The sequence below is a fragment of the Protobothrops mucrosquamatus genome, unplaced genomic scaffold (genome assembly GCF_001527695.2).
Source record: "Protobothrops mucrosquamatus isolate PMUCROS unplaced genomic scaffold, P.Mucros_1.0 scaffold582, whole genome shotgun sequence".
Taxonomy (NCBI): domain Eukaryota; kingdom Metazoa; phylum Chordata; class Lepidosauria; order Squamata; family Viperidae; genus Protobothrops; species Protobothrops mucrosquamatus.
The window spans coordinates 203,152-347,330 of NW_015386882.1; the positions used below are offsets into that span (position 1 = coordinate 203,152).

Genomic DNA, 144,179 nt, shown 5'->3' on the forward strand with positions numbered 1-144,179 from the left:
TGCTAACAAAGAATTAAGGGAGAACTGGAATAGCTATTTCGAACTTTTTAGTTCTTTTCAACCAGACATACCCTTCTGAGATTCGAACCTGGGCTGTCTGCATGTTAGGCAGGGTGCACCAAACTCAAGATAATGTATGTATGTATGTATGTATGTATGTATGTATGTATGTATGTATGTGATGTACGTACATGTGTGTGTGTGTGTGTGTGTGTGTATAAAAAGCTTCCTAACAGCAGCAATCACAGCAAACTAAAGGATCACCAAAATGAAATGCACAGAGTGACTTCAATAATTAAAAGCCCTATTATGGATCTGCATCCCAGTTCCTGACACAAGTATCTAAAATGCATTTGCATGATGATGTTGTCAGAAACACGTCATTTGCCCTCTCTTGCTCTCCAGGATGATTATGCTTTCCAAGATGTGAAATTTTTAGCAGAAGTCAGTTATTTATATCTTGATGCTTCATCTCTGTCAAATGAATGTGCAGCCATCCAGAAGTTCAGCAGTACATTTCTTCACTACAGATCAATATGGCTTCTACAACAAAACATCAGCCAAGAAAGCATATGATCCAATTGGCTTTTTAAACTCTTTAAAAAAAAATCTAAATACTAAGGTCATACTTTCCTAAAATAGGTTTCAATTTACCTTACTGTCAGTTTGATCTCCTAACTGGACTTTCAGAATGTGAGGCGAATTTGTTCTTCCTGTAAGTGCTGCCAAGAACTCCACCAGAGATGTTTTGCCACATCCCACTGGCCCTTCAAGGAGCACGGCCTTTTGTGAAGACACAGCCATGGCCAGATTCTGGAGATGCGCACAGACAGAATTCACCAACACAAAATGGTTCAAGATGTATCCCTGCTGCAATAGAGAAGAGACAATGTTTTCAGCTAATATTAGATTTAAGAGGAACAGAACATAAAATAACCCAGACCTTACTAATAATTTCTTAACTATCTTAGGAATGAACTGAACGAAACATAAAATTGGAACCTGCTGGAGCAGAGAATTCCAAATCACGTTGCCTGTATATGGAAAAGAACACTTCTGTTTTGTCATATGAAGCTTCTCCTGAATCCGCTATTTGCCTTTCTCAAGTATCATTCTCTATAAAGAAACCTTCAGGGTAAGGAGAAGCCAGATTTTAAAAAAAACCCAAAACTAAAATCCAGTTCAGTGCTCTCTTGCTGCTGACAGCTACAAGAGCACTCTACTAACAGCCTGATGTATTCCCCATTGTTTGCCTGCTTACTCTCTTATAATCCCTTCCTCTCCAATTTCTCTGCACTGGGGAAGGGGGACAGGAAAAAAACAAGCAATTTTTGTAGGCAGTCTCTTTTCTGGCTGACCACTCTTTCAGAATGCAGGCATTCGCTAATGTTTTCCCTTCCCCTCTGGGAGGGGAAAATGCTATCTCAGAATGCGAACCTTCTCCCTGTCTGGAAGGCCCAGGCCCTCTGCCTGGCAGCGTACTTAACAATTTCAATTGGAAGAGCTGTGATTGTGGTCACTGAGCAAAGTGTCCATTCGGCAGGTTGCTTAATGATGGCTTTGCACAATGACCGAGATGCCAGGCCCAACTGTGGTTATAAGTGGAGGATTACCTGTAGATTGTAAATAACTGAAAAAACACAAGTCCTTAAATACTCTCATGCAAGCCATAATACGTATCAGTTTTACTTACATTTTCTCTAGGCTCAAACTGTTGTCTAGGTAAGACAACTCCACACACTGCTACCACCTTTGCACAAAGGTCAGCAGCAACCAGCTTTCCCTGAGTGTACCGTAGCTTCTCCCCTTTGTTCCAGAAGTTTTGGTCTGGATTGGCCAGAACTAGGGCCTGCTCAATGTTCTGCACCCGGGACTCTTCCACAAGCCTATCAAAATTGCAATTATGTTTACTACAGCAAACTGACCTACTAAACGATATAGAACACTTTAGAAAATAATACACCGAAAGAGAACAAATAGAAGAAGAGAAAGGTGAAAACTTACTTAAGCCTAAAATGTATTAACTCTTCTGGATTAAAAGTTTTCTTCAGGAAAGATAATCGATGCTCATCATTCATGCATGTAACCAAAGCAAGACAGCTGGCAGTATACCTAAGTAGGAACAATTGTTCAGGTAATATTTTATATGTGATTATTAAACATATTTTCTTTTAGAGAGATGAAAAATGGTTATTCTATTCCATGCAACCATTTAGTTTAATAGTTTCTCTAATCTATATCACTGGTTTCATGAAATCAGTTATAAGTTGCCCATAAAAATGGGCCATATCAGTCTTATTACCATTTTTAAATGTTAACATTTACCAGGAGAGGAAAAAACCTGATAACATAGAATTAATGTAATGAGAAGAACAAATCAGAGAAGCAAGTTTTATGTTTTTGAGTGAGACTAATGAAGGATTCTGGACTTCAACTGTGGAAATCTACAGTATTATCCTAATGAGATTTCTAACAAATCTGATTGCTTCATCAGATTTAAACCCAATATCCTGATGAAGGGATGAATTTTACAGGAAAAGAAACAAATACCATAAAAACATCAAATTAGTTTGTCTGGCCACTTTTCATCATTACTTTGACTTTGATCTGATTTTCTAGCAAGATCACTTATTAAATTCAGGGTAATCGAAGATAAATGTTTAACATTAGATCCACTTTCCAATAGAAATAAAGAGAAAACATTACCCATTTACTAAAAACTCTTTTAAGCAAAAATTCAACTACCTTGGAGATTTTATGAGTTCTAATGAGATTTCTATCAGAGCACTTTCATGTATCAATAAGCACAAAATGCATATAGCAATTTCCATGACACAAACTTGTCCATAGACACATGGCAATCAAGTTATCACACACAGTATTCTAAATGAAAGATGCAAGAACTAATTTATATGCACATCAGGAATAATTCTCATTTTCTGGGGATCTAACGAAAACTTTGTCTGACAGTCCATTTTGCTACATAAAGTTACCCTGAATAACTTTACTGAATGTTCCTCTGCCTGTCAATTTAGAAGCTCTTATACGGTCAGGTAATCTTGTCTGCTTTAAAATCTAACCCATGAATTATGTAATAAAGATAAAAATGACTTGTAAGGCCTTCCCTATTCATTAAATGAGCCACATAAATGTAAGAAAATTAAAGTTACCATCGAACCAAAGTATCATGACTCCTTAATAAAGGGACACAAACACTCCAGTCCCACAACTCTCTGAATACAGACTGATCCTTTTGGAGAAATTTGTAGGCTGCCTCCATGAGATCCCTTAACTTCATTCTGCGCCGTCCATATCGAACCACACTTGTATCCGAACTTTCCAGGAAAAGTCGGTGAAACACAGGCGAAGTATCCTTGAAGTATTTCAAAGCAAATCTGCACAAAACAATAGTACCAAGAATAATATACAACCACAGCAAAAACAGCGCACAAATTTCAACTTATTCAGTGCCCATGAAAGATTTTGCTAGAACACATATATCATGCTATTATCTGATGAATTTGGAAAATAATTTTAAGTAAACGTTGACAATGGCCACTTTGGCAGACTTTATGTTAAACAAGCATAATTAAGCTAAAATCTTGCTTTTTCAGAAATTAAAGTCAACTACATATCCTAGAAGAAAAACTATATTGAAATTTGTATATGGAATCCTGAGTATTGTCTAGAGAGAACACCATTAATTTCCAATTTTTACAATAAAGGGCAGAATAGAGATGTACATAATCATTACAACTATGTAACACTTCTGTTTCAGATCCAAAAAGGTGCTCCTGAATGCGCAGAGGCACAAATATGTCTAACTGAAAAGAATTGATCGTTAAATAACTAAGTCTTCTCAATTAACTGGAGTTCTTGAAAAATACATGAAGATAGGCATAAGCAAATTGTTTTGTAAAATATCTCTTTTTTAAAAACTAAAATGCATAGGCAACATCTCAGCTCAATACAATAAAACTGAAACTAGTTTAGATGGAAATGCTTGATCAGTGGGACAATTTATTGACTTTTATAAAAATTTCAGCTACACAATTATGTTTTTGTAAAAAAAAAATCTTAGAATTCTTACACTGCTTACATGCAAATCTTCTGGAAAAAAAGTTCCTAAACAATTTAATATATTTAATATCATTATAGTGTACGGTAATAGCATTTTATTTTGGGGAAAAGAGGGACCATTTTTCAAGAGTTGGAATTTTGAAGGATTTCTGCAATTACTTTAACGCTGTTCCTGAGACAAATGTTTTGATAAATTTTAAAATTTCATGTCAACCTTTTTAGTCTAAAAGAGAAGGGCATCATATCATACATATTAAAGAGAATTAATTTAATATGAATAATATCAGGTAAGGAACCAGTATAAAATGATTTTCAATAAAAAGTTTTTCAAGTCAAGAGACCAAATTCCATACATATATGTCAAGTTTAACTCACAAGTAATTATCTATCACAATCTTTTAAGACCACCTAAAGAGAGATCAACAAAAGCTGCAAACACTAATATAGATTTTTCCAGTGTAGAAGCCAAACAAAGTCCTGAACCAGTATCTGGAAGTTGTGAGGATAAGGCAAACCCAACTCAGATGAAATCCTATAAACTGCTGTTGTCAATAAATATGTTGAAAATCCAACTCACAATGGCCACAGTAATTATTCTGAATATGGTCACATTTCTTGCAAATAAAGTAAATTAAAAAAATTGTAACGGGAGTCCTCCTAGACGCTTGATTATGGAAATTTTTTATTTTTCCTTTCTACTTTCTTGATTTGTTGTCCTCTGACCAGAGTCTGTTAAGACTGGAGCAGGATATAAATATGTTCAAATAAAAATTAAAAAACAAAATGTCTAGCTTAAATAGAACCTAAGAAAACAACTTGGTTTTTAACATAATATTATACCAATCCATATATGCTTCATATAACTGAAAAAAAGTAGAATGTTAAGCAGATACTCAAACAAGTTCAAGGGAATCTAATTACTTAGTGATATAGCTGTACACATGTAAGTCCAATGTGAATGCTATGTATTAACTACAATTCCCAAGCTGAATCAGAGCCCAACATGTACATATTTTTTTTATTCTGGATAATCATGAGAACCCATTGTTAGTCTCCGTCCAACTATCTGCTACTGTATATTATAAAATATGTACACTTATATCATCACTTACGGCATCACATCTGGATGATCACCAATAAGTTTGCTCATTGCAACACAGAGTCTCTCATGAAGATCATGGTTGATCTGGCCACAAGATTTAATTGTTTCTGCATTTCTCTCCAATAAATCCAATAAGATTGGACGAAGCTGACGGCCAATCAAAAGTGTGCATTCTTTATCTAGCAATAACTGTGCTAAGGCAGTGAGAATGCCCTGACGGTCCTGATGACTCCAGATCTGAAAAGGAAGAGACACCAAATTAAAACCAGGATGCTCCCCTATCCCTAATTACGTTAAATCATCATTAGTACAGAAGACAAATATGGTGCCAGTTGCCTAAATGAGCTACAAGCATACATATATAAACTAAGACAAAAAAGTGTCAGGAAAAATGCAGAGACGGTTAGCGAGAGAGATTGAATACTGGTATTTCTATCTGCCAAAAGATTCTCAAATGTTTTTGAAAGAGTCCTTTATCAAAAACAAAATTAGCAAAATTAGCAGCCAGGAGGTAAGAAGAGAGTTATTCTTTAACCAGAATAATTGGTTAAAGTAAATATAGAAGATAAATACTGTACATGGACAGCTCTTTTGCTACAGGAATATAGAGTGTTACCTTACAACTGATATTTCTAAGTTAACTATATTTCAAATTCACTATTCCTATCATACACTGTATTGTAGTAATGGTCACAAATGTGGATAACTTAAAAAAAAGGATCAGGCAAATATAAGAAAAATACCATGAACTTAACAGCTAACAAATAGACGTTAGTTCTAGAATCAACAAAAAAAAGTATCTATAATCCCATACGTTATTTCTGAGATAATCTTTGTTTCCAGATGCAATTCAAGGTGCTGGTTGTTACTTATAAAGCCGTACATAGCATATGGCCTGGTTGACTGCCTGTTTCTCTTGATTCTCCACTTTGGAGAATTGGCACCCTCCAAGTTCCTTCAATTAAATAATGTCATATGTTGGGATACTGGAAGCATGTCTTCCCTGTAGCATCATCCACCCTCTCAAAAAATATTCCCAATGAGCTCCAGATGGCCCCCTCTCTATTATTGTTCAGAAAAGAGGTAAAAATCTGGCTCTTTGCCCAGGTCTTTGGCAAAGGAGAGTAAGATCCTTCTCTTCATTCCATCTGGACTGTTGTGTTTGCCATCTTCTATTGTTTGATTGTTGTGAGCTATTCAGAATCACTGGGAGTCAGCAACATACAAATGGTTTGTTGCACAGTCAGTCAGATGCTTAGACTGGATTTGATATTTGTATCCAGCTATCAAGTCTACCCTGACCTGGGGGAGGCAGATGCTGTTTGGTGGTGTTAAAGATATCATCACAGGATGTAAGCTGTTCCAAGTAAAACTGCCTTTTGTAATTGACTGATAGTGATTTTGTCAATGCCAATTCAAGTTGTGCTCCAGTTATTTCGGGATTGCATCTAAGGCAATCTAAATCCAAATCTAAAATTTATTTTAGAAGTGGATTAATACAACATTATTCTGTGTAAGGTCTTAATACTTAATTTTAAGTCATAGCTTAATTTAGGTTTTATTATTACTATTTTTTTAGAGTGTTCTTGAGAAAGAAGTGTAATGGTTAAGGAATCAGGCTAGAAATTATGATACCATTAGTTCTAGTTCTGTCTTAGGCCCACAATCTGGTGAGCAACTGTGTACCAGTCATTGATCATGACTTATATAACAAAACTATGGATCAGCACATGTGAATGAGGAAAAGCAAAAACAAATGCCCAACAATGGAGGCTTTTTAGCAACAAAAGGATATCACTGCTGTTCAAAAATGTACCATGGCTGTATGCTAAAGAACTGAACATTTTTTCTTAAAGCCCTAATAAATAATCTTGCGATTCCTGAAAGAATCCCCTAGAGCATGGATGTCAAACGTGATGTATCACGGCTTTTTTTGCATTGCCGGAGCTGGGGTGGGCATACCCCTGCCCTAGAGTTTATAAAAAATGTGAAATCTTTCCTTCTGAGGAATGTGAAGAGGGAGGGAAATTCATCCTTTTATATAAATGCCTTCTCCCATCCCCCACACCCAAGTCTCAAAGATACCAGAGATGTAAAATTGGTGTCCTTTGAGAAGCTGTTGATCTGCTCCCAAAATATCAGCATGTTTGAGGGAGAGAAATACTTGTTTCCATTCCCATCCTGCCAGCAAGAGTTCAGTGTTTGACATACTTTCATGTCAATCCAATGAGGTTACTTGCTCATTCTTATTACTACCATATGCACAACACTTAGCCTAGGGTTGTTATTGATGTTAATCAATTATTCTTCACACTCTACTGCTGAACACATACTGTAGAGCATAGCAGTTGGGCAGCTATGGCCCCTTCATGACCTGTGTACTCCAACTCCTGCCATACTGGCTCAGAAATTCTGGAAGCTGAGATCCACAGGTCGTAAAGGGGTCCTAGTTGCCCACTCCTGGCGTAGACTATATGCTAAAATGTCCTCATTTTAGATGTACTACAATAGTCATGCTAGCTAGCCCAATCTCTCCTGGAAACTATGTGAAAATGAAAAAGAACAGTATTTTGGAAGATGCTTTCCCCTCCTACCCTGTAAGGCAGTGTTTCTCAAGCTTGACAATTTTAAGGCATGTGGACTTCAACTCCCACAATTCCACAGCCAGCAATGCTGGCTGTGGAATTCTGGGAGTTGAAGTCCACATGCCTTAAAATTGTCAAGCTTGAGAAACACTGCTGTAAGGCAAATTGCTGCTGAAAATTCACACATGAAAATTTCACATTCTTCCCCTGTCTCAAATCCATGGTAATCAGGCCTATGACTTATGGGCAACGAGAAGAATACCAGCCTCGTCCTGAACCCCAGTAAGACTGAGAAATCTTCCAAGCATCAAGAGCCAAAGTTCTCGGGGCTGAGGAAGACACAAGAGGAAGCGGGCGAAAGGGTAACACACTAGCCTCGTTTTAATCTCTCGCCGGAGGTCAGAAAGTTTTCCAAAATGCACCGCATTTCTCTTGGAGGCGACCAGGCGGACAAACGGAGGAGGCTGGCCAATGTTGTTCGTTGCCGTTGCGAGACGAATGGAAGGGATTCTCCCGCATCCCCGCTTCTTCCCTCCCCCGCTCCCCGACCTCCTCTTCAGACAAAGAAGGTGAGACCCAGCTCGCCCTCTCTCCTCCTTAGCTTCCAGCCAGGCCGATCCCTTTCTCGAAGGCCGGGGCGGAGAAGAGGGACGGACACCCCAGCCAAGATTACCGCGCTCCATTCCCCCTTTGCAGGTCCCCGCCTTTCTCTCCCACCCGCCCCGGTGGCCTAGGGCGGAGAGGGCGCCGCTGCCATTGTGGCTCTCTCCCACCTGTTTGGCCAGGAACCTGCTGAGCTCGCCGCTGCTCCTCTCGTTCCTCTGCGCTATTAGTTGCAACGGTCCCGCTAGACTGAATTGCAGATGCTCCATCTTTAGGCGCCCGCGGGAATCCCTTCGCCTGGAGGGCCCCTTTTCCCGGGGAAGGGAAAGGAGGTGTGCACGCCAACCTGGCCAGAAACCACTCTCGCCACCCACTGTTAGGAGCGCGACACGTGGGAAGAGTGAGTTTCGTTTTCCCCCGGAATTCCTACGTCATCTTCCAGCGACACAAGCCCCCACTGGAGCTTTCTCCGTGTTGCCTTCTGACCGCTCCTCCCCTTGGCGGACGCCAAAACAAAACCTATTCTTGCGCGTTCCAGTTATGCTTTGCGACATCTCTCCATAAACACATAAGTTAATTACTATTATTATTACGACGCAGTTGTACTATACTTGAGTTGCTGGGATTTGTTTTCCACCCTGAGTTTTTCAGCCCCGAATCAGTCCAAGATGTATTTTCGTTACTGCTTTTTCATAACTATTTCTCAAAAGCGGTCTTAATGGATTTTCCAGAGGAAAACATTGTCATATGAAAGTAGTCAATGGGAAATTCTGAGGAAATATTGAATTTGCGATGTTCAGTAAGGATGCGCCTATTTCAGTGGTGGCGAACCTATGGCACGGGTGCCAGAGGCGGCACTCAGAGCCCTCTCTGTGGGCACTTGCACTGTCGCCCCAGTCCTAGGCCTTCAGCTGGGTTTTATAAAACCTTTTCGCTTTAGGCCTCTGCTGCCATGTGCAAAAAAAAGAAGGTTCAATCAATCAATCAATTTCAACTTCTCCGGGGGAAAAAAAGATCTTGCAAAGTTGGAATTGATTGACTGAACTTTTTAGTCCCACCCAGTCTGCTGTTACCACTGCAGCCACGCCCACCCAATGGGCCATGCCCACCCAATGGGCCACGCCCACCCGGCACCCGACGATGCATAAGTGGGTTTTGGGTTGCAGTTTGGGCACTCGGTCTCTAAAAGGTTCGCCATCACTGGCCTATTTCCACTCCGTATCTACAATATTTTCTCTAAACAGTTAAAATGAATATATTCGAATACATCTGCACAGAATTCCAACAGATTTCTAAATCCTGTAATCCTTTATTTAGAAGCAAGTTCCATTTAATTAACCGAACTTCTAGAACTGCAGTTTGATACATATGCCTTCTATAAGTCAGAAACTTGTTTTCTGTCAGCATTTTCTTGCTCAGAGGAGTTGAAAAGGTTGCCAGAAAGTTGCCCATGATCATTGTAATAGTTTTAGATAAAGGCTTAAAATTTAACAAAGTTTAAGCAGTTTCTTATACTGTTAGTGCACAATGATTTATAAAATAGCCAACTGCACTTTGGCATTTCATGTGACATAAGTTGAACTCACAACCAACATAAGACAGTCTTTGACACACCCAGCAGCTTTTGAATGCCCATTATTGTATATCAGTGTCCTACATTTTATTTGCTGTTACTTTACTATTTACTATTCTAGCCTCCTCTCTCAAGCACTTACACCCCTTAAGCTGCACTGCAAGTCACCTGTGAGTTGGGCAGCCATGTAAATTTAATAAATACTAAATAAAGATATGAAAATCCTTAAGAACATTATTAAAATAGTTCTGTTGAACTGATACTCTTTAGATTTTATTCTCTAATACTTGCAAAAACTCCTGAATAAACTGATTCTGAAAATTAGTAACCAAGTTATAAGAGTACATGAACTTGAAATCCAGTATATAGTGTAGTTTGACCCTTGAAAGCATCAAACAAGCTACAGCACTCTAAATACTGAATTCCAAAGCACTGTCTATAGATTATAATGGCAAATAAAATCAAATAATAACATATTCAGTGCAGCATAGAAATCAGACTGGGCCATAAAAAAATGCTGTAAAAAGTGTAGTCTGTATCCTTCACAAGAGACTTTGTTCTTTTGCTACAGAATACATAGGTGCCTAATTTAAAACTGTGGTATGAAATTTAAAGTTACTCACATAGCATTATTATATTGCCAATATTATATAGATAGTACATTTTAAACATTACATTCAGTGACTGATGTTTGTGATTCCTTAGTCATCTCAGTGTCTATTACAGTTTGGCAGCACATAATATTAATATCTATTGCTTTGGAAATGTGGCTTACAAACACTTGTCTTTAAAATTAGACTGAGTAGGTGGGAGTCCGAGATAACTATTTTACTAAAGTATTCTTGTTATAAAAAACCTTCAAAATCATCATAGGTTAGCAGTATAAACAAAAATCCATAGAACAAATAACTTTAACCAGTTCTGAATGTTTTGTTGTTTTCAATCTAGAGCAGGGGTAGGCAACCTCGGCTCTTTTATGACTCATGGACTTCAACTCCCAGAATTCCTGAGTCAGCATAGCTGACTCAGGAATTCTGGGAGTTGAAGTCCATGAGTCATAAAAGAGCCGAGGTTGCCTACCCCTGATTTCTAGAGTAAATCAAGTAATTAAAATGATTCCGGTAGGCAGGACTCTCTGAAGCTTTTTGGCGCCAAATGTTTTCCTGGAGGAGGCGGGATCTAGTGATGTCACGCCGGAGTACGTGCTTCAGCGTCTTAAGCGATTGGTTACGCTTTCCTGGCTTCACCTACCCCCGCCGGTTTGGCCTGTTGAGGGGGGGGGGGGAGTATCTTGCGAGAAAGGCGAGAAGATGGAAGTCCTGGCGGTTTTGAGGGGCGGCGGGTGTCTCCGCCACGCCCGTTGAGACTCGGAGAGGAACAGCAGGACTCCGGTTCGTGAGGGGGGATAGAGACTTGATGGCGGTCTCCGGCCGGGTGGTTGGGGAGCTGTTGCGGGCTGGTGGTGCTCGGAGCCTCTGCTTTCGCCTCCCCCCAACCTGCTGCCTGCCAGATGTGCTGGACTTGGATACCTGTAATCGCAGCCCTGTGGCTGGGCTACCCGCATCTGGAGGGGCACCAGCTTGCGCAAGGCGGACGTACCGGCCCCGCACCCCACTTCGCCCTGCTTTCCGTCAGCTCGGCCCAGTCAACCCTGGGCCGCGCCGACGAAGGAGGGGGATTTCTGCAATGACAAAATGGGGTTATCCTTCCCCGGGCTTTAATGGGGCTTTAAATGCAGGCTCGCCTCTCGTGGTACGTCGGAAACGGGCACTAGGGTACAGTAGATCGTGTCTTGCCATGGTCTCCTCCCGATTCCCTCCTTTTGCTTTTAGCATGGGCTCAGGGAACAATTGACAATCGCTGCCTCTGATTCGCTTCCAGAACTAGCCAGCCTCTTAAGGCTCCGCTCCGTTTCTGGTGCAGTTTATTTTTTTCAATCTAGTCCTAGTCCCAAAGGTGCTTTTTTTTTTCTTTCCCTGTCAAAAGACAACTGGAGTTTGTTTTTCCTTGAAGACGTTTCGCTTCTCATCCAAGAAAGCTTCAGAACTCCCGAAGCTGCTTGGATGAGAAGCAAAACGTCTTCAAGGGATAAACAGTTGCCTTCTGAGGGAATAAAAAAGCACCTTTGGGATAACCATGACTGAGAATCTCCCTAGACAAACCTAGTTCTAGGTTCACAAAGAAGAGGGAGTCAAGCTATTTTCCAAGGCGCCTGAAGGCAGGACAAGAAGCAACTGGTGGAAACTGATCAAGGAGAGAAGCAACCTAGAACTAAGGAGAAACTTCCTGACAGTTAGAACAATTAACCAGTGGAACAACCTGCCTCCAGAAGCTGTGAATGCTCCATCGCTGGAAGTTTTTAAGAAGAGACTGGACAGCCATTTGTCCGAAATGGTATAGGGTTACCTGCCTGAGCAGGGGGTTGGACTAGATGACCTCCAAGGTCCCTTCCAACTTTACTACTACTACTATTATTATTATTATTATTATTATTATTATTATTATTATTATTATTATTATTATTATTATTTACAGAGTGCTGTACAATTTAATTGGGGGAAATTCTTCAGAGCTGTCAGACTACAACTTTTTGGAAGTCCTTTCTTTGGCATCTCTGGCAAATTAAGTGTGATGGGTGGATATTAGAGAGGATTTTGGGAGTGAGAACACCTTTGTTATGATTTGCTCTGTCAAGCAGAAAATAACAGCATTCTGATCGTCTTGTGATTGGGTTTTCCCAACCTACATTGATGTATCAAGAGTCTACTTCCTTATCTACCTAATGTTATTTGCGTATTAGATTCCTATTACTTTACATTTTTCATTCCGGAGCTCAAAGCCACACAGTGCTTTCTCCTATTTTTTAACACAAACGTTGGATGGGTTGAAAGAGACAGAGCTGAAGTTACCCAATGAACTTCTGTGACTGATGGTGGATTAGAACTTGGGTCTCAATGCTCCTAGTCCAACACTCGTAAACACTACAATTGAAAAACTTTTATGAAAGGATGTGATTTTGATTGAAATATTTACATAGTTACTAGATCTATGTCCCATCTTTGTTCAGGAGTTCAGCATGACATACATAATTCTATATTCTCCCATTTTTTTCCTCTGTAGCAATCCTGTGAGAAGTAGATTAAGCTAAGAGATAGTGACTAGCCCAAAGTCAAACCAGTGAGCTTCTGTGGTTTGCCTTTCATATAAAATGATGGGCAGTTTGCAGGTTACGTGTGGCCCCTAATCACATGATGAATATAAGCCAATAGTGTGACATGGCTGTCAAAAAAGCAAAAGTGAAAGTTTAAGGCAACATCAGTAGAAAACCAGTTTCTGAAGCATAGGAAGTGATAGTTTTTCATTGATTCTTGAGTGCTGTGCTCAGTTCTGGGTGTCATACCATACAAGGGAATCAGATAAATAGAACAGATGCAGGTATAAAAAAACAGGTATAACTAAATCATAGCAGACACTGAAAAAATTGGACAATTTAGTTTTTAGAAAGAATATCTACAGAAAATTATAGCACTTGTCAAAGTTGAGTAACATAGAAAAGGCTATGGCATGACATATTCTCTATCAGTCACAGAATAATGGTTCCAAGAAGTCAGATTCCAGTTAAAAGTTAAGGCAAACTTCATGATGGGAAAAGCAGATATGGTTCTAATCATGGAACCAATTACCCAGGACAGGGGTAGGCAACCTTGGCTCTTTTATGACTCATGGACTTCAACTCCCAGAATTCCTGAGCCAGCACAGCTGGCTCAGGAATTCTGGGAGTTGAAGTCCATGAGTCATAAAAGAGCCAAGGTTGCCTACCCCTGACCCAGGAAGTGGTTTGCCTCCTTTCAGTTTAAATAGCCATCTGTTGGGGATAGTTAATTTTTGGTTTCCAGCGCTGCACCTGGCTTAAGAGATGATGGCCAAAATAAATTTTTATTCTACAATTCTATGTTGGTTGAATTGCTAGCAAATTATTTTTCCTTTCTAAGCCTAGGAAAAACAGACAGCTTGATGCTGCTAAGTGGCGTTATTTTCCGAAAAATCAAGATCCATGGAGAGGAGAGGAAAGTCCTCCCCTCACACAGCTGTTATTTAAAGTGTGAGATTGAGATATGTGCATGTGTACAGGTAGTCTTGTTCACCTTGGGCCAGGCTGTCTATGTCTGATATAATGTTTGTCCTGTTTAGACTGATGTCCTAATTTTTTTTCTATCAAATTTAGATGGGTTATACTTAGGAAGTGATTATAATGGGAACAGAGGAGGAGGAGGATGGAATGACATTTTCTAATCTATATGGCAGTAAGTAACTCTGATTATTTTACTTTTTGGGGACATTAGAAAAATGCTCTAACTCTAACTATAGTATTATCTAGAAAATAGATAATGGTGGGAAAAAGCCATATAATACGTTTCAAAAACTTCAATTTAGGTAGATTCTTGTGTGTGGTTGTGGTAGGAGCTATTCCTGCCAATCATAACTTCCCTTCCTGCACTTTTGAAGGAGGCCAAGAAAAAGGAGTTTGCTAATAAGTGCTACAATACATTATTTTAATAATCTGTTTATTCAAAAGCAATATTGTGTTGGTGAGCATATGACTTCCTCTTGATTGTGTTGATATAAACAGTGATTGATATCATTCCAGCAATTCTCCTAGCTGATAGGAATAGGCTATTATAACTGCCAGTTAAATGGATAGAAGCCAGGCATTAGAATTTCTGAGATTTGGTGTTATATTATATAGTGAATGTCACATCATTTCTGACACAACGATAATTGACCAGTAATCTTTAAGTTATGACTGTAATTGAGCCCTGCAATTTTGGTTATAAGTCGTGAGAGTGGTAGAGTGGATCATTAATTGATCAAGCCCTATTTTAAGGCTTTTTTGCAATGGTTGCTAAGCAAATGCAAGAATTGTTAAGCCAACCCATTTTTTGCTATCGGACTTTTTTTTCCAGAAATCAGAAGTAACGGCCAGCTTCTGGAAAAAAAAATGTCATAAAGTGTCACATGACTAGGCCCCTGCAAATGATTGTAAAGGTGGGCCAGTTGCATAACTTCGAATAGTTGCTAAGTAACCGTCATAACTGAGAGCTATCTATATTAATGTACATTTTATTTTATAAAATCAAGCTACTAAAGATGTAGTTTGAACAGAGATGCTAGTCAAATGGTGCTTTTCAGAATTCATACTTGTACTCAGGAGCTAGCAATAAAGAATTAAACACATAGCGTGGATAAATAAATTGCTACTATTGCAGTTAAAAAAATAATAAAAAGCAACTACTGTAAATTCTAGCTATCAAGGCATATTTATATCAACCCTGGGTTTAAATCCTATATATTTTTCTGCCCCTTGTATGGTAACAGATTTCTTGTCATTTGTTTATTAACTTTGAATTTGGAAAGTACCTGTACAATGTTTTGATTAATGGACCTGTCAAGTTTCAGACTCCTTCTGACCTTGCATGCTTCAAACCCCAGAAAGTCTCCTCTTTGACAGTTATTTTTACTCTGCAAGACAAATTATACAGGTATTTCTTTCTCTGGCGTTAATAGTCAGAAAAAATGCATAGGTAAAAGTTTAGAAAGCTTTTTTATGTTTCTTATATTCCTGTTTAAATAACAATTGCCAATAACAATTGAACTGATCAGAAATTTATTTATTGATCATATTTATGACCCTCGTACTTCTGATCAAACAAGCTATAGTGATTCACAGTATCAATCAAAACATTATCAGTAAAATCATACCTACGTAAACATAATAAAGCCACAGATACAATATGAAATCAGTAAAGAGAGCGAAGCAAATCACTTCCTGTTTCAGTACATTTGGATACAATCTCTCCAAACCAATGATAGGTTGGGTAAAATGTTTTTTATTGTAGAATTATTGTTAATTTTGTTTGTAAAACAACCTCCTTTATCTCTTGTATATTACAGTTATTGTAATACATGGAACAGCTAACGTCTTTTGTGGGGTGTTCTTTCTATTTGCAGTTTCTTCTTATGAAGGAAGAGATGGCGACGAGAGTTCTGTGGATATTTATGATGGCTTAGACAGCACTCCAGTTGTTTCTAGTATGTTATTTGCCTTGCTATGAAGTTTCTTTTTTTATTTTATTCACTTGAATTGGATGATACAGATATTTCCCCATCCCACCCCAGACAAGCTTAGTAAAAATAGTGAAACCCTGGTGAAACAAGGTTACATAAGCTTGATATCAGCTCTAATTTAGTAGTCGACTTCTCCAGGCTGTTATTCCTAGGGGATTCCATTTCTTGGGGGTGTGTTAGCTCAGAATTCATTCCTGTCAAAACAACTTTGGATTTCTGCCAAATCACAGGTCCCGATCATGGAGGGGTGGGGGATGGGCAACATTCTGAATCTGGTATTTAAGTGTATGTTAAATGTGATCTGGTAAGGAAAACATTACTAGCAGGTCCTTGTACTAACATATTACTTTTGGGTAACCGTGAGATTCATGGCATTACCAACTTATGTATTAGAGAGAGACTTAGATAGTCTACCCCACATGTTTTATGGATTTGTCTGATTTTCAGAAGGGGCTTGGGGAGCTTCCCAGAGATTTATCAGGCACTTTGATCAGTCCTGTGATATACAGATCCAGTAAAAGCACTACATAAGATTACTCATCCTGTTACTACTCCTGGGGTTCTCTTTGCTTTCGTGATAAGCTCCAGGATATGAAACAAGGAGTAATGGTAGTGAAAAACAAGGCACAAATATGATAAAATATGGATATGAGCCCAGGTTAGGCTATGTAGCATGGCAGTAAGATCAGTGGAGCATTGTTAGATTTCTCACACTTATTGCATTCTTGAAATGTCATTCAGTTGTACTATTTAAAGTGACCACAATCTTTGGGGGAATCTTAAAGTGTAAAAACTCCCAATAGATCATTGTGATATTTTTATAAGTATTCTGCAGATAAAATCATATATACTCACTTGGGAGTTAGATGCTGCCTAGGCAGAGATTAGTCACTGGCAATTTACTTAACTATAAAAAAAGAAAATACAGCGCATCTCAAAGTAGTTTTAGCTTTCCTCTAAAAGTTGATTTTCCTTATCTGGTCTATCTAGTAGGGTTAAAATATATATTGAAGTTTTCAAAGTGCTGGTAATAACCTGTTATATATTGTCACTTAGAGCTGAATATAGTGGAATACAGGATACAGTGGATACTTGGTCCGAATGGGGAGAAAAAGGCTAATATTTAAACCAGCAAAACACAGTGACTATTGATTCAGAAACTTTCCATTCCCAGTACAATTTCATCTTTCACTCCAGATGGAGCTGGAAGAGCATGTCCTCCAGTCGGGGTCCTCCTGGACCCTCTTCTTTTCTTAAATGGTTGGTATAACCCATTAGTAAGAGAGTCTTTGCCAATGTAGCTAATGTGGCAATGTCCTGGGTATACTCACAACTAGACCACCTTGGGTTGGACTGCAGTTTGCTCTGTGTGGAGCTTTCCCTGAAAACAGTCAAAAAATAATGTTCAAAATTATATGAGATGCCTGTTAATATAGCCATTGTAATACCTTTGCTATGGAGCTGAGTTGGCTACTAGTCTCTTTCCAGGTATTATCAAAGTGCTTATCACTTACAAAGCCTTATAGAGTTTAACACCTGGTTGCCTTTGAGATTGTCTACACACAGTAGGAACCAACCAACAGGATATGTTGAGAACTCCTATTTTTTAGGAAATGGTTAAATTGGGGACTCAGAAATTTCTGTTGTGGCCCCACCCATTTTAATATTCTCCTACCTGAAATAATGATTGCTACTTTCTTATTAATATACAGAATGGCATTTAAAATGCCATTCCACAAAGCCTTTGGAGAACAAATATCATTTGTTATATCCAAACTATTTTGGATATGTTCTTGTTAAAACAGTTTTAAGAAACTTTTTGGTAAAAATCATCATTTTGCTTATTATTTGATATACCTATAATTGTTTTACTGTACTGGTAATAAGTCATTTAAGAATATGAAGCAGCATATAAATTTTATTAGGTAAATAAGTATTTCAACAGAGATTTGAACTTAAATCTGACCATAATGCAGTGCATTAGAAGTGATTTGCCATCCAAAGAAGGTGTGTATATACTGCATATGTTAATATTTATAAGATTTGGCTTCATATGTAACAAAGAGTGAAAAAAATATAAATAATATTATTTGGCTAAAGCTAGGATTCTGAAACTATGCTACCTAGTTTTATGTGCAAAATAAGTTTTGGAGATACGGGTTATTTTGTTTCCTTGCTTGCTTTTAAAAACCAGTGTTTCTTTGTCTCCACACAGTGAATCCCCTTTGAAAGTGAGGAAACATTCAAAACCAGTTTAATGTAATCAATAAATCTCTTTATGAAAACTAATTATATGAAAACTAAGCTATACCTAGAAAATATAAAGAGAGTAATTTATGAAATTAAATAGAGATAATAATTTTCTGTTGGGTATTGAGATGTACGCAGTGTCACTGATAAACATGTATCACTGTCCTTTATATTTCTGGGGCTTTCATGGAACAGCTACAGCATTTGGAGTGCTGTGAATGATAATAGGAGCCCATTTTGTTGTGGTTACAGTGGGGGGGGGGGGACTGAGGCAGAACAAATTGTGTGTAGAGGCACACAGTTGAAGATGTGAAGCTTCTTGTATGATTTCTAGAGGGTGCACTGGCCAACCTTTGCTACCAGCTTAATGAAGTCTATAAAACAAAGGATTCTTTTTTAAAAATAATAATAATCTACTTTTCATCTCCCTTGCTTTAGACAATTGTGCTACAGAAGTGCCAGTCAAAAGTAGTTTGAACCTATTCGATGAAATCCTGATTGAGGAAGAAACAGCCAAGGAAGCCACTTTCAATGAAGTAAGTACTTTTTACACTGGTAACACATTAGGGAGATAAATTGAAGTTAGATAACTATAATAACTAACATTTAGTTATATTTGTGCTTATACTAACATGTATACAGTAATTGAAAGTACCATCAAATTTCAAAATTCTCTGATTTTTAAATTTTACTTTACGCAGTTAAAGGAAAGTTGCAGTTTGGATCCTAAGGAGAAAGAGCTTGATTTGTAATTAATAATGAAATTTAATGTTATGAAAAACTAAAGTATAATTAACCATTGTAACCGGATTTTGATTTCTTTTGCTTTACAGATAGTTCCATTTGTCCAGGTTGCAGTAAAAATGAATGGGATACATACTTTATATGTATTGTTTACTAGGGGGTGAAAATATTTCCTTATAACTCAGAAAATATTTGTATGATTTAGCCAAACTATATTTGCTGTATCCAAAGCATGTGTTTTAATATAAATGAGAAAATCTGTGTTTTGGCAGTTGCAAGCTGAACATGAGAAATGTAAGCAGCAACTTGAAGAGTTGATGAAGAAGCTTCAGGAAATACAAGAAAAGGTAATAAAGCAATAAGTAATAGGACCCAAGACATTCATACAGGTAGCAGAAAATGCAAATGGGAAGAGATTACTGCATGACAGTGGTTGTATTTTTGAAAATAGTGATAATTTAATAGTTATCATAAAGCAGTTACCCTTGAAAACTAACCTAGTCCTACACATGTTAACATATTTCTGGGCAGTGGTATTTATTTTCAGGAAAGTATCAGAAAGATTAATGGCTAAATATGCAATCTTTTATGCATTTAACTAGGACGCATTACATTAAATATGTTTAGAATATAGTGTATTTGTTTAGCTTATCACAACAAAAAATGTAATAAATTTAAATGCACATTTCTTGAACTTTATCATATTTTTGTTCGTATATTCAGTTCCTTGTTTATAATATGTTAAATATCTATGTGTCCTTTCTGACTTAGAACTCTCTTCTACAAAGTGAAAATCAGTCCCTTAAAAAAAATATTTCAGCGCTTATCAAAACAGCTAGAGTGGAAATTAACCGCAAGGATGAAGAAATCAGTAATCTGCAGCGAAGGTACTGAAAGTTAACCTACATATTGTTTTTGAAAGATTTTAATGATGAAAAAAAATAAAGAAAGGAAACCTTAACTTAAAATAGAAGTGTTCTTTCCATGCAAACATTTCCAATCCCAGGTGAAAGTTTGGTTTCTTAAAGAGAAATTTATGCTATTAGCATTTATGTGTTTATATTTCATAAGATAACTTTTTAGGATAAAAACCAAACTTATATTTTATGCAGAGAAAAAACATATTGAAATAAACGTAGTTAAACTGATTTAAAAGTATAACTTGACTTCTTGTGGCATACTGTTAACAGTTTTCTTGTCAGCAATGCAGCAATTTGCTGTTGCTTCTTGGGATTTCTTTTTTTATTGCTTCCCAGCTTAGCTTGTAACTCTGGTACTCCTTGGAGATCCTTCGTCCAAATATTAAGCAGGCTCTGGTCTTAATTTCCAAAGTCAAACAAGATGGTTAATTGCTGCTACTTACTAAGACAACCTAATCATAACTAGCATTAGGTTTTTATTTCTCCCTTTCTGCTTTAAATATATAATTAAGTTTGGGTTTCATTCATCATTATTTAAAATATCTGGAGAATTTTTTGGGAGTGTTTATCTGCAATAAATAGCAAGGCCACTTAGACTTATATACCACTTTCCAGTGCTTTGCAGCCCTCTCTAAGCAGTTTACAGAGTCAGCGTATCGCCCTCAACAATTGGGATCCTCATTTTACCGACCTCGGAAGGATGGAAGGCTGAGTCAACCTTGAGGATCAATCCCTAGCAGTCAGCAGACTTAGCCTGCAATACTGCATTCTAAACACTGTGCCACCATAGCTCCTTACTTGATCAAATAATTGATTACTTTCCTAGCTTTATGTTTACTAAACATGTCCCTGGGTATTTAATGAAAATCCCCATTTTGAACATAATGACCAGCTGTTCTTTGGTTTGTGTCTCCAGTTGCATCGAAGGAACATGTATTGGCCTACATGTTTACATTCTGTATAACCCAGCATTCTTGACGATTCAGATGTGGGTAATAACTGGTAATAACTATTGAATCTGATACCTAGCCTTCTTAATGGTTATAAAATGAAATCAGAATTAAAATATTCTATTTTAATATTAAAATTAAATCATTCTATATTAAAATTATATCAATAATATCGATATCAATTATCAATAATATTGATATCAGTTATCAATAATATTGATATCAGTTATCAATAATATTGATATCAATTATCAATATTGATATCAATTATCAATAATATTGATATCAATTATCAATAATATTGATATCAATTATATCAATATCAAAATTAAAATATTCTATTTTAAAAGAATTATATTCTCTTTGTAAACATTTCATATTTTTATTGATTGTGCTTTGGAGTATATTGCCTTTTTGTCAGTCTAATCTTACTCTATTTTACTAAAATTTTAGATAGTTATTATATAATGTAGCATATTAAAATAGTGTTTTTATTAACAGGTTAACAGAAGCTCCAGTTCATCACAATGCCTACAGTAAAATATATACAAGGAATATTGAAGGATCAAAACAAAAAAATACATCCAGAAATTTCATCCCAGAAAATAATTCAAAAACAGATCCTAAAAATAAACAAAACTTGCCCAGAGATGTATCTCATAACTGTCCATCTTGGGATACAGGAAATAAGAAAGATCATTTGGAAAAAAAAGATACTTCTTATATATCTCGATCTCATCCTGAGCAGCTTCACAAAGATGGCGTTCAAACAGAGCTGTCAAAAGTTGATAGCTCCTGTGATAAAGAAAAGGAGAAAAGGGAGATGAAAAATAACGAACATTATAGTAAGAATAACAATTGCAGATACAAAACAAAAACACAGAGAAATGTTCGAGGTGATGTAGATTGCCTATTGGATACTCCTGGAAAGACACAAGTTAACCCAGAAAAATTAGTCAGAAATGGACAGTGGAAAGAGAGAAAGGACTTAAAGATCAAAAGTAGTTGGTGTGCAGAAAACAGAACTGATAATATCTCTTCTACTAAGGAAAAACAGTCAGTTCCTAAGGATAAATTAAGGCTTAAAACTGAACACACTAATGAAGATAGACTTGAAAAATTACAAATCATAAACCAGAAAGACTTAAAAAAAGAGAACAAAGAGGAAAGCAGTAGTAGACAAAAAAACAGACCACCTGATAAATATATAGAACAACAAAGAACTGGTAAAGCTACTAATACCCCTGAAAATAATACACTTGTCAGAAATCCTAAAGAATTTAGTAAAGGTTACCTAGAAGACAACAAGATAAAACATAATGATTGTAGGAAAAATAAAGGAACAGATGATCCTGGGCTCCAAGGAGGGAAATCATCAAGGCCACACAGTTCTAGTAGAGAGCGAAAACTTAGTAACTCAAACAAAGATAGCAAAAAATGTGAACCTGAACGCACCCATTCAAAATCTGACAAATACCGAACGGAAGCCAAAAGGAAAAGTGAAAGAGACAAACCTAGAGAAAGCGGGAATTCTCAAACTGAAAGACAAAATTCAAAAGAAACTCCCCAAAAGACAGTAAAGGAAAACAGTAAACTAAAAGACAGTGCAAAAAGAGAGCAAAAGAAACCCTTTCCAGCAAAAGAAATTGCCACGATAGTTGAGGCTGTGGATGAGCCTGTGCCCATTAAGATGGAAAGGGATGAAGATCAATCAAAAAGCAAAGACTTAAAATTGAGCTTCATGCAGAAGCTGAACTTAACTCTCTCTCCTGCTAAGAAACTAACAGACAAACCCAAAATAGTAGCGGAGACAACTAACGAAGGTGAGATGGAAGTTCCAAGTCAGGAAATAATGTTAATCCCAAATGAACCAATTAATACCACTAGCGAAGCGAAAATGCCGTTGGGACCAATCCATAACAGTCCCCTTCAAACTAAATTGGAAAAAACAATATATGTTTCTGAGATCAAAGCAAATCAGCAGAATGAGACGCCGGAAGAGATTTTGGATATTAAGCCATGTGAAGCATTTCCACAAAACGCGACACTACAGATGAATGAAATTGTTGGCAATGAGAAACTCCTTCCTCCGACTGAGAATGAGATGCAAGATTCTAAGGAAGTGCGTGTGGCACCTAGCCCAGCAAATCCCGCGGATCCAGAGACGCTGTTAAATCGTTCTTTCCATGCCCTGGAGACTGGGAGTTCTGTAGATTCTGATACATTTAGAGTAATAGATGAAGTTAATGGGACTGATTCAGACTCATCCATGACAAAAGAAGAATCCAGTAATTGTGCGGATAAGAAGATCTTGGAGTACTCTGAAAATGAAAGCCTACCTCTTCACAAGACTAGTTCAGAAGATGATAAAATACTGTCTGTAAATATTTCAGTAACTGACTCCAAAGCTGAAGATTTGAATCCAAGCTCTCCCAAGCATGGAAGCCAAATGGAATCATTATACAATAAAGGATTAAATGCTGTGGCTCAGACAAGAGACTCAAATCCAGTTTCAGTGGATGATGATAACTCAATACTGAGCATTGATCTAAATCACATGAGGTACATCCCAAAAGCAATCAGCCCTCTTAACAGTCCGATACGACCCTTGGGTAAAATCTTCAGAACGGAAACCTCTTACAAAGGGACAAATTATAATACAGGTATATTTATTATATTTTTGTTGTACTTGTTACAAAAATGTTGTCCTTTTTTGGCTGGATTGTATGCCTTTGGAGGAAATATCTTTATGCCAAAAAAAAGTTTATAGCAGATTACAAGGTACAGCAGTAGCAAACCCATTGCTCCTTGTTTACTTCCTGTTGGTTGGAAATTTGGACATGAGCCATGAGTTTGAGTATTGTATTTCCTTTCTTCCCTACTGGGTAATATAATAATTCCTCATCCAGTCAAATCACAGTTTATCCCAGACCTGCATAATATAATTTGGTCGAGCTTCCAAAATATAGATTACCAATTATAGTTTGATTCTGGTTTGCAATGCTGATTTTTTTAGGATTTGCTCAGAATCTATTTTGGTGATCCACTTGTGAAATAACCAGCATGTTTGTGTTAAGCTGTGAGGCATGTAGGAGAAAATCATCACGAGGATAAATGACACAGTTTCCAACTTTTCAAAAGCTGGGTCATGGCTTGGTTTTTAATTCTCAAAAGCTAATTACGAAGGTACGTTTCTTTTTAGATGCCTCTTATAAAAAAGCAGTTTAGTTGAAGTTGAGGAAAGTCACATGAGCTTTACTGTCTGTTCAATCATCTTGACAATAAATTATTCAGTCAATGCAACATTTTCCATTGAGTTTTGGTGGGGAGATGCTAGTTTCAAATTTTTAATATCAGAAGCCTTAATGGACGTGTATTAGCAAATACTGGGTTTGAGAGTGAATAAATATTGCATTAACAAAACTAATGTGTGTTGATCCTAAGCATATTATTTTAATTTTAAATCTGATTTCCAGCAGAATTTAATTGCAGATACTATTGTATAATTGGAATCTGATTCCAGGTTAGATGGCAGCTATTGTAGTACATTCCTATACAGTAAGTTTAGCATATTTGGTCATGAGAAATCTGGTTGACTTCTTGAGATACAGAAAAAAAATCTTGCTGATATCTGGTGATCATACAGATCTTACTAAATATGCTACAGCTTAGGTACTTATATTTTAAGGATAAAATTGGGATATCTTAATTTTATTTCTGAGTAACAAGGTATGCTTGCTACAATGAAAATCCACTTAACACAGTATTTAACTTTAAAGCTCATATTCTGAGATTGATCTTTTGGATTCACAGAGATTGCATATGTTATTGCTTAAGAATATTTAGTGAGAGTTTATTAAAATGTGGAATGCAACTTTAATCTTGTCAGCAGATGGTTCCTAGGACAGCGATCCTTAAAATGCTTTTGTAGCTTATGTTGCATTTTCAATATTTGGTGTGAAGTACTTTCCATGAAAGCATTTTTTTTCAGTTCCAAATTTTAGATTATTTTCACCCAGCTCTTCCAAAAAGGTCAGAATGCATCTGTGTCACCCTTGAAGTTTGTCATCCTAACAAATCTGTAACATAGATGCAGCCAAGAGAAAATGTATCTAGGACAGTTATGCATTCGGCTTTATGGCTGGGCAGGAATTTGCATATGAATCTTTTTGATAATCTATTATATTAATCATTATACCACATGTATTCTGAAAGCTGCCTCTTTAAAATGTGAAACAAAAAATTAACAATTATAAGTGGAAATATTTAGTCGTGAAATGAACAATAATTGAATGATTCTGTAAAACAGTTTGTTTTGACACTTCCTTTTTAGAGTGATATTTTTCACTTACTAATTGTTCTGTTGGTTGTAGATTTTGCTCCAGATAGTGCAGTGGATTATCTGGGGAGCAACCATTCAAGTGAACTCAACAAAGAAAATCAAAAGCCACTTTGCAGTGATCACAAAATCTTAGAAGAGTCTCAGCAAAACATGTCTTCAGATGAACTAGAAGAAGGAGAAATTGTAAGTGATGCTGATGATGAACCCAAAATAGAAAGAAAATCTGAAAATAGTAAGAAGTTGAAAAGAAAAATATCTCCTGAGAGATCTAATACATCCAAGAATACATACAACCAGAAAGTCAAATCTAAATCCCCCAATGAAGATCCTGGAAAATTGGCTTCTGGAAAGAAAAGTAAAGAAAAGCCCAAAGATGGAACAATAATATTTTCAAAGGAAATGAAGAAAAATAAAATTGTGAGCCTTGATTGTCTTGAAAAAATAGTTCAAGTTACTGCTGAACCTTGTACTGTGCATGAGTTTATGCAGATGCTGAAAGCTGTAAGAAAACAAGTACGAAAAAACTATATGAAATTTAAGATACAGTTTCCAATACAGCAGTTCCATAAAATAATAGATTCATCAGTTCTGAATTTTACATCTTTAATAAAATATATTGACTTCTCTAAAATGTGCAAATCAAATGAGGCCATAAAGGTAAATCTCTGTGAAGTGATTGAATCTGAACTCCATCAGATTAAAAAAAATACTGCCACAAAGTATCTATTTGAGAAACAACAATCAGATATGAAGAAAAAATTGTGGAAACTTGTGGATGAACAACTTGATTCTCTATTTGATAGAGTAAAAGAAATTCTTCTAAAGTTTTGCAATTTGATAAGTTTGGGAAATGAGAATGAGAATGGTAAACGTAAAAGGAAAGCAAGCTCAAAATGCCTTGGCAATAATAAAATTGATAGACAGAAATCAAAGAAACCAAGCTTAAGTGCTAAAGTGAAACGGTCTGAAGAACCTGTCCTTCCAAAACCAGCTGTAGGCAGCCAACTGTCTAAGGCAGATCACCATACAATAGCTTGCTACAAAAATACAGTTACAAAATATAAACATTCCCATACAGATAGCACAAGACCTTCTCTCCCTGAAATTGCACATTCTAAGCAGACTTCCACAGAGGATACTGCTTTGAAAACTGGAAAATATGAAAAAGAAGGATTGGAGATGACTGGAGATCCTCACAAATCTGATATCGGCTGTGGACCTCTCACAGAACAACAAATGTCTGGGCTAACATTCAATTTGGTCAATGATGCTCAAATGGGTGAAATGTTCAAAAGTTTATTGCAGGGCTCTGGCCTTTCAGAGAAGAACATTGACTTCATCGATGAGAATCAGTGGGAATTCAGAACACCAGAAAAGCAAATGCCAGACGGTCAGAGCGGTAGAAATAATCCTGCGTATGAGACTGAAGAAACAATGTCAAGGGATATCCAGGAAGAATCAAGAGTAATTGATGGTATTAAGTGGCCCGTAGTTTCACCTGAAAGAGATTCCACGTTTTTAGCTAGATTGCAAATGCCCATTGACCCAAATATTCTAGATGAAAACTGTATGTTTGAAATTCCTACTAGTCCTACCTTGAAGAAAGATGAGGTATATGTTTTGGAAAAACAAAAATCTCTGGTTTCTTCTATCCTTTTGGAAGACCTAGCAGTATCGTTGACTATTCCCTCTCCTTTGAAGTCAGATGCTCATCTTAGTTTCTTGAAACCTGATGTATTGGGGTCTGTTCCTGAAGATGTTCTGAATGCACACTTCAGTGAAGATGCTCACCTAGAAGAGGAGGATGCTTCTGAACAAGACATCCACTTGGCTTTGGAATCTGATAATTCAAGCAGTAAATCAAGCTCATCGTGGGCAAATATCCCTGCTGCTCCTGGATTCCAGTGTTGCCCAAGCCTTCCAATGCAAGCAGTAATAATGGAGAAATCAAACGACCACTTTATTGTTAAAATAAGACGTGCTGCACCGTCTATCTCACCCACTGATCAGACAGCCATACCAGATGAGCCACTGATCTCTGTTGCCGAAAAAGGGAAAAATGAAATTATATATGAAGAAAATCTTGCTACTTTAGCTTCCCAAAGTATCCCTTCAGGAGAGATAGAAATATCTAAAGAAATTATAAATACTACTGACTCTGAAAAAACAACGGAAAACCATATTATAAAAAAGCAGGTTTCTCACTCATTGGAACCTTTGAAAGAGACATCTGTCTGTCTTGCGATTGATTCAGTTCCTGATCTTTTTGAACCACAACAAGACCTCCATCCTGATACTCCCGTTGATGTTATGAATACCATAGAGTCCCTGCTTCATAAAAACAGACAAGAACAATCTGGTGACATCAGTCTTGAAGTTCAGAGGCCATTTTGTAATACGAGCCAAACTCAAAGCCCTCAGTTATTTGTTTCAAATCAAGCATTGCACAATGATGCTGCGTCAGAAAAACCTCCTGACTTGCAAGACCCTCCTGAAGAACTAAGGATATCTACAGTGCCTTTGGAAGAATCCTCAAATAAAATAAGTCAAAATGCAGGTGCACCTGAGGTTTTTAAGCTTCCTCAGGCAATCCCCATGAAAGCATTCCAAGAAAAAGACGTACCTTCTGCAAAAACAAAAGATTTCCCAGTTAGGTCAATAGTAATTCCACCTGTGGAACAGCTACCCTGTCAGAATCATTTTGATACACATATTGGCTTGACTGTTACGATTCCTATGGAAAATAAACTAAATCCAACAGATCCCATAGAACAGTCTGCTTTAAATTATAGAATGAAAAGTGTATGTAAAGATCAAGAGAAACATAAAGCAGATAGTCACTGTGAAGTAGATGATATGTCAAAGACTGAAGCTGAAGAAAATATAAATCGGCCAGACATGTCTATAAGAGATGGCAATTTTGAAAAAAATACTACCTTTAATATTGATGGTGAAAGATGTCTGATGAAACTTAACAAAGAAAGCAAAAAAAGGAAAAAGGAAGCAGAGGAAGCATCTAGTGCAAAAAAGCAAAGAAAGGAAAATAATGAATTGGATTTAAAAAAAACAGGCAAAAATTGCAAAAACGCTAAAGAGAGAACTTCAGTAGCTTCAAGCTTACCTAGTACAAAGCCAGCATCAACTAGAGACAAAGATCTGTTATCCTCAATATCTATGTCACCATCAAATCTATGTGCCAAAAATATCATTAAGAAGAAAGGAGAAGTTGTAATTTCTTGGACAAGGTAAGAATACTGAAAATGGACTACAGTTTTTAATACGTTAAAAGTTCAATAGATTGAGATTATGTTTTCTTTTCTGACACACCACATCTTGGGCATTAGAGCTGCTTACTCCTAATAAAAGGATTTTGGAATGCTGCATAAGAATGTAGTTAGTCTGTTGTATAATAATAATAATAATAATAATAATAATAATAATAATAATAATAATAATAATAATAATAATAATAATAATAATAATAATAATAATAATAGTAAAGTTGGAAGGGACCTTGAAGGTCATCTAGTCCAACCCCCTGCTCAGGCAGGAATCCCTATACCATTTTGGACAAATGGCTGTCCAGTCTCTTCTTAAAAACTTCCAGTGTTGGAGCATTCACAACTTCTGGAGGCAGGTTGTTCCACTGGTTAATTGTTCTCACTGTCAGGGAGTTTCTCCTTAGTTCTAGGTTGCTTCTCTCCTTGCTTAGTTTCCATCCGTTGCTTCTTGTCCTGCCTTCAGGCGCTTTGGAAAATAGCTTGACTCCCTCTTCTTTGTGGCAGCCCCTGAGATACTGGAACACTGCTATCATGTCCCCCCTCGTCCTTCTCTTCGTTAAACTAGACATACCCAATTCCAGCAACCGTTCCTGATATGTTTTAGCCTCCAGTCCCCTGATCATCTTTGTTGCTCTTCTCTGTACTCTTTCTCTGTACTCTTCTCTGCACTCTAATATCTTATTAAACATTATGGCATTTTTTAGTAATGAGTGCCTCACTAACATTAGCCACAAGCTCAACTTTTTAAATCTTTGTTCTGACAGAGGTAGCATAAGTGCAGTCTTCCATGACTTGCTATAAAAATTGTAGCATTAGCTGAGAGGAGAATTTAGAAGCCGCTCTAAGCATATGGTACAAAATTGTTCCCTCTATCTGAACAATAGGGATGTGTAGTTTGTATTTTGCATTGTCTGGAAATGTCAGCAATTGAGCATGGTAAAACAAGTCATTATTAAAGGATTTGCAACATTTATTGTTCCTGCCGTAATGAAAACGAATGCTGAAAAGTTTTTTTTTAAAAAAGCCATTCAGATGAATAAATGAAAAAGCCTTTGTCCCACAAAAGTTAAAAACGGGTAAACCAAGGAATGGAATTTTGAGCAGAGCACTATGTCAATCTTTTGGTCCCAGCCATTGGTTCTGCATTTTAAAAGGCAAAGGCATTCCAAGAAAGGATTCAGCAAAATTAATTTAGATGCATGAGGAAATAAACAGTCTTAATCGTGTATGATTTTCCCAGAAAGTTGGCTATTAGAGATAGTCCTTGATTTTACGACTATAATTGAGCCCACAATTTTGGTCATAAACTGTAATGGTCATGAAGTGGGTCACCACGTGGCCAGATCCAATTTTATGACCTTTTTTGCAGTCGTGGCATTGTGAAGCAAATTCCATGGTTGTGAAGTGAACCCATTGTTCACTGCGGGGTGGTTTTTGCTGGAAATTGGGAGTAAATGCCAGTTTCCAGCAAAAACATCATACATAGTCACAAGCACCCATAAATGTGGGCCAGTTGCCAAGAGCTCAAAATGTGGTCAGGTGTCTGCGGGGATGAGGGCGTTGGGTGACAGCAGATGCCACAACTTCAAAACTGGACCATAAGTCACATTTTGGGGGTCTGTCATAATGTTGAACAATCACTAAGCGACTGGTCATAAGTCAAAGATTATCTACATTTGTGGTTGCTTTCTTAAACAGATCCTACAAATTACTGTTCTATAAATGGGTGGTAGAAACGTCTGACAGTTCTCTTAATTGCAAAAGATACTGGTGGTCACTTTAAGAATTGAATTATTTTACCCATGTAGCCTGGACATTGTTGGATAGTAAATGAAAAATATCTGAAGAGAGAAAGTGAAACAGAATGCAAAAACTGATTGCTTATGTATTATTTATTTATTAAGCACATTTATATAGCCACCCAGCTCATATACAGTGACTCCTGGCGGCATAAGACAGGCATAGAGTAATAACAGAATAGATGGCCTGTAGAGATGTATTTTGTAAATATTGTGATTGAAAATGTTTTTCTTCTTGGTTACAGCTTTTCTAATTAACTCAGATGTTCCTGAGATTCAAATCTGCCAGCCAGTTTTTGCTCAGAGGCCGTTGTCTTAACTCTTATTTCTGAATTTGATTTTCCATCAAATATCTAATCCTTTTCTTTTAAATAAAGGAACATGGGCTCATAAGCAGTCATTTCACTTTGTTAATTTAATTATCATTCATCATGGTGATCACGGTTCTGAGAGGTCTGAGAATACATTATCTGGCGAAATTACCAGATTTTAGTTTCAGAATCAGGGTTTGTTTTTTTATCGTTTGGCTATGAATCCCACCTTTTGTTTTTATTTTAAATCCTTAACATGGATGAAATAATGGTAATTGATTTATTGTCAAATAAGTAGGTATTCAGTGACTAAAAATTAACTTTGCATGTTTGTTATAGAAATGATGACAGGGTGATCCTATTGGAATGTCAGAAAAAAGGGCCTTCAGGAAAAACTTTCACTTCTGTTGCTGAGCAGTTAAAGAAAACTCCAGCTCAGGTACGTGTTTGGATAGGAATCTGTATTTAGTTGATTTCATTTTCCATTTGTGTATTTCTCTGAATGAATAGAGCAGACATGTAAAACTCGCGACGTCACGTGACGTCGCGCAACGTATCGGGACTGTTTTGCCATTGCCGGCAATCGGGTGGGCGCGGCTTCCGCGTGACACATCCAGCCGCGGGCCAGCAGTTTGACACCCCTGGAATAGAGTATGCCATATTCACCTAAAAGAAAAACATTTCAAAAATTAAGACAAATTCTACCCCACTCCAAGGATTAGCAAGAAAAACGATTATAAACCCAGGCAAAAATTATGCATACTGCCCAACTTCTCTACTTCAGCAATAGGACTATCAACTTCAGTTTAAACAAAGGCTAGTGCTCTGCCAGAGAGAGAGATCTGTTAAACTAACATTTCATGTTAGGGTTCTGGAAATTAGGTAAGGGATCCTTGAAGAAACAGCTACTTTTTCTGTTTGCAAAAAGAAAAAAGAAAAAAAGAAATAAAATAGTAGAAGTATTTATTCTAGTCTTCAAGACAAACAGAAATATGCAGTATTTTGGATTGTTGCTTGACCTCTTTTAGTGGGACTATGTTATGCAATAATGACTTAGTTAATAGTTAGGATGAATGGCTGGTGGAAGAGAGGAATCTGTTGGCTCTGAATGCTGTGGGTCTATATTTAAACAGATCTCACTCTTCAGTCAAGGAAAACCTGGGAAAGTTTTTATCATGATTTTCTTTCTTTAGAACAAAATAAAATCCTGCTAAAGCAAGTACCACTAAGGACATAGAAATGACCTGGAAATCTTTGATGTGGCTGGTAGATATTTCTGAATCTGGCAGCATTTTTTCTAGCTGCCCTAGTAATCAGAATTGTTACACCTGATTCACCTGTCTATAGGAATGTGTGGGGAGGGAATGGGGAATGGCTTGAGATACTCATTAATTCCCATGCTGGCTCAGGAATTCTGGGAGTTGAAGTCCACAAGTCATAAAAGAGCCAAGGTTGCCTACCCTAAGGAAATACCTATTCTGCAAATTGCTTTATATTTTAAGGTTTAAATTTTATATTTTCTCTCCACAGGTTGAAGAAAGATTTAAGCAGTTAGTGAAGCTATTCAAGATGTCAAATGGCAGTTAATGGCTACTACAAATGAAGGCATCTATGCACATCTTTGCCTTGCGTGTATGTGAAAAAGAAGGAGTGCTTGCTTTCCAAGTCCGAAGAGCAATTGGTTCCATATCTTTTTTTACCCGTAATTTAAACCTTTCATTTATTCTCATAGATCTTATGGGAAGATCCTGGTTTTTTTTAATTATGTTAGTAACTGGTACTCATTAAATATAGCAAATAAATTGTAAAACCTAGTGCACATTTTGGAGGAAAAAGAAAGTAGTATGGCTTGAACTTCCTGAGCTGCTGTGAATTGTCTAAGACTTCTACCCACTGCAGGTGCCAAAGATCACTTGCAAAATACAGCATAGAACAAGGTATTTTTTTTTTTTGCTGCTTCTTCCTCTGTGTTGTACTCAGAACCCTTATTTTCATTAAAACTTTGGAATAGCACAAGACCAGTTCTTAACATATGAACCATTGTTCTGAGTTGAACAATCTGATCAATTTCTGAACAATTTGATCAATTTCTGCTGATCAGAAATAAAAGTAGTGCCTGTTAGCACAAAACAAGACTCCAGTAATCATGAGATAACTTAAAAGGGGTGTTGAGCATATACTTCCCTTTTTTTTTCCTCTTTCATTAAGTGCGAATATGAATTTTGAAGTTTGCGGTTTATTTTCTAAAACCTCATAAATGGTTTATTAGTTAGATTTTGTGAGGAGCTAGTATATATTGTTTATTTTACAAATAAAACACCTTCATTAACAAGAGTTTCCTCTACTTAAAGTGCTATTTTATTTTACAGACTAATGTAACATTGTTTTTCATATCCAACTTTCATTTTTAAAGCAGATTTGCCACAAGTTAACAAAATATCTCTTTTAAATTATAAGTATCTGCAAAAATACTGAGTATTTTTATTGGAGTGTGCAATTTGAAAATTAATCCCATACTTTAATTAAGAGCTTAATTAAGATTTAAATTAATGATAATCCAGTTAAATTGACCCATGTTCCTATCCTGATAAGACCTTATTTTGAAGGACAAAGATTTTATTTCATAATGGAAATATGTAAGATGCAACACCCGCAAAGTACCTCATTTTTTTCAAAAAATTGTCAATATTAAAACTCATTGATTAAAACCAGTTACTTGCCATCCTGACTTGAAAAAGAGAGAGGGAAAGAGAGAGGTATAAAGAAGTGCATGTGTATAAATTGTAAGTTTTATATGTTACTTTCTTGTAAATAATGTACTGTACAGAATTCTATATTGTGTAAAATATTGTGTTTAAATACAATTCTTTACCTGTAAATTTTTGATTACACAGAACAAATTTTATTTTGCATACATTAAATACCGCATTCTGTAATATGAATCTCAAACCTTGTAAAATGAATGTGTTTAATGTTAATTAAATGTTGGTTTGGAATATTTTATACCCTACTTTGTAATCTTTTTGAATTGGTTATTGTTAGCCAGTAGATAATAATTTGCTTTTCTGATGGCAAAAAATCTTGATACTAAAGTGCAAAGCTCAATACCTCAGATATATTCCAGTGAAGTTAAGTTGTACAGGTTAGTGCATCTAAACATCCTGATTTCACAAGAGATCTCCTTCAAAATTGCCCTCTTATCTTGGACCCACAAGTATAAAAGATATTTCTGCAGGCAGAGCAGAAATCTCTGGAAAAAATATATCCTGCATTTGGCTCTGCCACAACTGTTTGTGATAAAATATATATCATTTTGCGAGGATTATCTTATCAGTAATTATTTCTTTTCAGTTCTCATAAGATCATGCTTGTATAATCAGCATCTAACTACTTTGTCTTCTGTGAGCCTCTTTTTCAATTGTCTTTGACTTTTAAAACCATTAGGATCTCCAATGACTTTTGCCTTTATATTTAATATTTACATATATTATTATTATTAATGGATTTTATTAATAGATATTGGTGATGAAATATTAACTAAAATTTAAACATTATTTGCACTTCTAATGGAGTGCAGTACAGCTGGCGATTAGATTTATTGATACTGAACTATCATCTGATATTGAACTATTCATTCTTGTGGTCCAAAATAGCCTTAATAATTGCATCTAGCCTCAGTTTAGATACATAAATTTGTCTTCATTTCAATTTTTCCAAAGTTCCAGTTTTCACAGCTGTATGTTATAACTGGAAAACGTAGGGTATTGACAATTGTAGGAGAACTTTTGAGTTCAGATGAACCAGAGATCAGCATAATTTCATTGAAGTACATACAGTTTATTGATTGGTTCTAGAGGTCAAGACAAGCCAAAAGAAGGGAGGGGATAAACTCCCTCTTTGTAGACTGACACAAATTATGATATACATTTAATTAGTGTAGCAACTTGATTGAGTTTAAAACTTGTTAGGTCAGGATAATGGGGTGAATACAATGGCTTACTTGAGCTAACAAAGGGTTTAAATATGTTTTGTTGAGATTTCCCTGGGTGTCCTTGCTTCTCAGCACTGCTACTTTCCTGAATCAGCATTCCTTGTGTCTGTGTTTTATTGCTGAACTAGGACTCTAATTCCCTTTGGACAAGGGCATGTAAAGGGGGGATGAATGCCTTTGAAGTTGTATGTTATTTGCTTGCCCTAGTATCATTTTCTCCTTTAAATGATGTTCTTTGTGTCAAATTCCTGTATAGCTTAGCGCTTTAGTTCCACTGAAAGATGTAATTGGGTTAGGGCTTTTTAGTTTGATCCCCAAATTTTATTTAGAATGGAATGGAATGGAATAGAATAGAATAGAATAGAATAGAATAGAATAGAATAGAATAGAATAGAATAGACCTTGGGGGTCTTTTAGTCCAGCCCTATGCTCAAGCAGGAGAACCTATACCATCTCAGACAAGTGACTGTTGAGTCTCTTCTTAAAAATCTCCAGTGATGGAGCAGCCACAATTTCTGAAGGCAAGCTGTTCCACTAGTTAATTGTCCTGATTGTTAGGAAGTTTCTCCTTAATTCCAGGTTGCTTCTCTCTTTGATCAGTTTCCAACCATTGTTTCTTGTCTTGCCCTCTGGTGCTTTGGAGAATAGTTTGATGCCCTCTTCTTTGTGGCAGCCCCTCAAATACTGGAATACTGCTATGTCACCTCTATTCTTTTCTTTAGGTCACTAGCCAAGCCCAAGTCCTGCAGTCGTTCTTCATATGTTTTAGTCTCCAGGCCTTTGATCATCTTAGTTGCTCTTCTCTGATTTTTTTCCAAACTCTCAACATCTTTTTTGGGATATGGTGACCAAAATTGGCTGCAGTATTCCAGGTGTGGTCTTACTAGGGTTTTGTAAAGCGGTACTAATACTTCACGTGATCTTGATTCTATGCCTCTGTTTATACAACCCAGGATTGTATTAGCTTTTTTGGTTGCTGCTGCATACTGCTGGCTCATAGTCAAGTGATCGTCCACTAGGACTCCAATGTCCCTCTCACAGTCGCTGTTTTTAAGCCAGGTCTCGCCCAATCTGTATTTGTGCCTTTGGTTTTTCCCTGCCTAAATATAAGACTTTGCTTTTCTCCACATTGAAACTCATTTTGTTGGATAGGACCCATTGTTCAAGTTTGTCAAGATCTTTTTGGATCCTGAGTTTGTCTTCTGGGGTGTTGGCTATTCCTATCAGTTTGGTGTCATCTGCAAATTTGATGAGTCCCCTTCAATTCCCTCATCTAAGTCATTTATGAAGATATTGAAGAGTACTGGGCCTAAGACGGAACCTTGTGGTACCCCACTGTTTACTTCTCTCCATGTGGATGTAGTACCATTGAGGACTACTTGTTGAGTACAGTTTGTTAGCCAGCTACAGATCCATCTGGTGGTGATGTCTATTCTACCTTTTCCTAGCTTACCAAGGAGTAGGTTTTGGTCTAACTTGTCAAATGCCTTACTGAAATCTAAGTATACTACATCCATTGCATTGTGCTGGTCTACTAGTTTAGTCACTTTATCAAAGAATGAAATGAGATTGGTTTGGCATGATCTGTTTTTAACAAACCTGTGCTGGCTACTAGTTATGACTTTGTTTGCTTATAGTTGTTCGCAGATCTGTGTTTTTATTATCTTTTCTAGGATCTTCACAATACATTATTAGTATCCATCCATCTATCCATCCATCCAACTCTACCTATGCAGAATACACTAAAAGTCCTTATAGACCAATAATTTATTCTACCAAAGAAAGATGAAGGTGGTTTTACAACATGAGTGATTTGTTCTAATGAGTTGCAGGAAACCTAACCGTGCTGATATGTCAACTATAGGAAGGGTTGATATTAGGCTGTGGTGTATACCTATTAAACAGTCATATGTTTAATGTGACATGCATATGAACCTCATAATTATTGCTTCTTTAGCCAATTCCTTTTCTCTCTCACACATCAGTGATTTTAGTTTAATCTTCCATAAAAAAGGAGACTTCAATGTGAAATTCCTAAAGTAGAATTTAGCAACAATTTGATTGGATTAGTTTAGGTTTTAATTATAACAGTGGCTTTCTTTCTAGCTCAGTAGTTCTTAAACTGTTTGACCCAATTACCTTTTTTCCCAGTCTTGTATAATGTCATTAGCTCCACAAAACCCCCAGACTCTTGTTTTTCACGAGTGCTTGGTAGCAGCAATCCCAAACTGGATCCTCAACGTACAAAGAATTTAATACAAATTACCTATTGCCCCCAGGATGTACCAAAAACATCCCCTTGTTCTTGTGGTTTGGAAGATAGTGTTACTGTACATGGATTACCATTTTGTAGACATTTGAGCTTTCCTAGCAATGCCTTCGAATTATGTCCAGAGGCAGAAATAAAGATATAGCAAAAGAAAAGAGGTAGAAGTTCCAAGTCACAGATTTTGAAGAAAAGCAAACCATACCTTTAATTGGTAGCAAGGCATAGCAATCTATGATAACTCCAAGGCAACTTTTGATGAACTGAAGAGAAAACCAGGTACTATAGCTAACTGCTACGGGCAGTGTATTTCTTTAGCCCTGTTTCTACTTACTGTAAGCACAAAGAGTTCCACACTGAAAGATGGTCCTAACTTCCTGTTCTTTTTTTCCTTCTGTATTGTTGCTGCTGTATATTTCAGATTCCTAAGGATTGTCCATCTGACAAACCGTTTCGGTCTATAACAGTGATGGCGAACCTTTTAGAGACCGAGTGCCCAAACCGCAACCCAAAACCCACTTATTTATTGCAAAGTGCCAGGGCAGCATCAGCATTTTGGTGCCCTCGGGGGGGGCAGGGAGGCACCTCTGAGTGCTGCCTCTGGCATGCAAAACCCGGGGGCACAAAAATGGGCCACTGTGCTGCAAGGTGCAAAAATGGCCACCGCCGCACCATGGGGTGCAGATACAAGGCGCTGCACCACGTAAGCACGGGGCAGGGCTAGTGAGTATCACGTAGGCACTAGCCCCACCCCATTTGCAGCGTGTGCGTGCTCACGTCCCCCATGCACGCATGTAAAATGCTTTCCCCTCCCTTTTCTTCCAGTCCTCCAATCGACAATGGTTGGTGACCTCTGCTCTACCACCTCTACTTGAGCTTGCTAGTTGGCCGCTTCTCCTCCTTTGTACTGGGCGGGGCTCCTGCTCTGGGCAGTGGGGGCAGCCTGATGGACCTGCTACTGGCAGCAGTGGCGTGCGTGCCAACAGAGAGGGCTCTGAGTGCCGCCTCTGGTATGCGTGCCATAGGTTTGCCATCACTGGTCTATAAACTCTTTAGGTAACAATGAACAGATTGTAATAAAGACTTTCCTTGGGATAGGGTAATTGCGTTGTTTGTGTAAGTAAAGTTTGGTTTTATAATTGGTTGTATTGACTCTCTGGTTGGCTATGAGCTCTATTTTAATTTACTAGTTTGTAACGTGCCCAGAGTGGTTAAGGGGTTGGATGGCCTCAAAATTAGAAAATAAATAATTTCTCCCCCCACGACCCCCTCACGGGCAAGGTGATTTTATGAACATCAGTTTTAGTCTTCAGCCTATTTATATGTAGTAATTCCAATGAAGTCAGCAGGGACCTTCTCAGAAGCAAGCTTTTACATAATTATAGTTCGATTATCCCTTTTCTGTGTGATTTCTTAATCCCTATTTTATAACAGGTCCTCAAAATATTCTCATTCTTGCAGACTGGTTTAAGTAAATGAAGGTTAATGGGATTCTACAACCATCACAAGCCAACACCGAAAAGTACCTCAGGCTATAGTTACACAAACAACTCCCTAAACTGAAGATTTTAATATGCTTCCTATCTGCTTCTTAGTCAGCAGCTAAACAATTAACACAGTTGGCTTTGAAGCTGCTCTTCTTTTCTTTTAATTGCTATCTTTCCAAGCAGCCCCGAAAAGGGAATATAATTTATATTGTTTGTTCCTTTTTGTGAATGTTGTGTTCATCCCTTGAAGTAGGTAAGGGGCTTGAGTAACCAAGGCCAATGAAAAAAAAAATATGGGAAATTGGATTTCTCCTTTCAAAACTTTTTCTAGTCTGAGCTGCTGTTTCATGTATTTTTCTATGCTGGTGTGTAATAGACTATGAAATCGGACATGACCGATTGATCACTGAGCATTGATTACCAGGAAAATGAACAGAATGTAAAGAAAACATCCAGAGCTGTGAAAAGAGACTGTTCATTTCACTTTACAAAGTGAATTGATTTACTTAGCAGTTCAGCAAGAAGACGGAAAGTGTTTGCATCCTAATGAAGTAAGCAGTAGCATTACAAGGCAATGAAGTGGACAGGAAGGCTGAGAAGATAACTTGGTCGGTCTCCATTGCACGATCGTTCCAACTAGTGCCTCTGTCCTATCAGTCAGCTTATCATTTTTGGGGGGTATTCTTTGGATTTACTGATCCCAGCAGCCATCAAATTATGATTTACAGTCGTGTCAGGTGTAAAAATAGATTTAAGTTGTTCAGAGGAAAACGAAGCAATTAACAGCGCTGAAGACCATGAGGTAATTTCAAGGGACCAGTTTTGATGTATTTATTCCAAGAGATCATGAGCATGGTAAGCAGGAGAGTAATATCTGAAGTTATTTTCAATGTGCAAAGAGGAAAACATTCTTAATTACAAATCCAGTTTTTAGCATGAGTCCTGCATTCTGATATAAATTGCTCATAGTGTAATAATATTTATATTTGGTATAATGATATTTCCAATCTCTTCATTACTCTAATCTATAAAGGCACTTTGAATAAAATAGGTTCTAAAGGAAACAATATAGCTAAACAGTCATTACACAGAGATTATGGTAAATTTTAATAATTTTAAAACATTACTCCTGAAGGCATTCTTTTTCCAAAAAGGAAATCTCTCTTTTCCCCTTTATGAATTTTCCATCTGGGAAGTTGGAAAATATTCTGGAAGAAAGCAATGGCACATCACCTCTGTAGCGTTGCCAAGAAAACTGTACTAATTTCCATGTGACCAGAAGAAATCAATTCTTATTTGAGATCATCCTTACTTTATTGGTTATGCTGGTAATTGCAGCCTTGGACAGAAATCAAGGAAAAGGTAAGAAAACTTGTTTTTGTGTGTGTGTGTGTGTGTGTGTGTCTTTGTCTGTGACTGTGTGGTTGTACACATATACATATAAAAATAAATGTCTTTTTGCAGGGATCCTCACAAGGGGATCCTCTTTATGCATCATGTTGTCAGCTTGTGGATTTAACTGCCTCAAGATGATCTGAAAGTAGCTTAAATGAAATGATAGCTGATAGAACCCAATGCAATGGAGAGGGGATAATTTTCAGAAATGGGGCTATGTGCAAATATTAAATTATTAATTTCTTGATGCTCTCTTTGGGAGCTCTCTAGTAAAAGAATGGAAAGGAATACAAAGCTCTGGTTTTAATAGGACTCTTAATTTCTAGATGAATGGATGGATGCACAGAAGTGTTCCTTGGCAATTGTGACCAAACAGGTTATATTTTAAAACTATTTATTAATTTGACAGGATGCTTGCTTTTGTTACAAAGTTAGAAACAGGGTCCTGTCTAATTTTTCCACTATAAATATTTTTGCCGGGGGTTTTTTGTTCACCAAAGCTGCTGGTTTTCATAGAATTTCATGAAGTTATAGAGTAGGACATATTCCAAAATACAGATATTTACAGTAGTCATTGGCCGCACCATCACGGCAATCATTTTTTTTTTCAGTTTGTTCATCCAGAAATTGTTGAACCAACACCCAGAAGCTTCACTGAACTAAGGGAAAACTTGCCAAAGATGTTTTCTCAAGTTATTTTCTTGGTCCAGGCTCAAACTCCACTTATCTGACCATCTCCTTGATAGCAGTCCTCCTCCTGATCTTTAAGGCCATTCCCCATGTCCCCTACACCGCTTTAGATGATGCCTCCTTTTTGTAACAATGGGGCCTATCCTTTACTCATTCTTTTATTTTAATGCCTGTCAAGTGAATTAAATAGAACTGCAGGCAATTTAAGTAATACCCTTTAAAAATGCTGGTACTTACACAAATATGTAAATGGGTCTCTGAGCGATGCACTTCTGTTTTATTTCAAAGGGATGATCTCATGACTATGGGGGACTGGAATTTGCTGGGCAGCATCTTAGAGGAAGTTCATCTCCATTCCACCATCGTGGGCAAAATCTGGCTCACCATCCTCTTCATCTTTCGCATGTTGGTTCTCGGTGTGGCTGCCGAAGAAGTCTGGGATGACGAGCAAGAGGAGTTTGTTTGCAACACCGAGCAGCCGGGTTGCAACAACATCTGCTATGATAAAGCTTTCCCCATCTCCCTGATCCGCTACTGGGTGCTCCAGGTCATCTTTGTCTCGTCTCCTTCGCTTGTTTATATGGGCCACGCCATTTATAGACTGCAAGCCCTTGAGAAAGAGAGGCAGTGGAAGAAAGCTCGCCTCAAAGAGCAGCTCAAAGAGATAGAACCTATCATGGGAGATCATCGGAGGATAGAGAGGCAGCTGAAGAAGCTGGAAGAACAAAAGAAAGCAAGCAAGCCTCCCTTGCAAGGGGCTTTGATGTGGACCTATATCCTTCATATCTTGACCCGATCGGTCTTAGAAGTGGGGTTCATGGTGGGCCAGTATCTTTTATATGGGTTTCAAATGCATCCGCTGTATAAGTGCACCCTTCCACCCTGCCCCAACACTGTGGACTGCTTTGTGTCCAGACCAACAGAAAAAACAATCTTCATGGTCTTTATGCAGAGCATTGCAGCCGTTTCACTCTTTCTGAATATCTTGGAGATTGTTTATTTGGGGATTAAGAAGATTAGAAACACCCTTTGCAGGAAGTCCAAGAAGAAGCTAATGACGGCAGAGGAGGACGTTATCTTTAATTTCCCCAAGAAAAATTCAATGATCCAGCAGATTTGCAACCTGAGTGATTCATCCTACCAGGATAGTTACAAATTTAGATCAGAGGAACAAGGGAGACTACCCGTCTCCTTGAATCTTGAAGAAGGATATATGCTTACTGAACAAAACCAGCACCCGGGCAATGGGGAGCAACAGTGGCGCAGAAACTGCAGGAGCTGGCCCAGTCAGTATCAAGACCAACCACATCCTTCTTATGGGCATCTCGGATATCCCAATGGGAACGGACAGCATCAACACAGGCTGTTCCCCAGGCATTATACAAACTTCATGAGTCAATGCCATAACGATGAGCATCTGATTGCGCCCTGCAGCACCGACAACATTCCAGTGGAAGCAGGGCAGGCTGTCGACCTCTACAGAAAGCATGACTCCAACGCCTCAGATGAATCCAAGACCCTTCCACATGCTTCTAAAATTTCCATAGTATCCAACCCCAGGGAGAGCCCTCAAGCAATCTTTCGGAAGCAAAGCTGGGAAGTTGGCAGCAAGGACTTAGGAGATGATAATGGCAGCTCTCCAAACACCATGCCTTACCAGAACCACAACGCCAGCCTTTTACCCAGAATGCTGTCCGAGAGCCAGCTGGATATCAACTCAGTGACCTCAGATTCACAGAATGGTTCAGTCTTGGAAGCTAAATGGCCAGAGGACAGCAGCCCTCCTATCACACATTCATTTTCCTCCACAAGGGGGCGCAGAATGTCAATGGCAAGTAAACCCAAGCAACCTTTCTGCTATACTGCTATATTCTGCTATACTATAGTGTGAGTTGAGTTATTGTTCTTTAGTATCCTTTTAGCCTAGGGCCAGGGGTAGGCAACCTTGGCTCTTTTATGACTCGTGGACTTCAACTCCCAGAATTCCTGAGCCAGCATGGCTCAGCTTGGAACCTCTCCCTTTCCCCTCAGCATGGCTGGCTCAGGAATTCTGGGAGTTGAAGTCCACGAGTCATAAAAGAGCCAAGGTTGCCTACCCCTGGCCTAGGCCTTGCGCTTAGGGGTTTGTCTGTAAAAACGTTCAAACATGGAAGGTGGAGAGATAGTGCGGTTCCTTCAAATCAAGGCAAGTGTTTGAAAAATGTACTTGTTTTGGTAGAAGCGCATTATTTATATAATACTAAATAAAATCAGCTGAGTGTTATTTAAAAAAAATGGGTGGGGGGAGAGAAATAAGGCAAGAATAACTCAGTTTTAAAATGTTAGGACAGTTAATGTGCGGGATACAGCTTCAAAATCCAGGATTTCTGTCATGTCCAAGTTGCATCTTAAAAGGTATATAACAAGTTAAATACTTTTGTAAAGTATTTGTTCTAATGAAATTTTATTACAAGTTGAAACAAGCGCAAACTGTATCAAAAGAGTACCAAGTTTGTTTATCACAGCATAAATTCACACATTGCTTGATAAAGCTTTTAAACAATTAATTGCACAGACCTTTCTAAACTATATGCAGGTAAGACTAAGTTTCTATTTTGGATTGCTGAAATGATTTCAGCCTGGGTGCTTTTTTAAACTCCTCTTAATTTAAATCAGACATGTCAAACTCGCAACGTCACGTGACATCGCGCAACGTATCGGGACGGTTTTGCCATTGCCGGCAATGGGGTGGGCGTGGCTTCCGGATGACGCATCCGGCCTGCGGGCCGGCAGTTTGACACTCCTGATTTAAATGTATATCTTTCTTTTCTTCTAATATTTATTTAATTTCATGTTTGTTCTGTCTTATGTGCATGTGCTATATTTGACATGAACTCTCTGCATGTCTGAAAGAGGATATAGAGAAAAAAATAGATAAGAGGACATTTTATGCTAAGAATGTATATTTTGTTTCCCCATTCTGCCCAGACAACTTTTGTTGGAACTGAAAACTATAGGTTCAAGATGGTTTAATTTGCATTTTGAGGCCCAGAGTCCAAATTTGAATTATACTCAGGTTTTTGAGCAAATAACTATCTGCATACTTCACCGTTTGCTTGTCTGTTATACACAGGTAGTCCTCAACGTATGACCACAATTGAGCCCAATTGCTTTTATTTTTAACTATCATTATATCAGTAGTCTTTGGTCCTTTCCACATAATGCTAGAACCCAGGTTCACCCAAGTAAATTCAGACGATGAACGATTCAGTATTGATGGCAGATTTTGTTATTTTAATATCTGTATAACTATTTTGTCAGAACAGCAAGATAGCCTATGGCCTCTAACTTAGCTAGCTTCCAAAGGCAAGTTAACATCATCCTGGGTTCCAACAACATCATGGATCAATTGTGACTCAACGGTGTCTTACTGTGTAATTCTCACACACGGGGCCAAAATGGGAATGAGTCCCACTTGTTGGGAAGCAATGGACAGGAGAGTGGCAGTACCTGTGTCTGGCCACTATGAGCAATGGGAAACGAAGCTAGAATAATCTTGATTTGATCAAGCAGGTGGGTTCCCCTTCTGAAGAAGAAGAACAAAGAAAGTCCAAATGAGTAACTGACTAAAATAACCTTCAAAGCTATTTAGCTTTTGTTTGTCCTCGAAGCTAACTCGGCCTCTCCCCGTTTTCTCTTTCAGAATGTGCTCTTAGAGCTCTCTTCCATCATGAAAAAGTAATACTAGTATAACCGTGATGTTACAGAACAGCAAGAATCTCCCCTTGCCATTAGCACATCATTGCCAATATGAAGCTGAATTATTTCCTATTTCTCCTCCGATCTGATGTGGAAGCACTTGAAGGCAGATATTTAAGAATTCTAGAACTTCTATTTTCTGGGCAGTTCTGTTGCAGTTCTCTGCTGCTGGCTGAGATTGAGCCATAACTGTCTCGTTCAGGTTGGACTGTCTTCTCTCCTGCATAAGTAGGAGAAGCTTCCGTGGACATAAAAGAACTTTATTTCCTCAGTGAAGACCATGGAAGGGAGGGATAACTTGATTTGTAGCACTGCCACCTTCTTATCCAGTTCAACATGTAACTTCAAGGCTCTGCTAAGACACAAAACTTCAATAAAGATGGGCGAAGGAAGAGGAGACTGCTTCCTTTCCTCCTGTCTCTGGACTTGATGAATAAACAATGAAAGCTCCTCACTAGAACTTTCCAGCACTATGTTGCATATTAACAAAGATGTTTAAATCCAACCTGGGTACTGTATGTGCAATGTGTCTCTCTCTTCCCAGACCCTTCAATGTACTAGTCTTATATTTTTCAAAGGGCTGTAAGTATTACTTTGTTTCTTGGCAGCTTCCAAATATATAGTTATGGGCTGAACAGTTTTAATTTTTTAAAGAGGGAATACTCCTCCTGCTACAAGATTTCCTACAAGATTTCCAAAGACGCAATTGACATTTTTTTTTCTACTTTGGCGGCTTCCAGCATAAGCACTTTCATAGCCCTTTTTTGCTGCTGCACATATATATGTAAGTGTTTTTTTTATGATGCACCCGGTCGGCCCAAATATGGGAAGAAGAAATCTTTTGCCTGTATCAGCCCCAATGTAGGGCTCTCCACAGGCAGCAGTCGCTACTGTGACAATCATTTTTGTGTTAAATTTGGATTGCTAACAAGGATTTAAAGGGAAGCTGGTATAGCTATTTCGAGCTCCTTAGCTCTCATCAGCCAGCTACACACTTCTGAGATTCGAACCTGGGCTGCTTGCATGTTAGGCAGCTGTGTTGACCTCTAAGCCACAGGCTCTTTCTCACTTTGTCAGCTGTGTCAGGGAGGGAAGAGACTGGGGGAGGAGATATGTAAGTGGTGTTTTTTTTATGATGTACCCGGTCGGTCCAAATATAGGAAGAAGAAATATATATATGTTGAGAAAAATAGTTGAACACCGGGATAAATATAAAAACAACTGTTTAATAAACTAACAACTGTTTGATAAACTTAGTTTTCGTCGGCTAACTGACCTCTTTGCCTGCTTTGGACATATCTGGGTACACGTTGCTATAGGATGGTCCCCCAGTGCCTCCTGTCCTAAGAGAGCGACAAGAGAGGCAATGATCCCCGAGCTTACGAGTATACAGATCGATGCGAGACTATTCGAAGTAATACGGTCAACTGGTGTGGGTAGACCGGTAACGCATTCTATGAGCAGAGCGCAAAAACTGCCGGTCTTATAAGCAGGCTTTCGAACCTCCGGCATTCACGTCAGCTATATATACACTTTCTTATTGAAAAGTGTGAACACTGCCAGTTAGAGAGGTAAACAGGAAAGCTGCTCTTAATAAGGTAAACTCAAATTACCTGAGGAGCATGACTTAAGGAAAGGGCCTCTATTGTAAGAAAGGAAACGATCATTACAGATAGTCCTCGACTTATGAGCACAATTGAGCCCATTTCTGTTGTTAAGTGAGACATTCATTAAGTTTGCCCCATTTTACAACCATTCTTGCCATATTTGTTAAGTGAATCACTGCAGTTGATAAGTTAGTAACCTGGTTGATAAATGAATCTGGCTTCCCCACTGACTTTGCTTATCAGAAGGCCGCAAAAGGGGATCACATGACCCTGAGGCGCTGCAACGGTCATAAGTATGAACCAGTTGCCAAGCATCGGAACTTTGATCACATGATCATGGGGATGTTGCAAAATCGTAACTGTGAAAAAAACAGTCATAAGTCACTTTTGTCAGTGTGATTGTAACTTTGAATGGACTGTTGTAAGTCGAGGACTACCTGTATAAGGCTAGCCTTTTCCTTTATATTTTTGACTTTCTTTTCAATGCATCTCTTCTCCTTTTCCTGAATTCTCTTTCTCTCTCTTGTGTTTGCTCCATCGCACTCTTCTCTCTTCCCCTCAGGTAGCTGTGCCCTCATTTTTCCCCACAATTCTTCCATACAGGTGGTCCTCAATTTACGACTGCCATTGGGACTGAGTGCAAGTCATTATGGTTCTAAGTTGACCAGAGGTGATTATAAGACATTTTTGCCATAGTCGTGAGGTGAATCACCGCAGTCATTAAACAAATGCCATAGTTTTAGGCGTAAACCCGTTCTTCAAGTGGAAGAAACTACACACAGGACAGTGTGATCAATCATAAAGGTGAGCAGATTGCTAAGTATCCAAAATGCAGTCATGTGACCATGGGGGAATGGGCAGCACAACTTTTTACAATGACCAGAAGTGCTTCACTGGCCATAAAGCACCCATTCTATGCCCCTTGTAATTTCAAATGGTCATTAAGCAACCAGTTGTAAGTGAAGAACTACATTGTTCCTTCAGTATCTCTTATAACTCATTTTCACCCCCTAGCTCTAGAGGTTATCAGGTAGAATGGATAGTCATGGGCCAGAAGACAACCTGGTAGAGGGAACCTACTATTGGGCACCTCTGAACCCTCACAAATATCATGGGCTTTCACCAGTGTTCAAATATGGCCATGAATATAAGGGGAAAGGCAGCAAACTCAGAATTTCCCATAGAGTTGGGATTGGAGAAGCCAAGAGGTGAGCAGTTACCTTTTTATGCCTTGGCTGGAAGAGTCTCCTTGAAAAAGATTAAAACTTGAAAGTATTTTCCCTCTTTTAAATATGTATTTCTAAGGCCAGTCTTGATAACAGGGCAACTAATTCTGAAGTGCAGGTCAACTAATTCTGAAGTGCAGGGCAACTAATTCTGAAGTGCTGGCAGTCATACCTACAAACAGAATTCATAGTTGGGTATCCAAATTATTTAGATTTCTAAATAATTGCTCTTTTGTCATTTGTACACCTGTTAACTATACCGAAGGCAGCTAGCTATCTCTCCTTTTTCTATATCTGCATTTTGTAACAGTATTTTTAATGCAAAAAAACCCCCAACAAATCTCACAATAAAGTTTGCAGGGTTGCAATTTTATGCCTTGTTACCTGGAATTAAGTTGATTTCCTGTAAACTATAGCCATAGTGCAACCTGCACCTTTTAATTAAAACTTGTAAAGAAGTGTTACCTGTGAACTGACAAGTAAAGTAGGAGACATATCCTTCTAATTTTTTTTTCATTCTTTTAAGTAATGTACTTAATGGGAAAAGCTGAATACCTGGTTATTTTGTACATATAGTTGACAGACAATTATTCTGTATGCCAGCAGATGATAACATTGCTAATACTGTAAAACAGGCTATATAGAATTCTCATCCATTACGGTATTGAGAATAATACATGATTATTTTTTTTAAAAAAAGGAACTTGATTAATAAAATCAAGTATGTTGGAACTTTTTTTAAATCAAGAAACTGCAATTCAAAAATCTACAGCAAAGCGGACTGTGCAATCATCCACTATAGAGGGATTGAGAGTTAAATGAAAAGCAGCAGAAGTCCATCTTTGTTCAAACAGTTTAGAAATCAATATGCAGCTTTGGTCCTATCAATATTTGCTTGAAAAATAGGTCAGTGGGAAATACTTCCAAATGAAGTGCATAGAATCCAAGAGTATTTGTTCTGTTTGCTAAATTAATACTAGAAAATAACACAATTCTGTAACATCATAAAAATAAAGTTTCCTTTGAAATGAACTCAACTTCTGAGCGTGGAATTTTCTTGATGTTAATTGAAGTCTTTTGCCACTGCCTTCTTTCTGACTTCCCAATCTAGTTCTTCAGCTCTTATTTTCCCAGGATTTCTCTCATCCAAGCCCCTAATCAGGGCCAGCCCTAATTAGCTTCTCTGGTTGACTAAGACTGACTAGGTACAGCCACCAACTGTGGCACAGAGCCTGTTCAAAATGAATAAGGTTAGCCTAATCTTGATAGCCACTACAAGCAGCATCTTTGGGGAAACAGCAGCAAAGTGTGAAGGGCGAAAACTGTACTCGAGGCCTTCTACCCTACCCATGAGGTAACTGGCTGCCATTGGATACGGTGAAAAAATGTAATTCCCTTGGCAGTATTGGAGAATAGGTCCATATGCTGATCCGGTTGGCTTTTGTGCTGTGGAATATCCAAATGTGAACCACCTTGAACACTCCAGTTTGAAAGATTTTGAGCGTGAGACCTCTAAAAGGATCAAAATAGTTCATTTCGAATCTGAAACAGCTGATTTAAACCCCAAAGCATAGCAGCTCCTTGGAGCCATACAGAGCAGTTCCTGTAGCAGCTGGTATCCTGATGATGAGAGGAGGGCAGCTCCCAGAGGATGAGCAGCAGGCCCTGGAACTACCCCCCCCCCCGGGAATTGGAGATTGCTTTGGGCACTTTGGGTATCGTCAGAATTGATAGAACTGCAAGCTGGCAGACTACATAGTGATATGCTAGTCATTGTGCTTAGAATGGCTGGAGTGGTCCTAAGCCAGAATGCTGCTGCAGAGGTCAGCAAGAGGTGGAGGATGCCATGGAGATAGCTGGAAATGGTGTAAATGTGGTGGGGCTGTTGGGCAGTTTGGCAAGACCGGCAGCTAGTGAGACCAGCCGGGTAGGACTCGTGTCAAAGGAGGCAAAGCCAGCTCCGGCAGGACTGGTAGCCAGGCAAGGCTTAGTATGGATAAGGACTCAGCAGTAGACCTTTGGTGAAGACAGATATGCAATAATTGGCACCTCCTGGGATGTTTTAGGCCTGAAGTTGTGCTTATGGTCCCTCACCTGCGGAGTGCCTTGGGGTCCCTATTTTGCTCCTCCTGTTCAATAGTCCTCAACCACCATCATTCAGTGACTGTTCAAAGTTATGACGGCGCTAGTTGAGGGGAACCTATGTTGGTTCCTTGGATTTCCAGACATTGCAGCAACCCGGCAGTCACATGACTGTAATCCAGTCACATGAGTCATGATTACATGGATATGTAATTGTGATTTCTCGTGCCACATTTTACGACTTCTTGTGCCACATTTAAGTGAACTGTTGCAGCTGTTAAATTAGTAACATGGCTGTTAAGTAAACCTGGTTTCCCCATTGACTTTGTCAGAAAATCGCAAAAGATGGTCATGTGACCAGAGGACACTGCAACCGTCACAAATGTGAGTCAATTGTCAAGCATCCAAATGGAAATCATGTGACCATGGGGATGTTGCAACAGTCACAAGTGTGAGAAGTGATCACTTTTTTCAGTGCTGTTGTAACTTCTGTCACTAAGTGAACTGTTGTAAGTTGAGGACTAACTGTATTTGAGTGGTTCTGTTTGAGTGTCTTTATTTAAACAAATGGAGTTGGGCAGCCTCAAAGTTTAATACATAAACAAATTGCAAAAATGGGCATTTTAAATGCAAAACAATTTGGACTTGGATTTTTTTTTTGCATATCTCTCACTAGGTATTAGTTTTATGGTATTACAGTAGGATGAAAAACAATTCATTTATTTTGTAGTCTTCCCTGTGACCTCTTGTGATGTCTGAAAATGTTTAAAAGAATAAATGGGAATATCACTGGGAGAAAAAAATGTAACTTGATTTCTATACTTGCCTATAAGCTTTATACTGGGGTGTGTATGTGTGAGTTATAAATAAGACTAGATGGCAACTGTGATTGTTTTTTTAACCAATTTTCCTGCAGATGCTCCTGTGTCAGAACAACTATCACAGATAAAAAGCAAAGTTTTCATATTATGCTACATCAGAGATGATGTGGTTTTTTTTTAAAAAAAAGACTAGTTTACTTACTCATCACACCATGGCTTCTGGCTTAACATGAAAATCTACTCACGTGAGGACTTACACAAGTAACTAACTGGAGAATATTTGAACCCTATCTTAAGAATGTCAGGCAAGGAAAAACACTGCCTGCTTCAGGTAGTCTTTCAAGCCAATTTAATACTATTAAGTCTCCCCAGATGTCAGTGTGGGCTAAGCATGTTTTGACTGTCAAGTACTGGGATGAGAAACCGCAATGGACAAAATACAAGGGCCAGTCTAGAAAAGTCAGAGATATTGCAGAAAAAAGTAATAGCAAGCCATCTCCACATTACTGCCAACTATGACTGCATAGTTTTGTCTATATAACTGCCAGGAGTTGACCTTGACTTGAGGGAGGCTGTTTTTAATTTTTTTCTAACAACATTAAATTCAGACGCCAGAGACTTTGCTACAATACATATTGGTATGTCTTTATTTCATCAACAGAAATGGTGTCTAGACAAAATTCAATTAACACTATTCAATTCAAATGAATGGGGGGGAAAAGTTTTTTTTTTTTGCACGATACTGTATTTACAATGAGTAACTGAAGTCTTAAATTTATTAGTTCATAGCAATGCTGTTTTTCCAAAAAGGTAAAAATTCTTAGTAACAAGGAATAAGCATCAACAGCCATTTCATTTATACAATAAAAATCACAAGAAACCACAGTCACCTAGAAAAATAATAATAATAATAATAGGACAAGCTTAAGAACTAGTACAATAAAATGATGCATTGAATTAAGTTCCATTAATCACATAGAATTCTGTGTAAAAAGTATATAGAAAAACACCTGATGCAACTTGTTACAGTCATTGACCAGTTATGAGAGGTACAGAAGATTATACAGGTAGATATGTGTGAGAACTGTCCATACTGTCTGACCTGGGGAGGAAGAGAAGAGGGGTTGCAACCCCTTGCATACACTGAAAAAACCCTGTTTTGAATATGGCCTCTGAAGTTTGTAAGGCATAGATAGTAGAGGTGCACTTTTATCCCACTGGTTCTGGAACAAACTCGTGGGGGGTCTCTTTCCCCCTTGTAATCAAAGATGAGCCTTGAACTGAATGGCAAAAACCAGCATCCAGAGATCTCCAAAATACTGGGTGTAATTTCTGCTGACTGGAGGAGTCCAGATATTTTTTATTCATAACACACGTATTAGATATCAGTTTTTGAGGAACGCCTTATCCTTTCCGTAACTGTATAAATGCACAAGAACCCACACTCATGATCAACAAAGCACTGAACTCTAAATGTGTGGAATAACCCAGAAATTCAGTCTGGCTCCTCAAATTTGAATTCACCTGTTAAAAGACAGAAAACAGGGAACTTCTAGGCGAAGTTTCCAATCCCAACTGCCTTCAAAGTTAAATGAACCATTGACCCCAAAATCACTTGAACCGTTTCAAGTTTTGAGTGATGAGAGAAATGGATTTTCATCAAACTCCTTAAAGTATTTTTTTTTTTTTTTTTTAAATTATTTATAAGGCTGCAATCCTATGCACACTTATCCGGGTAGAAGCTCCATTGAACTCAGTGAGACTTACTTTCGAGTAAACATGCATAGGGTCAAGCTGAACAAACTTTCATATAATTTATTTTATTACACTGCATAGGTGTTTAAACATTATGTAAACTGGACCTATATATAAAAGAGCTGATATTAGTGAGGCATTGATAATAAAAAGTTCTTATCTATTTTTTTTTCAGTTTGAAGAAATTTGAATAATTACTCCCCACTAGAAAAAGTGGCTTTCATCACAACAATGGTAGAACCACATGAGCATTATAATTTAAAAACAAATACATATCACTAGTTTTATTCTGATATCTCTCTATCTATCTATATATAATATTGGTGGAGTGTAGGAAAATACTGTAATTCTTTTACACGGCAAGCAATGACATTCTAACTTCCAGAGAAAGTTATAATAATTTATTAGTAGTCTACAATCCACCAAACTATAGATTTTTAATATACATAAAAATTGTTTGAATGGATTTAACATATGTACAACTGTATTCTGCAGCATTATTTGATGCCTGTGTCACAAAATAATTCAATTATAAATATACATAATATAAACAAGCAAAATTACACATACTGATTTTATATTGTAGATAGAAATTAGCTACCACATTTTTTTAGCAGAGCTTTCCTAAGGCTACATCAAGTAACATCCTTTCTTATCTGTCTTCACTAACTCAAACTTTTTAAATGTACACATTTAAAGAGATGGCAGTGAAATAAGCAATCAAACAAACACAAATCCTGATCTTTTGTGTGCGTGTGAAAACTGCCTCTTGGAGTCATTGGTCTGAGCTAGATTGTTGAGAATTTCATGCTTGCATAGGCTTCACAAAACTACTTACTAGCCTGCTGCTCAAAGGATACTGTAGCTATGTAGGCTAAACCTGTTAGAAAATATAGAGAATATTTGTAGCTTGGGGAGAAAAGCTAAACCTGTCAGTTTGTTCTGAAATAGGAACATACACCAGTAAACGAAAAAGACCAACCGGCTTCAGGATTGATTAACCTATACTAAAGGCCATAAAAATTGACTGGCACACCAAAGATAAAAAAATAAATTTAACCAGTTGCTATGAGGATTAGTTATCATACTCTATTTAGGGAAGAAGAGAAAAAAAAAAGAAAGCTGAAAATTAAAAAAAAAAATAATCACCTGAAATTCCACCCATGCGGCTTTTCACATCACAGTGATGTATAAATGGGAATAACTACAATGATTGAATGCAGTATTTTTGAGCATTCAAAAACACTTTTCTTTAAAACTCCCTATAATATTCTTTTAAATTTTGTGATATTGCAGTAAGCTGAATGTAATATTCAGCTGCTACACTGTCAGTAGCGGAACTGGCTTTATTAAGTTTAGATAGCTCCTACCGTCTTTTTTCAAGAGACAAAAATTGGAATACTGATCACATTGGCTTCTGTATTCCATTTTTTTTCCAATTTTTACTTCCTTGGGAATAAAATAGATGGATTAGATCCAAAAAAAGTGCATCTTTAAAAAGCAGCATATATTTCTTAGAAAGACTTCAAATAATTTACTGTGTAATATATCATAGTTTTATACTACAGCATCAAACTCTGATGCTTGAGTCATCGTATATTAGGCCTAGGACATAAATATCAGAATATTTTGGGAATCTGACTGAAAAAAAACCTAGCCTTTTGTTCCAGAATCAGGTTTCAATGAACTTCAACTTTATTCAAGGCACCCCCTAGAGAACGTAACTATTTATGTAAATGTAATACTCACCTGACAAAAACAGAAAATGTCTAAATGAAATGAGGTTTTCTAGGAATAGAAAACACAGCAAAGGAAAATTAAAAGGAGAATATGCAGACTGGACAGGGCCAAATATATATATTTTTTGCACATTCCTTACATCAGTGCAAAAGCAGCTGCTGATTATCATGGGAACATAAAACCAAGACCTCACATTAATTCCTTCATCACTTAACAGCCAGTACTGTTCTTTGCTTCAACAATGCATGCTTACTTTTAACTAAAAATAAAAAAATTTGGTCAGCTCTCCCACCCCCCACCCCGCTCCCTAATTTTTCTTTAGCCTAATGCAGGGGTAGGCAACCTTGGCTCTTTTATGACTCGTGGACTTCAATTCCCAGAATTCCTGAGCCAGCCATGCTGAGGGGAAAGGGAGAGGTTTCCAAGCTGAGCCATGCTAGCTCAGGAATTCTGGGAGTTGAAGTCCACAAGTCATCAAAGAGCCAAGGTTGCCTACCCCTGGCCTAATGTAATTTTTAATGTTTCAATTTGTGTCCAGTTCTGAAAATAATTCTAAGAAATTAACCCAAGAATCACATATGGTTCTGAAAAACCATACCCAACAGAGAGTCCAATGAAGCTAATATATACTTCGGTCACTTTTAAATGAACAGGCAAACATAAAGAAAAGCAAAAAGGTTGAAACAACAGAGCAGTGGATTTAAAAAAAAAACACAGAGAAGGGGAGGCGGAGGTAGAGAAAGAGGAGTAGGAGGAGTAAAAGGCTCTGTGAATTAGTGAAAGAGCCAGGTCAATACAATAACTGTAGAACATGTTTTATCTATTACATGTAAACCAATAAAATGAGGTCAAAAGTACCATTTGCACGTGAGTTGGTATAATAGTAAATCTCTATATCAAGTGGTTAGAATCTAGTGTGAGATGCTGCCAGATGAGGCTTTTATTTTGCAATTATTTAGCCCTGCTCCTGAAATTTTATTTGAAGTGAAGGATCTCTATGTACAATCATGCTTTCCATTTCTTCTTTATTCCCCCTTCCCCAAGCATATCTTTCGTTATTCAGAAGAGAAAGATAAAACAGCCAAATATCGATGGATAGTAAAAAGGAGTTGTCTATCTGGAACATCCTGGATTGTGTATCCATAACAAATACAACTTAGAAGTCACAAAACAAAAAGTATTGAACAATACTGCCAACAGGATTAAAAACAAACTATTCTCAATTGCTGTGAAAATATGAAATGCGCACGTTTGCTTGAAATCTTAGCTTCCATCACTGACTGCATGACGGAAGTTAAGTTTTCTGAGAAGCAGCGAAGGGTTCTTCAATGTCAACTGATGACAAGGCCTACCCGTCATATCTACATAATTCCTCACCCCAAACATTTTATTTGACTGCTTCTAGTATAAAGTTATATTTTCAAAGTAAGCTCCCATCTAAAACATTACAGTTTGAACTAGCATCCATATGACATAGATAAATATATGGAGAGTTAGTAATAAGTGTATTCGTTTTATACTGTACAAATGCTTAATATTTAAATAACATATGTTTAAAAATATAGTATCTCCATCCTACATAGGGATGCCCCACCCTTTTCAGTCAATAAATGTGGAATATGCAGTGTATCTACTTCCTCGTTGGCAGGAAGAGTACAATGAATGTAGAGTCTACTGCAGAAACAGGACCGCCTAATTGTCTGCATGCCCCACATTTGAAAAAGATGCTGATTCCTCTGCTAGAAAAATAATGCTGCTTTGCTGAACGAGGGACTGTCGCTCAATGTAAACAGTATCTTTTAAGGAATGTGTTGTCCATGGTTAGCAGAAAAGCTGTCTGCATCGACAATGTGCCTGGTGGTTCAGCACAGCCTAATATACAACAAATAGTACCAATCTGTAAATGATAAATGCCACCTTAAAATACAGGCCAGAGAATGTTATTGTGAAAGTAAAAGGTAATATTTAAAAACAGAAGGACAGAATCCATCAGAAAGAAATATCCTGCATAAATCTTGTTGGTGTGCATTGAAATTACATAAAATGCTCCTTTCAGATCACTTCCATTTACAGGTACTCCTCGACTTATGACAATTAAGCCCAGAATGATGATCATTAAGTTGTTGCAAGGCACCCTCTCTTCTCCCACCTCTTCTCACTGCAGGCTTTATGCCAGGGGTCTTCAAACTTGGCCCTTTTATGACCTGTGGACTTGAACTCCCAGAATTCCTCAGCCAGCGTGCCTGGCTGAAGAATTCTGGGAGTTCAAGTCCACAAATCATAAAAGGGCCAAGTTTGAAGACCCCTGCTTTATGCGGAGCACGGGGTGGAGGAGGACCTGGTTTGCTGAACGAATCGTTTTAAGTGGAGGATTACCTGTTCAGATAGTTCAATAGGAAAAATGTTTTCCTGAGCGTGAGTAGTTATGTTTGGAAGTAATTTTGCATAATCATTGTACGAGGCAAATCAGCTAGAGCTGAGTGAATTTTTTACACAGGTAGTCCTCAATTTACAGCCACAACTGGGGCCAGAATTTCCATTGGCTAAGCAAGATGGTTGTTAAGTGAGTTGTGCCTGATTTTATGACCTTTTTTGCCATGGTTGTTAAGTGAATCATTTCAGATGTTAAGTGAATTATATGATTATTAAGCGAATCGGGCTTTCCCAATAGACTTTGCTTGTCAAAAGTGCCCTGGGAGGGTTGGAAACGGCAAGCAGGTGACCTCAGGATACTGTAGCTGCCGTTAATACATGCTGGTTATCAAGTGCCCAAATTTTGTTCATGAGATCCTGGAGATGTTGGCCCATGGTCATGTGAGGACCAGTTGTAAGTCAAGGATTACCTGTGGTTTTAATATTTTTGCAACTATTCCTTCACTCACATTTCATGTTTTCTATATTGATCAGTATTCTATTTTTTATAAGAGATGATATTTTTCAACCTTTAAGACTCATAATTGCTCTAAATGCGGTTCTCTATGAATGGACACTGTTTTTCATTACTCAGAGCATCTGAATCAGCAATTTTGAGTTGATGCCAGTACAGGCCAGAATAGTAAATCCTAATATATCACTGCAATCAGCATCTGTGTTAAGGCAGCTTTAAGTGGAATTATACAGTAGAACAGAGGTCTTCAAACTTGGCCCTTTTATGACTTGTGGACTTCAACTCCCAGAATTCCTCAGCCAGGCATGCTGGCTGAGGAATTCTGGGAGTTGGAGTCCACAAGTTATCAAAGGGTCAAGTTTGAAGACCCCTGCAGTAGAACCATTGGAGAAATAATAAACACTAATAATGCAAGATCTGGAGTGGAGGCCTTGATTTAAGCTTGCTGACAGACATGAAACCACTGAATCTAAGCAATTCTGCCTTACACCCTCCTTCCCTAGCCTGGTATCCTTCAGATGCATTGTGATACAACTTTCACTATTTCCAGTCACCATATCCAGCTTGGGAAAAGCTGCCTTAGTTCTCAGCATTGATAATATACACTATACCATTTGGCTTAATTTGAAAGAAAAAAAAAGAATAAACAAAAATAAATACAACGAATGCCCAATTCACACTATTAAGAGGAATTCCATATTTGGCAAGACTAATAATTCATTATATAATCAACTCCTGAGGTCCCCCCCCCCCTAGTTTGCTGAATTTAAAAAAGAAAAGAAAAGAAAAAGCAATGAATAAAATATGTGAAATATATCGAAGTCACAACTTCATTTATGAAATGAGGTTTGATTCAAAACTCAGTGCAAGTGGCAAAATTGACCATTGCTATACAGTATCTGTGAGAAAGATAAGAATTAAATCCACTTTGCTCAAACGGGCACAAAAAGTTAGGTGTGCCAAAAACATTGTCCCACATTAAAATTTCAAAGAAGTTTCCAACATTGAAACTTTATAAATAAAGTACAAACTAGATGATATTGCTGAACCGTGAACTGAGTGCTGGGGGGGGGGGTTATTAAAACATATACAAGCTACTTCTAGCATAGACCAAGAAAGGAATGTTGGAATTTTTTTATACAATAGAAATTTAAAATTCCAGTTGTTTTCATGAGAAAATTCTGAGCCATGCAGGGGGGTGTTTTTTTGCATATGGATATATATTTTATATATACTATATGTATATATATATATGTACAGTTTAGCTATAAAACTTTGATGTGTAAAGAAGCTGTCTTCAATGAAAAATTGAACATTCAGAGGAAATTCCTGAGTTAGGGTTTTGTGACATGGGCCACTGAGAAAAAGCTGCGTTTGGGTCCTCAGAGGTGTTATGTCCATCCCTGTTGAATATTGAAATTAAAACACAGTAACAATAACAACAACAATAAAAAAGAATCAGACAGTGTTGCCACTGCTTTGTTCCCCTGCCTGAGCATGGGATAGCACCATAGTGAAGAAGTTAAACTCCTGCTTTGTAGAGAGGATGGAATACTTAAAAACAGTATTGCTGCTAAGACCACTGTAGTGTGCACCAAGTATGTTCTTCAATATAAACAACAAATGATTGTGGCCACTGACTGACTGAAGAGACCTTGCTGGGTGTGATGTAAAAGGTATACCAAACACTAGGTGTACTCCTTCCTAGGCTGCTCATCTGTTGTACACTTATCAGTCATCTCCTGACAGAAATCCATGGTCACCGCTTGGTTATTCTGCTCTGGAGGGAGCTCCTGCTCAGAATAATTAACTTGGTCAGCTTCATCCAGTCCTCTTGCAGCACATTTGTCAGAGATGTTGTTGGGTAGCCAGTGGGCTCCCAGCTGCTGCACTGGACTTTGTTCTGAACAGCACTGCAAGCCTTCTCCAATGCACTGGGATGTCACTACATTTTGATCCACTCCACCTGATGAAGGGTTGATACTAGCTGCTGTTGGAAGATCCATAGGCCTGAGCACAGGGCAGTATCGGTGAAGGTCTTGGATCTGTTCGGAGCTCTGCATATCTCGGCATACTTCTTGAGAAAGGCAGGAGAAATTATCTAATAACTCTCCCATGCATGCTTTCAGCTGGTTCCTTTCTGACAGAAGTTTCTCTTTCTCACAAACCTGTCAAATACAGAACAGCATTCGTTTTTTAACAGAGGTTTGGCACGTCAGGCGTCAGAATTTCAAAACCAGGTCTTAACTGATTGGCACATTATCCAGAATAAGATGCTAGAAGTCTGAAGGGTACCACTAGATAGTGGAAAAGCGAAGACAGAAAATAGATCAGAGATCTTCAAATTAACAGGAGAACAGTGGATTGGAAGAACTAATCCTGAACAAAATAAATAGCCATTCTTCTCTTGAGGCTACATTCCGCAACCAGAAACACACATATAATATGAACAGATGATGGACTAGAAAAAAAGGATCAAGGAAAGAGAAGGAGCCAAGTCAACCGATGTGATATATGTTGTGATCACAGACATGACAGAATGGTCTTTAGAAAAGCTATGAATTATTAGTGGAGAGAGCCTGAGATGGGGAACATTCTATCCATACAATTTTAAGGAGTTGACCTGCTACTCAATCACACTCAAGTATGATCAGAAGGTACTTGATACATTTTGTTCAAGCTTAAGGAAATCTGGTGTGTATTAAATAGAAGACTGAGCATGTTTATAAGCCTTAGCATTTAGTATGAATTATAAAGATAAGGTAAAACAGATTAAATGGATTTTTATTAAATTTGGTTAACGATCAGTGTAAGGTGAAATATTTAATAAATAATGGTATTTAATATTTTTTTTAGCTTACCAATTTGCGGATTTCACATTCTAAATTCTGAATACAGTCCAGTTTTCTCTTGCGACAGCGCTGGGCAGCAATTCGGTTTTTACTGCGCCGCCGAACATCATGGATAAATTCCAATTGCTCTGAGGTTAATTTGTGCATCTTTATCATCATCTGGAAATCATTCCTTGGAAGATCTGTGATTTGATCTACAGGAAATGGAAGTTTCACCTAGGGTAAAATGAAGGGAAAAAAAACAGACTGTTTATTTAACAAAGAATTTAGCAGGTTCCTTGGAATAATACTGTTTTATTCAAATAACGTAGTTGAATATAGTTCAAATATTAGCTCCTGCCTTGTAGGCAACTTTAAGAAATAGCCATCCTAACGGTGTAAATGACTATTATACAATAAAATCAGCAACACTATCAAGTACAAACAGCTTGGTGCAGATAAATGAGGTTTTTTCATATTCTCCTCAAAATACAGGCTCCAATTCAAAGAACGGATAATTAAAACTATAAAGAATAATACTTTATACTAAAGAACAATCCTAAAGTAAAAACTTTATTTTCTTAACTTAGGTTATATATATATTCTGTGTTAATTGTTGAATTTAGTTATTCTTCTTTCTACTTCAGTGAAACCATATATCATCCAATTTGACAGCCAGTAAATAAATCATCAGAATAAGATGTAAAGGATTCCATAGCAAATTCAGATGCTGATACAAATCCTCAAGATTTATTTTGTTTAAGCATTCATGCTCTTCTATGTTGTGATAAAATGTATTTATCCAATTATTAACAATATTTTTCCACCACTATAATCAGATGGCCCTGGGTGGTAAGGAAACTCAAGGCAGTTTCTCTAATAAAAGAATGATTCATAAAAAATTAAAAAACAAGTATAATAAAATATTAAAACATTATTTTATTGCTATCATTGCTTTTCATAAAAAAGAAAACACTTTCTGTAGTTAGTAATGCATGTTTTCATAAAGGGACTGTGCTGCTATTATTCTGAAACAGCCTTATTGAAGCTGGGTATCCTGATGCTTTAAAAGTTCTGATTTAGAGGAAAATTAAAAGCATTCAGAAGCAAGAATCTAAGAAGATAGTAGAATAACACAATAGATATTTTACATCCTCTTAGAGATTTCTCTAGAAAAAAATGTTGGGAATATAGGCAGATAGTTCATTATAAATGTCAGCTGAATCTGCACTATTGATGAACAAGTAAATGAAATAATAGAAAATTCCAAAAATGAATATGTAAGTGGCATTATGTCAATATATATTTGGAATATTGTTTAAGCATTGGGTTGACCCATATCACAAAAATATGCACAGGGAGGGAGAAATGTCTAACTAGTATGATCAACAAAAGATTACACTCATTGGCTAGCTTACATACCAACCTGAGACATGGAAAGGTCTTAAAATAAAGAGGTGAATCACCATACAATGTCTGATCAACGTGTGAACTGACTGATAGCTGAGGGTATAATTAAGTTTTATTACCATGTCACATAGTGATGGGCTCTAATTTATATACATAAGTATTTTTTAAACAAAATACAACTGCACAAATTCATGGCGGATAGTTTTTTTTTTAATGGCTATCAATTACAACCGTTGGTTTTTGAACAGCTAACAGTAGAAAGTTATCTTAAAGCTTTATTTTGAGATTTACAGAGGAATTTACTTTGTAAAATAGACATTAGATTGGTATGACTTCAGTTTCAACCACCAGGGCTGATATTCTCGCCTCTGATCCTATCACAAAGAACCAATTAATTTTCAATATCTCAGTATATCATAGCTACATGTTCTCTATATTGATATGCCCAGTAGATGGCACCATATGTTTTAAGATTCACAATGACAGAAAGACTATATTAAGATATGGCTCACATATGCCTTCTCTCATTCAGACTTCCGAAGGGAAAATTCCTTTGATATATGAGAATAGATTTTGATAGCTTGGACACAAGTCTGCCCCTTACACAGCCGTGAAAATTATTGGAATATAAGTAACTCTCACAACTAATAGAAATCTTTTTGCCTGGTTTTGTTTGGTAAATATTGCACAAGGCCATTTAGTTTGGCATTTATTCATTCACGTCTCCACAAACAAGAATAGTTAAAACTAAAATGCTTGTTTGCCCATGATGTGTGTGTGTGCGTGCGTGCGTGCGTGTGTGTGTGTGTGTGTGTTTGCCCATATCATGGGCAAACAAGTATATTAGTTTAACTATTCTTCTTTGGGGAGAAGTGAATGAATGCCAAACTAGATGGCCTTGTGCAAAATTTATTTATATAAATAAATAGATAAAAATTTCCATACTTCCCCAACTCACAACCCCATGAATATATTACTTCTTTTCACATTGTCTGTCTGTGAACCTTCACCTTCTTGTCCCACCTGTGGAACTACATAAACACAAACACACAGCATACAGGTCACATTACTATGACATGAGTCACCAGAAAAGGCTCACCTCCTCACAATTAAATAATGTTCTGTTTAAATATACAAAAGACTGACCTTAGATATGATGTGAACCATTATGCTTACAGAGACTGCTTTCTGTGATAGGAAGAGTGTCTATTTTCTTTCTTCATACATTTTAGACTAAAACATTTAGACTCTGCCTAATTACGTGCATGTTCTATGGGAAGTTAGTACAGTAACCATATGCCACTGCACCCTGGTTTCCTTCACAAGATCCCTGATATTTAGAAAAGACGGTAGATGAGACACTAATTATTTTAAAATCTCAGAGGGAGGCGATTTCTACTGTAATCCCTTGAATTCTACAGATGCAAGACTACTTTTACTGATCACTGGTTTTACTTTTTTCATGGCTTCTGACCTCTGGAACACTGTGCCCCTAGAGCTATGTTCCCACCTTGTTGGCCTTCTGAAAAGGCCTCAAAACCTGGCTTGGCCAATTGGCCTGGGGCCCCAATGTGGGCTTTAACCAGTGGTGGGATTCAGCCAGTTCGCACCACTTCGGCAGAACAGGTAGCTAATTTTTTTGTTGCCCAAGCCCAGAATGGACTTCCGGAAGTGGCATCCACACAGACAACCGGTTGTTCACATATTTGAATCCCACCACTGGCTTTAACGCTGAATTGGTTAGTGGGTTAAGAAGACGACCCCACATCCATCTGGCTTGTATACTGGTTCTTAATTTATCTAATTTTTGTTCATTCTTAATGTTTGCACAATTTAAGGTTCTTGTACTTCTATTTTTGTGATATTGTAAGCCACCCAGAGTCTCTTGACAGTAAGATGGTCAGCATTTACATTTAATAAATAAATAATACATACACGGAACGTATTTCTAAGCACTGGTGATTACACACCTCAAAGACTATCATCTATGTACAGGAAGGACCCATTAGCAGCCTTGCTTTTCAATAGTACAAAAAACAAAACAAAAAAAACCCCAACCCTTTCACCCTGCGCCACAAGTCAATGCTTGTCAGTGTTAACAGGCCTAGCTAAGTGCAAATTTCCAAGTTTATACAGTTTGTTATGCCTTTATTACATACCTAGGACAGCTATGCTTTGGGTTAATTTCTGAACAGATCAGCCACATAGTTCAGTCTGGTTGGTCAGTCGTAATATCATTTATTTTGGCCGAATACTGGGGCAGCTCAGTTACTATGACCTGTAAGCCATGGCATACTGTTTACACACAGCTAGTTGGGATTTATTCAACAAATCAAGATTGTCCAAACCATGGCTTTGTGTAATGTGTAGACAAGTTCACTAACTAGTGCCAAGTGGGCTATGTGGTTTACCACAATATTCTGGCATTTTTAAAAGAAATTAGATCCTTAGGCTGCACTGAAATTAAATAGTTTTGGGGTAGCCCAAACAATATGGATGTATGTTTTTATTTCTATACTGCAGTATAGTTTTAAAAAGCAGTATACAACAATGTCGTGTTATTATATGCCTCTTGTATTCTTGAGGTGGGATATAGCATCTCTTCTGACACAGAGTAGCTTTCAATGTGCCTGTAATGCTGGTGCTGGCAGGGGCACAGAATTGGGCCTTATTGATTCCTTGCAAATATTGCCTTATGTCTGTAATAAAGATCAACTTTTGTAATTTGCCCCCTCAATTGTCTTTCCATATCAAATCCAGAAATTAGCTGATTGCAGAAGATTCAGGCCATATTAGTAATTAGTTTCTCTTTTGATATCTGAACATTATATTCAGATTTGCATACAAGGTAAGAATTAAGTAAGAGCAGAATATGCTTTTATGTCCAGTCCGATGAGCTCTGATTACACATACACACACACACACACAAAGAGAGAGAGAGAGAGAGAGAGAGAGAGAGAGAGAGAGAGAGAGAACTACAATATATGGATTCTGCTTAAGAAAACCGTTTCAATTATCAAGGATAAAGTTAAATAATGCAAATTGAATAAGAGAGCCCATCTGATGTAGTGGTTAAGGCCGCAGGCTAGAAACTGGGAGATGGTAAGTTCTAATCCTGCTTTAGGCTCAAAGCCCACTGGGTCACCTTGGTCAGTCACTTTCTGTCAGTCCTATGAAGGAGGCAATGGTAAACCACTTCTGGACATCTTTGCCAAGAAAACTGCAGGGCCTAGTCCAGGCCGTTGACGAGATCCAACAATGACTTAGAGGCACCAAGTAAATAAATAGAAGTCAGGCCAAATCACAAAATTGCAATAAAAAAGGAAGATTTATTCTAAAGTTTGCATCTTTATGAGATTCTCTTAAAAAGGTTTTGTAGTCAGCTCAATTATGCGTCCACTGTTATCTTTTGATTAGCAGTAGATCAATTCCTCATGTTTGTACATGTTATTTACATAATCTGACCTACTTCTGTATTTTAAAAAAAGATGTCAAACATTGAAAGACCTTGAAGTCAGGTGCATGTAATCTAAATAAAGAGCAAGTCTGAAAAATAAAAATAAACTTTGGTCAATTTGAGCAAGAGTTTTGTGATGTGTCCAGCTGGAAAATGGTGAGGGCTAAAAAAAAAAGTAACAGGTCTTCAAGGCATAAGCACCACCAGCAAATCAGAGAAAAGAGTTTGTAAATGTTAATGTTTTATATTTAAGCATCTCCCTTTATATTCTTTTTAAACAAGACACAAAAATATTTTTCAGATACATTATCTTTTCAAATGCTTAACTGCACGTAACCTCCTTGGGAGAATGTTCTTAATAAATACTTCAATTCATGGAAGCATTGTATTTTGTCTACATGCTTCCCATGTCATAGCTAATTCCCAGCAAGTGGGTGAAATAGTACAATGATGAACAGACAACTAAATCTTTGCAGTCAATAAATTAAAAATGAAACTGAATAGATACATGATCTGGGGGTTTCTTCTCTTGGGAGACTGCTACACAAGAGGCAGCCCAGAACTTCCTAAAATATACAAGTAGTATTTCCAAATAGTAATGAATACCATACAGCCCTCATGGGGTATGCAGGTGTTTTCCCTTAGCTCCACAAACCAGGTAAGCTTTTGGTGCCATCACCTGTTAAAAATAGCAGTTCCTATTTCTTATTATTGCCTGTCTCATCTCTGACAAAGGATTGCCCATGTTCGTTTAGAGAGGGGTAGTTCCTTTATCTACATGGTTCAAAAGGTTTTAAAATTAAGATTAACTCTGTATTTGGAGAGCAGTTTTAACTATGAGGGAAAAAGCATTTCAACCATAAGTTCTTTAAGTTTTACAATCTGAAGTTCTGGGCTGCCTTCAAAGACAGCCTCATCTAGGATGCCTGGCAGTGGTCTAATTTGAATGTTGTGAAGCATGAAAAGTTTTCTCTGGCTGAAATGAATGAGTTATGAGTTATTGGTTAGCTCAATCCAAGGGTAGACATGTTTAAAAAATGACCACCGGTTTAACTCCTTCATAGCAAGAGAAATTGTCCACCCTTTGAAAAGTAGCAGTAAACAGGTCAATCTCATTTACAGATTTTGAAAACCAAGATGGAGGAATAAATCATTAAACTACAGAAGGCATTAACAATATAGCATAACCCTCACTCAGAGGGGCCCTTGGTTCTCTCTAAGCTTGGTTGTTTTCTTCCACTTCAGGGTGCATGTATGATATCCTAAACTTAACCATAATTTGGGAATTCAAAAAAAGTAGTGTTGTATTTCTTAATCTCTTATGTAAAAAAAAACAATTTCAGAAATAAACCTCCCCTCTGTGCAGGTAATGAATGACCTTACATTCTGGCCCAGAGCTAATGTAAACCAGCTCACTCTGACAGATAATGTACCATGTTGTTTGACCCTTATTCCCAAACAATGCCAGCAGGCATCTAAAGGACAGATATTTCTAAGGGGCAGAAGAAGGATTTCTTTGTGGTCTCCTGTGGGAAACAGCTACCTTGATAGATATGGTTAGTCACAGAATGGATACAGGGCTGATCTGAGGGAACAAGTAATTTATCCAGGAGACTGAAGGCAAAGCTAAAGATGGTTGTGATCTTGAAAAGCAAAACCATATATTTTACTGCCATTTTCTCTTTCTAGATCACCTCGAGTACACTAACATAAACCACCCATACCTCTAACCGAAGCCCACAATTTACACACACGTGTTCCTTTTCTCCTCCTCCAATTTATTCAGTATCCTAGCTCTTTTCTTACCGATTCTCTGCTTATATTTCAAAGCTTTTCAGACAGTTTTGGGAAGAGTCTCTATTCACCCCACTCCCCTGCCCCCCAGGCAATTAGTTGCCCTGCAAAATGCACTGCTGCTCCAACTGTCCATCATCTTCATGTTATCAGTGTTTCCAACTCCTATGGGGGTTCCTATAAGTCTAGAAGTATTCTGGTAAAATTAGATTGATGGACAGCAGGAATCATTCCTCTGTAATAGTCTCAGCCTGGAGCTTATTTTTTAAGTTGCAAATGCAGACGGAGCAAGTAAGTCTCCTGACCGCCAAAGGAGAGATTCCACAAGCACTACACTGCTCACAGAGGAGGGAGCCATATTCACTAAATAAATAAAAAAGCTTTGGTTGGAGAGGATAAAAAGGAAAAAGGCTGAAGCTGGTCAGAGAGGAATTAGGGCTTCCAAGCATCCCAAGGTACATAAACTAATGAAATGAGGCAGCCCAGGCAGTGAAGATGAGGCAGCCCAGTCCAGAAGTGGAGATCATGGAAATATTTTTTTTAAAGAGATTCCACTTTCATAGCTTAGTTACAGGTTTGGCTAGGACAGTGTTTCTCAACCTTGACAATTTTAAGGCATGTGGACTTCAACTCCCAGAATTCCACAGCCAGCATTGCTGGCTGTGGAATTCTGGGAGTTGAAGTCCACATGCCTTAAAATTGTCAAGGTTGAGAAACACTGGGCTAGGAACTTCCCTTTATAGTTTTCAAGAATATGGTTTCACCCTAACTAGCACCAATGATGCATTTCTGTAATCTGTGTGGTTCTTTAAGTATGCCAACTATGGGGGGGGGGGTTTGATAAAAAGGCATCAAGCAGCTTGTTAAATATCCATTAATTTGTCAAGAGAATAAAGCCAGATAGGTTACATACAACTTTAGCTTTGTGTTAAGTCTGCTGATGACCCTTCAGCTATTCTGAAAAACAAACAAACACTTATCTCTTTAGATATTACAATATCTCCTTACTTAACAACTGGTTGCTTAGAGATTGTTCAAAGTTACAAAGGGCTCCTTAAAAGATATGACTTCAAAGTTCTGATGGACGTATACCTCCCTCTCTGGGCACTTGGGTTACATTTATGGATGTTTGCATCATCCTGTGGTCATGTGAACACAATTTTGGTGGGTTTTGCCAATTTCTGGTCCATATGAGGATGAGGAGAAGGAGGAGAGAAAGCCTATAGGGTTAAATGAATTCACTTAACTATTGTGAAGAGGTCATCAGAACTGGGTGTGGTCACAGGGTGACCCTCTTAATGACCACAACAACATACAACGGTAATTCTGGACGCAATTATGGTTGTAAATTGAGGACTATATAGGTAATTATAATTCTAGCTAACACGAATGCCTTTGGATTGTCATTCAAGAGATCATGGTTGTTCTTCCTTCTCACAGGCTAACTGAATGCTTTTGTAGTAGTCCTTTTGGATCTCTTGTATAAAAGAAATTACCAAAATCAGAGATGAGATTGACTTGAATATTAACAGTTTTTGGAGGACAATCTGCTAATGCTTTTTGCCATTCCATTAAAAGTCTCCATAAAGTCTCTGCTTTTACTGTAAACTGTCTGAAGTTTAGACTTTGCTTATAAAAATCTACAGGGAATTTCATAAAAATACCCCTTCCTCTCTCTTGTGGTTGCTTTAAAGTTACAAAAAAGATATAGAAGAAAAAAAATTAAAAGTGGGTCAGCAAGAAGAAAACGAATTCCCATTTTGCATTAATTTGTAACTAAACTTTTGTCTTCAAAGCATAAATTATTTTTATTATAAAAATTGGTTAAAGTATGTAAGAGGTTGGATTGCTGAATTTGAAGCTTAAAAGTGTATTTCTTCTTTTCTTTTAATCTTTTATTCCTGCTTGTATAGAAAGAAATGCATAATTCAGATGATAAAAGTGCAACCCCTTTCCAAAATCTTTTGCTCTCTGAAGCTGAGGTTCTTATTTGACAATTGCATATATAATTGACATATTGTTTGAATTGTTTATCTTTACTTGTGTCCAAATTTTGCTACATAGATCTGCTTCTCTTTATGCTTTAAAATAGTTGAGTCTACTCATATCTTTTACTGGAATTGGAGGCAAACATGGACTGCACAAGAACTCCAATTATACCTTTACTCTATGGTCAATAAAAAGCTACGCAGAAAAATAATATTTCCATTTTGTAAGTTTGTTTTATAACACAAAAACATTAAGAATCCCATTTCAGTCTTTTGATATAGTTATACGCACCCATTTTAGAACACGTTTCTGTAGTGTCTTGGTTCACACAGCATAAACTGTAAGCAAAATTGAAACCTTTCACCTATTTCACAATGTGCCAATTTACACACCATCACTGTATTCAGAAATGGACAATGTTTACTGAGTATTACTAGTATCTGGGACTCGATCCAAAAGTTTAAAAAACAGGTCGTATTATTTTTTTAAAAAAGAAATTTATCTATTTTGTATTTGTGGGTGACAGCTCTATTAGTACTAGTATTTACTTTATCCCCTAACACCACCCCCCCCGCTGTGTTGCCACATCATGGATGATGGGCTTTTCAGATTGGATGGCACTTAACATGTTACTGAAGAAGAGGCTCTTTCAAGAGTACTAATGGTGTTTATGACATGGTTAGATTAAAATCTTCAGGACATCTAGTCATTGATGTTGCCATTACAAGAAAAGAAATCCAAAGCTGCAAAGACAGAATTATAGTAGAAACATGGAATGTAGGAAGCACAGACACAAGAAAGCTTAACACAATGAAAGATGAAATGAAACAATTATAAAGTGAATGGACTGGGATCAGATACTTTCAGTCAGAAGATCACACGGATTATTAGGACATGAAAGATAAAAAAGGTAAAGGAGTCCCTGCGGATTTTACTCTGTTGCAGAGTATGAGACAGTGTTCATCTCCATTTCAAGGCCATTGAGTCAGTGCTGTCCAAAGACATTTCCAAAGTCATGTGGCCAGCATAATGTCACGGAGCGCTGTTATTTTCCCACCGAAGTGGTTCCTATTTATCTACTCGCATTTGCATGCTTTTGAACTGCTCGGTTGGCAGAAGCTGGGGCGAGGATGGAAGCTCAGTCATATGGTGCTCAGGTCTCAAACTTGGGCTGCTGGCTTTCCAGCCAACAAGCCAATGTCTTAACCACCGAGTCACTATACCGCCCATTAGGGCATGACAAACGAAGAAATAGTGTTGTTTTTATAATTGTGAAGGACATAGCAAGAACAGTACTTGGCTACAATGCAATCAATGATCAAATAATAATGACTGACTTCATGGACAACCCTTTAATATGATGATCACTTAAATTTAGGCTCCAACTACTGATAGTGCAGAGGAAGAGGAGGTGGATGAGTTGATTAAGTTCAATTTGAAATCGAAAGAACATGTCAACAAGATGTACTGCTTGTGATTGGAGACTGGAATGCCTAAGTGGAAACATGAAAGACAAAAATGTAGTTGGATTGTATAGCTTCAGGAATGAAAATGAAATAGGAGTCCCACTTATCAATTTCTGCCACTCCAATGATTTCTTCATAGCTAACATTGTCTTCAGACAACCAAAATCAAGCCTCTATACATGGACATTACTAGATGGAATACAGTATATAAAAATACATTTTACTATGTTATTGATAAAAAGAAGATCGAGGAGTTCATTTACAGATCAAAGACATGGCCAGGTGCTGACTGCAGAACAGATCATGAACTTAACTCCAAGCTTAACTCCAAGTTAAACTACAGAAGAAGAAGAAAAAAGCCAGGCAGTTTCCATAAGGTGATTTTGCATGCTCTCATTTTCAAGATCACGAATTGCTTTGAAGTCCTGAACCTCATTGAAAAAGAAGCAGAGGAATTATGGGATGAATTTAAAGAAGTAATTAAGGATTCATATGGAAAGACAGTGGTGGGATTCAGCCGATTTGCACCACTTCGGCAGAACTGGTAGCTAATTTTTTGTTGCCCAGGCCCAGAATGGACTTCCGGAAGCAGCATCCACACAGAGAACCAGTTGTTCACATATTTGAATCCCACCACTGTGGAAAGAGACTGACAAAAATTAAGAAAGAGAAGAAAGCAAACTGTGGGAATTGCCAAGAGGAGAAGAGAAGCCAAAGCTAAGAAGAACAACTTTCTCATAAAACAATTTAACAGTTTCAGAGAGCTGTTAAAGACAAAAAGCAATATTACAACAAATTGTGTAAAGATATTGAAGATGGGCACAGACATGTAAAAATAAGGAAAGTCTTTCAGAATGTCCCTGAACTTGAGTGGTGATGACCTCAGGTTGGTATGCTAAAGGATGCCAATCGACAGATAACCAACTCAAAGGACATCAAAGGAAGATGGGAGGCATATAATGAAACACTCTATAGTAGAGATGACAACATCCAAGATACCTTAGAACAGTGTTTCTCAACCTTGACAATTTTAAGGCATGTGGACTTCAACACCCAGAATTCCACAGCCAGCAATGCTGGCTGTGGAATTCTGGCAGTTGAAGTCCACATGCCTTAAAATTGTCAAGGTTGAGAAACACTGCCTTAGAAGATATTCCTTATTTTACAAGAACCTCTAGTACTAGTAGTTAGATCAACACTCCAGTCATTAACAAGGCTATAGGAATTAATGGAATACCCACTGAAATATTGCAAGCAACAGAGAAGAATCAATTAAGGTTCTAACCAAGCTATCCCAGGAAATATGGAGAATGACACAGTAGCCAAATGATTCTAATGCCTTAAAAAGGGAGATTTAACAGAGTGTGTAAACTATTGCATAATATCTTTAATTTCACATATTAGCAAAATAATAACTAAGATCATCCAATGCAATTAGAAGCCTCCATGGAAAAAGAGTTGCCAGTTGTTCAAGCTGACTTCAGAAAAAGCCAAGGAAGGTGTGACATTATTGCTAACGCCCACTGGATAATTAAGAAAGCCAAAAAAATACCAAAAAGAGGTTAGCAAGTACTTCAACGATTACAGAAAAACTTTTAATTGTGTTGATCATAGCAAGCTGTAGGAAGTGCTCAGAAAAATAGGAAACCCAGAATAACTCATGGTCTTTATGAGAAATGTATATACAGGTCATAAAGCCACAGTATGGACAGAACATGGTGAAGCAAATGGGCAAAGGTTGAGCAAAGGACTGTGACAAGACTGCATATTCTCCTCTTTATTTATTGAACTTGTACTCTGTAATGGAATATAAATAACCTGCCCTATGCTGATGTTGCTACTCTGGATATGCAAGTGCTCATACTAAAAGTCAAAGAACACAATGAAAAAAATGGGACAAAAGTTAAATATAAAGCAGAGACTCAACTAATGACAGCAGGTAGAACAACCAGCCTTAGAATCGACAATGAAGATATCAAAGCAGTGGATAGATTCAGCCTTTTAGGATCAACCATGAACAGTAAAGGAACACGCAATTAAGAAATATAGCGAGTTGGAAGAGCAACCATGAAGGCCTTGGAAAAGATATTCAAAGGCCATGATGTGTCTATACTTACAAAGATCAGAATTGTGCTTGCTATGGTACTTACTCTGATTCACTGTGGAAGTGAAAGTTTAAGGAAGCAACATGGGAAGAGCTTTGATGCCTTTGAACTTTGGTGTTGGAAAAGACTCCTGAGAATACTGTGGATAGCCAAGAAAACAAATCAATGGATCACTGAAGAATCAACCCAGAATTCTCCCTTGATGGACAAGTAATCAGACTCAAATTACTTTGAACCTACTTCGGACATATTATGAAAAGACCCAGCTCTCTAGAAAAGGCTGTAATGGTAGGAAAGGTAGAAGAAAAGATAAGAAAAGGACAACCAGCAAGAAGGTGGATGGACTCTGATACAATAGCAATGAGTGCACCATTGGGAGACTTGAAAGAACAGGCTAAGGATAGATTGTCATGGAGAAACTCTTATCTGTATGATTGCTAGGAATAGAAAGTGACTTGATGCCAATAATCAATCCAGTTTATTTGTACCATATGCTAGAAAATTCAAGTATATGTATTGTACTGTATTAACTTTTGCATAGATGAGCTTCAGCATTTTGCCAGAGTGGTCATAGCACATTTTCCCTAAGATTTTGATACCTCAAAGTTCTTATGTTCTCTTCCAAATTTTCCAAGAGAGATAAACAAAATCTTTCAACACCCCCATTTACCGTGGTTCTTACATTCTAAAACATGTACATATATGATAGTTATGACCACTGCAACAGGAATTAGTTGGTGAGAAATAAAGGAACCACATATAAAAATGCTACGTTTTCTGACGCCAAATTGGTAACAGTTTTGTACACTGTGATCAAAATAAGATGACGGACCAATAACTGTTTCATCAATTGAGCCTGCAAAGCAGATAATTAACGGTACCTAAATGTGTTCTACAGTATCAGCAGTGTAAGTTTTAAAATTTGCAATAATTCAAGCTTACTTGAGGGAGAGTCAGTGTTTCACAATGAACAAGCAGTAACTGCACATTTATCCCCCAGTGAATTGTCTGAAGGAATGGATGTCATGCTGATAAGAATAATAGCAGGCTGGCTAACACATCTGTGCAGATATTGTCAGTTTTGTATATGTCCCTTATGCCTTTTTCCCCTGCTCACTCAATTTCTCTCCGGTTGCTTATTAACCCTTTGAAGAGGTTTTTCGCTGGTTGCAGTAACACAGGCATTACAGATGAAAAGCTTAACTGGGTAATTATTAGAGAGTCATATGACTTTAGGAAACCAAAGAGATCAAGGGTATGACTTAAGGTATATGATCAATTCTCATTTTTCTTTCTCTAAAAAGACTATACAACGAAGCACACAAAAAGTAACATAAAACAAAGATGATGATCAGGTAAACACACTTGTTGTACCCAGAGCAGAAAACGGCTCCATCTTCCCTTCCTCACCTTGCATGGACATTCGCTTCTACTGACATTTTAGATCACTCTGATCAGAATTTATTTTTGTTCCAAAAGTCTGCAAATTACAGCTAATGCCCAATCAGCATACTGAATTGGTAGATAAGCTGGTATGAATGAAATATTGTTAACAAAAAACTGAATGCAATGACTAATGCTAATGACAATTGGTCCAAAAATTAAAAGGGACAGGGACATTTTTATGCCTCAAGTAGATGGTGGGGAGTGGTGGAGGTGGGCAGGGAGAGAAGCAAACCTGCTATGAGGTACTCCTTATCTTTACAGTTACCCTATCATCAAGAGATCAAGCAACTTTAAGCCTTTATGGAACCTTTCTATATGATGGCTTCTTACTCTCTCAAGACATATTTCCAGTAATCAATGAGCTTGACTCCATCATCAATAGAATATTGGACAAAAGTGACTATTCTCTGTATTTTGGATACAAAGAAGGCCATTAGGTTAATAATGACTTTCTGAATGGGTCACAAGAAGTGTTAGCAGGTGTACTTATCACAGATCCCTACCTCATGTCCTCTGTCTTGCACAGGACATGACTCACTGTCTGCTTCAGAGAACGATCCAGACTCATCGCTAGAGTTTGTTCCATAGGATGGCTCACATTTTATCTGGGGTCTGACTTGGCTGTATATTCCATCTCCCATCATGCTCGGCTCCTGATGCTCAGTGGCCAGGAATCGAGCTCCTTGAGAACAGGGGGAAGATGAAAACTCACACAGAGGCAGGCTACAGGGAGAACCACCGCTGCCATCCTCTGCGTAAGAGTAGGAGGAACATGAACTGGAGGTCCTTGTTCTGGTTTCCAGGGGAGGAGACCGAGGACAAACTTTAATTGGCACTGGGCAGCTGGTGTTGGGCCGCATCCGTCCTGGGAAATGGTCAGCTGTCTGTCCAATATGAGCATAGGTCTGGCAACTGGGAAGAGATTGGCTGCTTCCTGCCCACAGGCCTTTTGGCACAGTCTCGGTGAGATCTTTATCCAAGCTGCTCATGCCAGAATATGAATGCACCGAAGTGTTTACTTGGTCACAAACATTTGAAGAGAATATAACGGTCCTCCTGTCCACCTCACCTTCCTGCTTACAGAGGCCTTCAACAAAGCCAGGACTTCTTAGAGGTGATCCCACTGTAAAACTGGAAGCATCCTTCTGAACAGCTTGGGAGAGCCCATAACTGCCCACAAAAGGGACATAATCAGCTTTATGGTCACCCTGAGTTGTCCCCTTGTCAAAAGGGCATGCTGGATTTCTGGCAAAGTGCTGTTGGGAAGTAGTTGGGAAGCCATCTAAGTCTATAGTTTTTGTTCGGTTGAAGAAAGATCTTAGGCAGGAAGGAGAGGAACTGTTTTTTGACCTGCCAGCTCCATTAGGACTTGGCTGCTTTCGGTCCATTTCAACATCCCCTTCTTTATCCCTGACACTAGTCTCCTCTCCAGAGAGGCAAAGTGTGATGTTTTCTTCATCGTTTTCCTCATTCCTAGGCTCACTTTTAATTTGCCCGACAGCAAGTTCTGGTTTGAGATCGTCACCTGAACCTTTTTCATTGAATGTGCTTGTGAAACCTGAGGTACTAACATGTGATGTGTTGTAGACATTCTTGGTACAAGCTAGCTGGTATTTCTTATACCTGGGGTACCGTGTTACTACTTCTTTATCCAAACTATCCTTGCCATCATCCACCAGTATCTCCGGGTCTGGCAGCATTCCTTCCTCCTTACTGGCTCCAGACGTGGCGGGTTCAAAGTCAAAGGACTCTGAGTGCATTCTCTCTCTTGAGCAAGATATCTTTGAAGTCTCTGACTCCATAGTTTCTTCCTCTTCTCCCTCCGAGTTCTCATCTTCATGCATCCGCTGATAGGTGAGATCCTTTTTGCACAGAAACAGGCCATCTTCATTGTTCAGCAGCTGGGTCTGAAGGAAGCTGAAGCAGGAATCCTCCAGGTTGTGCATACGTAGAAATTCGGCACAGTGGATGACCTCTTGTATGTTTTCTCTGCTGAGTAATAGCTTAGCAGTGTAGGCAAACTGCAACAGCGGACCAAATCCCTTGGCAGTGACCTGCAATGAAAAACAAAACAAAACAAAATATAGGGAATTTGCCAGCATTACCTTCAACATTGCTATTTTTTCCCAAGCCCCTCTAGTATATTAGCAGCACTGGAAAATGCCTCCACTAATCAATTATTTTGTCTTTATATTTTCATGTAATTGAATGAGCTAAACAATACATTCAGCAAATGATTCAAGGACAATGTGATTTCTAGCACTTGCCAGATAATATTTGGTCTAGGAATCTCCTGGATGTCAAGTGTTTCAGGAGTGCATAATTATCAATTTTGCGATGTTTCTCTAAAGCAGACTTTGCAATTGGAATAAAGTACCTCAGCTATTACTAAACATATTCTTTGAAAAACTATACAGTACTTTTCAACAGAAATTGCATACACAATATTTAATTTTTATTCAGTTTAGCTGGGTCAAGATCTCCGTTGCTGGGAAAACTTTAATTAAGTGGCACTTCAAAAAAAAAGTCAGGATCCTTGGGAAGCATGTGGAATTTAATCTGAGTAAGTAACAAGAATAATTCTCACTTTGCCTGTGACATTTAATCACGTGTTTAGAAAGATAATTTGGAGGTCAATTTCTCCATCTGCGATATGCCTAGGCCGCCACAACCACTATTAAATTACTCTGGAGATACAGCAACCATTTAGCAGACTAAGTCAAACCAGCCAAGTTTCTAATTTCAACCCCTCCCCCTCCAATAAATATTTTTTGATTCACGTTCCCTGTGGAGTTTTATCTTCTAAGAACACAAAAAATGATCTTGCACTTACAGAACACACCCACTAGGTGGAAGAACTGCAAAAGAAGTGAGAGCTGTCCTCTTGTTTATTTTTAAACGGTACAGTACTTTCTCTTGATGAGGTCTACGCAAAACATTTCACTGACTCAGAACATTCCACTGTGTATTTTTCACTCAAGCTGAGTCAAGGCTTTCAGGCCCCTAAAACTGCAGCATTCCAGACATCTGCTCCTTGTGTTTTGCTCCAGAGGGTTTTGCATGCAATCTCTTTTGGAGGAATTGCTACACCATCATCTGAGGCACAGCTGCTTGCTCTTATATATGAGGCAAAAATCTGGAGGGAGGCAGGAGTAGGGAGCTAATTCCTTTACAACAGGAACTAGGTGTGATTATTATTATTTTGAAGGACTACAATAGGAATATTTACAGATTCAAGAGAAGCCTTTAGCAAGGATTTTTGGAAACTGTAGAGATGATGCAAATATGTAACTTCTATGACTAAAGACAAGAAAGGCTTCCTGGAAAGTGCAAACATTCATTAGCCAAAAGCTTTGCGAAAATTGATTTGGCCCCTGTTATGGCTCCACCAACATGCTTGCCTTTATAATGCTAGAATAAGAAAACAGATATTTGAGGATTACAAAGTGGTTATAAAGGGAAAGTTTAAAAATACACATTATATATTTATAATACAGTGAAAAGATTCCCACTCTGAGATAAATTCTAAGCAAACTAAGTTCTAAGCAACATAACTAAAAGCATGGATTGCATATACAAAAATGGCCTGCAGTATTCATGATGCAAATAAAATTTATGGATTTTTAATTTTTTTTTTAAAAAAAATGCATTAAAACCAATACTCCAAGGGCACAGATCTGTTAAGATCTTTTATAAAGTAATTTAGCTTTTGATGTCTACACAGATTGGATGGATTCCTATTATGTAAATTAAATCAAATATGATTGAATGATTTTGGTTTAGAATGTTGGATGAACCATGTCATTATGGTTTAAAAAAAGAATCAACTGTGGTTCTCTTCATGAAATTAAGTGTAAACAAGGACATTTTATTTTGGCATCCGAACCTAGAAAAGTATCCATTCAGGACTATTATGTCAAAAAGTTTCCTATCACATCTTTTTATGGCTAATCTCCACAAATTCTAGGATGCCATTTCTTATGTGACAAAAGAGTGCCAGGAACACTGAAATCCTCAAGAAGTTAATTTAGATTAGTTGTAATCCAAGCAACCCTCACTTTTATAGAGTCATACACATTTATATGCAACCAATATAGTTCTTCCATGTTGCTAGGTGCTTTTGCACACACCAGAAAGGTAGGAGATCAAAGTTCAAATTCTTATTTAGTCAAGAAAGGTTTTGACTGTCCTGACCAAACTGCTCATTTTTTTGTTTCTCTGCAAGGCTGTTGAGATGATTAAAATGAAGAAATGATAGAATGATAGCCTAACACTAGAAGTGTTATAGAAATTTATATACTTCTTGAGCTAAGCAAAAATTTGATAGCTCAAAGACATTACGTTTTTCTACCAGATTTTACTCTGACTCAGTGTAAACATTCCTGTCTCTAACTCATATCTCTATGAATATTCCTCTTTTTTCAAATATATAACTCTTCAAATCCCTTGAGTCATCTTCTACTGATGATATTTACACAAAATGTGGCATTGAAGTACAAGTGGCAAGATAATTTCTGATATAGATACTTAACACTTTACTTAATTTTTATGCCTGCATTAAGCTCCAACTTTTATTTTCTAGGATAGATTTTTTTTTTACCAATGGTCTGATAAGCATTATCACAAAGCTACAGTTTATTTAATAAAAGAAAATTCTAGAGAATTAGTGAGAATTAACTCTGCTTCTTTTCACACAGCTCATCCTTTGAATGTCATTTGCTTTAAACATTCTTTCTCTTCTTTATTAAAAGGACAAAATGTTGGTGTAACCTTGGCTTATATACATGTATGCATATATTTTTGCATTTTGTACTCTTAGTTTTAAAAGTTGCCATGTGCATTATCAACTCTCTAGTCAAAGTGACAGACAGATGTGTCTGGCACTTCCAAATGCAGAGCTGCTTATATGCAAACTTTATCACATAATTTTTGCAGATTGCAGTTAAATTGTTTGTTTTTAACAAATATAGGACATTTATATCCAGAGGGAAAGAATACATGAATTTCATGAGGATGAACAAGCTATTTAGAAAAAAACCCCAATTCTTCATTAGGCTAGAACTGTTTATGGTGACTTTTAAATTTTGCGTCTCGAACTAAATTACCATCAGTTCCAGTATCCTTTGGCAAAAACAAAGTGTATGATCACACTTTTAGCATAGATATAGATCACTTTCCTGAAACCATACTCCCAAGATGTATTGGAATTGCAATTCCCAGAATTCTCAGCAGCGCTGGGCACGGTGGTTGAAAATTCTGAGTGCTGCAAATGCCAATATTTCTGAACTGGGTTGGGCAAAGCAAACATATGGAAAATTAATGACAGGAAGCTTGTCAAGTATTACCAAATCAATAGCACTTCTTTCTCCTAAATTCAGAGGGCAGGGTCAGGGTCAGGTTAGGCAAGTCAGCAAGTCTTGATGGATCTCAAAGGCTTATATTTTGGAATAAATTAATAGTACCATTTTTCAACTTTTAAAGCCTAAACAGCAGGAGGGCTGATTATCAGAGGAAATACATAATTTCAAAAGAAGCTTTCTGGATATTAAAGACCCAAAATAATAGCCTCTTGGTTTGGGGGAACAGTAGGAAGCCTTCTCTCCTGCTATTCTCATCGTGTGCAACCTCTTTTGAACCCCACACTTGCCTATCTTCAGAAACCAATGTCAAGACCTTCCTCGGCTATGGGTAATATATCCTGATGTTTTTACTGGATTTTAATGGTCTACATCAGGGGTCTTCAAACTTGGCCCTTTTATGACTTGTGGACTTCAACTCCCAGAATTCCTCAGCCAGCATGCCACGCTGGCTGAGGAATTCTGGGAGTTGAAGTCCACAAGTCATAAAAGGGCCAAGTTTGAGGAACCCTGGTCTACATTTTAAATAGCCACATTAAGTATTCAATAAGTAAAATGAAAGACAAAAAACCTGAAAGGCTAAATAAGTAAATGAATAATGAATTCTGCAGATTAATTTCTCATAATCTTACTCCTGCTTCCCGAGTGTACTTCTTTTACTTTTCCTCCCACTTAATTTAAATCCTGAAGACAGGAGCCCTTCCCAGCTGGCTTCTGACAAGCAAAGTCTATGAAAGGAAGCTGGATTCGCTTAATGACTGCTTTATTCCCTTAAAAACTGTAGTGATTCGCTTAACAACTGTGTCAAAAAAGGTCATAAAATCAGGTGTGATTCATTTAAGAACTGCCTTGCTTAGCAATGGGAACTCTGGTCCCAGTTCTGCTTGTAATTTGAGGACTACCTACAGCTGGTCATGTCTTTCACATAAGAACGGCCCAGTCAGTTTCTCCAAGAGTTGCATATGTGCCGCACCAGGGTATGTGTGCATATGTGCATTAACCAGGGTAAAGCAGGACATTAAAACACTACAAAATTCAATATAACATGTTGTGTTGAGGGAAGCTATAAATAAATAAATGAACTTTTATTGGGCAGCTACCCAGATTCTCCCCATATCCCCCTCCATATCTTGTGTAGACAGACCATTTATTTTCATGCTGATATTTTTATCAGCAAGTTCATCTCAGTGGTTTATGTTGTAAATTCTTTGATACCACATTGAGAAATGCAGTTTTTTGCTAATTTAGGTCTTCCAATAAAGAAATCTCTAGTCAGAATCTGCTGTTAAATGCTGCCTGAGTAGTCTGGGAGATATAGATTTTGTGCTGAGTTTTAGGGGGAAAAATTGATCTTGTATCATTTCTATCATAACAAGCATATTAAGCTGGGAGGTAAAAGCTCAGTAATACAGAGATGATTAGGAAATGTGCACCTATAAAAACACCACTGAGGATTTTTAAATAACTGTATTCTTTTGAACTTAAGAATGTTATCAGTCTTGAATTTAACAATTTAAACAGTGGCAATCATGCCCTGCTATTGTACTGCAACACGGAGAAAATTATTAAATAGCAATATTCTGAGCCACCAGGACTACAGAATTAAGATATTGTCAGAAAACATTTTAATGTTCTGATTCACCAGATTACAAAAGTGTTCAAAATAATTACCTGGCTGCAGCCTTATATAAAAGTTCTGCCTTCCTTCAGATCCTTCTATCATCTAAAGCAGAAATTATCAATAATTTCCAAATTCTATTTGGGTAAACGTGGAAAGAAATCAGATTTCTTAGCTAAAAATCCTTGCCAGCCATGAATTGTACTGCCATGTACTGCCTTTTCTTCTTAGCTGTATTCATATTGTAAGCTGCCTACATACTGCAGAGACATAAAAGAAATACAAAATTTGACATTGATTTGATTGGCTCTGATTCTGGTAGACTTCAGGAGGATTTTGAAGACCTGGGGGATGCTCCCCCAGGCCAGGATGTTAGGTGAGCTCATCCTGCAATGTTTTACATACCTCTAGTCCCAATTTATAAATAAAAATAAAATTTAAAAAATAATTATCACAATTGGGACCGGTAACCCAGTTATTAAGTGAAGTAGTAGCTAAGTGAAACCATAACTGTGCTTTTCTTTCCTTTTCAGATCTGCAAAGGTCATAAATGCAAGGACTGGAAGCAAAGTTACTTTTTCATCATCATCATCATAATAATGCAAATAGTCACTGTATGAGGCAATTGCTAAACGAGGACTACCTGAATTGTACTGTGGGTTTTGTTTTTGTTGTACTATTATGATTTGTTTTTATGGTTTCTGTGCTGCCCAGAGGGATGCCTTTATGAGTTGGATAGCCATATAAAACTTTATAAAATAAATGTTCCTTGGAAAATCATTTGCCTTTCATCTTGCATGTCAATGTAATTTTTTTTAAATCTAATGTTCGTTAATCCTGACCTACTAGATCAGGGGTGTCAAACTGCTGGCCCGTGGGCCGGACGCGTCATCCGGAAGCCGCGCCCACCCCATTGCCGGCAATGGCAAAACCGTCCCGATACGTTGCGCGACGTCATGTGATGTCGTGAGTTTGACATGTCTGTACTAGATGGTGAACAGCCAAAAAGAATAAAAATTACATAAACAAATAAAACAAAATCTACTGGCATTGCCACTCGATTTATCTCTCACATGGAAATGTTCTGAAGATCTCATTTATTTATTTAATTTATCTATCCTCCCCCATCCCATTCTGGAATCCGAAGACTGATAAATACAAAATGTTACTTTTGTTCTGTATAATTCCATGATTGAATATTATATATAGTTACTTTTAAGTATTAGCTGATTATTACTGAAAACAGCATCATTTTGCTTTAGCTGAGCTTGCTCAACCAAGTGAGACAATATTGTTCTGATAAAGGACAGCAAGTGTAGAAGACTGTAGGTGTGTGCAAGCTCGGGTTTCATCTGCTGTGTGAAGACTGTGCTCACTTTGAATTTACACTTACAGTAGATTATTGCCACAGTACAGTGAATCTCAAACAAGGCTGCAGTTCTGGCAGCCAGTATCATTACAGCTGCTCATCTTATTAACAGCATAAACAATCTTTCAGAAACACTCAAAGAAAATAACTGCAATTAGTGCTGACTGAATGAAATATGAACAACAAAATGTTATTCTGATTCATTTACTTCCATATGATGAAAAACATAACCTTCGGCACAATGAATCATCTTATGTTTAGTAATTAGAAAATTAATATCATGATTTAGTACCTCTTAACTAAGAGAAATTCTCATTTGGCAAATTTAGTAGCTTCATAATTTACTTTCAAATGCCCTTTTTTTCTAATATAAGAAGAGGACTTTGCACCAAGCTATATGTACTCTGACACAGCTGGTGATGTCATGAAAGATGTAAGCCAGGGGGCCTTCAACCTTGGCAACTTTAAGACTTGTGGACTTCAACTCCCAGAATTCCTCAGCCAGCTTTGCTGGCTGAGGAATTCTGGAAGTTGAAGTCCACAAGTCTTAAAGTTGCCAAGGTTGAGGACCCCTGATGTAAGTCATTCTCAGGAGTAAATCATGTACTGCAAATCCAGTGAAAAAACATCACATCCATGTACATTCAGCTACATCTACAAATCAATTTAACCAGGCTACAAACACAGGGAGGTAGGGGGAGAGAAAGATTCAAGTCCAACTATTTAGTACTAATTCACATAGAGTAAAGACATTTGACTTGCTGAGTATCCTTCTCTATTTTCTGTGATCAAAATCTTTTTGGTTAATTTTCCCTGCTTTTTTTTGGCAGATAGCTAGCTCCTCCCTTAAGTGAGCATCTTTTTGCTAGGCAGCTCCAGGAAAAATTGGCTCTTGTTTTTATGAACATAATTTATCATCTTAGCTATTTATGTCTGAGAAAGCATTTTTATCCTTGCTTCTACCATTCGGAGATAAAAAGAATTAGGAAAGGACTAAAAATTTAACAAATATGTTTTCAAGCAACCCTTCTGAAATGGTGCACAGAATCCGGACATGCAAGCTGGAATAAATGTTAGGATAAGTTGACTTCATCTTTAAGTATTTCGGAGGATTCTAGTAAGCCACACAAAGCTCAGTAATTAAAGTTAATTTTTATCTTCTCTCATCGCTTTAACCAATCTTGCGACACTTAATATCCTTCACATAAAATCCATACAAGCTTTCATGGGAGAAAGTTTTAGGGACATGCTTGCAGAAGCAGCAAAATGTAGGTGGCTCTTGAATCATGGATTATGAAGCAACTTGTTTCATTTTAAATTTATTTAGATGTTTGCCTTTTTAACACAGATAATATGAGTCACAGGGTATTTATACCTGGACTGATTTTGAAAAGGAAAATAAATCAAACTCAAAACTTGTGATGTTTGATGACAAATTGAGATATAATGGGTTTAAAATGTGACCACAGAAAAATTGGGTTAGGGCCGGACGCGTCACGCGGAAGCCGTGCCCACCCCATTGCTGGCAATGACAAAACAGTCCCGATATGTCGTGTGACGTCATGTGACGTCGCGAGTTTGACATGTCTGTTTTAGACACTGACAACAGATCTGTAGGGACAGCAACTTGAGAATTGTTTTGGATAGCGAGATAGTGGCATATAAATTTAATAAATACATTTTTTTAAATGTGGTGCTTCCAGTTCAACAATCTCTAGGGCAGTGGTTCTCAACCTGTGGGTCGGGACCCCATTTGGGGTCGATCGACCATTTCACGGGGATCGCCAAGCAAGGCTGTCTGCCATTTTTTTTGTCCGCCATTTTTCCCCCCTTTTCCGGCAGGAGCCTTACCTCCCTTGGGCTGGGCCAGCTGGTGGTCGGCCTGCTCCGTCTCTGCCGCTTGCCAGCTACGCCTCGGCCGGCGCAGGGGGCGGAACCACGCATGTGCGGCGCTCCCGGGCAGGGAAAGCCCTCGACTTACAACCGGTTGGGTAGTCCTCAACTTACGACCAGTTTAGTCCTCGACTTACAACTGGTTTAGTCCTCGACTTACGACCGGTTGGGGTCGCAGCATTAAAAAGGTTGAGAACCACTGCTCTAGGGCTATCAAAATAAAGCCGTTCTCTGGCTATTTTCCCCTTGGTTTTGTGTGTCAAAAATATCAGAAGAATAAAAGAAAGTCAGAAAGAGGAATTAGTTATGTTCTCTCTAAATCAGGGGTGTCAAACTGCCGGCCCGCAGGCCGGATGAGTCACACGGAAGCGTGCCTATCCCATTGCCGGCAATGGCAAAACAGTCCTGATACATTGTGCGACGTCATGTGACGTCGTGAGTTTGACATGTCTGCTCCTAAAAACCTGTAAGTGCCATGCTTCAGAGAAATTACCCTTAACCAGAACCATTCAATATCAAGACAATACAAGGCACTACAGAATAAAAAGTTCTCTATACTAGCAGGACTATTTGATCTGCACACTATTGAAAGCAGCAAAATGTATGCAGAGCTGACTTAGCATTTTTCTTCTTGAAGGTTTCTTTTCTATCATTTGCTCTATTGTTTTCTCACAGTTCCTTCAATTTCCTTTTATTTAAGCCAGTAAATTCTCCACTGCTCTTTTTTTTTGGCCATTGTTTCTTTTTACAGTTTTTTTACCTTCCTGTCTAATCTCACTGCATGCTTATAAAAGGCCATGACAAAGATGATACAGTCTGAGGAATAAAGTCAAAATAGACCTTGGTTGATTATACAAATATTTTACTATGAATTGGGATGCAAGTCAATGTCTTCTAAAACCTCACTGCTGTATTTTCTGCAGAGAAAGCCACTGAATCTTCTACAATCCATCTGGCTTTCATTTTTTTTTACTACCCTTACTTCAATTTCCTTGACAGCATAAGTAGGTCAAATATAGCTCATTCTGAAGAGTCATTGTTCCAGAGTCATACTTGGGTTCAGCTCCAGCTCTGTGGCTTGCAGTTTTATTCCATTTGGGAAGTAACTATGTCACCACTATAGATACAGTATTTCTAATTTTAGAATGCTAAAGTGCATTGAAAGTATACTTCTATTAGAAATGCAATGTATTTTTAATGCAAATACAGAAACACTCTAAAAATTTTTTTTTTTTCTAGTACAGTGATTTCACCTGAGATCTGCCTGTGAAGTAGAAGCTAGGAACTTCCCTTAAAACAGGGGTCTTCAAACTTGGCCCTTTTATGACTTGTGGACTTCAACTCCCAGAATTCCTCAGCCAGCATGCCACACTGGCTGAGGAATTCTGGATGTTGAAGTCCACAAGTCATAAAAGGGCCAAGTTTGAAGACCCCTGCCTTAAAACCTAGGAAAATCTTTTTTTTAAAGGCCAAGATAGGCAGATTTTTAGAAATTGCAAGCATTTATTTCTATCATTCTTTCCTACATTTCTTTTTGCCTGTGATTTTATTATAACCTCCATCATTATGCGAAAGATGATACTACAAACCCAAAATTTAAATGTTTTAAGACTTCAGCGATAATTCTGTGCTCCAGTAAGGGATAGTGCACCAATGTACACAATGCTCCTGCATGTTTGGAAGTTAGGCAAGATACCTTTAATGGCATTTTTCACTCCATGGAATTGGCCAGGCCAAAGTCCACAAGGATAACCTCCCAGCAGAAGAAATACTTTCAGAAGTGCTGCAAAATAACTCAGAGAAATGGCTTTCAATGGGAGCACTTTGGTGGCAATTTAGCTTAGCTAATCCAATCTCAGCAAAACAGATCTATCAGAACTCCTGAAGTTCCCATGTTCAAGGAAGAATGTTTACATATTCAGCAAGCTCGATCAAGATATCTAACTTCCATTTCCCTGAAAGAAACAGCGTGTACAGTTACTTGTAAAAGTATAACACATATTTATAATCTCATGTGTGCTGTATGCATTATCAAAGCAATGGAAACAGTTAACACCGTAACTTTCTAGTGTGTGGTGAAAAAATCCTGTACATAAATAAAAGAAAAACAACATGCACTTCCCTTCATGATTAAATAAGATGAGATGGGAAGCAGTCCAGCAATTATTTCAAAAATTTAGAACAAGGACAAGAGCATTGTAAAGGGGCGGGGAAAAGAAATGGAGGTGGCTACGGCACTATACATTTCTTCACAGAAATAACATTCAGAAATTCTATGAGAGAAAATACATAGATAGCATTAGTATACAAATTGAGACATGGTGGCGCAGTGGTTGGAATGCAGTATTGCAGGCTAATTTAGCTCACTGCCAGGAGTTCGACCCTGATTGGCTCAAAGTTGACTTAGCCTTCCATCCTTTCGAGCTCGGTAAAATGAGGACCCAGATTGTTGGGAACAATATGCTGACTGTAAACCGCTTAGAGAGGGCTGTAAAGCACTATGAAGCAGTATATAATGTAAGTCAGCGGTTCTCAACCTATGGGTCACGACCCCATTTGGGGTCGATCGATCATTTCACGGGGGTCGCCAAGCAAGGTTGTCTGCCATTTTTTTTCGCCTTTTCCGGGGGGTGCCTTACCTCCCTTGAGCTGGGCCAGCTGGTGGTCGGCCTGCTCCGTCTCTGCCGCTTGCCAGCTACGCCTCGGCCGGCGCAGGGGGCGGAACCACGCATGTGCGGCGCTCCCGGGCAGGGAAAGTCCTCAACTTACGACCGGTTGGGTAGTCCTCGACTTACGACCGGTTTAGTCCTCGACTTACGACCGGTTTAGTCCTCGACTTACGACCGGTTGGGGTCACGGCATTAAAAAGGTTGAGAACCACTGATCTAAGTGCTATTGTTATTGCTATCTGTAGATACCACCACAAAAAGCTATACTAGCAAGGTCCTTATTTAAGAAAGGCTCTAGCCAACTTCCGCTTGGAAACAGGAAAGTTGTTTACAAGGAAGGAAAGAAGACAGGAATGCAGGCTAGGCCAGATCATTTGATCAGGATGGTATTATAACTGTGCTAGTTGAAGCCACTCCTTTGGTACAAAACTGGAGCAAATAATTTTTTTTAAAAAAAAAAATCACACTACGCTCTGTAAATAGAGCCAAGTCACTGCTCTGAAAAACAAACAAACAAGCAAAAAAAAAATCTTCTTAGTAAATGAGAATCCAAGCTAACACCAGGACTGTTACTAATAAATAAAAGACCTTTGGGAAGAGTGCTGAGTGTACACCAGATCTATTTTCAGCCTGCCTCAGCAGCTGCTACCCCTGGATCACATCTTTATTCATACCCCAACACTATACGTAATCACTGGAGTGCTGCAACCAGTAAGATAATGAAAGAGCTCAGAATAAATCTGTTCTTGAGTGGAATGCTAAATGAGAAAAATAATACAAAAAGGGGAGGGGGTAAATAAACCACATTTTCAAGTCATTAAGAAGAAAGACTTTGACATATGAAGTGTTGCAGCCATTAATAGCACTTATCATATAGAGTGGAGACAAAGAGACAGATTAATCAAACTGACAGAACCGGGACATTTTATGCTAATGTGGTCTCCTGGGTTTTCGTTTGTATTCCTCCGTGCCAGAAAAACTGATACTATTACAGGGGAGGAAACTGGAAAAACAACATGCAACAGATCATAAAAATTCATATGACACATAACAATGCTAAAAGTATTGAAAAAGCAAGTGTAGGGACCAGGCAGAGGAACTGCTTGTGATTAGGACACAAATATGTTTAGGAATACTTTCTGTTCATCCCTAACAACAGTTAATGTCATTCCATGTCTAAATCACTGAAAGGACAAAGGAAGGTGAGGGATCTGCTGGTCAGAAAGATGTACTGGCAGGAAAGGATAAGGCAGCTTTGCTTATATCAATTGTCTCATACTCTATAATAAAGGAAAGTTGTTAAGAGTTTTGTTATTGTTGTGTTTTGAGAGCTGAAGGAGGACATGACTGAGAGGTAATATACGTGCTTTGCATACAAGAAGTGCCAGGCTCCAGTCCCACTGTCTAGGAAACTAGTAAAGACTTCTGCCAAAAAATCTCAAAAAGTAGTTGTCAGAAAGAACCAACAACATTGAACTAGCTGAATCAATCATTTGATTTTGCATAAAGCAGCTTCGTCTATAGTTTGTACTTCAAAAAGCAAGAAAGGAAGTGAAAAGCAGAGTCAATAATAATCTGATATTACAAAGTGATAGCATCTGGATTTGCTATCCTCTAAAGCAGGGGTCTTCAACCCCCGGGCTGTGGCCCATTATTGTACAGTGGCCTATTTGGAACCGGGTTTGTGTAAGCTGTGTCCGCATGCGTGTACATGCTGACCTGCCGCTTGTGCAAGTTGAGCTGCACGCATCAGCTTGCCGCTCACGTGGTCCAGTTCCCCTCCCCCCCAACCAGGCCAAGTCGCAAAGGTTGGAGACTGCCACTCTAAAGCTTTCAGACTATTATACCCATAATCCCTTGTTATTGTCCAAGTTGGTAGAGGGGGGCGTTGGGAATTAAATTCTAAAGTATCTGAAGAGGAACAGATTGCGCCCATTTGATCACATCAGTGGGACTTTAGCCCATGCTAAAGTCCCACTGATCAGCATGCTTTAAAAAAAAAAAAGCTAAAGTTGAACTTTTTGTGAAGCAAAATCAGCAATATTGACACTCGCTTTGAACAAAACAAAATATGCACCTTCAGAGAGTTGAGCTTTATTGCTTTCACTTGAAGTATTGATGAAGGCAAACTGCCATTCTCCAAAGGCAAAGGGAGAAGGCAAGAAAAAATAAGAATGAGCACCTGTCAAGTTAGTAGCAGGATAAACAAATGGCGAAGACCTCAGTGAGCAATTGCTGCAGGCACATGATGGAATTATATTATGTTAAGTCTGTAATATCAGCATCTAGCTGTAGCTAGTAACTACAGTATACTATCTTAATAAGTGAATAGTGGCCTCAGGACTCATGTGGCTTCCAGGTCTCTGGAAATATCAGTGTATTTGTTCTTCTGATCACTACTGGTAAAAATTGATGATACTATTCCGCAATACTGAGAGATGAAAAGCACATGAAATTTGTACTGTAAATCCTATAATAATTTAATATACTTAAAAAAAAACCTCCCTAAGCCAATTCCACTTTGCATTATGGCTCTCATATAGGTTCATATACCTTGGCGCTTTTATGACTTGTGGACTTCAATACCCAGAATTCCTGAACCAGCCATGCTGACTCAGGAATTCTGGGAGTTGAAGTCCACGAGTCATAAAAGAGCCATGGTTGCCTACCCCTGATATACGTGTTTGGGAAAACATGTTTTTGTGGTATTTATATTCTACAATCACAGTTTGCATGTTCAGGATTCAAGGCTGGAATTAAAAAGATTTTAAAGAATACAGATGAATGAGACTTGAGAAAGTCACTGCCAATCAGAGTACATACTGCTCTCCATGGAAAAAGAGAACGAGGTCCTTATATCCTATTTAGCTCTATTGTAATAAAATAAAATCTGAGACTATGTTGTAGGGCAGTTGCCCTGGTGGGGTGTGTGGTTTCGTGTGCTGCCTGCATCCCACAGATGGGGCATTGCTTGTTTGTGCGGTCTGGTTTCTGGCATGCCATGGCCCAGTGCTGGTCCACAGACCAGGGGTTGGGAACCCATTGTAGAGCTTCTTAATTTATATTTAGCCTTCTATTTCCCAACATTTCCAGTCTTCCAGTGTATTTGTAATATCTTGCAATTAGGATTCACAGCTGCCCTATGGACAATTACTGTGTTTTAATTCAATTAGCAGCTGAGTTAAAGCAGCTTAAATTGAGTTGGTAGCTTAAGTGTAGTTTTTTCTATCATTGCATTCTCACATCGACAACATTTTTACCTAAGGACCACTAATACTTGTAACAGAAAGAGACCGCTAATACTTGTAACAGAAACATCCCAAAGATGTTATATCTCTGCTTTGGATCTATGTTGTGCTTTCCTATGTATATATCACTGGGGGTCTTGTTGAAGCATGGAAAGAAAGAGTGGATATGAGTGGACAGATTAGGCTTGTTAGTACTGTTCAGCTGCAGTTACTATATTATTAATTTTAAGGTTTGATGCTTTAAATGAGTAGGAAAAACTGTGGCAGAGAATATAAATTTCCAGGTTGTCCAGACTGTGGAAATTTACAGAACAGGAAAACCTGAACCTGCTCCTTTGATTGCTATCCAATGACTGACACAAAGAGACATGTCTTGTAATTTACAATGAAACACTCAGTTTGTGGAGAAAATACTTTTTTCTATCCCGAATCAACTGCCAATTAATTTCACAGAATAAATATGAGCCTGATGATGAAAGAGATTAGAGAGAGTGAATATTGTGATTCATAGCAGGATGTCAGCAAAGAGCTTGGCAGAATTGCCTCACATCACTATGTAAAGATCGAGCTGGAAAAAGATGGGACATTCCCCTTAGCATCATTAAATACAAAATCTAATATTAGTGAATTACACTCAAAGCATTGAATACCCAGTCTCAAACAGCTTTCACTAAGCTTGGGGCTCCTTTAGATGTATGGACTTCATCTCTCAGGATTGTCAGTAATAGCCCTGCTGAATGGCTGAGAAATTCTTTGCTACACTTTGATATTTTTCCAATCTCATGTAACATGTACAATATTATAATCTCAAAATTGTGTTATTTTTTAAATCAGTTTTTCTCAATAGAAGAACTCCGGCACTGTGGTTATTATATTGATACACCATTATTATATTTTGTTTTTCATATGTTTAATTCCTAGCTTTCAGGAAGCTGAACTTTCTTAAATTCAGAATGGAACTGTGAAACTATGCATAGCAATTGTTCTTAAAATAATGTCTCACAGAAACACTAGTGTATTTTACCTTTTATTTTTGTCCCGTACCAAATTTTATTTTCCTGGCCAAAAACATACTTTTCCCCAGTTAGGTCAATAGGTTATATCAATGGTTGACATGATATTATGATGGGTTACATTAGTGGTTGACATTAATAGCTGCAATAATTTTTCATTGCTACTATTTAAAGGAGATAATGATACTGCCTGCCTCTATTTTGTTTTACTTGTTGTTTGATGCATGAGATTCCAAAATTATGAGAATGTTTTTATCATACACAAATATTACATGTGCTAAAGCAAAAAATGTACACAGACCAACATGGAAATTTGAAGTGTATTGGGAACTAAGGACTATGATGATGTAGTGGTTAGAATGCAGAACTGCAGGCTAATTCTGCCGATTGCCAGCAGATCGATTCTTACTGGCTCAAGGTTGACTCAACTTTCCGAGGTCGGTGAAATTAGGCCAGATTGTTGAGGGCAATATGCTGACTCTGTAAACTGCTTAGAGAAGGCTGTAAAGCACTGTGGAGGGGTATATAAGTCTAGGTGCTAGTGCCATCAAACAAAGGCGGTATATTTCATAATGGGTGTCAAATATTTGATTAAATTTATACTCTGAAAACTGTAATTAAAATAGATTAAAAACATGAAAACATGAAAAAAAAGACTACAGCCAACCAATTAAAAGCAGAATTAGCAGTTAATTGAGGCAATTATATACCTAAAGAGCTGCCCAAATAAATGGTTGCCCTTTGTTGTTCCAAAATAGCCACAAAAAGGTGAGGACTTTCACATGCAAGGAATATCCCATTTCTGGGGCAAATCAACTCCAGTGATCCAGGTGATTACTCCCTGTAAGCCAATCCCTCCTATCCCTGCCTGCTGGTTTCTACAAGAAGATTAACTCTCTGCCATGTTCCCTTTCATCATGTAGAGTCTACTGAAAGGTAAAGCAACATTCCTGGCTTATTCTCCACTTGATATGGCTTGCAAACCTATTAATTTTCAAGTGAAATGGATTCCCATGTAAGCTTCTCATCAAATTTGTATCCATTTCTAGTGGGCTGAGAAAGGCTTTCTCCTGCATGTCATAAACACCTTGCAGGCTTTTAAAGGAGAACACACATAGTGTTTTAGATGTCACAGCAGGTTTGGGTGATCTTGAAAAAGCTACACAGAGTCAGGCATGGATATTATTTGGAAAAGAGACTACTGTATATTAAGAGTTGGAAAATCCCTGAGAGAAGACAATGGCATTGTCTATCATTTTGTATTGTTTGTATTGTTGCCAAGAAAAAAATATCCATGAAGATATAATCTGCATTTATTCTAATAAATCGTTTAAACTTAATAATGCCCCGTTCTTCCATACTTCAAAAGCTGAATTGGCACTTTAAATTTCATTTTCATTACAGCCCTAGTGACAAATCAGTGCACAGTACTCTAGGAGATATATAACTGTCCCCTTGCACTTTAGAACCTTTTCTTAAACCTCTCGAGAAGAGAATCTCTTCTTTCCTGTTTGAGAAGTTGCCTCACTTTGTGCGATGTGGTCAATCTTGGATCAGCAAGAAGGGCAGGCTAGGCCAAGCCCATCAATGGCACAGAGCTAAAAATTCTTGCTTGCATTTTCCAGCATTTAGTACTGAGTTGAACAGTGCCTATGATAATGAAGATATGAGCTGTTAAGAGTTGTTATAATGAGTGGTCATTATATATCATCTTATTCTTCACATTTGTTTTTAAAACCTTGTATCAGTCAGATAACTAGTACTTTTTCTAATAGCATGCTCTATGACAGTGTTTCTAAACTATATTTTGCAGAATACCAGGGTCCCCAACACCGTTTGGAACTGGCGGGAGAGCCCACACATGCATCCCCACTTGTGCAAGCAGTGGTCGATCATGTGCGCTCCATTTGTGTGAGTGGTAGGTGCGCTTGCCCGCTGCTTGCGCACATGGTGCTGCGCACATACATGCTTACCCGCCGCTCACACAGAACTATCTCCTCTCCCTCCCCACTGGTCTGTAAAGCCAGAAAAGTTGGGAAACTCTGCCCGACAACTCATGTTTATAATTCTACTTACGCAGCAGGTTTATATAAAGATATTGATGTTTTATTTTCATTTTTCTCTAAAGATACTTGGCACAAAAGTTTATTTATTTATTTTACCTCGATGCATTCTAATCCAATTAGCATTTTTGAAGAGAATTTATCTACTAACGTCCAGAGGTGAGGGTGCATCACTATTTGCTCAGCCTCACAACATATATCTTGTAGATAGGGTGTTTTGTCCCAATTTGTCTTACCTTACATGCCATTTTATCTCTTGCTTCTTCCTAAAGTTAAAAATATCTAACTCAGTCAACTTTCCCACAGAGCAGGTGATTATCCAGGTCTCTCATCATCCATCATGGACTACTGGGTAATTTTGAGCTGCCTGATATCCTTCTCAAATTGCAGCAGCCGTACTCTAGGCAAGGTCTGACTGAGACAGAGTCAAGGGGAATTATCACTATCTTTAGGTACTATAAAGATATGGCCTCGCCTGCATCTGGGAAAGGAGGAATAAGTGCCGTTAGCTTTCCAGATGTCATTCTCATATAAAGCAGATAACTCACTCCACTGCAAGGATGTCAAACTCTCCTCATCACGTGACGTGTTTTTTTCCCCTTGCCAGAGCTGGGGTGTGCGCAGCTTCCGCGTGACGCATCCGATCCGTGGGCCGGCAGTTTGACACCCCTGCTCTACTGGAATGCTGCTTTGATTGACGAAGGCTCTTCAAGCGATAATGATGGAAAATCAAGGTACTTAATTGCATGAAGAGTCTTCATGGATAAAGTTTTCCACTGCAGACAGTTTGGAAATGCAAAAACATAGTGGTTAGTGATTATTGTAAATAACACTACAATTGGATAGGGATTATTACTTCTCATTATCTGGACTCTATGTCTATTGACACACTCTGAAGCTGCATTAGCAGATGTTTACTAAACCTCCTAGTACTTTTTTCTCATTTGCTATAGTCAAGCCAGGTGTCATTCATCCTGTATTAATGTGATTGAGTTTCCTTCCTAAATGCATTTCTCTCTGATAGGATTTATATTGTTTAATTTGGGCATTTCTCCATATTGTCGAGTTTATTTGGAATCTGGCTTTTATTAGGTACAGGCACCACACACAGTGCACACTGTTTGCACATCTTAATCTCTCACAATATAATCAGAAAGTGATTTGTTATCTTCACTTTTGTAGAACTGAAAGCACCAGAGCAAAGAACACCAAAAGCCAATTAAGGTTTCCTCTATCTGCCTAGCAGGGAGAGCACAAAGGATGCTATTTAATCAGTTTTCCTGCTCCAAATGACTGCAGATTCTACAGTAATAAAATTTCTCTCAACCTCCAGCTCAATACAAAAAGAAACCAAATTTTATTTTATAGTGCTTTATCTATAGTATGCGTTTGGCACGCATTTAATGCATTTATCTGGGTACTTGCAAAACAAAACAAAAGCTCCTGATTGAGCACCATGAGGGAAAGCAAAACTGCTGGTATGCAATTATTTCACCATTACAGCTTGCAAGAAATTTTAAATGCAGGAGGAGGAATGTAGTGACATGCCAGCAGTTTTGCAACCAGATGCTTCTCCCACTACATATAATCCTGATTACATATTGTGCAATGATTGAAGCAGGCTAGGGAATGGATATATCTTAAGCAATACTTATAGACTGGCACTAGGAACAGTAAAATCCCGTATCAGGAGAAGGATAAATAATAGCAGTTTCCTTGACTCTACGACCATAATGGATTTTAGAAAACTTTACATTTTACAGAAAATAGCATCTTTATTTTGATTTGAAATAAACCTCAGCAGTACACCCTACCCCCCCCAAAAAAAACTTCATCTCTCAAACTCAGCTGATAGTTTGCTATTATATACAGCAAGTGGAGAGTTGGTATAATGTCCTTAAGCAGAGATGAATAATCTCAGCTAGTAGGGAAGGGTTACAGTTTTTCTGCAGCCTATTCCAGACAAGTTTAGACTATTACGCTTATTGTTCTTGAAGAGCCACAAAACAGGCTCTTCGGGAGGGCACCTGGGGACAGACAATCATAATATCCTGAACAGGTTGGTTTTAATTGGCTGTTACTTAGTTATTAGGAAGTTGTATATTACTCAGAGTCAGCTGGCTGGAGCAGAATATAAATCTAAATATATAAATACCGGTAGTCCTTGACTTACCCCCACAACTGAACCTAACATTTCTGTTAATAAGTAGACAGTTAAGTGAGTTTTGTCCCATTTTACCACCTTTCTTGCTACAGTTGTTAAGTGAATCACTGCAGCTGTTAAGTTAGTAACACAGCTGTTAAAGGAATCTGGCTTCCCTATTGACTTTGCTTGTCAAAAGGAGGCAAAAAGCAATCACATGACCCTGGGACACTGCAACCATCCTAAATGAGTCAGTTGCCAAGCAACTGAATTCTGAACATGTGACCATGGGCATACTGCAACAGCTGTATGAAAAGTGGTCATAAGTCACTTTTTCAGTGCCATTGTAACTCTCAAACAGCCCACTAAATGAACTGTTGTAAACTGAGGATTATCTGTACATGCACATGAAAAAATCCCTAAAACTTCAGGAGTATCCCTTCAATTCCTCTACCTAAGCTTTTTATAAATGCTGAACAACAATGAAAACTTGAGCCAAAACCCTATGACCCATTTGTCATTTGGGCTAAAGGTTATTAATTACTTCTTAACAGCAGCATTAACACTTAACAGCAGTATTAATTTACCAACAAGATCAAACTCTATTATGCAATCACTGATTTGGCTTGCTTATCACCCTACATGTGCCTTAAATGCAATCTGGACCTTGTCCCCCAACACCCAGTCAACCTTACTTACCTGTGGCTCTAATCTGCATTCTTTAGCAATCAAAGTCAAATGGGAGGTAAGTATATAATACTGTAGTGCGGGCATGTCAAACTCGCGACGTATCGGAGCTTTTTCGCCATTGCCGAAAAAGCGGCTCCGGTATGATGAAACCGGCCCGTGGGCCGGCAGTTTGACACCCCTGCTGTAGTGTTTTGTCTTGACACCCAGGCAAATTGGGAGAGAAAAGGACTGTCAAGCAGCTGGTCTTTTGGGTTGCCAGGTTGCAGGCAGGCATTTGAGAAGGGTATAACTTGAAATAGACATGAGGAAGCCGAATGGAAGGATACCACTGGGTTCCCCTACATGTGGTAGGCTACAATGCAAAGCATTTTATATTTTAAAAAAAGTGTGAAATCTTGGGATGACTTATGTCATGTTAGTTCTTAGGCTCTCTCTCCCAAATTCTCATCAAGCAGCTGTTTCATAATTCCCTTGTAGAACGGTGCTTGGTAACCACAGCCCTCTGATTAATTAGCAGATCCTTTCTTCCTCACCTTCTGAAGAGGAGGATGCCTGCCTTCTTTCAGCCTGAGAGCACTTCATTTCTGCTCCTTTGCTAGTGAACCACTTTTATGTGGACGGGGGGTTTATTAGCTTGTACCGGAATGACCCAAGACTCTTACTTGCAATGGAGCTAATTCCTTTTGTCCGACTCTTGTCAAGCGCAGGGGAAAATGAACCCAGAGTGTTATTTCCTTCCACTCTGCTTTCAGCTCACTATGACTAATGCAGCTTTGCTTTAATTGGCAAAGAGAAGGCAATCCAATGACTCAGACACCACTATAAACAGTACCGACTCTTTCTAAAGTAAAAGTACCATGGCACCACAAATGACTCCATCAGTTCCTAAGAATTATTACTTATAGCTATGAAGCCACGTTAATTAGATAATGGCTGGCTGCCAACTAATACTGGCATGACCTACTATATCCTTGGCTCACAGCCATGCATGTCTTTCTATCACATTTTTCCCTCTCTGGTAATCTAGATGGGAAGTGGGAAATATTCCCAATTGCTACTTTAATTCTTATCATGAATGAAAAGATTAATTAGAATGTCTTGTCAAAAGGAATGGGTTCTACACGCAAATAAAGAAAAATTCAAAGGGACAAGAGATCAAACCAAGACTATAATTTTAATCTCTTTCTTAGACAATGACTGATTTGAATTTAACGGGGTCCAATTTCAACATGCATTTAGAAAAAGATGCCTCCTTTTCCATGTGCACAAGGCTGTTGTAAAAATCATGAATCCACTTTTTTAAGGAGAAGGAAATAGACCAAGATACATACCATGCATTTTTAATATACAAGATTAGGGACGGAGATTGCAATCTTATCCACCACGTAACTCCCATAGAATTAAATAGGACTCTATATATGCCATTTGATATGCCTGAGTCCACATCCAACTCGCAAGGCTAGTATAAAATATTAATTTATTGCATGTCCTTAAGGATTAATGCATTTAATATTTCTTATCAATTTTGTATTACAATAATCTTATGACCTTCAGTTTTATTCTGCAGCTAAGACAATAAATCTTGTCAAGAAATGGCAAGGAGTTGAATCTGACTGAGATCATCTTTATCAACTTGAAGGAGACATGACTTTGCCAGTAATGATACTTCTGATGATCACTTTGTGATTTGTTTAAGGTGACAATTCATATCAGAACTGGGATATGAAAAAGTACAAATCTCACTAATCCAGTTTCATTGGCTAAGACTGAAAGGAGTTCTGGTCAAAATATTTTGAAGTCACCAAAAAATTAAAAGAGCTTTCTACCCATAATCATCATAAATGCCAAGTAACAGAGGAATTATTAGCTGAATAAGGAAAAAGCAGAGATAAATTTAAAAAATTAAAAAGACCAAAACAATCTACACATACTCCAGACCCAATTCTGGAAGCCTTTGCTGAATGCCTTCTCCTCTTTTCTACATCTTCTAGAGCAGGGATCCCCAATTCCCAGTCTGTGCATCGGCACTGGGCCGTGGCATGCCGGAAATCGGTCTGCACAAACAAGCAAAGCCCCATCTGTGGGGTGCAGACAGTACATGAAACCACGCCCCCTCTGGTCCATAGAAAAACCTCTCTCCACAGAACCGGTCCCTGGTGCCCAAAAGGTTGGGAATCTCTGTTCTAGAGAGAAATGCCTATACTTTTACTGATAGCAAGTATAGACTGTTTACAATCTTCTTATTCCAGGTCATATTGCCAAAATTCAGAAGATGTCATTACGGAAACTGGAGTGAGAATCTTTCACCCGTTTTGGTGTGACAAAACATGTTCAACTTTGATTCCAGTATTAGAGAGGATCTTTTTGACTTTGGGCAACAGATTGGACAAGAAGCGATGGTCTTTTCGACCCCATAGTAACATAATAGCTATTGCAGGTAGAGAATTTAGTCAGAGGCAGGATGCACAACTAGAAAAACTACCAAATACTATGGCAAATGCACGAATGAGGGTAGAAAGGAGTTATGGTGGGAGAATCTTCAGGAGGTTTTGGTGGGAAGAAATCCTGCTGTATTTCCAGACCTTTGGTATAAACCAGGGGTAGGCAACCTTGGCTCTTTTATGACTCGTGGACTTCAACTCCCAGAATTCTTGAGCCAGCATGGCTGGCTCAGGAATTCTGGGAGTTGAAGTCCACGAGTCATAAAAGAGCCAAGGTTGCCTACCCCTGGTATAAACTGACTATCCTGATACAAATTGCATAGTATTTTCTTTCCACATAAAGCATAATTCTTGGATAAAAATCAAATGCATAACAGTAAATTTACATCATTTACATATATGGTGACATAAAAATCAGATACCAATGCATTTCATGACATAAAATATTTTTAATTTAATTGAGGGTTTGACAGCATGCTGATCTTTAGTGTGCCTGGCTTATTTAAGTGTTGAGTCTGTCAACACATTAAGCCTATTGGGAGGCACATAAAACATACCTTACATTATGTACTTTTCAAGCAAAGAAGCTTAAGCAAGCATTCTTTCAAACATTTTCAAGCAATATTACAATTACATATAGCCAAGCAAAAGTGTCCCAGTGACCCTCTCTTAACTTGACAAATCTGGGCTTGTAAACTCTTTTCCTTGACAGATCACTGAACTTGGAAAAAGATTTGCTGAGTGCAGTGTTCTCTTTGATGTTTTGCATTAAATGTTTCCCCTTTCCCCTAATTCCTCTTGCCCCATCTGCGAAGTTAACTTTTCAAGGCAGAATTTACAAAGCACTGGGCAATTTCATCAGCACCATAGCCAAAAGCCTAAATCTTAGCAAGTCACCTCTTTTCTTTAGCAATGCACTCACGTACAAAAAAATAATAATAAAACACCCAAGGAATCCCAGCACTTTGGTAGGGTAAAAATGGAGCCTCACAGAGGTCTTTCAAAGGAAAACTGAACTAGTGAAGCAGAATGAATCATCCTGCTTCTGATTTAGCTTTGAGATGCTTTCTTCCCTAAAGTGCATAGCAATTTGGCTTAGGGTGGTCATATTTTTACATGTTCTTTTTAAAGCACTGGACGAAGGATTCGCTCTGTCCATTGTGCTGCTTGGACCTCTTCCTGCTGCTTTCCCCTCTTCCTTCCTTCTCGTTTGATGTTTCTTTTGCTCCCCGCAGGCTGTTTCCTTTGCCTTTGCTCTCTAACCCTGCAGACCCAAGCATCACATCCTACTCTCCTTCTCAGGATTAAAACACCCTCCAGCAGAGTCTGATTTGAGCAACATGCAGAGCTTTGGGAATTATATTTAAAAACCTTCAGGTTTATCTCACTCCTAAAGCAGTGGGGCACAAAAGAGAGGAGCTTGTTTTCTCTCCTAGCTGCCATGTTTGAAAGGCTGCTTTTAAAATGACTGATGGAACAATGGCATACTATACCTCTTCTGGCAGACTGACAACCAGGTCATTTTCTGTCTGCCCGACTAACATCTGCAAGAAGTATTCGCTGCATGCAGCCAGCACAGCCCGGTGGGCTCGGAATTCTTTGCCCTCCACAATCAAAGTCACATCACAGAGAATATCCTGCTTCCGTTGGTCATTGAGGCATAGGAGGATATTGGTACAATGGACTGTTGACTCATACACATACATGGGGGATTCAGTCTTCTCATCCACAGACATACCGTTCACACCCTAAAAATAGAAGCAACAAACAATAAGGGAGAGATAGAGGGCCAAAGTGAGTTATTACAGTGCTTGCAAAAAAAAAAAAAGGAAGATTACATCATGATTTCTGCACCCTGCATAGTTGAGCCAGTTCTCTGCAGAACTGCTGATCAGCATTTTAATTCTTAGCTACAACAAAGAATTCAAGAAATCTCTTCTCTCTGAAAAGACAATTGCATTATAAGCTTTTTACTCAACCCACTTAGTTGGCTTTTTCTTCTCCACAATGCTGAATGAGAGAGATGGATTTTAAGAAATGTTGAAGGCTATTATTAAACACTGTTTTAATAGTATAAGCTGCCTGGAGAAAAAGGGGATAGGATAGAATATCTGAGACAATCTTTGTAAATCAGAGTATTCAACCTATCGTTTTTAGGTACTTTAGAATTACTGGCGCTTAGTGGCATTATAGGAAAGGGTGGTTGAAATTCTCAATATTACTGTAGGTCTCCAATTTCAAGGGCAAGTTGGTTGTAGATTTTTACATGCAAAACACATATTCCACCCTTTTAAAATGACACATGAGCAGCTCAGATCTTATTAAACTGATTTAGATATTATGATAGCAGAATTATAACTATACCAAAAACCTAAAATAGAACTTGCAAAGATTATCTGTTATCTTATATAAAATCTGAAAAGTAAAGCTGCAATTACTCAGCGAGGCTAATGGAGGAGGTTGAGGGTTAGTGGTTTGCTTAACTACATCTTGAGAGTTTGTAGGAGATGAAACTTGAATTAAGAACTTCCTGGCCCAGAGCAAATGCATTTAGAAACACATATTTAAAATAGGTATCCCTGGAAATAGGTATCATATTTAAAATAGGTATCCCTGGAAATAGGTATCCCTGGAATTCTATGATATCTAGGCTGAGGTAGACCTGAAATGTACTTCTAAATGTAAAACTTTAATAGAAATAAGTACAGATAGTCCTCAAATTATGGCCACAATTGAGCCCAGAATTTATGTTGCTAAGTGAGAAGTTTGTTTTGTTCCATTTTACGACTTTTCTTGCTACATTTGTTAAGTGAATCACTGCACTTGTTAGATTAGTAACACAGTTGTTAAGTGAAACTGGCTCCCCCATTGACTTCGTTTGTCAGAAGGTCACAAAAAGGGATCACATGATCCTAGGACCGTGATGGCGAACCTTTTAGATACCAAGTGCCCAAAAACTGCTCTGCCTGCCCCCACTCCGCCCCATGCCCTGCCCACCTGCAGGGCCACCTACCACCTCCACAGCCTGCTGCAGATCGCCCAGGCGACCCTGCAGCGCCATGGTGGCCACACACCCCGCCTGCGCCCCACAGCAGCATCTGCGCGTGACGGGGCGTGAGGGCAAAGTCTTATTCCTGCTGCCCGGCTACCATGTCCTAGGCTGCACTGCTCCATGCGGGTCGTGCCTGGGGGCAACTCCTCCAGGAGGGCTGCTGGTGAGGAGGGGGCTGCAGGGGGAGGTGGGGCTGGGGCGACGGCACGCGTGCCATAGGTTCACCACCACTGTCCTAGGACATAAATATGAACCAGCTGTCAAGCATCCGAATGTAAACCACATGACCATGAGGATGCTGCAATGGTCATAAGTGTGAAAAATGGTCATCAGTCACTTGTAACTTCGAACGGTCACTAAATGACATTGTTGTAAGTCGAGGACTACCTGTACTTCAATAGAAATAAATACCAGTCACTGGATATAAACTTATAAGCAATCCTGTGATACTGACAAGAGAACAAAATAATAGGAGGCAGATCTTAAGAAGGAGACTGTAGTGTGGCAAAATACATAACATTTAAAAGCTTTACAAAAGAAATATAGCACGAGAATTATTCAAGAACATGTATCAGGAAACACCTGATTTTTTAAACAGGCATCTGCCCAGGGAGTGAATAAATGTGTATTGCAATGCCATGATACAATCTCTACCCTTTTAATACTTGCAATTGTGACACTGCAGGGACACACACGAGAACTAGAGCTTTTATCGCATCACTTCGTACAATGAAATCTCAGTTTGCTGTGGACACCTGTGAAGTCTTGACTGTATTACTGCACTTCGTCTATACAAAATAATATAAAAAGGCTGGATGATTTTCCTCAAAGAAACATTAGGTAGATAAATGGTACAGACCATTTATTATTTGGAGAGGTCTTTATGAAACTGAAACCAACTAATTGAAACTTAGGGAAACTACCATTCGCTTAAATTAATATATATATATATTTATTGGACATAGCCTGGAAAAATTAGGCTTATTTGTTTTACTCTTATTGCTCTATTATCTTCTTTTACAATAGTATTAAAATAGATCCTATTTTTAAAACTGGAGTAAGACTATTAAAAACTATTGCATCATCCTTGTGACTGCACCCTGGCAAAATGACTGAAAATGATTGATACAAGGAAGCTTCCCTATTTGCGAGATGATTGCCATAAAAGGCATAATCAGTTACAAATATTGCCTTAACAAAATCCAACTGACACCTCTTCTAATTGTCCTTCTTCCTTCAAAACAAAATCCATACTCCCTGCTTAGCTTTGTCTTTTTCTTGGGAAATTGGCCTGGAAAACATCAGGCTGCAATTGTTCATCATTTTTATTTTCAAAGAAATGATTTTAGGACAAAAGCGATTCACGGAAGTAAAGGTAATGCTGGAAGGCTAGCAACATCGGGGAGGAGGAGGAGGAGGAGGAGGAGGAGGAGGCTTGGATAAAGAAGTGCAGGCAATGCTTTTCAAATTTGCAGATGATATTAAACTGGGTGGATAGCAAACAAAACTCAATCAACAGAGGTGTAATTTCCAAATCTGGGAGGGGGGGGGAAGAAAGACTCCATGATAGTCCCACTTTATTCTAGTTTGGTCAAACTCCATGCTGAGAATTGCATTCAGCAATTGGCATGGTTTCAGAGAAAGTAAGAGGAGATTTAGGGACTAGAACGTGGGTCCTATGAAGATGGAGTGGGATTTTAGCCTTGAGATGGGGAATATCAGGGGTCCTCAACCTTGGCAACTTTAAGACTTGTGGACTACAACTCCTAGCCAGCTTTGCTGGCTGAGGAATTCTGGGAGTTGTAGTCCACAAGTCTTAAAGTTGCCAAGGTTGAGGACCGCTGGGGAATATGACAGCAGTTTGCAAACATCTGAAACAGCTCATTTTCTTTAAGTCCTCTTTGTTCTTAAGACAGGAAGATAGGATAAAGATGAATGGATTTTAGTTATGGAAAGGCTGATTCTGACTGTAGGGTAGCTCCCAAAATAAGAGTATGAGAATGAATCTGTTTAAAAGAGAGAAAGTATATTTAGATATACTCAAGAGGAGAATAGGCTGCCATTCCTGCACTGGTCAAATGGTTGGATTAAGTGGCTTAAATGACTTCTTCCAGCCCACTGATTCTATGATACCAATAGGAAGACAATTTAAATGCATCATTTGGATTTATTCATGCTTTTCAACCCATGTAAAATTAGCTATATAACTAAAACGTGTAAGTGAAAATAGGCAATAAAAGTTGTTACACATCGTCAGGATAAAGACCAAAAAAGGAAGATGCTCTTTAAAAAAAAGCATTAATAAGATGTGACATCATTTTATAACCAACAGACTGGAAACTAAGTTAAGGAAAAGTTTTTTCTTCTTTTCTTGAAAGTAAATAGTATGAAACAGAATATGTAATTGTCACAGCAGCAAAGATTTCTATTCCTCGAGTCATTTTCTAACCCCCTATCTAATTTCACCTCTTGCTAAGAAGTGTTATTGTGGCTGCTTCCAAAATATTCAGAGGATTCAAACTGGGAATGTTTCAGAGCGACAATGAGGGCTTTCCAGAAAGCAGCACGTTGAACAAAAGACACGTCCACATTTCCGGCTGTCACCAAGATTGAAATGCTGATATCAGGCAACATCATAGTGAGGCTGCCCTAAGAACTTTTAAGTTCAACCAGAAAAGAGAAATCTACCATCCTCTGTGCTAATGACAGTGGCTTCCGGGTAGGTAAGGGGAAACAGCAACCACATATAAATGTTTGATTAGTAATGCAAGCCAAAATCCATGGATAAAAGGGATTGTGGGAAATTAAAATGCAGCCTCCCTTCCCATGGGAAGGCATAAGCAAAGGAATATGCTGAAACATTGACAAGCTGGCTGAGAAGGTCAAGTGCTAACATTGCCTGAACCAGAGCACCTATCAGAATGTATTAGCTAGCAGGACCTTTGGTTTGAAGTCCCAGCAGATGTCAGCACCAGGCTGACTTTGTCTATATCAAAAAAGCTCTTCAAGGTTAGGTCTGGTTAGTGGTTGGATGGAGGAACCCAGGAAACCCTGGGCTGTCACGAAACATCCCAGAAGACAGCTGAGGTAAATTACTTTTGTACCTTCCATGAAACTAGCCAGACACATCCAGGTAATTGGCAGGAGTATTTGAGAGACTCATTCACTTCAGTTACACATCTGGCACAGGAGAGTCAGTATATAATGTTATATAACTGGAGTGAATGAATGAAAGGTTGTTTATTTATGGCAGTTGTATAAAGACTTTTCATACAAATTAACTGGAGGTTGAAGAACATGTTAGAGAAATGTCATACATGTTAGCTTGAATTAAGCAAAGTGTATCCTCTCTGAAATATTTCTGTCACAGTTACGCATGTTTACATAGACTATTTTTAAAGGAAATATGAAACCTATATAATAGATTTTGGAAAAATAAGGAAGAACTATCTAATATGCAAAGAAACTATTTTTTTCTAATTTCATAAGTTAGCTTTGCAGCTTTGTTAAGGCAGAAACAGAACTGTGGAAATAACCGAGGATAAAGCAAACTCTAATTAGATTAATTCATTTATAGTATATTGCTGCCCCACAATGTACTGAAAACCTGTAACTTATCTAATTGAAAGAAAAAGTTCCCACAATAACAGGTATTCACACACAGGTCAGTATATTAATCTATTTCAAAATTCTAAATTATAAGTAGACTCCACTGCAAAATTCAGCACAGGGTTTACTTCTCAAACATACCGTAAATGGAATTAAGAATCACTAAAGTTTATTACATAGCTAATTAATTAGGAGGAACCACAGAGTTCCTCCTCTCAAAGTTAGAAACTCTCATGTATAAAATATACTAATGTGTTTATGTATTCATTAATTTGCATATATACAGTGCTTTCCTGTATATAAGTTAACTTGGACATCGTTTCAACTATTACTATAATAAAGAGATTTAGAGGTTTAAAATCTTTTCTCCTAGACAGCTTCCCATGGTGATAGCGGGAAGGCATGGGGAGATCAAGGCAAAGCAAGCTATAGCTTTAATCATAATAACAGTATCAGCATTATAGTTCCTGGCAAATCTCAGTCATATACCAAAATGCTTACATTGAGCAATATCATTCCTATCTTCAGAAAAGGAAAATGTAAATTTAAAAATGATCTTTCTTTTTGTTGCATTTTTAAAATCAGCATTTCCTGTGGGACAACAGCATCCATTTGACTTCAAGAATGTGAATTGGAGCTACAATTGTTCAGATGTATTAGGATATGCTCTGGGTGAGCCTTCTCCAGCTACAGATATGTTGGGATTGAAAGTCAGGATTCTTGGGCTGTTCAGGATTCTTCAGGCTGTTTGAAAAGTGAGGAGTCCTTGGTGCCCTCTGAGCTTGACTGTCTTCTGGCAAACATTTCACTACCCAAACAAGGTAACATCATCAGTGTTAGTCTAGCACTGATGATGTTACCTAGTTTGGGTAATGAAACATCTGCAAAAAAACAACCAAGCTCAAAGAGCACCAAGGGACCCTCATTTCAACCCTGAGCTACAAATATTCTCCTATCTTAGGTTGGAAAAGGCTGACCCAGCTAATTTGTCCTGCACCATGCGACTGGAGTCATCTTTTCTTCAGAAGTTTCTCACCTCATTTACTGTGCAGTACTGTCCTGAAATTTATTACCAACCAAGTAACATGAACAGTAAGTAGAGCATTAAAAAATCACTAAATGTTGAACCACAATGTGATTTATAACCATGTGAATATTTGGGCGTACTAAAAACAAAAACAAAATGAATGACTGATTACAACATCCAAAAACACAAAGGCAGAAATAATGAAATGTAATCATATATTATTATGATTCCTTAGCTGTTGCAAATATAAAAGAATGATCTAGATTAATAATTCATTCAGCAATAAAGTATCAGAAAGAGATAATTATACAGTACCACAATTCTCACGCTGATTTCTGTAATTACAGATTACAACAGTATTAGCAATTTTAAAAAAGGTTAGGGAGTGGCAGTAATTTGCCATGTCATCCTCAGTCGCATAAATCACTCTTGTCTAGAGAACCAGGGATAAGTGGAAATATAATAATTGGCCAAAAAGGACTGGATGGCCTTCGTTTTTATGTTTACTGGCAAATAAATATGTGCAAAAATATATTAGCAGTCACCAGTCATAATATATTCAAGATGTTTACCTAATTTTTATAGGCTCTATCAATGATGATCGGCAATGGGACTAAAGATAAAGGAAATAAGAGGAACAGAGTGATACTATCTCAGAAGAACAATTTCACCTGATAGCCAATCCCTGAAACTTGGTGTAATGATACTCATGATTAGTACATCCCATTGAATGGCTACAACTAGTTAAAACAGACTCAGTAGATACTTGTCTGGAAGAGACTCAATGGAAAAAGTGGAGATGTTGCATTGTAAATACATAGAGAAAAAATGATAATTGGACAGAAAAGGAATTAAAACATGGAAATCTTATTCAAACTATCAAAGAGGACAACAGGGCATCACTGTGGCAGCTTATTACAGACTGGTCGGAAAGATACAGAAGACAACTTTCAGAGAGACATGCAAAAGGGGAAATTCCAATATGTATTTTGACAGCTGCCTAGAATCAAAGATCCATTGTTTCTTGCTGACAAGTTTTGTCAGAAGGTAAAATTAAAGAGTTTGCTATCCTAAACTTACCAACAAGGGAGGAGTGAGTTGAAGAAGCCAAGGAAACTAATATTTCTGAGAGAAAAGAGATCATGTTATCCTTGAATTCATGATATCCAACAGATATCAGACCTGCATGCTAGATTTCAGAAGAGTGGATGGTGATGAACTCTGAGGGAAGATAGTAGGATTGATGGCCTGAAATCTTAAAGAAGAAAAGTGTCCTAGGAAAGGAAATAGAATAGCAAACAATTCCTGCAAGAAAGAAAACATGGGAAATATTTGAAAAGACCAGACTAAATACATAAGGATTCTCTAAAGTGCTGAACAGTATGAGGAAATATATAGAAAATGCAATAAAAGACTCACAACCACAGAGTGCAAGGTAATCTCCAGAAACTGTAAGAACGGTGCCAGAAAAGCTAAAGCTCAAATTGAGCTGAGGCTTGCAAGAGATATCAAAAAACGATAACAAAAAGGTTATTTAGGTACAGTAGAATTAAAACAAAAGCCAAAGAGGGTGGATAAAGTGGTAAACAGATAATGGATGAGGGGAAAATGCAAATCTTTTGACTGCCTATTCTGTGTCTGTTTTGTTTCAGGATGAAGAGGTTAGCTAATTTAAATGAATTCAAGTCTCCAGGATGAGATGGATTACATCCTAAATGCTATTTACTTTACTAAATAATAGGGAGGATTATACAACCACTCTTGGCTGTATCTAAGAACTCCTGGTTGACTAGTGATGTCCCAAAAGACTAGAGGAGAGCAAATGTCATTCTTGTCTTCCAAAAGGGGAGTGTGGAGGATTTGGGAAATTACAGGCCTTGACATCTTTAATTCTGAAAATTAAGCAGCATGTTTATGAGTGCAACTAAGAAGAGCTAACATGGGTTTATCACACAGAGTATGCCAGGCTAGCCTTATCCTCTTTGATAGCATTTTTAAGTTTGTAATTGAGGGGATGGCACAGATGTGGTATACTATCTCAGCAATGCCTTCAACGAAATAGCTCATGAAATTTTCATTAATACAAAGGTAAAATAAAAGCTAAATAATATTAGTGTTAGACTGATCCTCAATTCTGCCCCAGACTTGCTCATAAATGACTGTGCTTCAGTTTAGAGGGAAGTGTCAAGTAGACACTTGACCCCACTTTTTAAAAATACTATTTTCAGAGCTTTAGGTAGTTCCATTATACTTAAAGAAAGCAAGAAAAAAAGTTCCAGTTATGGAACAGAAATAAACCTTCTGTTCAGATTGTCATTCTGAAAAGGTGCAATAATCATCTTCTCATAAAAGGCAACTTTTCAAGAAAAAAAAACAACGACTGGCTATAAAGACATGAGCATGCTATTACCATTCTTGCTATTGCCTTATTAGGATGACATCCAGCTCTAAAAATGACTGCCTCATGAACACTGCTAATTATTTAATATTTCATAAACTTGAGTTGCTTGACAAAGCAATGGCTATCTCTGTTAAACATAACTCACGAACTGTACATATTTTTTATTAATGTTCTTTCACAGTAAGATGTGCAATTAATCACCTCCCTTTTTCACTATCTTTTAACTCTGACAGCTGGAAAATATGTATTTGGGCTTCTGTGCAGCTATTTTCAATTACTATTTAGTGTTTTGGAAATCTGAAGCAGACATTCACAGAATGCTACTACTACGGTTAATATGACAAGACTTATTCATGAAGGAAGAAGTTAATAGAGCTGCTTTAAAATGTATTGATCTCTGCTATTCAGCAGCTGTTTTTTTTTTAAAGAGAAGGTTCACCAATCCATGCTCATGATGGTAATTGTGAAGATGAGAGGATGCTTGTTTTTCAGTAAGCAGGACTAAATTTCCCATGTTCATGCTTTTGGAGAACTATCTTCCCATTTTGAACAAAATAGGTTAGAAGGCTTTTAATGACAGCAGTGGAAAACTTTAATAACCACATTACAATATTTTTTTTTAATTTATTTATATCTTTTATTTATTATTTTTATCAATAATTTAAGGCAGTAAATATATCTAATACACCTTTATCCTCCTGTTTTCCCCACAACAACATCCCTGTGAGGGGGGGCTGGGCTCAGAGAGAGTGACTGGCCCAAAGTCACCCAGCTAGCTTTCATGGCTAAGGAGGGACTAGAACTCACAGTTTCCTAGTTTCTAGCCCGATGCCTTAAGCACTAGACAGAACTGGCTCTCTAAGAGAAGATAATACAATACAAAGACCTGCAAATAGAAATAGAATGACTGTGACAATAGAAAGCAAAGGCAGTACCAATAGCAATAGGCGCCTTGGATGCAATCCCAAAACAACCCAGCACCATTTGAACACCCTTGGCATTGTTAAAATTGACCATCAGTCAATTGCAAAAGGCAGTTTTAATTGGAACAGCTTACGTTCTGTGACTATATCTGTAACACCATCAACCATTCACACCTGCCTATCCTAGATGCTTGGGAAGGACTCAATAGGTGAACAAAAATGCCATATCCAGTCTGAACATCTGGCTGACTGTGTAAAAAAACCATATAATAATTATGTAATTATATAACATAATTATATGTAATAATTATATAATTATAATAACAGAACCACGTTTACCAAACCTGCCAGCTGCACTTGCCAGATTCTAGAACATTTACAGGCAGGTGTATCTTTTTCTTCTATTTAGATATGCCCAAAACCTTGCCCAATTTCTTTCACAACTATTTTCCCATGGGGCTTAAGCTTGTTTGGATGAACTGCCTTTGTTTACACTCACTCTTTGAATCCAATCTTTTCTCTCTATGCCCAACACCCATTTGTGTTCCTCTTTGCTACTGCCTGATTTCTAATGAAGTAAACACTATTTTAAACAGTCATTGTTGATTCCAGATTGTATCTTGGTGCTGTAAGCTGGTAGTGCAGCTCAGATAGTTTCTGTGAACCGTGTATGAGTCAGTAAGTACATGTTTGCATGTTTTCTGTCCTTAGGAAAAAGGGAAAGACAGTTTCTTTCTTTAAACCTTGTTCCTATCTTTCTGGTAGGAAGACAAGAAACAAGGTAATGGAAGTGAGTACCGTTTAAAGTAATTATTGCTGTATTCACCAGGCTGCCCTGCTTGAGTAGGATAACCGTAGTGGTGAGATGAGTTACAGCCTCCTTACAAAGGTTTTTAATGTAGCACACAAGAAACCATTTAAAATCCAATAATAACAAATACAAGAAGTCCTCATTTACCAACAATAATTGGGACTGGGAATTCTGTCATAGGGCAGGGTGTAATATCACGTGACTATACCAACTTACAACAGCAATTCCAGTAGTTCCAGTTTATTAAATTTAGAGAGAGATGGACCATCTCACTCACAGAACGACTCTGCTGCAGTTGTTAGACAAATCCCACACGGTTGCAGCATCTTGTAGTCACCATTTGATCACCATTTGCAACCTTCTACCAGCTTCCCCATTGATTTTGCTTGTTGGAGGCCAGTTGTGAAGTTTGCAAATGGCAATCATGCGAGTGCAGGGTGCTGTGATGTTGCAATTGTGAGCCAGTGCTCAAGTGTCTTATTAGCAATCACATACCTGAGGGAATGTCACAGTAGCCACAACTACAAGGACTCATCTTAAGCCCCCCTTGTTTTTTGAATGGTTGCTGAACAAGTCAACATTAAATGAGAACTACCTGTATATATTAACTACTAGCTTCCAGGAATTAAGATACTGTTTCAAAAAACAGAAATGTTCTTTGTTTCTAAAAGCAGTTGATGGCTTCTGACAAGGTATAGAAAACCAAGTGCCTTCCTTCATGACAAGCTATTGCTTTGGATAATGGCCAAAATCTGCATAGGGTCACATTTTTAAAAATAGCACAAGCTTTCCTGTTTTTAACACTGAGGAGGAATGTCCTTGTAATACTGTTGCACTGTCATAAGTCTAAAAACTATGTGCAAACAGCTGGCAGAACAAGTTTTATGATGCAGTCATTAATATGTAAAATGCTTTCATATCTTCTGCCCTCAACAGCCAACCTAAGGGCATCTTCTGACATTATCTGGGGCTGGGAAATTTGCAGTCCTCCAGACTTTTCTGAACTCCAATTCCCAGGAGTCTCATCTATCTGGGATATGGCAGCTGCTGTTCAACATTTGGGGATTTACAAGTTCTTCATCCTTATATTATGCCCCTCCAGCTTCTGCATTTTTCCAAATGAATGGCAGAAAGCAGTGAGAAAATACATAAGACAACTTGGTAATGCTAGGATGATTGCACGGTCGTGTAAAATAAGGGAACATCTGTGAGGCTAACATGGTGCTCCATGTTGTGGGATTAAAGATATTAAATCTGATCATGCTCATAGGTATATTTTATTGAAGAAAGAATATAGGTTGTCCAGATGGTACAATTCTGCTGCAGAAAGTGTAGAAAAAATATGATTTAAAATAAATTATTTAATAAGTTTTTGTCTGGCTTCAAGCCTGGATAAAGCACCCTACATTTTGGCTGTCTTGACTGATAACCTTTATCAGGAAAGAGATAAGAGAGTCATATGAGGTTGATTCTCCTGGATCTCTAGTGGTTCTTGACAGCACTGATCATGCAACATTGCTGAAATGGCCCAGTGAGCTAGAAACCTGAGGCCTTGAACTACAAGTATTCCATTCCTACCATTGCAACTAGACAGTGGCAATGAGAGATTTTAATTCATCTTCCCATTTCTTTTGTTGTGGGGGTCCACTGGATTTTATTCTTTCTTCTCAATTGCTGAATATCTACACCAAGCTGGTACAGCTATGTGGAATCTGCTTCATTAATTCTCTCCTTTTCACATGGACCAGGAGATCTTGCAAAGCTGCCTGGAAGAAATGAGGGGGTGGATGATAATTGATAAACTGAGGCGAGTCCACAAACGATGAGATGTTTGGGGAAGGTTCTCAGGCTTAAGATCTAGGAAGGTGGTCTATATCACACCTGTGCGATGCAGCTTTGGTTGGCTTTAATGAGGTGATGCCATTTGCCTTGAGGCGACACCCTGCATTGCTTCACTGTCTCCTAGTAACCTTGGCCAGTCCTGGCACAAGCCTGTAGATCACGGGTGTCAAACTTGATCACGTCACGTGACGTATCGTGATTTTTTTGCCTTTGTGGAGCCAGGGTGGGTGTGGCCTGCATGTGAAGTATCTGGCCCGCGGGCCGCCAGTTTGACATCTTTGTTATAGATGGTTCTGCACGGGATGAAGTGAAGCCTCGTAGGCATTGAAGGCATAGGATGAAGTGAAGCCAGACTGCTTCTGAAAACAAGCTAAGGAGGGGCTGTACTCAATATTTCACTGGAGCAAAACACTCTCTCAGTGATTTGCATTGCTCTTTACTATATTGGATGAGATCACACTTCCTTTGATATTATTTTATTAATAAGATTCAACAAGGCTACGCACAGGAGTAGTTGTTTTTGTAGCAACAATTGTAATGTTACTTATCATACACTAATAACAGACACAGGATAAAAGAACAACTAATTCAGTGACACACTGCCGTCAATTATAACATCATAATCTAAATTAAGAGCTCTGCCGATGTGAATCTCATTCCCTAGAAGCAATTCTGGAATCACTCTAGAAAGTGAAGTCTTGCTTCAGTGATCCGTGCTGCAATAACGTCATGATTAGACTACTGCCATGTGAACTTTGAGTGCTCTTTGAAGACAGTGTGGAAGCTACAATTGGTGCATGATTGAACATAAGGACTTAATGCTAATTTTTAAATCAATGCCAGCTAATGGAATCTAATTCATGATGTTGGCTTTAGTCTTCAAAAAGTAGAATGGTTTATGACCGAAGTACTCAAAATATCACACTTTCAGTCTAGGTATTCAGATCAGCAGGGAGAGGTTCTCTAAATGGCCCCAACTTTGGGCTTTGTTCTATGCCAGTGGTTCTCAACCTTCCTAATGCCGCGACCCTTTAATACAGTTCCTCATGTTGTGGTGACCCCCAACCATAAAATTGCCAGGGCTTGCATGGTCGCTGGTGGTGGGAAGAGTGTCAGCGGCCATTGGGGACCACGCCAGCGGTTCTGTGCCACGGAGGCTTGAGGCACGGGACGTGGAGTGGCACAATGCCGTGGGAGGCAGCAGGACAGGGGGGAGGGGTTACCTGCATCCTGCTGGCCGAACTCTGGAAGCCTGCCTGAATGAAGAATTTTAGGGGGAGTTGAAAGCGAGACAGGTTCCTAAGACCATCGGAAATATGTGTTTTCCGATGGTCTTAGGCGGCCCCTGTGAAAGGGTCGTTGGCCCCTCAAAGGGGTCACGACCCACAGGTTGAGAACCGCTGTTCTATGCGGTAATCAGGACTTCAGCTTTTAATAAGTGGTGTCATGATGATCGAACTCTTTTCAAGTATAGCTGGATTCCATTTTTAAACAAAATAAAATATATTTGTTCAACCAAGTACCAGGCTAGAAACTAGGAGACTATGAGTTCTAGTCCTGTCTTAGGTACAAAGCCAGCTGGACTACAGTCGAGTTACTCTCTCAGCCCTAGGAAACAGGCAATGGCAAACCACTTTTGGAAAACTTTGCCAAGAAAATTGCATGAACTTGGACTTCTCCAGGCAATGACTTCAGAACAAATTATAAAATATAGTTTCTTATGTACTAGCAGAGATGTGTTAAATTGTAAGGTTAAGTCTTCACTAAATAACTAACAATACACCATCTTCAAGAATAAAAATATGTAGACAACACGGTCACAGGTTCAACAACTTCAATCTTTCATTTGAATTGGGGTAAAGGAATGAAAGAACAAACCTATTAAAGTAATTTAGTGTTCTCCTGTGAGTATTAAATTCAGGAAGGACAAGATTAGGAATACCAGAAAATTTGGGATAAATGTCTTCAAGCAGAACAACCGTGCAGTTTTTTTAGCCACATAAAGTGATTTACTTGGAAACTATTCTCATTTCCTGTTCAAAGCAATTCTGAATCAACTCATAAACTTGATTTAATTATAATTTCATTTCTAGAAACTGGGAATTTGAGCCTGAGACAACAGCAAATTGCTTGGGGCAAGTTATAATAACCATGGAGCCCTGGTCTGAAATTACAGGTTATCTCATGGATGGATCAAAGACTTTTCAAATTTTACAGGTTACTTGGAGACTTTGTGTTCTTACATCCCATTCCCATTTAATATATCTTTCTTGTAAAGCTTGACAAGGGAGAAAAGGGACAATTCTTAACTGCAGTCATGTTAAGTCTTATTAAGAAAATAAAACTGAAGTAGCTTGATCACTAAATGCCAGCCTTAGCAGTTTCCTGTTACCTTAGCTTCCATGAAATTTTGTTCCAAAGAAACTAAAAAAGGAAACACTTTTCCCATGGTGGTTTGAACTTTTCAAGGTTAAGAATGGTTGAATATGTTTTTTGGAATGCTGTTTTGACAAGAACTGTGTTCTGAGACTATACAGCAGACATGGCAAACACAAGGCCCGGGGGCCAGATGCGGCCCACAAAGTGGTTTCATTTGGCCTGCGAAGCCATCCTGGAAACAGTGAGGGAATGACCCCTGCTGCCTTGGCCCTGGCCCAGGCCAGCCGGGAGCCAATGTACAATTTTGTGGTGGCCATCTTGGCACTTGCCCTGGTGGACCATGCCTTGGCACCTGCCCTGGTCCCACTTCCTTCTACCAGAGACCCTCAGATCTGTCCCACTCATACCCAGGCCCCCACAGGCACCCTTGACGCGAATGATGTAGAACTGGCCACGCCCACCCAGTAGGCCACACCCACTCCATCCACACCCACCCAGTAGGCTGCACCCACTCTGGCCACACCCACCCGGCCCCCCAAGGGCAACCGCAATGCTGATGCGGCCCCCAATGAAATTGAGTTTGACACCCCTGCTATACAGCATACCTCCCTCCTTTACTGAAAACCTCCCTCTCTTACTGAAGGGAATCGGCAACTGGTAGATGACCCGAATGTGTTATACTGTAGATTTGACAGGAGATCACTGTCAATTATTGCTACCCTCCCATCAAAAAAGTAACGGGCATTTCATTACGTGCTCTGAATTTTGTCATAGCAAGACCATCTCATTCATCAAAAATGGAATTGTGGTCTAGAAATTACAGTTTACCCGAGAATAATCAATCTTAAAGGTAAAATAGGGTAGCCGAGAAAAAGGACCTTAGGATTATCTTTGAGGATCCTTCAAAACCACCACTATCCATAGATAAGTCACTGCATTACATCTTACAACATCTTGAATTCCCTTGGGGATCCTTTTTGTAGACTTCAGCTCGGCATTGAATACCATCATTCCAGAAATTCTTCTCTCTAGACTGATTCAGCTAGCTGTGCCTCACCTCACTTGTATGTGAATTATAAGCTTTCTAACAGAAAGAAAGCAGGTGAAGCTAGGTAAAATCACATCAAATACCTGTTCAATTAGCACAGGCATCCCCCCCTCCATGGGTGTGTGTGCTCTCTCCATTACTCTTTTCTCTCTATACCAATGACTGCATCTTGAAGGATCCCTCTGTTAAAGTACTGAAGTTTGCAGATGATACAACAGTCATTGGTCTCATTTGAGCTGGTGATGAGTCTGCATAAAGACGGGAGGTTGAACAACTGGCTGTGTGGTGCAGCTGGAACAATCTGGAGCTGAACACACTTACAACTATAGAGATGATAGTGGATTTTAGGAAGAGCCCTTGAATTCTACCACTTCTTACAATAATTCCAATCAGCCTGCCTTCCACTGAGGATCTGTATATTGCATGGGTCAGAAAGAGGACTGAGAAAATATTTTCACAACCTGTACCTAAACTGTTTCAATTCCTTCCCTCAGGACGCCACTATAGAGCACTGCATGTCAAAACAACTAGACACAAGACAATTCCCCCACCCCCACATACCATCACTCTGCTGAACACCTAATTCCCACAGCATTGTCTTATGTCTAAGGATATTTACTGATGAACAGAAGTAAGACTGTATTACTATTATCCTTCTCATCTTTCCTATTGGTATCATGATTATATCACTTTGTTGTTTATATGTACACTGAGAGCTTTTGCACCAGAGACAAATTCCTTGTGTGTCCAATCACACTTGGCTAATAAAGAGTATTGTATTGTAATATGAAATACTGGTATTTTAATTAAGTACCACAGTCTGTCTCAAAATGATATCAAATCTGTTTACCCTTTCTGAAGTTCCAAGGGGGGGGGACATCTTTCATTCTATAGTTCAAAATATATTTCCTTTTCCAAACTCAGTATACAATGCCAGTCTGGCATTGAATAAAAAGTATATCTAGATAAAACTTTATAGGTAACTAGAAAAGTGAGATAATTTTCTGGTTTTATTTTTATTTATTAATCAAATTAATCTGGACACCCATTTGAGGGAGTTTTATAGCAAGCCAAATGTATATGCAACTGCATTTCACATGTCAGGCTCTCTTGAGATATGAATTTACATTAATATTTCAATGACAAGTGCTTTAGTAAGAATAGTTTACATTAATGGATTTTTAAAGATAGACACTGGTGCAGGGAAAGTGTTATTCTCCCCTTTCCAAGATAGAATTTTTTTTAAAAAATATTTTCATAGAGTGTTTTTGAAAATTAAACACAACAGTGTGTTTTGTATACTACCATCAATTTAATAACATAATTCAGTATTTACCAGAAAAAAAATTCCCTTGATATAATTGTACAATTAAAGAAAAAAGATAATTAAATGTTGTTTTGGAAAGACTATAGGAAAGAAACATTACAGCATTTTTTAAGCAGTTGGGATTTGTAATATCATTGTAAGATATATTGTCAAAATGAATAAAGGGACTTCAAACATATATTGGAAATGTAAAAGTCAAGAAGGAACATTTTACCATCTCTGGACATGCATTCTACCAGTGGGCATGAATAATATAGTATTAAAGTACACATAATTCAAAACATATTTAAACTGCTTGTTAGGATTGATGGACAAAACACTGGAAAAACTACAGAGTACATTATTTTTATAAATGATAACAGCAGCAAGATTCCTATTTGCTTAGCAATGGAAAGATACCACTGTATACTAAAGGGCACTGCAGCGCCATCTTAGGACTTCACTTCAAGCAAATCTAATAATATTATAAGAGCGGTTATATGGCTATGTCTCTTGTGAAGATTGGGCAGAAATCAATATTTCCTGTAAGTTAAATAAGTTGTCTAGCGCTGCCTTAGAGAATACAATTCTATCAAATATGCTGGAAATAGTCTGGTGTATCAAGACAGAAAGAGACAACTGTGGGAACAACATTTCTCACCCAAGTGGAAAACAGCCATTCCCCATAGCATTCCAATAGCCCCTCCCATAGAACCATCTCTAAAATTTTGTTATTTTATTTTTCCTAAAGCATTTTATCCACCCAAATTCTCTGCCCCATTTAATACCCCTACTATTGTTCCCATCTTAATAATTCAGACTCTGTTGATTTCAAGACAACTCTTATGGCTTCAATAGTATTTCTCAGGGAAGCAAATATTCCACAAAAAGGAAAAGGTATTGTGGATAATTGTATTTTAGTAATGTAATGCTGATGATATTTTTGTGATTATGCCAAGTTCAAAAAAATGATATACTGCAATGACTGCAAAAAATAATGTTGTAAAGCAGAAAGTCCCCAATTCAGTCTTATCTCTGCATTGTTCTCCCCTTAAGGCGATGTCAAATACAGGACCCAGAAAGAGGAAAAACCTCACTCATTCATGCCTGAAATATAAGTCCCAACAAATGAATCTTCCTCATAATTAAAGCAGTGAGACATAGCAGATATCTAGCACTACAGTCTTCCTCTTTTAATTTGGCTTTACCCAAATGGCATGCACTGGCATCTCTACTACAGATGAAAATACATCTTTGTGATTGAAATAACCAAATGGAATATGACACATGCAAATTCCACCCATCAAAAAAAATTCTGTATAGAATTCCCTGAAAAGCGTTAACATGGCTAGCCTTAGCAATGCATGAAACTCTGAAGCCTGCAGCCAGTGGTTCTGAAATAATTCCTGGTTTATGCTGACAAACTCTTTTTTGCCCTCTCCAGTGTCTCCACTCATTCACACACAATACCTTCAGGTCTGCCTAAGTAATGTAATTCAGTGGAGTGGAATTCCCTTGATAGTTGCTGTACTCAGTGACAATATCATTTATACTCTACACTGTCATGCCGTGACACTGATCCATTGGCTTTCATCCTTCATTTGCTGAAGAGTGTGCAGTTTCACCTTCCACTGTGCCCTTCTGCAGCACATGTGTACACATTTACTCCATTCACCCCCAATTACAGAGCTCTGTTGAAATGCCCTTGTTCCGTTTATATTCCACATTCCAAATGTCAGTCTTATTTGAGAATTCCAATTATGCATAAGATGCATCCCTAAACACTAAGTGCTACACAGCGTTCCTCAAATGAACATCCAATGAGAAATACACGACAAAATGCATTGTTACAAATGTATGGCTAGGGCTAAATGCTGTATATTATTCAATTTGAGCTACAATGACTGTCTTGAGCTACAAACATCAAGTGTTATTCTGAGATTAGGTCATCTCCTATAAGTAGGGAGCATTTATAAGTGTGTCTGGTTCTGCATACTGATGTGTGAAATGTAATATAATATAATCTTTGGCTGCCTCTTTCTGTTATCGTCCTTCATAGACTAAACTGACAAATATTTTATGCTGCATATTGCCTAGAATAATTTAAGAGATAAAGCAGAAAGGTACGAGCATAGGTTTCTTCAATTAAATAAGAGGACACTAAGTTATAAACATATATACGCTGTTATTTCCTTTCTGTTTCTCTGTCTCTATCACTGGGGTCTAATCTAACTGAGTAATCTAGACCCCAGTGATACCTTACTAAATTGTCTGTCTTTGTATAAATAAATAGAGGAACCTAGTATTGCATTAATGATTCAATAGCAAGAAAAGTAAAGTTCCATACTTAGGTAGAAAAAAACAAATGCACAGATAGAAGAAAGGCACTATCTGGTTTAGCAATCTGACCTGTCAAAAGGATCTTGCTGTTTGTCATCCTCTTTTCCTCTGCTACATATTTTATTTCTGGATACAGACGTAATTGAATGTAGTTGTACCATTAATTTGGAATTAATATGACCCATTCCTTCCATTCTCCCTCGTCCTCTCCTAGTCTTGGCTTCCCCTTCTTTCTTAAGCTCTGCATCTTCTCTCTATCTCTCTTTCTTCAGTCCCACAAAACACATGCAAAGCTCAGCTTTTATAACTGACCAATCCAACTGACCGAGCATATGCACTAAAGACCTAGTGCATCCATAGGTAAGTTTAGCATACATAAATTATTCTGGAAAAAAATGCAACATTCCTGGACCGCTTTCTCCTATAAGAAAGATCTTTACTCCTTTTTGGCAACAGAAATTCATACTGTACTGAAGAAGACTGCAATGGTAGCAAGTCTGCTTCAAATATGACTGTAAGAAAGAAGTAAGCTCTCATCAAAAATTAAGCCTTTCTCCTAAAAAAAATCCTCAGATATGTGAACATCTCAAACAAAATTCAGAATACAGAGCTTCCGATAGGAACTTCCATACTAATTTAGAGTGGCCCTCTAAAACAATCTTTTTTAAGGTAAAGAGGATTTACCTTAAATCCATGTTTTAGCATAACAATACTTTGAAATAACAGATCTTTTACTAATTTTAAGCCAGACTTCCCGACCCCCACAGCTGTTAACAAGCCATTTAAAATGGATACCATTGCTTTTTCCAACTTTCAACAAGTTCCAGTATTTTGCCTTATACAGAATTATTCATTTGACCTTTTTTCTATTTTTTCTAAAAAAACCTTTTACAATAGGTTCCAAATCTGCAACAGATCTCACCAGATCAATGGAAGAAAGACCAGAGAGCTTTTGAAAACTGGCTCTGCTTCGTCCGTAGTCCTAGGTTATATGAGTATTATTTTTCAGTTGTATAAGAAAGGGCAATAGATGGAAAGTCTTATTAACACCTCTATTTTTTTTCTTGTACGCCTACACTCTCAACATCTACCAATGCAAAATTTACAGACAGAAAAAAAAAATCCCAGAATGATGGCTCATTCTAACCCAAGTCTTGTCATCACTTGCTGCCTTCACCACATCAAAAAGTTTTGTTTACTTTCTGAGGGATGCATTCAGAACTCAGATCCATTGGAATTGCATAGAGCGGGAGTTTGCAAACTTGGCCCTTTTATGCCTTGTGGACTTCAACTCCCAGAATTCCTCAGCCAGGCACTCAGGCTGAGGAATTCTGGGAGTTGAAGTCCACAAGTCATAAAAGGGCCAAGTTTGAAGACCCCTGGCATAGAGCCTTGAAACTAAACTGAAAAGAGATGGGGAGAGTGAAGGAAGGTGACATCTACTGGTTCCTGAAATTCATCTCTTTGGAATTTCTCCTTTTTTCTCCCTATCTGCAATAGCAAAACAAGAAGGAATCTGACTGAATTCTGCATTTTTCATTTGCACATTTCTTTGGTTCCTTAAATTCTATCTATACCATCTTCCCTTAATGCTTTGGTCAACTCTGATGAAATCAATCTGATCTGCACATTCTATATGAATCAGAATCCGCTTAACCTTTTGGATTTCACTGTTCTGTCTTTACTATGCGGGTCCTTATAAAGTAATCTATATAAAATGTATTTAACAATAAACCTCTTGAGTCTCAAAACACTCAAGATGCCTATTTTATCACAGATTAATACAATAGAAAGATGGAACAAATACACATAAATCTAACAGACAAGAAATTTCTATTAGTTAGCTGAAAAAGTCTTTCAACCCTAATATGCATAGACTCACAGTAAGTACAATATCATCAAGGCAAATCTGTGCAAAATTAGAGAATCGTGAAAATTAAGTGTAATGAGCATCAGTAGCTGCAATTTGGCATACACTTAATGCTACCACTAAAACGAACAGGATGTCAAAGTGCCTATTTGTGGCTCTATTGTGCAGAGATTAAGTAATTAACGAAGGAGTTGTCCTTTGAAGACGTTGCTGGCTGGAATTAATTATGGGAAATTGTATGAACATTCTATCCAGAAAAAGGCAGAGAAAAGTGTCTTATACATCTAGGCAGGCTGCTTTTCCATCTAAGCAGAAGGACAAAAGCTCTGCAGGGTTTCAGACAAATACACTTCCCATTATCTACTATCTAATCCCCTTTCTCTGAAATTGAGCCTATGGACTTCTGTAAATAAAATGGGTACTACACCCTGAGCAGACACCCCTCCTATGAAGTTGGCTATAATAAGAAGAAAATTCCAGCAGTCGTGATCACTTCGTAAGATACCAAAACAGTGTACAACCAAGCATGATACAGGGACTCAACATTGCACCTCAGAAACTGCTTGGCAAATTAGTCTGATTTTCTTATACATCTACGCATGACATCCAACTCTTTCCCCACATGCTGGGCTCATGCATACCTAATTTTTTCTTTATTTCTGTAAAACCATACACACATTTTAGAGCAGTGGTGTTTTAATTTGCACATGACTAACTCTATGTCCGCCTTGTGATTAATGATACAGCTGTTTAGAAAGCCCTCTTCCTCTTTTCATTAAAGCTATTTTTGACATCCCCATAGTTAGGTTATTAAGAGAACATGGCATCCCATGTAAATCCAGCATAAAAGTGCTTAGCAAGAAGACTGAGGTTTGGAAAAGATGGATAGAGGGACTGACGTTTTATAGGGCATGCATTGAGTACTTCAGCAGATGTCTTCCTGAGTGTTTTTCCTTCAATACTTATTTTTGTAACACAAGGAGATAAAGAATATCATTGCTTTCCCTTCCACATTCTGCCTTTTGTTAGTGTTTTGGTTCTAGGGGGTGGGTACTTGCTTTATCCTACAAAGATACGAGTTGTTGCAATGCCATGGTTTCTTGAGAACCTGGATAAGGTATCAGAACCCTATTATGGCTCTTCTTTCTTTTAAGATAAAGTCTTCTTCAAGTTGAGATTGATCCTTGGCAAACTTTTGGCAACAATACAAAAGTATTTTTTAATTGCTTTTTTTTTCTCAACTGCCCAGCCTGCAGTCCTCGTATTTCCAGTTTATTTCTCATTCACATACAGTACAATTCAGGTCTTAATCCTCTTAGTTAGGCTTTCTTTGCATTACGATCAAAATATCTAAAAACTGAGATACAAGGGAGAAATGGAGAAAAACAAACCTCATAGACTTCTAATATGGCCAGTTTTGAGTCATAGAAGGAAAAGCAGTGTCTCACCCACTATTAGGAGGACTTGCAGAAGCATTGTTTCTCCTTAAGATTTCCCCACTACTTTTGTCCATTTCTTGGGTTCTGTTGTCCAGATTTTATTTATGGATTGCATTCATACCCTGCCAAAATCCAAATTACCTCTCAGCCATCAATCTTGAACATCTTCAGTTTTTCCATCAGAATTCTAGAGTTGGAGGAGTCACTGAAACCAACTCAGAACGCACACATCTGAATTAATGCCTCTCCAACAGATGCCTCTCAAGCTCAGGGGTCTTCAAACTTGGCCCTTTTATAACTTGTGGACTTCAACTCCCAGAATTCCTCAGCCAGGCACACTGACTGAGGAATTCTGGGAGTTGAAGTCCACAAATCATAAAAGGGCCAAGTTTGAGGACCCCTGCTCTAGCCATTGTCTGAACATATCCACTGAGGGGAAGGCAACAGCTTCAACTATATGCCTCCCTTCCTGGTAAGTTTTTAAAAACATTAATTTTAAATCTTATTTTATGTTATTTAAACTCATTATGCTGTATTTTACATTCAGGAATAATGGAGTACAAGTCTTAATCTACTTGACCCTTCTCCCACCAGTTTTTATCCACCCACCATATTTACAGAACAGAACATATCTTTTTCTCTCTTCTATCTTTCTATATAAAAATCTAAAATGTTCTTCTCATCATATGGAGTCTGCTGAAGGGTAAGATGAGGGGAATAACAAAATAATATTGTGAAAGCTCTTAAAAATAAAAACATTTTTAAAAAAGATGATGTGCAAAAATTCTAAACTATTTGGTCTTTGAAGCTTGTAAAAAAAAAGGTGGTATGAAATATGGGACATATACTACTCAGCTGCAACCACAATGCCCTCAGATCAGTTACTGAATGACTGTACCTTAGAGGCTATTACAGACAGAAGTACTGAAACTGAAGTAAAATTAAAACTTATGTGGTGAGAAGAATTTTAGTTTCACTGGCTAAGGTTAGGGAAAGTGGATTTCACTAATACTGTCATTTGAGTAATCTGACTTTGATATCTCGAAATAAATGACTAGCACTTTGCACATGAAATATTTTATTGGAAACTTTATGGTCTGTAAAAGATGGTGACTGACTTAGAGGGAAATATATGTTATCAGGACGTAACTTCCATTTATGAGACCTATGTATTCAGACACAAAACAAGCCAGCTCAATGACATGATTTTAAAATGTGTTATGCTTGACATTTTATCCTTGATAATAGTAAGGGCTGGGTTTTACTATAACTTTTGGCTCCTTCTGTCTCCCCTTGATGAAAAATGAAATGACTCTCCTGTTAGCTGCCCCTCAATTTGTGGAATATAAAATAATAGTTTCTGAACTTGCATTCAAAAGGTGGCACAAATTATGTGTTAAAGTTAGTGTTATGAGTGACAGTATCTTAAATTAGCTTTGAGCAAAAGGTGTTAGTTGCTCTACCAGTTAATGCTGTAAAAGACATTTGTGGATCTGAATACAACTGACCATTAAACAACCTACAGTGAGAAGATGAGTTTGATATGGAAAAAGCACATTTTCTCCAACTTCAAATAGACACAGACTCTTAGATATTCAGATTCTTGAATCAACATTACACCCTTTTTATCTGTATTACACTCAGATTTTGTATCTGCAACATCTTCAAACTGTTTTAAAAAGATAAATGACAGGTTATAGCACCCTTAATGTGTTTTTTTTCTTTTAAAAACAAAAAGAAATTACAAAATCTTTGATGTGTTACCACTAAATGAAAAATGACCAGGTTTTTTTTAAAGAAAATTTATTAAACTGTCAAAGTACTTGAAGATGATAAAAACTCAAATGTAAAACTAAGGTTGTAATATTAAACGTTCTGAATTTAGACAGTTGTAATATTAAAACATCTCTGAAAATAGAAGTATTACGTGTTGCAATTTTTTTGGTATATGTGTATGTGTAGTTATAAAGTATATATGTTATGTGTGTACATGCATGTGTTTATATTTTATACAAACACACATGCATAAAATGTATATATATAGACAGTAAGACAATTTACCCATTAAGCACTTCCTAGGATATACTCAAGGGAAAAATGGAGAATTTTAAGTTTCACAGCTCCCATTCTTGGAACATTTACATTTATTTTTTATCCAACTAATAATTTGAAGGATCAGCTTTTCATCCACAAGCATTATCAACTATGTTACACTCCTACCATATAGTACTATAACCAAGCTACAATCTTCCTTTCAGTATTTTGGTGGCTTGCTGTGCTATAAAGCAGATTCAAACATATTCATTGTTTAGAAATTACTCCTGGCATCTAAGGCCTATAATTTGGGGATAAACAGGGGTACATTATTATCCAGTCTGACTATAAAAGCTTTAAAAATTCTAATTATATTAAGAGAGTTGCGATAGATGGAATTTCTATAATTCTGCAATCTGAAGAAAAACTGCTTGTACAGATCCGTTCCAAACAATGAAATTGTCACTAGAAAAAGGTTTTTGCATTTTTCATTTCATTTCTTCCCCTACCTGTTTCCTATGGAGTTGGGAACATTTTTATTTTGGAACCATGGATGACATGTCTGATGGTCCTACCTGTTTCCTATGGAGTTGGGAACATTTTTATTTTAGAACCATGGATGACATGTCTGATGGTCCTACCTGTTTCCTATGGAGTTGGGAACATTTTTATTTTGGAACCATGGATGACATGTCTGATGGTCCTACCTGTTTCTTATGGAGTTGGGAACATTTTTATTTTGGAACCATGGATGACATGTCTGATGGTCCTACCTGTTTCCTATGGAGTTGGGAACATTTTTATTTTGGAACCATGGATGACATGTCTGATGGTCCCTGTCATTTCATTAAACCTTCACATTTTGGGGAAGGATAGAAGGCCAGCTAGATTAAGAATTTTCTCTTCATAGATGTGTGTGTGGAGGACAGAGGCTCCCACTTGAATTTTAGAACGAGGTTACTTCTTCAAATGTATTAAGGATGCAACCCATTTAGGGAGTTTTTAATTTTTAAAAACACAGATGAATTTTATGTTTTCGAAAAGTGAAAGTCTGCCAAGTTATAGTCAAAATTGTCATCCAATAAACTCTCAGTTACCATGCTTCTGCAAAATTCAAAACTGATTTCCTTAAAATGCCAATGACTTAAGAACTCCACTGTTGATGAAAGGAATGAACAGATACATGGATAAACTGTAAAAAGCATGGTTCTCTGAATCAACCAAATTTATAACCTAATATAGAAAAGTTTATAAGGAAATATATCGGACAAGAATTCCATCATCTAACTATGCCACATTAAAAAAATCCATACAGTAATTTCACATATTTAAAAAAAACCTAAAGGTTTAATAAAGTTTCTTCTTGTAAGCTTTGCTGTCAGAGAAAAAAGTACTCAAGAATCTCATGAAATAACAAAATTACTCCATTTAGTTTTAAAGAGACAGTAACAGTACTTCAGAGATTCAATTTATTCAAAGCTTAATGCTAACTGATGAATTACATTTTAAAATGCTTTCACAGGAAGTACAGAGATTATTGAGTTCCCTTCCCCTCCCCATTAGGAAAAAAGCTTCTTTTTATAACCCTTTTCTTTTTAATGAAACAGGAATCAAAAGTAGGACTTACATGTAATTTTCTCAGAATCTGTGCTGGCTAATATTCTCACGAAACAGGGAAGTGGATATACGGAGAAATTAATCGATTACAGAAATCCATGAAGATATGAACACTGAAAGATTCACAGGATGCTCTTCTGGCTGTTCAGCAATCTAAAATACAACATAACATCACAGTATTGAGAAAAATGAGTTTTCTCTGCCTTTACTTTCCCTGAAATAAGATCAAATTAATATGACATATGGGTAATGCATTAAACGTACATTTTGAATCCATACTTGTAGTTTCATTAAAAAGATTACTTAGTGAATTTACATTTACAGGATATGTTAATGGTAGCAATGCTAGTCTTTTCAATGCTCAAGATTTCCAAATTTATCTTCAATAAAAAAAATATATGGCTTGCCTGTTACCCATTTGTGATCTGCAAAACCTGAATCTGTAGTTTAGCAATAGCAAATTCTAAAATGCCGCTATGTACAGGCACAGAACATAGAGATAAAAACTGAGAGGGACCATAAAAAAGAATGAAATAGCCAGGTTGCCTTTTAATATCCTGCCTGAGCATCTCAAAATGATATTTGCAAGTATATGAAGACAAGAGATTTTAATATACTTTGAAGTATACAGTATTTCAATAACCAGTGTCACCTCATGGAATGATGGGCGGCAAACAAATGTAATAATTAATAAAATAAAATAAACTTTAATAATACATTAGTATTAATAGCTAATAATATTTCAACATAATTCATGTAACCATTTTTTCACATCACATCACATCACTGTTAGTCATCTAACAACTGGAAACTTCATGATGCGTTGATATAGCATGTCTTATCCATATTATGATTTCTCCTTATGTGATGTTTACAAATGAATTGTATTGTCTATTGAAAGTATTAATAGTTAAGGTGAAATTGATGCTTTCTGTTACAGCTCATTCAAGAAAAACACTGTTGTTACTTGTAGCCACAGAATCAGCAGATACATTTCCTTGAACCATGCAGCATTCAGTGTTTTAGGTATATATTAGATATAGAAATATCCTCATAAAGGACTGCTGTTAATCTATATGAGAAGAAAAGAAACTTTGGGTTCAGTTTAATATTTTAAAACCAAATAATCATATCTGAGCTGAAATTAATTGGTATTTTCAAGAAAATATTTATGAACAATAACTGTCTTGTTCTCATTTTTTATCCATTCGGAAATTATTCAACTTTAATGCCATTTTTTTTTCAGCTGATTTCATATTTTTCTTTGCTCTCACCATGTAAGTATGCCTTACTTGCTGGATATTATCCCTCTTCACTTAGGCCACCATAATTATCCAGGTTCACTCATTAGAGGAAAAAACAGTGTCCAGGGGAGGTAAAATTGCATACAAATATAAAATGAGCAAAGGAATGAGCATCAGGGTGGGTTTGATTTAAGGGATGAGAAAGATATGTTTGTGATAATGCAAATGCACGATGTTTATGCTTGTGGCAAATGTTTTGATGCAAATATTGCACTGTTTGCGTGATGACAACCTGATATGTGTGTGGTTATTCTGACATCACTTTGGCTTGTGGAGCAATTGAACTTAACAAAAAGAGGGGGGAAAATGTGATTGAGAGAAGAATAATTCCACAGCAGCAAAACCATTATGTTTGTCTAGAAAATTAATACTGGAAAATATTAAATAGAATCATTTCTACAAAAAGCACAGTTTGGTTTTGTCCTTCTTAGAATGAATGTCTGTTTAATTCACAAATAAAGTATAGGAAAAGAAGCTGGACTGGAATAGGAAAATTCTGTCATAAAGAGGAATGGGATAGGGATAATAGAAATAAAGGTCGCTTTGTAAAGAATTCTCTCTGGCATTGCTGCTTTCATAATGGTAAAAACAATACATCTGCAAAATATTAAGTAACTTGTTAAAAAGAAAAGACAACTGAAATGTTTAGTTTGGGGCTTAAAAAAGGATTAGGAGATTTTAAGCACAGCCCCACTTGTTTTCAACAGTAAAAATACAGCTTCTAAGAATTTGCAATTGTTCCAAAATATTGAAAGAATGAAAGAGGAGAGGTAAATAGGAAGCATCTAGTATGGTAGCATTGGGCTAAAACTTCCAGCCAGCACAGTGCATACAGACTATGAATTCTGGAAGTTGCTGTTCCACACATCTGGAACATATCAAGTCAAGGAAGTCTTGTCTACCACATGGTAATCATAAATGTAGTGAGCCTGCATCCTAGCTATACACATATAGCCAAGTTCACATGAACAGACATGCTGTTTAATAGCTTGAGGCTATTGTAATTTTTCCCTTCTACAAATCAAGCCATACATGGGGATTCTGATTGCAATGTAGTTAAGAAAATGAAAATCATCATCATCATCATCTACCTTGTTTTATCGTAACTGTGTTCAAGTAAGAGTAAGCCTACCACATACCTACAGAGATCACCAGAAGGCACTAAAAATATCTCACAGGATGTACTGTATAGTGTATAAAAATAAGTTGTCCCCTCTTCCCTCCAAGAAGGATGATGGAAGTCATACAAAACCTCACACATAGGGATGGATATGTTACATCCCAGCTCTCTCTCCGAGAGCTTAAGGGAAGGTGTTCACACAATTCTGAGGTAGCAGATCTGTGGTTACTTGTTCAAAAGACTAAGATGTAAGTTATATTTATTTTAATTAATAAATTTTAATATTTTATTTTATTTATACATCAAATTTAGAAACTGCCCATCTCACTCACAGTATACAGTTAAATACATAAAAAAGTATCAAAAACCATATAAATATTATGGCTTATGTAAAGTTATATGTTATGCAGACTCTAAATACCATGGAGAGACAGATTTCAGCCATTCTTCTCTCTATCCTTTTTTAAAAACAGAAGACTATTTTATGAGACAAGTAATATGACGCAGGAGGTTTACAACCTGAGAACTAACTCTACAATGTTCTTGGAAGGGCTGACTGATGTTCACTGCTGTAAAAGCCTGGGATTGAACCCCAAACATTGCATTCCCTTATTGCAAATGTTTCACTCTTTATTTCTCTCCCTGTGTCCCCTAGACATCTTTGCACTGCACTGAGCAAGCCAATGCATATCAAATTTAACACATGATCAATAAAATGAAAGCTGGAATTCTCTGCTCAAGAGGTCATGCTAGGGTAAATTGTAACTTAACCAAGTCCCAAAGCATAGCTCAACAGTAGTGTCTTCTCTAAGCCGATTCCACGTTTCTATTTTATATAGCCATTCTGAAATATAAGAACAGCTGACAGAAATAACTTCTTTTTCATGGTAAAAATAATGTACCAACCGTGAGAATATAGTTGCAGTACTATGAGAAGTAATTTTCTGGCTATCTGCAAACCTAGTAATATAAGCAAAAACACCTATTTATCAGGCAGGCACTCATGGAAAACAATTTCCTACTTCACATTTCAAGAGGAAGAGACTATGAGAGACTAATTGGTCAGCTTTCTTTCAAAGTCTATGACTTCTTTAAAATCAGCAGTTCCCAGTTAGGTGCCCAACAGATATATTTTATTACAACATTCATCAATTCAACACCTATATATCAACTGTTCTGGCTAGAGATGATGGATATTGATGGAAACTGTAGTCTAAAACAAATAATGGAAAACCACCATATGGTAATTTTGGAAAAAATATTTTAGACAGATACATTATAGGCAGGCCTCGACTTACGTCCACAATTGAGCCCAAAGTTTTTGTTGCTAATTGAAATATTTGTTAAGTAAGGTTTGCCCCATTTTACAACCTTTCTTACCACCATTGTTAAGTGAATCACTGCAGTTGTTCAGTTAGGAACACTGTTGTTAAGTAAATCTGGCCTCTCCACTGACTTTGCTTGTCAGAAGATTGCAAAAGGTGATCACATGATCCCCGGACACTGCAACTATCATAAATATGAGTCAGTTGCCAAGCGTCTTAATTTTGATCACGTGACCATGGGGATGCCGCAATGGTTGTAAATATGAAAAACAGTTATAAGTCACTTTTTTCAGTGTAACTTTGAACAGTCACTAAATTAACTGTTGTAAGTCAAAGACTATCTGTATTAGCTTTCCTCAGAGCTTTATACAAAATATAATGCTTTCATTAGTGAGTCTCCCTGGCTATCCTATTTGTAATAAAATACATATAAATTGATAATTTAAAATTTACATTTTAGATTAAAGCAAAAATATGTTTTCTACACCCACTGGCACTTTTGTGCCAATAGACATTGCCTTGGTGCCTGCCAGTTTCCCAATTTCATCTGGTTCTCAAAAGATCACTTAGAAAACAAAATGGTTACTTAAATATATTCTTATTTTATTTCATAGACATTTTCTATTTCTCCTCCTAGTACATCACCACTTACTAACGGAGTATATTTAAGTAAGTAATAGGTGTATTTTAGATATTACAATTTTTATGTAGTGAAATAAAGGAAATTTGGGTTACCCAAAATTTAAATACTATGGATATTAAAGGTTAAATTGGAATACTGTAATTAAAATTAAAAACTAGGTGAAATTTAAATACAGGACATGGATATGTATAAGCATAAATATATTGATAAATGTTTTAACTGAGCTTGTTATAATTACAAATTTACTAGCTTAAATATGATATAGCAAATGTTAAGGGAAACAGAGAAGGAATTTTTTGATGAAGTAACTTGAGATATGTACTAAAGATTTTGTTATTGTATTATTGACTACCCAATCACCACACTGCTTTCTAAATACTTAAATGTAAAACTGGAAAACCAATAAAAACTTGTTATATGAAAGAAAACAAAATGGTTGAATGCTATTTTTTTTACCCTAACCAATGCCCTTCTTAAGGAACTACTTAATGTCCTACTTAATGTCCACCAACAATGGCAGGGCAAGCTACTGTATATAAACAGGGAGCAAATTCCACATTCACAATTATTGATGTTACCTATTGGATAATGAAATGTCTACAAGCTTAAGTGTCTACAATGAAGCTCAAAGAGCACTAAGGACTCCATCATTTTATCTACATGTAGTTAATTGTTTCCTGAGTTCCACTGAACAAGGATTAAGGATTAAAAAAATCTTTTTCCCCCACCAAGACTTTAAAGCTTTTCCCCTATAGAAATTAGGTGTTAAAACTAGCCTACAGAACTAGTCCTGCAGTTCTTCAAAACTTTAAGAACAAATTTTAGTAGGCTGTATCTGAGCAGCAAAGTATAATTTATTATACAATTGCTAACTAATGATCATCTCATACCAAACATACTAATTTCGACAGGACAAAGTAAAGGAAATATTACCTACAGTATGTTCAGTTCCTTTTAGAGTTTAATAGAGAAATTTTTCTCTGAAATAATTTGCATAATACAGTACAGCAAGTCACAGGAGTTTTATTATTCCATTTAATATTGAGAGCAATGGATAAAAGCATGCTCATAGCAAACCGTTATGTATCTCTACATTTATTTAAAGGAATTCTCACATGGGCTTTCTAAAGAAGTAAAAATGCTTTAGTAACAGAATATACTTAACAGGAACTTGCTAAGACCTAATAATTTAGTTTCAATCAGTTTTATGGTAACAGCTCCATGTCTGGTACATAGTATTTCTTTGTTCAATGCCACCTGACAAAGAAGCGTTAAATCTTGCAGAAAAAACAGAATAACTTACCAGTCATGTAAAGAGCTTCAAAAACTGTAGTTTAAGCATAGCTATGCTATTGTCATTTTGTGGAATCCTGCCATATTTAACCGGAGGTATTATCTGAGAATTAACCTGAATGTCAATAGAAATAATTACCCTTTTATATTTCATCACCTGAACTTTTAAGTTACCCTTTCAAAGAACTGTAACTCTACCTGTTGAATTAAGTTTAAAACCAAATAATGGACAATAATCCCTTCAAGGCACTTAAAGAAAAAAATGACTTACTTCAGTCATAAAAATATGGTTGCCTCAAAAATAACAGGATTAGCTGCTAAGTAATGATTCACAAAAATATAGCGTACCTGTAATATCCTGTTGTACGTGTGACATACTGGTTATCAACAGATTTGTGTTAACATGCAAAGATGTTTTTAATGTCCTTCACTTTCCTAACATTTCTATTTCGATATTAATGCAGTAAATTTTTCCCACTGTTTGGCAATGGATTTATATACAGTATTTTGGTATACAGTAACGGCTCAATGGGAACAATATAATTATTGTTCTAATTGAAAACATTAAAATGGATTGTGTTCATTAATTCATACAGGCCTCCCTCTCTTCTATTATTACTGATACTGTATATAATAAAACCTTCACAATGCAAATTTTAAGCAGGAGAATATAAAATACTAATATAACAGAACAAGATTGCACTAATATATTGTGTTTTTGTATAACTTCTCACAGGAGAAGTTATACAATATTGAAAATAAGTGATCCATTTGATAAATAGAAAAGTTCCTTTTCTGAAACAGAAGAGTAACCAAAACCCTTTACCCAAGTTGTACAACTTGACAGACTGATGCAAGCAGGCCATGTGCTGAACTTCTACTTGGATCGCCTGGAATTACCATTCCTGGTCAGGACACCCTCCAGATATCTGGATTTCATCTCTCAAGTTTTTCAGCAATGGTGATACTGATTGGAAATGCTAGGAATCATAGCCCACTAAACTGGAAGGCTCTCAGGTTAGAAAAGGGATTTGTAGAAACTTGGCTGAACTTTGATATTCGCTCTTGTCCCAAAATCTTTAGGCGACGTAGAATGTTTTAATGACAAAATTCTAGAACTATTGGATGTCTTCTGCCTGTTTCATTTTAGAAACACTCTTTTTAGGATAGTTTTCACATATTTTAAGGGAGTTTCATACACTTGGCTTAAGGCGATACTTATGCTCTACAAATATCTTTGTTTCTATTTTTCTTTAAAATGAGCTCTTTAAAAATGTGATGAATCGAAACCTTAAAGTGGCCAGATCTTTTTTTTTCTCCAATTTTGTGTGAAAGCTAATTTAAATAGTAGCAGAGAAATGCTGCACTTGTGAGAGACTCACAACACTTCTTCAGAATCATTTTCAAAGCATATATTTAGACCTAATGTTTAGCTGTTATGGATGACATCAACTTTTTTCACAGATGTGCTACTTTGGTTATGCAAACACTATTCCTAGTAGCTCTGCATGATTTTGAAATTTTTCCAGTGCTGATGAAGCAGACTTCCTGAAGTTAAATATACTGAAAATCAAATTTTGACTTTAAGCAGAAAATTCTCAGTAGCAGAGGTAAACTATTGTACAGATAGAACTTACAATAGTTCATTTAGTGACCATTCAAAGTTACAACAACACTGAAAAAAGCGACATGACTGTTTTTCACACTTACAATCGTTGCAGCCTCTCCATGGTCATGTGTTCAAAATCTGGATGCTTGGCAACTGACTCATATTTATGACGGTTGCAGTGTCTCGAGGGTCCTTTTGAAATCTTACAAGCGAAGTCAATGGAGAAGCCAGATTCACTTAACAACCATGTTACTAACTTATCAACTGCAGTGATTCACTTAACAACTGTGACACAAAAGATTGTAAAATGGGGCAAAATTCACTTAATCAATGTTTCACTTAGCAACAGAAATTTTGGACTCAGTTCTGGTTGTAAGTCCAGAATTACCTATACTGAAGATTCCAAATACTTTGTTGGAGACTTGCCTATTTTTTTTGGGGGGGGGGGGCAGTTGCTGCACCTAAATAAGGAGCATTCAAAAGACTTTTCATGTAGCTGGTGAAAATATAAAACAACAGAAATGGAATTGCAGTCATCTTTATAGTTCTATGGAACTATGAAACCCAGGGTGTATGTCAACCCTACTGATGTAATTGATGCTTTAGAGCAGTGATGGCGAACCTTTTAGACACCGAGTGCCCAAAAACCACCATGCAGGGCCACCTATCGCCTCCACAGCCACCGCAACAAATCGCCCAGGCGGCCCTGCAGCACCATGGTGGCCATGCCCTCCGCCCGCACCCCGTAGCATCAACTGTGTGCGATGGGGCGCAAGGGCAGAGTCTTGTCTCCGCTGCCCAGCTGCCATGTCCTTGGCTGCGCTGCTCCAAGTGGGCTGTGCCCAGGGGCAACTCTCCTCCAGGGGGACTGCTAGTGAGGAGGAGGCCGTAGGGGGAGTGGGACTGGGACGACAGCACGCGAGCCCAAAGAGAGGGCTCTCCGTGCCGCCTCTGTCACGTGTGCCATAGGTTCGCCACCACTGCTTTAGAGGTTTGATGATAAAGCTGGCTTAGCAGCCCAGCCAATAATGGAGGCTCAGCCTGGAGGAAGGGGCTCATGTCACCCCCTCTCTGAAGTTTACACCATGAAGGTTTGGCTTGACCCTCAATCACTGACTTCAATAAAATGAATACAAAACGTATTTTTTAAAACAAAAATTGTATTAAGGGTAGCAATATCTGGCCTTAGGTAACATTTACAACAAATTCCATACAATGCCATGATTGAATTACATTTCACTACATATTCATTCATTAGGAATTTGTTTTCTGCTCCAAAAATTAGAGGCACAAGTCAGTGACAACTTACTTCAAATGTCGTGGATAGAATATTTTTTCTCACAAACGATTTTGAAGTCCCAGATGAGTTTTAGACTATTAATTAAATAAAATTACCTGTAATTTTGTTTTTCTCTGCGATTTAGCAAAGTATTTTGCATTTTGAGTTGACATCCCATTTTAGATATATCCTGAAAACGGAATAATTAAGATACGGAAGTGGTAAATTTTTGACTCATATGTTTTCGACTCATATGTTTCCTTTGTAGTGTGACAGAGAAATGCAAATTTTATTTTTTCAGTTAAACTATAAAGGGAAAGATACATGCTTAATTGTGATGTCCTTTTGTTAGACTAATTATAATAGCAAACTGACTTGTTTATGGCTAAGCTATTGGTGCTCTTCTGACTGAATAGCGATCTGCAAAATAAATTTAACTTTATCAACTAAAAACTATTCCTAAAAAGAAGCTAACATGAAACTGAAATACAAAAGCTGCCACAGCATTAAGCATCTGAGTCATCAATTACTTTTTCTAACTAATAATTATCACTGAGTCAGTCAGTTGAATCATCTAGTGCAGTGATGGCAAACCTTTTAGAGACCGAGTGCCCAAACTGCAACCCAAAACCCACTTATTTATCGCCGGGTGCCAGGTGGGTGTGGCCCACTGAATGGGTGTGGCTGTGGTGGTCATGGCAGATTGGGTGGGTGTGGCCAATGTGGGCGTGATCACCTCAATGTTGCTCATGGGGAGGGACGCCTGTGGGGGCCAGGCAGGGTTGGGGGAGATCCAGGGGGGCTCTGTGGTTCTGCAGGGTGAGGCGAGGCAGGGCGGGGGTGCCATTGTCGCAGGGCAAGACCTGACACCATCGGCCCCTGCACACAGAGGCCAGCGAGCACATGGGTGCTGGGATGCATCCGGCCATGTGGGACCTCGACGAGTTAGTGGGCGGCTGGTTGAAGAGGGACAGTTGCCATCTCCGGGGCATGGCAAGCGTGGCCACAGAGAGGGCTCTGAGTGCCGCCTCTGGCACGCGTGCCATAGGTTCGCCACCACTGATCTAGTGATTTTATTTACACTTTTTCTTTTGCTGCTGTTTTAAAAACTTATATGTAACTATTTCTTATAATTTTGCAGATATTTCCAAGTCTGCTTGACTTACCATATGGATAGAATTTCTTGGCTACTCTAACACAGTGAACTATAATGTATAAACATACGTAAAATGTTTTATAAACAAATATTTGATAAATAATATTGTATAAATAAAATATAGATAAATAAATGAAATGCCTAGGCACTAGTTTTACAAACTAACTCTTACTTCCTAGGAAAAGTCAACCAACATCCCACTCATTCTCATAAAATGTTACTAACTTTCTTTCTGAAATTTTCTTAACAAGGGGAACCATGAACATATCTACCAATCTCCACGTGAAGCTGTGAATGGTTTAAATATCTAGTATTTTCCAGTACAATATGCGATCAATCTAGTCATGATTGAAAAGTAAAGTAAGGTTGGGTTATTTTTGTTTTGAATTTCTGTGTGTTTGTGTCTCTTCTCCTGTAATCTCCCACTTAGCTCTTATGCCCAGAAATGGGCAACTGCAAGGATAATTTGCTGCACATTTGATGCACATTCTCAGTGCACACTCAGAAAAAAAAATAAAGGCATGCAAGTCTGACATACATCTTAAATATTTATTCTAGAATTATTTCATAAAATGTTCTGCATTATGCAGAAAAAGTCAATGCATCATATCTTGATGGAAAAGCTCCCCCGAGGCAAAAAATTGGAAACTCACTGTGTTGGATGCATGAATTTAATCAAATTTTAAATACCAATACACAAGCCGCCTTATGTTCCGTACAGTAATATGGAGTTATTTATCTGGGCATAAGACCTAAGTAGCAGGCCAATGTAAATGCAGATTACAGGTTTCTTCATGGGGCAGTCTACATTAATGTTGTAATGGAATATCTTTTAGTAGTTAAAATTGGGGGGGAGAGGTGGGGGGCAGGAACAGTAGATCAACTAGAAAGAGAAATGTGGCTTCATCTGGTTGCAATTGGAAGAAAGTAGTCCAGCAAAGCTTTGCAGAAATAAGGAGTGCATGAGATTAAACCCGAGGCAATGTACTGAACTGGAAAAATGGCTGTGGAAAAGAAACAGTAGTTTTCATCTCAGCTTTCTGTTTTCACATAAATGGAAAGGAAGTAGTGACTTGAGTAATATCAAGGATTTAATTAACTAACATAAAATAATGGATTAATATTGTCCATAATTAATTTTTAAACTGTAAAAGTGCAATATTTGCTAAAATTTGGATATCCATGTCACATTTAACATGTTTAATTGTCTCAGGCATGCCTTCCATACAAGAGGCAACTACACCGAATCCTGAGGTGAAAAAACATGATTGTAAGAAACTTCTGAATGTTACCTGAGAGGCTGGACTGATATATAGCAACCTTTTTTTAAAATGCCACATTATTTATACAGAAATGGAATAAAAGTGGCACTAATATACAAATTAATTTGATTTAAATAACAAAACAAAACATACCCCCAAATCAAAATATATCCCTCGTTAAAGGGATTTGTCATTGTCTGGTTAATTAGATATATGGCAAGCATGATAACATCATATAACTTCTACAATTTACAAAAACGCATTGAAAATCTGAAATCTGCCATTTTAAACAACCAGAAGCTGAGAAAACTTAAACTGGTGCAAAATGTTGTTGTGTGGGCAGTAATGTTTGCCCCCACAGTTGGTGCATGTTACATTCCTTCTCTGTAAACTGAATTAGTTGCCAGTTTGCTTCAGGGCTCCATTCAAGATTCTGGTAATAACTTATAAAGCCCCTTTTGGGGATTGGTTATTTGAAGGATCACTTCCTCTCAACAGTACCAGGTCCAACAGGAGGGATATGCTCCAGATCCTGTCAGCCAAGAAATATTGTTTTTTGTTGGGTCCAGGAAGATAGCCTTTTCTGTTGTGGTACTTGCCATGTGGAATATCGTCCCCTCCTCTGGTAATGATCAGACTGATCCCAATCCTGCTGGCCTTTTGCAAGGCTCTGAAAATGTGATTTTGCCAATCGGCATAGGGACCCAAGAATATGGCAGAGGTTGTGCCCTAACTGCATTGATTGTTATTAATGGATGTGACTAGATGTAGGAGAAAAGGCAGAGTGTCAAACCTTAAATGCTCTGAATGCAGCCATGTTTCTTCGTTTTTCGTTTGCCACAGCAATGGGAGGGGGAAGATGCATTCTTGTAGTTTAGTCAAAACAATAACTTTCTTGTAGGAACCAAAGTCAAGCAGCCTAAGTATTTGCCAGGCTGGAGCTACCGTTAGAGAGCCCGCCAAAGGTATTAATTGGGGATTGTGATTTATGACACACCTGAGGGGTGGGGAGTTTAATTTTTACTTTGTAACCTTTTGGGGGAGGAACCTTCAGTCTTGGTTTCACCTTTGTTCGTGCTGATATTATGTAGCCATTAAAAGTGTTCTTTGAGGAAAAAAAATGCCTCAGAGTTCTTATTTCTACCAATCTCATCTATCGGAACCACGACAGAGCCAGGGGGCAGCATCAAGAAAGGATTCAGTCTAGACTTGTTGCATATGATCCAAATCCAACTCCTCTTGAATTCTGTTGATTCTTATTTAATGTCAATTTAGTGCTGAACATTTGTTTACTAGGTGAGCAATAAATCTTAACTGGAACTTAATGTGTGGTCCTAATTCTTTACACCTGACACTATCTAACTTATTAATTTTGTTAGTTTTAATGTTTTTATATTTTTTATTGTTTTAAATTGTATTGCTCTCCTGTTTTATATTGTTTATAACTATTTGTGAGCCACCCAGACTCAAATATATGAGATTGGTGGTTACATAAATAAGAAAAACAAGCAAACAAATAAATTTAAAAGTAAATGAAAACATTTAATCCCTGTCAATAACAATCTATTGTTATAGGCGAGCCGTTTCCTTTTTCTTCTTATGAAAGGAAGAAAAACTGCAGTACCAAATGAGTCATCCTCTATGAGTCATTAGGCTGGGAGAATATCACTAATAACTAATGGAGCATCCTCAGGCCAATCAAAAACAAGTAAATGAAGGCAATACAAACATTAATTCTTGACTTAATACCAAGAGTTTGACTGGCAGTGGCTTTCCAGGGTTTGAGGAAAACATTTTCTCTTGGCAACTGAATATGGAATTTTTGCATATGTGCTGGGCCCTTTTACATTACATTATGCCCTCTGTCTTCTCTGTGTTATAATTTATTGCTTGCAATTTAAGTTCCCCATTGGGAAGAGGTTACAGTTCAGTGGTAGAGGTCAGAGCTTAAATCTGTACAATTACCAATTAAAATGGAAGCAGGCCATACAATATATCTAGAACAGGGATTCCTGAAAGCTGCCGCCAAACTCAGTAGACAATAGAGGCATTTCCTGGGTTACTTAAGACTGACTTTATGCCAAATGTTTCTGAAAGTCACCTCTAATATTTTCAAGGGTAGCCAGCATTTTTGCAAAGCAGTTTTCTATTCCTTGACATTCCCTATCAAAATGCTCTCTTTAGATACTGCTAATCAATCATAATACAAATTTATGAGGCAGTTGCTCCAATTGTGACTAATACAAATTTTTGGTTATACCACAAAGGTTGGTGAGTACCTGTATTGTATTGAATGAAAAAAAACAACCTGTTATGGTGTAAGATGCCTTATAAGGTTTGCAGTAGATCAAACAACTACCTATTGTACTAAGAAACAGTCAATGCTAAATGTATGTCCAGAACTCATAACTAAGTATATGAAATACAAATATCTGCATACATTGATCCAGCGGTCCTCAACCTTGCCATCTTGGCAGCCCAGCCAAGGTGCACAAGTGGCAGGTATACCACACGAAGCTCCATTGGTGTGAGCAGTGGGCGCATGCCCTCCACTCATGTGAATGGAGCTTTGTGTGCAAGTGGAGAGTGCTTGCACTTGCGCGCGAAGCTCCATTTGTGCGAGTGGCGGGTACTTGTGCTCATGCAGGTGGAGCTTCACACGTGAGCACAAGCGCCCTCCACTCCTGTGAGTGGAGTTTTGAGCGCCAGCGCAAGGGTCCACCGCTCACGCTGCCCAGTTTCAAACAGGCCGCAGCCCAGGGGTCGGGGACTCCTGCATTAAGCAATACAAATATTTATAATGAATAATATGAATAAAATATACCCCTTGAATATATAACAATTAGTTATTACTTTGTGCATCAAATACTCTCATTTTTGTAATTTTTTTAGCTACAGTACACAACACACTGGATATTCTGTTAGGTAGTTATTTTAAAAAGCAGTTTTAAACTAGGTAAATATTTTGGAAGATTTCTAAATTTCATCATTTTTAATGCGGCGCTATTAGGCACACAAAACAGGATACAAATAAATAAAGTAGGACAAAGCCAGAAATCCTACAATTATGGGTTTTTGTTGCTCATTATCAGAGTAGTTTAGTAAAGAATGGAAAAACAAGGACTACTCTATCTGCAAAAGGGAGGCCCAATGGTTATTGGAATGAAAATTATAATTCTCCAACTTGGCTGAGAAGTACAATTTCTGTTTGCAATACATAACAAGCAAAACAAAAGAGACCCATTTAGGAATGCAAAGAAAATCAAGTACAAGAAAAAGAAATTGTATCAGTTCAAAGGAGTCTGTATCTTTCACATCTGGTATTTGTAAGTATATTAAAATAAGGACAGGTACTCATCTATGCGTGCATGATAGTTATCCTCCATGTACTCTTATTTGTTACTTCTTTGTATTTATTGTATCATTTTTCTTGATTGCTGAAGGTTCTTAAAATACCTGCATGCTAATTTTTATTCACACAGAACTTGTCTCTTCGGGCTAAAAAAATACCGTGTTGTTTAAAGAACAATTATCACTTCCTTGAAGCTTTCCCTATTGAGCCCAAATAGAACGATTCTGTCAATGTAGTTTAGAAAAACGTACGCTAAAATATTGCATACAACCAACTCCAGCCTGGAGTTCTTTAAACATGTTGAGGAACCGTTACTTGCAAATCTCCAACAAACGTGGGCATGGTATGATTATCTTCTTCTCATTTTGTTTTCCTAACAACCATTTAAATTGACTTAGGCTGACACAGTAAACTAACCCAAACAGACTCACCCAGAAAAGGTTATCAGAATCAGGCTGGAGCAACACATGACACCATTCCAATGGAAACTTACTAAACCTTATATATCTTAATGACACAAGATGACATCTGTACTCATTTTCTGATAACTCTACAACAGAAAGATTAGGAAAGCAGATATGTATCACATGTATCCTTAGATGGAAAAGCACACTTTGTGCTCTTTGTTCTATCTAGTTGGGAATACGAGATGTCTGTGTTATCAGCTACCAAACGTACCAGACTGGATTGCAATAGAATCTCTGTGCTAGAAGGAAAAATCTTGAAAAGTAATTGGGGCTATAATCAGGATGACACTATTAATGGAACAGACAGGGGCCTTATTTTCCTAGATTTCTGCACATTCTCTTCTTCTTTTTTAACAGTAGACATGCAGCGTGAAAGTTATTTTAACTACACAACTGCATTGTTCTGTTGCTGAAATTCAAAAACATAGTCAGAACCAGCTGTGGTGGGAGGGAGCAATTTAAGGTCAAAACTGGCAGTTACAATTAAAAGAGCTGCAGTTTATTGCATGAAGGAGATGGCACTTTTGAGGGTTAGAGTCTGCAATCCAAATACAATACAACATTCAGTTCACACTTTTCTCTGGTTATTCATAATATCAGTTTTTAAATAATCACATTCTGGCTTTTGTTCAGACTGAAGGAATATAAAAAAAAATGTTCTCAGAAGGATACAAAATAATCTGCTGCGAGTTCTTTTTACCATTTTTAGTTGTCTGAAAAAGAATGATAAAATCAAGGCAGATAATTTTTATGACAGATTTTCTCCAGTGTGAACAACTGTCACACATTATTTTAATAATACAAACCACATTTATTCATGCTGATCAACAATTAAATGCAAATACATGTTTATAATTGTGCAAATCACACGAAGACAAATGCCCAATGCTCACAATTGGTTTCTATTCTCTCACACATGTACATAAAACCAGAAACATGAGCTTCCCACTGCTCCATATCATATAAAACAGACACTGGAAATTAATTCAAACATTCTACGATCATCCAAAATCTTGCTGTAACTGAATTACTTTGAAACAGTCCCTATAACTAACAAAATCCCTGCCAGATATACATAGGTATCGCAACAACAAATTAAGAAATGTTGCAAATCATTTCTGGGGACATGAAGGAACAAGGAAAGAGGACTCCATTCTAACAGTTTGTGGTTTCTGCTGTGGCAATTGGAAAAAAAAGTCAGTCAGGAAAATACAGGATATGCCGTGTTTACATTTGTCATGACAAGTTTCCTGGAGATTGTGAGGTTTACTGGTGCTGAGCTGTCGGTTGTACTATTAAACTGCTGCCTCATTCAATTGCAAGGTCACTGGCTGACCTACATTTCTGAGAGCAGATTCATTGTAAGTTCTGTAAACGCTCACTTTTAAAGGGCCATTTTGATGCAAGCACATTCATCTGAGCCATGTGAAGCTTTTACTCATCTTCCCAGTGTTATGGTCTTAGCCTTCACGTTCTCCAGTAACTTTTAAAGGATTGAGGAACATTCTATGTACAGTCATATGTGTTCCCACTTCTGCCATTTGACAGAAATCCACCAGTACTGCTTTCATTGCTACTGTACCACAGGAAAAGATATCTTTTCCTGGGATCTTCCCAACATCAAACAAAATTCTGAGTCTCTCTGTCTCCCTTCCCCCCCCTCACACACACCATCCAAAAGCACTTTGCCAACAATTTATATGATGGTATGGATATTTAATTAATACAAACACACCCACGATGTACCTTTTCACTGACAACATACTAAATTCTAAAGTCAGCATCTAAAAATGTTAGGTGACAACCTGAAACTCCTGTATTTCTTTCTTCTACCCAACACACACATTTTCCAAAGATGGAGGAAAGCAAAAAGCACAAAGAAACAAGCATTTGATTAATTTTGTTGTTTGATGCCTAGAGTCGCTTACCTGTGAGAATAGCAGCTATTTAAATTAGATAAGTACATTTTTAAAAAATGATTCTGAGTGGGGTTGTTGTTGTTTTTTTGCAATGCTCGACAGAAGAAAATATTTCCCTGATAAGAAAATGAAATATTCATTAAGGTACACCACAGAGCTTCCCAGACAAGTTGGACTGCCCGTACAGGAAGCATTTCCTCTGATGCAGCTTGTGCATCATGCATGTGAAAAGCCAGAAAAATTTTCACTGACATCTTAACTCTTCATGGATGGGAAAAGACTAACATGAAGTTATTAACAAAAGATTCCCCACAAGCTCAACTGCACTCACAACTGAGCTCATCTCCCTCAATTTGCAAAATTCTACAGAACTTCCGTGGAGGTTTTTCGCCTTTGTTTATACCGCAGCTGAAAGCTTAACCTTTTAACTGGCCACTCTTTTCCCTCCAATTTTGTGAAGAGCAGACAAATCATCTTAAGAAAGTTTCTCACCATGACATTATTTACATAGATGTGGTAAGAATACATGCATTTTGAGGTTGCTGGGTTTTATTTTACGCTCATGTTAATATTTATACATACTGCATAATTATCCAATCACCAGTACTTTTTCAGGCTGATTTACCTGGGAAAATGAACTATGAAAACCAGAGACTTATAGTTTGTCATGTTACATGGCTCAAATTAATCTTACATTCTTTGTCTGAATGCAGCTAATAGCTCTAGTTTTCTAAAATAATGTAAACAGCAGCTGTGGGGAAGCTAAAGAAGTACAGGAGGTTCAGAAGTCAGGGAGAAACAAGTTACCATTAACAGTATTTACCATGTTTCCCTGAAAATAAGACCTGGTTTTATATCTTTTTGCCTCCAAAAGAGGCATTAGGTCTTATTTTGGGGGGATGTCTTGCTACAGCCCCGTCCAGGAGCCCACGTGGCCACCGCCGGCCCACTTCTTTTGCTGCCGTTCACGCGCGTTACCCCCGGCCTCTGTTTTGCCAGCAGAGGACTTCAGGAAAGGCCTCTGCAACCCAGAACTGAGCTCCGGAATGATGCGTGTGTCATGTCCCAGCCTCTGTTTTGCCAGTAGAGATCTTCAGGAAAGGCCTCAGCAACCCAGACGGAGCTCCAGGATGAGGCATGTGTCACACCCTGGCCTCCGTTTCGCTGACAGAGGCGTTTAGGAAAGGCCTTTGCAGCCCAGAATGGCGTTCCGGGATGAAACGTGCATCACACCCCGGGCTCCATTTCACTGGCAGAGGTGCGTGAGCGGCTGCAGAAGTGGACCGGCGGTGGTGACGCGGGCTCCTTCTGGATGGGGATGTTGGAGCCATCGCCATGAGGCAAGGCAGATGTTGGGGTGTGGGAAGCCTGGTTGCGGCAGTCCTGAGGTAAGCAGGTGCAGGGTGCGTGGAGCAGCTCCACCTCCCCATCCCTGCCCTAGCTTGATTTTTATGCATGTGCCTCGCTCTACCTTGTGCAACCAGACGGTGGGACAGAGTGGTCAGGGCCTTAACTAGGGCTTATTTTGGAGGTAGGGCTTATATTAGGCACAAGCATAAAACTCAAGCTAGGGTTTATTTTCAGGATAGTTCTTATTTTCAGGGAAACACAGTACAGTACATCAGGCGAGAATTTAGCTAAAAGTATTACTATCCCTTTACTTAAAAGGAATAATAGAACCTTTGGAAATTCTGTAATACAATCTATCCAGCTCAGGGTAAGATTCAATGCACCATAATTGAGAGATGTCTATCTAGTCTCTGTTTGAAGATCTTACATACATAGGACAAATAGACAGTAAATTAGTAGAGTGCATCCATGAACACCAACTAACAGTCAGAAGACATGACAAAAACTCCTTAATTTCACAATACATGGACAGACTTAGTTTCAACTGGGAAAATGTAACCATCATAGACCAAAACAAACCAAAAATACTAGATAATTCCTGAAAGTCTGGCACTCTGACAAATTAGTCATTAACAGGCACATAAACATAAACAACACCTACATACCATTCAAAAGAGACAATCAACAAGCCAAAAAAAGGAACAAAAAGACCAGAACACTCATCAGCAATCAACACTCAGATGAGCAGAGATTAACACTATGATTAACATTAGACTAACATCAAGATTGTCCCAAAGATGCTTTTTCAAGAGGCAGTTGGATTTTGTTTTTCTTTGAAGATGTTTCGCTTCTCATCCAAGAAGCCTCTTCAGCTCAGAGGTAGGAAATAAAAAATGAAATTATGTTTTATGGATTTGATGATTAGAAAACTAGTAAATAATAGAAAAAAATGAAAGTTACATTGTAATCTTAGACTAAGAGGTCAAATTAAATTTATATCTGTTGTAAAAGAATGTCGGAAGTAATTTCTTTGTATTTCTTTTTTAATA

The 144,179-nt window shown here is 37.8% G+C and overlaps 4 protein-coding genes across 4 annotated transcripts in view; 2 read left to right on the top strand and 2 right to left on the bottom strand.

Moving 5' to 3' along the window:
- MDN1 (midasin AAA ATPase 1) overlaps window positions 1–8,679 on the bottom strand; it is a 116,632-nt gene extending 107,953 nt beyond the window's left edge. The window contains exons 1-6 of the mRNA XM_015817381.1: window positions 8,541–8,679; window positions 5,193–5,419; window positions 3,171–3,395; window positions 2,005–2,112; window positions 1,690–1,886; window positions 655–899 (exon numbers count right to left, since the gene is read on the bottom strand). Of these exons, the coding sequence (XP_015672867.1) occupies window positions 655–899; window positions 1,690–1,886; window positions 2,005–2,112; window positions 3,171–3,395; window positions 5,193–5,419; window positions 8,541–8,639 (1,101 nt within the window). The 5' untranslated portion in view covers window positions 8,640–8,679. The remainder of the gene's footprint in view (window positions 1–654; window positions 900–1,689; window positions 1,887–2,004; window positions 2,113–3,170; window positions 3,396–5,192; window positions 5,420–8,540) is intronic.
- Window positions 8,680–11,219: 2,540 nt separating this feature from the next.
- Window positions 11,220–32,723, top strand: CASP8AP2 (caspase 8 associated protein 2). The gene is made up of 10 exons (XM_015817380.1): window positions 11,220–11,334; window positions 14,169–14,247; window positions 15,953–16,033; window positions 18,758–18,855; window positions 19,336–19,410; window positions 19,835–19,950; window positions 21,435–23,596; window positions 25,307–28,520; window positions 31,006–31,105; window positions 32,197–32,723. Exons 2-10 carry the CDS (start codon window positions 14,196–14,198, stop codon window positions 32,251–32,253), a joined length of 5,955 nt encoding a protein of 1,984 aa, XP_015672866.1. The 5' UTR covers window positions 11,220–11,334; window positions 14,169–14,195; the 3' UTR covers window positions 32,254–32,723.
- An 8,070-nt stretch (window positions 32,724–40,793) lies between these two features.
- GJA10 (gap junction protein alpha 10) lies at window positions 40,794–42,386 on the top strand. The gene has a single exon (XM_015817382.1). The coding sequence runs from the start codon at window positions 40,794–40,796 to the stop codon at window positions 42,384–42,386; it is 1,593 nt and encodes a 530-aa protein (XP_015672868.1).
- A 15,653-nt stretch (window positions 42,387–58,039) lies between these two features.
- On the bottom strand, window positions 58,040–99,095 carry BACH2 (BTB domain and CNC homolog 2). Its single transcript, XM_015817385.1, has 4 exons — window positions 98,847–99,095; window positions 73,353–74,903; window positions 59,213–59,419; window positions 58,040–58,519 (listed from the first exon to the last, which is right to left on the bottom strand). The coding sequence occupies exons 1-4, from the start codon at window positions 99,087–99,089 to the stop codon at window positions 58,040–58,042; spliced, it is 2,481 nt and encodes an 826-aa protein (XP_015672871.1). The 5' UTR covers window positions 99,090–99,095.
- Between the last annotated feature and the right edge of the window lie 45,084 nt (window positions 99,096–144,179).

What these genes read in the sequence shown, in the direction of transcription:
- CASP8AP2 (XM_015817380.1), top strand. Translation starts at nt 14,196, where the DNA reads ATGGGAACAGAGGAGGAGGAGGATGGAATGACATTTTCTAATCTATAT. An exon ending in AGGAAGCCACTTTCAATGAA is followed by an intron (nt 18,856 to 19,335) that starts GTAAGTACTTTT and finishes GTGTTTTGGCAG; the next exon opens with TTGCAAGCTGAACATGAGAA. An exon ending in AGGGACAAATTATAATACAG is followed by an intron (nt 23,597 to 25,306) that starts GTATATTTATTA and finishes TGTTGGTTGTAG; the next exon opens with ATTTTGCTCCAGATAGTGCA.
- GJA10 (XM_015817382.1), top strand. Translation starts at nt 40,794, where the DNA reads ATGACTATGGGGGACTGGAATTTGCTGGGCAGCATCTTAGAGGAAGTT.
- BACH2 (XM_015817385.1), bottom strand. Translation starts at nt 99,089, where the DNA reads ATGTCTGTGGATGAGAAGACTGAATCCCCCATGTATGTGTATGAGTCA. An exon ending in TGCAAGACAGAGGACATGAG is followed by an intron (nt 59,420 to 73,352) that starts GTAGGGATCTGT and finishes ATTTTACCCTAG; the next exon opens with GTGAAACTTCCATTTCCTGT. An exon ending in AATGTGAAATCCGCAAATTG is followed by an intron (nt 58,520 to 59,212) that starts GTAAGCTAAAAA and finishes TGTATTTGACAG; the next exon opens with GTTTGTGAGAAAGAGAAACT.